Source organism: Hipposideros armiger, unplaced genomic scaffold, assembly GCF_001890085.2.
Source record: "Hipposideros armiger isolate ML-2016 unplaced genomic scaffold, ASM189008v1 scaffold_304, whole genome shotgun sequence".
NCBI classification, from domain to species: Eukaryota; Metazoa; Chordata; class Mammalia; order Chiroptera; family Hipposideridae; genus Hipposideros; species Hipposideros armiger.
This window is the reverse complement of record NW_017731654.1, coordinates 823559-964621: the sequence shown is the minus strand read 5'-3', so window position 1 is coordinate 964621 and position 141063 is coordinate 823559. Positions and strand designations below refer to the sequence as shown.

At 45.5% G+C, this 141063-nt stretch overlaps 6 protein-coding genes and 2 pseudogenes across 24 annotated transcripts in view; 3 read left to right on the top strand and 5 right to left on the bottom strand.

Moving 5' to 3' along the window:
- Positions 1-2052, bottom strand: part of XAF1 (XIAP associated factor 1) — a 32381-nt gene extending 30329 nt beyond the window's left edge. Inside the window, exons 1-2 of one of the 3 annotated variants that reach the window (XM_019659883.1) lie at positions 1150-2052; positions 790-873 (exon numbers count right to left, since the gene is read on the bottom strand). In XM_019659883.1, coding sequence (XP_019515428.1) covers positions 790-873; positions 1150-1163 — 98 coding nt within the window. In that variant the 5' untranslated portion in view covers positions 1164-2052. The remainder of the gene's footprint in view (positions 1-789; positions 874-1149) is intronic. The other 2 variants (XM_019659882.1, XM_019659885.1) reach the window with 2 other exon arrangements.
- A 4070-nt stretch (positions 2053-6122) lies between these two features.
- On the top strand, positions 6123-34826 carry SLC13A5 (solute carrier family 13 member 5). 2 transcript variants are annotated; one of them, XM_019659876.1, is made up of 12 exons: positions 6123-6317; positions 10687-10815; positions 11081-11217; positions 13766-13953; positions 14941-15109; positions 16587-16709; positions 21298-21513; positions 21900-22000; positions 22876-22994; positions 24939-25100; positions 28369-28506; positions 29703-34826. In XM_019659876.1, the coding sequence occupies exons 1-12, from the start codon at positions 6216-6218 to the stop codon at positions 29832-29834; spliced, it is 1716 nt and encodes a 571-aa protein (XP_019515421.1). In that variant the 5' UTR covers positions 6123-6215; the 3' UTR covers positions 29835-34826. The 2 variants fall into 2 exon arrangements, with proteins under 2 accessions (XP_019515421.1, XP_019515422.1); XM_019659877.1 differs by lacking the exon at positions 6123-6317 and adding an exon at positions 6345-6471.
- A 7298-nt stretch (positions 34827-42124) lies between these two features.
- Positions 42125-57952, bottom strand: CUNH17orf100 (chromosome unknown C17orf100 homolog). Of its 7 annotated transcripts, none has more exons than XM_019659854.1 (4): positions 56961-57952; positions 55057-55169; positions 52269-52642; positions 42125-43391 (listed from the first exon to the last, which is right to left on the bottom strand). In XM_019659854.1, exon 1 carries the CDS (start codon positions 57646-57648, stop codon positions 57271-57273), a length of 378 nt encoding a protein of 125 aa, XP_019515399.1. In that variant the 5' UTR covers positions 57649-57952; the 3' UTR covers positions 42125-43391; positions 52269-52642; positions 55057-55169; positions 56961-57270. The 7 variants fall into 7 exon arrangements, with proteins under 7 accessions (XP_019515399.1, XP_019515402.1, XP_019515404.1 ...); XM_019659857.1 differs by lacking the exon at positions 52269-52642 and adding an exon at positions 45098-47348 and having other exon boundaries at positions 42125-43218; XM_019659859.1 differs by lacking the exon at positions 52269-52642 and adding an exon at positions 47180-47348 and having other exon boundaries at positions 42125-43218.
- A 63-nt stretch (positions 57953-58015) lies between these two features.
- MED31 (mediator complex subunit 31) lies at positions 58016-64256 on the top strand. Its single transcript, XM_019659852.1, has 4 exons — positions 58016-58144; positions 59007-59084; positions 59412-59508; positions 63896-64256. The coding sequence occupies exons 1-4, from the start codon at positions 58117-58119 to the stop codon at positions 64086-64088; spliced, it is 396 nt and encodes a 131-aa protein (XP_019515397.1). The 5' UTR covers positions 58016-58116; the 3' UTR covers positions 64089-64256.
- Positions 59005-127814, top strand: KIAA0753 (KIAA0753 ortholog). 10 transcript variants are annotated; one of them, XM_019659845.1, is made up of 19 exons: positions 67775-67857; positions 73225-73385; positions 81452-82076; positions 85253-85359; positions 86642-86704; positions 88071-88286; positions 90276-90486; positions 100445-100677; positions 101969-102055; positions 102190-102263; positions 103686-103805; positions 104894-104983; positions 107580-107658; positions 109063-109146; positions 111983-112168; positions 113305-113383; positions 117253-117373; positions 117855-118079; positions 126635-127814. In XM_019659845.1, the coding sequence occupies exons 2-19, from the start codon at positions 73290-73292 to the stop codon at positions 126750-126752; spliced, it is 2814 nt and encodes a 937-aa protein (XP_019515390.1). In that variant the 5' UTR covers positions 67775-67857; positions 73225-73289; the 3' UTR covers positions 126753-127814. The 10 variants fall into 10 exon arrangements, with proteins under 10 accessions (XP_019515389.1, XP_019515387.1, XP_019515390.1 ...); XM_019659850.1 differs by lacking the exons at positions 67775-67857; positions 102190-102263 and adding exons at positions 71722-72562; positions 105221-105310 and having other exon boundaries at positions 101969-102135; XM_019659844.1 differs by lacking the exons at positions 67775-67857; positions 102190-102263 and adding an exon at positions 59005-59084 and having other exon boundaries at positions 101969-102135.
- On the bottom strand, positions 65315-67506 carry TXNDC17 (thioredoxin domain containing 17). The gene is made up of 4 exons (XM_019659860.1): positions 67258-67506; positions 66619-66700; positions 66108-66183; positions 65315-65496 (listed from the first exon to the last, which is right to left on the bottom strand). The coding sequence occupies exons 1-4, from the start codon at positions 67400-67402 to the stop codon at positions 65428-65430; spliced, it is 372 nt and encodes a 123-aa protein (XP_019515405.1). The 5' UTR covers positions 67403-67506; the 3' UTR covers positions 65315-65427.
- LOC109391898 (transcription factor BTF3 homolog 4 pseudogene) lies at positions 86721-87904 on the bottom strand (annotated as a pseudogene).
- Positions 95898-97879, bottom strand: LOC109391897 (60S ribosomal protein L7a pseudogene; annotated as a pseudogene).
- Positions 127815-141063: the final 13249 nt, after the last annotated feature.

Here is a 141063-nt window from a genome sequence, read left to right as displayed (position 1 = left end):
TTGATGCTGTATCAGTTGACAGCTTGATGGGGTTCTCACTCAATTTTGTTGACATCAAAGAATTGGAAATCACCTAATTTGGAAAAACAATTGTTGCTGAGACTTTTAGGGTTCTTTTTTGGTTCAACTTTCAAGAAGCACACCAAACAGTCTATTAGGATTTTCAAATGATAATTAAATATATCTTTCATGTAGAGACATTGTTAAAGACCCAATATAATCAAAAAGATTTGGGAAAATGAAAATATTATTAATTTCAATACATCTTACAATTTCAATTCATCTGATAGAATAGAAAATTATTTTCTGTTAATCATATTCTTTAAACTAAACTTGTGTCAAAATGTTTGAGCTGCAAATTTAGCTCATTTGGTTTATGGGAAGCATCCTCTATATCAGCAGTTCTCAACCTTTCACAGGGGTTGCCTAAGACCATCGGAAAACATATTTTCGATGGTCTTAGGAACCAAGACACCGCTCCTCTATCCGTCTCCAGGCCCACATGCAGATACGCCCACATACGAGTACCCGGCGACCCCTGTGCAAGGGTCGTTCGACCCCCAAAGGGGTCGTGACCCACAGGTTGAGAACCGCTGCTCTATATAGCCTAATTGGCAAAGTGAGTCTTTAAAATTTTTTTTAAATTAAATTTNGGGGCCACAGTACTCACACTGTCTCTCCCGAGCATTTTATGCCTGGACCCTTTCTCCTCATTTCAGAAACAGCCATCTCCTGTCTGTCCCTCTCACTAGGCAGCCTCAGGTAGCTGCTAGAAAAGCAATCCCTTACCAGTTCTTGCACACTTGGGAGGCTCCCTCCATGTTCTGGTCTCCGGAGTCCTCTTGTTGAGTTTCAGTTCTTGCAGAAACAAAACTGAAAGTGTTTCAGTGGCCCAGCCCACAGCTCCAGGGAGGGAGGGGGGTGTCAGAATTCTCAGCCGAGGGAGGCTCAAAGGTTCCTGTGGCTGAACAGGCCCAGGAAGCCCCTCTGTAATGTGGCTAGCCCAGCCTACCCCTGCTCCCTCCCTCGGCCTGTGCTGTTACCCCTGTGGCTGTCACCAGCTGTTTCTATGACCCAAGGGTGGGCGCCAGAGGCCAGGCCTCCCCTGGGCAGCGGCCCCGCCCCTCTCCCAGGCTGGCTTCACGGTACCTGGGTCTCTCCATGCCCTTCCACGACACACTGACCTCCCCCTCTCTCCTGCTCTTGTCGCTGGTCTTGCCTCTGCAGCAAAGAGATGGCTTGCAGTGTTAAACTGGAATGCTGCTCCCTGAGAGCAGCTCCTGGACTTCCTGCGCCTTACTCTAATTGTAGTTGGTGATGACTTTGAAAACAGGGTCCTGGAGGAAGTGTCCTGAGACTGCAGGCTTTGGGCCACATCACTTGGCAGCTCTGTGACTGACGAGAGCTTCCTGTCTCCCTGAGTGTCTCTTTGTTGTAAATAATTAGAGCAAACACGACTGTCACACTAACGAGGTGATAGGCAAGTGAGGGAGTTTCTATTTTCATTTTCGTCATCCCGTCTTCAGATAAAGAAGCCAAGTCACTGAGGCATGATGTAACTTGCACACTGCACAGCCAGTAGGCAGCAGAATTAGGCTTTGCACCAGGCAAAGCAGCCCTCCGTTTGTCTCTCCTGGAATGGCCACAGGGTTGGGAGATTGGAGTTCAAGAGTGTAATTAACTGACAGCTGAGTCACCTTAGCCTTTTGGGCTTTTTTTCCCCCTCAGTGTTTTGGACTCTAGGAGTCCAGGGGGTACTTTAGGAGACCAGGTGCTCCAGGAAATTGTGTGCAAAATTGCTTTCATGTGGGTCAGTGCCTGTTCCTGAGGAAGAGCCGATGTTTTTAGCAAACGTTCAAAAGAAGTCCACGACCCAGACAGTTATAAATGACGGGACTCATTGACTTGAAGATCTGAGAGGCAAAGAAATCAAGTTCTGTGAAAAGCAACACATGTCCAAAATTATATATGCATCATTGACTCAAGTGAATTTAGAACATTTGTTTGACTGCTTGGGTTCTTTTCACAGGGAGAAGCAGGCAGGGCACAACTAGTTAGATAAATAAAAATGGTAAAACAGCGTACCTAATTGTTCAGTCAACTCCATTAGAAACATTTGGATATTATATACTTTATATTGAAAAATTGTAAGCGGATTTCATGTGTGTTTTTATTTCCTGGAATTTTGTTCATTAAAAAAAAATCAAGCCTATCTTTAATTAGCTACAACATTCACCTTTATTGTTTATAAACATAATTAAGATATTAGTGTGTAAATAGAGAATGTTGATTGTGGTTTTGCACATTTGTCTGAGCATTTTGATTTATTTCAACTTTAGTGAGCACACGGTATACAGAACTTTATAATAGCTGGTAAATACATAACAGCTTTTCACTAATAAATGAAGAAGTTCCTGCTAATGTTCAGAATGTCAGAAATCGAAAAGGGATCACTGAGGCAAGGATCGGTAATACTTAAAGCGTTTAGCATGGGGCCTGGCAGTTTATTGGGGCTTTTGGTGCTGGGGTGGGAGGACAGTAGCTTCCAAACTCGTTTACACATTGGACTTGCTGGGGGGAACTTCCAGAAAACCACTGATGCCTGCCCAACCCCAGAGAGTGTGAGTTCACTGGCCTGGCGTGTGCCTGGGACTTTGGGGTTTTTGAAAGGTCCTAGGTGATTCTAATGTGCAGGGAAGTTGGGAGCCACTGGTGTAGGAGGAAAGGCTGGCTCTGAGTTCCAAGGCCAGCACTGTAACTCCAGCCTTGGCTCTTGGCTTTCCCATCTGAAGAATAAGAGGATGGAGATAGATGAGCTTCATTGAAGATTCTGGAAGTGGAGATGTGCAGTGTGGGGAAAGACGCTTGGTGTTCATGGAAGAAAGACATTTAGGGCTGGGTTGCGGCAGAGGGGAGAGCTGGGGTCAGTGGGTGGAAGTGCCAGGAAACCCTGAGCTTCCTCCTGGTCACTACCGTGTCCCTGGATGAACAGGTCAGGGATGGAGGGGATCCGGCCCCAGGAGTAAGGCTGGCAGGGTCTAGGATTCGGTGAGAACCCAGTTTTCAGGTCCCGCTATGGGTGAGCTCGAAAGAAAGCCCACCCAAGCCAAGGTTCAGGCAAGCTCTTCATGTGGGCCAGCCCAGGGTAGCACACAGTTAGAGAAGGGGTGGTGGTCTGCTGGATGGGGTGCTCTGGGGATGTGGGAACAGGATGTGGAGGCTGCTTACATACCCCTCCCTACTCTGCCCACTCAATGGACCTACCCTAGTGTGTATTCCCCCTGGGGTCCTCAGAACTTTCCCAGACCCCAGAAACAGCTGTGCTAACAGAAGGGTTGCAAACCATGTACTGNAAGCCAGAATGGGGAAACAAAGAAACACATCCCAAATAAAAGAACAGAAGAAACCTCCTGAATCAGTGGAACTAGAGGAAATAGAGGTAACCAACCTATTGGAGACAGAGTTCAGAACACTGATTGTTAGAATTTTCAAGGAAATTAATGAGAATATAAAGAGGGATAGAGAAATCATGAAAAACAACCAGCTAGAACTAAAAAATACAATTACTAAAATAAATAACAAACTTGATGGAATTACCAGCAGATTAGATGAAGCAGAGGATCAAATCAGTGACTTAGAAGACAAGACAGCAGAGAACACCCAAGCAGAACAACAAAAAGAAAAAAGAATAAGAAACATTGAAAATAGTTTAAGAGAGCTGGGCCACAACATAAAGCGCAACAACATGCGCATCTTAGGAATACCAGAAGGAGAAGAGAGGGAGCAAGGGATCGAGAACATATTTGAAGTAATATCTGAAAACTTCCCAAACCTGGCAAAGGAAAGTGACATACAAGCACAGTAAGTGCAGAGAGTTCCAACCAAGATGATCCCAAACAGGCCCACACCAAGACACATTATAGTGAAAATGGCAAGGGTTAAAGACAAAGACAGAATCCTAGAAGCAGCAAGGGACTGGCAGCAAGTTACTTACAAGGGCACCCCCATAAGAACAGCAGCTGGCTTTTCTACAGAAACTCTGCAGGCCAGAAGGGAGTGGCAGGAGGTTTCCAAAGCGATGACAATCAAAGGCCTACAACCTACATTGCTTTACCCAGCAAGGCTATCATTTAAAATTGGAGAGATAAAGAGCTTCCCAGAAAAGAATAAGCTAAAGGAATTCATTACCACCAAGCCAGCATTGCAGGAAATGTTAAAAGGGCTTCTTTCAGCAGAAGAAAAAAACAACCTAACTAATGAAGACCAGAATCACAAGTTCATTGGTGATTTTGACTAGCTGCCAGTGCGGCCTGGCAAAGTTTTACTTAGCCTTGAAGTCGCAGTTCAAATGCCACCGCCCCCATGAAGCCTTCCTTCCCCATTTGCTCTTGTGACTCACAGTGTTTTGCATATAATTGAAAAAGCAAGTATTTACTGATTGCTTACTATATGCCGGGTCATTGTCTTAAGCACTCTCTGAATGTTAACTTACATAATCTTCAAAGCAACTTTTTGAAATCATATTTGGTGTTATCTCCATTTATGAAAAAAATAAGCTCAGAGAGGGCAATTTATCTAAGGCACACAGACAGGGTGAGATAGGGTCAAGCAGTCTGGCTCTATGTCATACTCCCTTTCAAGTAGTTGTATTATTGTACTGAAATGGTGTCCATGCATTCATTCATATATGCCAGAGAAAAAATTTTGCGTGCACACACTGGACCAGGCACTGTAAAAGGTGCTGGTTGAACATGTGTTGAATAAAGGACATTAAATAACAATTACACCAAAAATAGGTAGGTACAAATAGTGCTGAGTGCCCTGGGATGGGGGAAGGGAACCCAGGGTTAGACGAATGAGAATTACAGAGGGTGAGGGCACAAGGCAGGCAGATGCAGGAAGGACCTGGGGGAATATGTGTCCTTAGGTGGAGGTCACAGGAAGAGTCATGAACTTGATTTCGGATGTGTTGAGTTTTGGGGCCTGAGGCACAGCCAGGCTGGAAAAGGTCGGAAATTTGGAGATCTGGGACTCCTGCACATAGGTGGGTTGAAGACAGAGGATGGTAATTACTAAGGGGCAGGCTGTGGTTAAAACTCAAGCAGGGTTAAGAATCCCCCAAAGAAAGCTGCAGAATGAGAAGACAAGCAGGCAGAGGAGGAGAAGGGAGAAAAGAGCAAAATGATAGAGGTGGCTGTGTCTGCATCCTTGTACCTCCAGCACCCAAAGCAGGGCTCAGCACAGAACTGGTGCTCAGTGCTTGTTGGCTGGAGGTCTGCCGAATGAATGAACGACCCTCTGTGTAGCCTTGGTTAAGTCCTTTTCTCGCTGGATCCCCGTTTCCCTCAGTAAAATGGCAGTAGCAGCTTGGTCAGGCGGGCAGCGGCTGCTGGGGCTCAGTCAGGCCCCAAGCGGGCTTCTGATGCCCACCAAAGTCATTGAGCGCGTCGGCGGGCTGCGCCGGTGTCCGCTGGAGGGCAGAAGGTGCTCAGACTGCGAAGGACAGTGGCCTCGCTTTCTCTGCGATTGCCGAAGAGCGCCCGGGAAGCGCTGGGTGGGAAGAGGCACGCGCGGGGGAGTCCTGTGCCCAAGGCATCACGGACGCGGCGGGGAAGCCAGGAGTGACCCGGGAATGGGGAGGCCCGCGCACAGCACGGAGGGTGCATGGCGTGGTCATCGCTCTGCTAGAGACCCCTCCCGGATGCGGGGGCAAGGGGAGGAAGTAATGAGGTGAAAAGGAGTCAGAGACTCGGGAGATTGATCCGAAAGAGCGAGAGGCCGGTGGGAACCCTCAGCTGGGACCCCTGTAGGGCCCAGGAAGGGCAGGTGCGGACGCAACAGGGGGGCCGCACGCCAAAGCTGACAGAATGAACGACGGATCACATCCCGCCTGGCAGGCCTGGGGCATGCCTCTGTCCAGGATAGCCAGGAAAGGATTGGAGAGTCAAAGGTGCCTGGGCTCCAGTCGCTCCTGAAGGGCCTGTCCGAAGCCCTGGAGTCCGCAGGCACCTCCTGCAACCGCCGGGTGGCAGAGTTGGGGGCAGGCGCGCCCCACCGACCCCGCCCAGGGGCCGCGGGGAGGCCCCACCGTGGGGGGGCGGAGTTGCCGCCGCCGCCCCCCCCCACACACACCCCGGGGACTGTGGCCCTTCTTAAGCCCGCGGAGCCTCTGGCTGCCCCTCACTCGCCTCTCCAGTCGGTCTCCCTCCCGCGCGATGGCCTCAGCACTGAGTTATGTCTCCAAGTTCAAGTCCTTCGCGATCTTGTTCGTCACCCCGCTACTGCTGCTGCCACTCATCATTCTGATGCCCGCCAAGGTCAGTTGCATCTCCCGGCAGCGCCGTGGACTCCAGGCGCCTGGTCCCAGCAGCCGGCACGGAACCCGGGAGCACTGAGTTGGAGTGCACAGACTCCCGGGTGGGCACAGCTCTCCTGGGGGCGCGCGCACTTGGGAGCTCCGGGTGCCAGATGGTAGGTGCCCTGAGAAGAATTCCAAGGGGCACGGAGACCCCAAGGCGCAGCGACCTTGGTGTTCACAGATCCCAGGGCGCAAGAACCGTCCCAACAAGCACAGAAACCTAGACGTTAGCTCAGATCTCGGGCCACACAGCACATCCATAGGCTCAGCCCGGGGCACAGAATCTCCCTAGAGTGCATAATCTCATTCCTTCCCCGTCTCACCCCCCCCCCCCCCCCCAATACTACCCATGCTGACAGACAGCCTGGGCGCTGGTCTTTCCCCTCTTCTCCCTCCTGTCTGCTCCCCTAGCGAATGGGGACTCCGCAGTTGTAGGTGGCTTCCGGAAGTTAACGACCTACAGAAAAAGATCCTAAGTGGATCCTGAGTGCTGTCTTTGCCACTCTCTGGCCCTTCTTTGAGCCTCAGTTTCCCTATCTATGATCCACATTTCTATTCATCTCTGAAGCCCTGGAAAGCCACAGCTGAGTCAAAATCCTGCTCCCGCTGAAATGCAGGTCAGGATTGGCCTGCTTCGCTGGCTGCCTGCTGTGGCTGTGGCAGGAGGCGGACATGTTCCCAGAGCTCACGCCTTGGGTGGCACCACCCAGGGTTGCAGGGAAGCGGAGTCCCATGCCCTGGCCTCCTAGTGCTTTGGGGAGGGAGGCAGAGAATGAATGGCCTTGGCCACAGGGTGGAGGCGGTGCTGGGAGCCCTGGCCCAGGCTGTGCTGGGCTGTGTGAAGCCTGTTTGGCAGAGGCCCGAGGGCTTTGAAGCCTTTTGTGGCTGCTGGCTGCTCCTTCCTCATTCCCTCTTTCAGCCCTTTCACTCTCCGCTCAGACAGGAAACCCCGGGCTTGCCCCCCACCTCCCCAGGTTTGGGAAACAGAAGAGCTCTTTAGGGCATACTCTGGGGGCCGTCCTGGAGGAGTGGGGTTGTATAGGAGTATCAGAAAGCCAACTCTGCAAGAGAACTGGCTTTCCTCTCTTCACTCATCCTTGTGATTTTAGCGAAGCCCCTGCGTTTTCTGGGCCTTGGTGTTCTCGTCTGTACAATGGGGCAAGGTGATTTGGTTCTGATACTTTATGGTTTTGGGCGTCCAAAGGATTTATGCTGGTTTCCAGTGTGGAGAAGGGGGAGGCTGAGAGGAACCTTTGGGTGGGCTGAGCACGGGCCCTGGATGGGCCAAGGACAGAGATCCAACTGCGGTGGCCCTTCAGTTGCCATACCAACTGTGAGCAGCCATGTTTCCTCTGTAGAAAGAGATTTGGGGCTGTTATTGTCCTTGGGAGGGAGCCAGGCAGGAGAGCTATGATTTTAGTTCTGCTGGGGTGGGAGTGATGTTCTCTGGAATAATTATAGTAGCTTGCCTGAACTTCCTGCTTTGGGGGAGTATGACCGAGACCCCACTTTTACCCTGTACCCATCCCCCACCCCCCACGCACACACAGGTGGCCCTGGGCTGGGACCCCCAACTCAGGGTGTATATACATGTCATTCACCTGCCCTGGGAGTGAGGATCAGGTGAGGGAAGAGACGACATCGGTGAAAGTCCTTCTAAAGGCTGCCTTCACGTGCTTTCCCTCTCACTGGGGCAGGTGACTGGGAGCCTGGACTCCTGTCTTGGTGTTTGCTCCCTTTGTGCCTCTGTTTAGTCACCTCTGAAGAGCTCCCTGCCCCTGCCCCCCACCCCCAAAGCCACATCATTGTGCCAGGACACCCGGAGATACTGGCATGGGGCAGAGCGGCCAGGAAGCCAGAGAGAGCTTGGCAGCCTGGCAAGCATGGTCCAAGTGGGGCAGTGACCCTGTGTGCATGCCACCCTCTGCCAGTGCCCTGCCCCCTCTCCTGCAGGCTTCCTTTTCTTCCTCTCCTCCACCCTGCTTTCTTCCTGGCTTCACCTTTGCTCCATTTTTTCTACCCTTTCTTTGAGTCCTTTTTAAAAAATAGCTTTTTAATAAGTGATATGTTTTTTTCTATCATTTATTTTATTCAGTGCTTTTAAAATCTTATTTTTAAAGTCTGTCAAGTATAAAGTAAAAGTGAAAATACTCTCAATTTCCATAATTTACTGATATTTTGATGGCCTTTCCAGAAATCAATTCTCCCCCCCCCCTCTCTCTCTCTCTTTCTCTCTCTCTCTCCACACATCCAAAGTATGTTCTCTTACCTACATTTTTTTTTCATTAAGCAACATGTCATGGACACCCTTACTTGTTAATAATTATACATGGTTTTATTCGGTTGTGCTTTTAACATGTATTTATTGAGGCCCGCTACGTGCTATGTATTGTGCTAGGTGCTGACTTTTCATTCCCACTGTCCACTTTTAACTCGGCTTTAAGTGCTTTTCCAGCTACATTCCAGCTTCACGGAAATGCTCTGAACTTTACCTACAGGGAGCCAGGCTCCTCTCTGCAGGTAGACTCTATCTCATTCTGCACAGCTACCACCTCCTCCTCAGACTTGTCTAACATCGTCTGTCCTATCCTGCTCTCTCCACTGACGCTGTGGGAGCATTCTAGGCGAGAAGGGTCAAGTTTGCTTCAGGGATGGGTATCTCCTGGGCCTCCTGATAGTAACATGGAGGTGGAGGGGGCAGTCAGCCTTGTGTCTTTTCTATCGGTTACATTTGGCACCTCCAGAAACTGTACTGTGAAAATTGGTTACATTTACCACCTGCTATTTCTAAGTTTAGATAATAAAAATTCATCGAGCACTTTATGTATGCCATACATTAAAAATAGGTATTCTTAAATCCTCAATTTATAGGCGAGGACATGAAACAAGCAGGGAGAGGGACCAGGGTTGGGAGTGAGAGGAGTGCTTTATCAATGACATTGTTGAGTGACTGCTGAAGGCCAGACAATTGCAGACAGTAGACACGGATCGGGTCTGCCTGGTGGCAGAGCCTGGGCTTCTTAACCACACTGTTGTCCTGCCTTGAGTCTGGTGGCTTCAATCAGCATTGATACCTGCAACCTCCCAAGCAGGAGATGTCTTGCAAAGCCTGGAGACATTTTTTGCTGTTACAACTGGAGAAAGTGCTACTGGCATCTAGTGGCATGGAGGCCAAGGATGCTGCTAAACATCCTACAATAGGACAACCATCCCCGCAAAACAAAGAATCACCCAACCGAAAATGTCCATAGTGTCGAGGCTGAGAAACCCTGTGTTAAACAGGAGGGAGGTGTCCAAGGTGCTCATGGGATGCTGAAGGAAGATTGATTTTTTTATGACTCATAACACAATCTAGACCAAGAATTGTCTAGACCAAGTCTAAGTTTTCATACAATGATTCATGCATATAATACATGCTCTTTGGGGGTGATGATAAGCAGCGATAGTGTACAGGTACGTCTTTACAGCAGTGTTGTTATAGCTCCTGCTATGCTGGGCCATTTCTATAATAGGCATTTACTGAACGTCTCCTGAGTGTCAGGCCTGTGCTGGGTGCCGAGGACAGAGTGAATCCACAAACACTGGTTCTGCCCTCAAGGTGCTCACTGTTTGTTCATGGTGGTGGGAAGGCAGTTAAGGAAACAAATGATGACCAGCCAGTGTGCAAATTGCTGGGGGTGGAGAGGAAGGCACAGAGACAGGGCACAGGCCCAGACTGTGGGGGAGGTGGGGACAGGTGCCCAAGGGGAAATGCTGAGCGGAACCATGAGGGGCGGTGTGTGTAAGAGCAGGAGCCTCAGTTACTGCCAGCGCTCCGGGGTAGCTGGAACTCGGGGTGTAAGTGGGCAAGGCTATGGGGTTGGAGGGGTCTGCAGGGCCTGCTCCATTGCAGAGGGTCTCCTAAGTCATGCTAAGGCATTTGGGTTTTGTCTTGAAAGCAAGAGAAGGCTTTGAAACAGGGAGTGATACGATCGGATTTACAAAAGAGCGAGAGGGAACAGCAGTGTGGCCTGATACAAGTAGAAAGATCAAATTAGATGATAGCTGCTGCCATCTAGGCAGGAGGAGATGCGGCCATGGTGGGGTGAAGGTGGGAAGGGAAAGAGGCCAGAGAATGAAGGGCTAGAAGAAGTGGGTCTTGGTGGCTGGTTTAATTGGCTGGGTTGGGATGAAGGAGAGTGCAGAGTCTGGGTGGTTAATAATGATTATAATAAAAATGCTGATGAAATATTAAACAACCTAGGGATGTGGGTATTACTATCCACATTTGAATAGACGATGAGACAGGGCAGCAGCAGCGTGCCGAGGCCTCAGGGCTGTCTCTTCAGTTTGTCAGGTGCGCCTACGTCATCATCCTCATGGCCATTTACTGGTGCACGGAAGTCATCCCTCTGGCTGTCACCTCCCTCATGCCTGCCTTGCTTTTCCCGCTCTTCAAGATTCTGGACTCCAAGCAGGTGAGCAGACCCAGGGGATCCTGGTGGCTTTCTTCTTCTCCCATTTGCTCATTCTCCAAGCCCCTCTCTGAGCTGCCTAGGCCCCAGGGGACCACATAAGCCCATTATGGATTCTTTTTGGCGTGGAGACATACCAGTTGACCCTCCATCCCCATGCCAAGCTGTCCCTGAAGTCAGCATCTGGTCTGCTTGCCTGTCTCTGGGGACTTGGGTGGCCCTGGGCCCAAGGAGGCAACCCTGACGGGGCCTCCATCCCACCCTCCAGGTATGTATCCAGTACATGAAGGACACTAACATGCTGTTCCTGGGTGGCCTCATCGTGGCCGTGGCTGTGGAGCGCTGGAATCTGCACAAGAGAATCGCCCTGCGCACGCTCCTCTGGGTGGGGGCCAAGCCTGCACAGTAATTACACCTTCTCTTTCTTGCCACAGGGCTCTCTGTGGGCCCCAGGGCTAGGGAGGCGCTGTAGCACAAACCAGATCACACCCAGGTGAAGGCTGTCTTAGGAGTACCTGGGCTTGGTGGGCAGGTGGATCTCTGGGTGGGGCATGTGACAAGCTTACCTGGGGGACACCAGATGCATGGGCGATGGTGGAAGCCCGTGGTGACAGCAGTGGGTAAGGGTTCTCTGAATCCAGGAGACACAGGTCAGCAAGGGTCCCTGGGTGTTCAGAGGAGTTCCTGGAGGAAGGGCTGCAGAGCTCCACAGGGAACCAGGTGGGGGGAGGCTGGATCAAGCCATGCTGATAGGGCATTTGTGGGGAAAGCAGGCCATGGGTGGCTCAACCACCCAGCTCAGGGAGAAGCAGAAAGGTCATCCTTCCAAAGCTGGCACATCTAGCCCCTCTGTAAAGAAGCTTCTTATATCTCCTTTTCTCCCATGTCGCTTAGAACCTCAGGTTCTTCCTTCTCGCCAAGATCTCCCCAACCAATCACAGGCCATTTCCAACCAACCCTGGAGTTGATATAATCAGAATCACCTGGGTATACTGAGCACCTGCAATGCCCCAGGCATGACACGAAAAGCTTATTTAGCACCTCATTTAACTCTCACCACAACTCTGAGAGTTGGGTGTTATTCCTACCACCCGTGTTCTGTAGACGAGGAATTTGGGACAGAGGGGATAAATGATATGCTGATGGTCACTTGGGGACCATCCCGTTGGACCTGCTCCCTGTAGTTGGGAACTCAGGATGTACCTTTGTTTTGAGGCAATGTGGTCCCTAAATGATGGCATGTCCCTCCCCTCCCCACAGCCCACCCAGCCCAGCCCTGGGAAGGCAGCAGTGGGTTAGTTCACAGCAAACCCCTCCTGACATGTCCATGTGTCAGGAACTGGGCTGGGCCCTGAGCACACAGACCCTGGTCTGCCCTCTGGGAGACGATGCCTGACCCCCTTGCTGCCTCAGGGGAGCAGAAAGCTTTATGACTGATCTGTTACGTTTCACGGTATCAAGCCCATCCAGTGATTGGTTTACAGGGTCAAATCAAAAGCCACTGCATTTTCTAGAAATGTGAGACCTCAGGGACCTCAGAATTCTTGCTCTCAGGATCCTCTGAGTGGCCAGCTTTTCTCCATTAGCAGGTAGGCCTCATTCTGAATGTGCTGAAGCACTTTTGCTCCCAAATCCAAGAAGTTCGCATGTGCTTGTCTGCTCCTTTCTGCCGCCTGGCTTCTCCTCTGAGCTTGGCTTCCAGCTGTCCACAGCACTGCCTGCCCCAGGGGTGACCTTTATGTTGAGGCCCCCTTGGTGCCTTGAAACATCATGTCAAAGCCTCATTCATGCAAACTCTGGCTCTCCTCCCAGCTTGGATCCCATCCTTTGTTCTTATGGGTCCGTGAGGCCAACCTCCATGGACAGCAGCCTGGACCTTGGTGCAGTGCAGCCCCTAGATCCCTTCATTAGGCAAATTAGTGGCCACGGAGAGAAGCCCGACTGCAGAGGGGCATGGAGACCAAGAGCGGTTGCTTTCCACTCAGCCAGCTCCCCCCAGGTTCCTTCTGTTCCTGCCAGGGTGCGTGGAAGCCACGGGGAAGAATCAGACCCGCCCCCTGCTCACCAGCCAAGGAAAGAGCAGATAAGGAAACAGGTCCTCTGAGTCCAGCCAGTGCTTAGTGTTGGAAGGAGGATGGAGGAGGGTGTGTTCAGCCATGCCTGGTCTGACTGAGAGGAAAACCACAGAGGAGGGACCTTATCTGACAGGTGTTTGAAGGACCATGAGGCGTGTTCTAAGCACATGGCAGAGGTGGGACAGAGGTGGAAGACAGGTGTTATAAATGAAGGGAACATGTTTTCTGAACATTGTTTGTTTGCTCTGATCCATTGCAGAGTGGAAGGGGGGCAAAGTGTGTGTGCAGAGAGAGGCGGTGGGGGTGGGGGGGTCAGCCATGAGGGAGGTTCCACTTCCCCAGGCCCCATCCAGGCTCATGCTACCCCTGAAGGCTGACTCTGCAGGCCCTTCTGAACTTACGAGAGCACAGGGCCTGGGGTGACATGTTGGGACTGCCTGCACAGACGGCTGCCCCAGCACACCCCTAGGTCATACAAGGGCCAGCCCTTCACATCTGGGTGCCTGTGATGTCCCTGCTCGAGGGGAGCGCCTTAGAACCACGACTGGGTCTGAGAAAGGCCTCTTGGTGACACTGGTAGCCAGCAGAATAGATATCAGTAATGTGTGTGGGAGAGAGGTAGGAAGGAGAAGAGAAGGAAGGAAGGGAAGAGGGGAGGGGAGGAGGAAGGCGGAGAGGGAGGGAGGCAGGGAGGCGGGCATTAAAAGTGCAATCCTCTCGTGGACCACCCAGTCTGGAACTGGTCTCAGCACCTTGGTTATGACCTCTGGCATCCCTTTCAGGGGGATGGAGCCCCCCCTCCCCCGTTGATCCCTAAAGGCTGGGGAAGGAGGTGGGTGGGGTGAGATGCTCCCATTCTCCTTTCCGCTCCTCTGCAGGCTGATGCTGGGCTTCATGGGTGTCACGGCCTTCCTCTCCATGTGGATCAGCAACACGGCCACCACGGCCATGATGGTGCCCATTGTGGAGGCCGTGCTGCAGCAGATGGAAGCCACAAACACAGCCAGCGAGGCCGACCTGGGGACCCTGGAGCTGGCGGACAAGGGCAAGGCCAGTGAGCTGCCAGGTGAGCCCCCGGCCAGGGTGCTGGCAGGGTCCACGGTGGCAGCCTTTCCCTCTGTTGCCAAAAGCTTTGGCCACCTCCCCGACTCCTGGAACCCACTTTTAAACAGACATGCAGAGAGATACTTAGGAAATGCTATTTTCATAAGTTTTAGGAATGTAATTGCTGCATAAAAATTAGATCGTTTAGTAGAGCTCATAGCAAGTTCCCACCCTTGGTTCCTGCCAATCACAGAAATCAATGCATACTCATTTGATTATTCATTTGGGCATCTTTTGAGCACCTACTGGGTACTTCTCACCCCTTTCTCCGCCTACTAATCCTCAGGGAGGCCTCACCTGAACAGGTCAAACCTCTCATCTGCTCTCTGCTCCCACAGGTATTGGGGTGGTTGTCCCATGTTTCCCCGCTAGGGGCCGAGCTCAGGGAAGTCAGATGGTGTCTGTTTTATTCTCTGCCTTGTTTGCTAAGCCATTCCCCAGGGCCCAGTACAGGGGGGCTCGGCCCATGCTTGTGGCCTGATGGCCAGACCTGGGGCCAGGACCTGGGCCTGCTGAGATGACGCAGAGTGGGGCAGAGTCATGAGGCCCCACACACAGTCCCTCTGACTTGGGGAAACCACAGGGTGCCACCAGCCAGACAAGGGAGAGAGGTCTTGCCAGGAGGAGAGGACATTTGAGATGGATTTGGACAGCCCCCTACATGGAGTGACCAGCTGGAGCAACAGCAAGGAGGCAGGAAAGAAGGGAGTGTGTCTGAAGTTGCTGAATTTGCACGGGGCATCCAGGAGCCTCGAGGAAGCCATGGGATGTGGCTGCGGGGAGACAGATAGGGCCAGACCACAGTTTTGGGCTGGAGGCTAAGGAAAACCTGTGGAGGGAGCCGGCATAGCTGGCACGTCCCCATCCTCAGGTCAGCAGCAGAATTAAGAGCTAGCGCTGAGCCAATGGCCTCTAGGATGGCTCAGCTCATGGAGGTGTGTCACTACAGGGAGCCAAGTGATTTTTGAAGGCCCTGCTATGGGGCAGCAGGAGAATTGTGACAGGAAGAGCATGTGCAAGGCCATGACCCTGTGTGTGTGCTACGCCGCCAGCATCGGAGGCACTGCCACCCTGACCGGGACAGGACCCAACGTGGTGCTCCTGGGCCAGATGCATGAGTGAGTCACTGGCCATGCCTTCTGGGGACAATAACTTGGGCCCTGGGATTGGAGGGACCCAGCCCCTTCTCCCTCCTCCTCAGCTGGGCCCTGACGCTGGGGCCTGGCAGAGGTGGGAGGATGTGCCCCCATCAGCCTCTGGGTCCCAGCACTGTTGCACTTGCTCAGAACCCATCAGAGTGTGGGAGCTGATGACAGTCCTTAGACTTGGTTGCTTTCTGTCTTGGGGTAAGTCCCACCTTTCTCCCCAGGGCTCAGGGTTCTCCCTCAGACTGATCAAATGATCGAGCTCTGTACTAAAGCCGTGGGAAATGACAACGTAGTCCCAGATGTCAGGTCCTTGGTTAAAACTTGCAGAAAATTCACACCCCTACAGATATTACCCTCAAAGCTGACTCACCAGCCATGCTTGTGAATGGTGGTGGTCCTATGATATCAGGGATCTAGAGATGGTACAAAGGATTAGAGGTTAGGTCACTCACTTCCTCATCAGCTCCTCTAGTTGCCCTTGAGGTGACCAGTGCCCTTGTGAGGCCCCAGGTAGACCACAGGGGTGATTTGTAGTCTGGAACTTTCCTTGGCCACAAAGGGACACAGGCCTTGAGGACCCAGTTCTGTGCCTGGCTTTGTGTCGGGTGGGGCTGGGATCACAGAAGGGAGGGAAACCTGGGCCCTGTCCATGGGATATTCATGGTCGGCTGAGGTTAGCAGATGCCTGGAGAGTTCTAGGTGGGTCACGTAAATGTGTTAACGAAGGTAAGTTGAGCACAGAGGGAAGGAACTTAAATACGATGGTGCCCGTCCTGCACATACAAGAGCCCTGGACAGGTAGGGAGGGCAGCTAGGAAGTGGGCAGGACAGGCCTGGAGCCTGGCGGGGCTCACCTGAGATCCAACAAGCAGACTATGCTGATCCTGTGAGTGTTTTCTGTAATGACAGCCTTCCAGTTTTCCCTGGAGCTCCTTTGAGAAAAGCAGCTGTCAGGGCTGAGTGCAGAAAGCTCTGCGTTTACTTTGACACCCTTGGGCTAATGGGAGCAACTCCTAGGGGTGAGAGGCAGAGCCTGGAGTGGAAGTAATCTTCTTCCAGCCCCAGAAACATCTTCTGGTTCCACCCAGGCAAACTTTGAGATTTGCTTTCTTAAGAGGGCCCTTCCTTTGCAGAAGCTCACAGAATGAGGGTTCTGAGGATCCCTGGACTCCCTGCGGAATTATGTGTGTACAAAGGTGTATTTCTCTGGAGGGAAGGGCCATAACTTTCATGAGATTTTCAGCAGGGTCTGGACCCCTAGGAGGGTCAGTTGCTCACTCCTTTTGTGTAGCCATGTTCTGAGGACCCCGCCAACTGATTGAGATAATACCAGGTGGTGGAGTTGGGTGGCTGGACCTCAGGAATATGAGGCCCCTGCTCCAGGCTTTCTCGCGGGGTCCACAGCTCAGTGTCTGGTAGAGATGTGGACCGGTGTTTCTCCCTTCAGATTGTTTCCTGACAGCAAAGATACCGTGAACTTCGCCTCTTGGTTTGGATTTGCCTTCCCCAACATGGTGATAATGCTGCTGCTCGCCTGGTTGTGGCTCCAGTGTATCTATATGGGATTCAAGTAAGTTTGAGCTGCTTCCAGAATACAGCCTGATCGGCCATGCCCCTGCAGAAGACTCCTCAGACTCATTAGGTGACTCCTCAAAGTTCTTCCTGTCTGGTCTTGTCTGTTTCTCTAGCCCCATCGCCTGCTAGTTTGCCCTCCCATTCTGGCCACCTCAGGCTGCTCACTGAGCCTTTTCACATGCTGTTCCCTCTTCCTGAAATGCCATTCCCTACCTTCCTGCCTTCCAACCTCCTCAGACTCCAAGGCCAGTACAAATGCTGCTTCCTAGGGGACACCTTTCCTGACTTTCCCCCACCCCCATTCCATCACAGAAGAATTCCTTGCTTGCTACTCTGGGCTTCCCTGGGCCTGTCCCCCTGTAGTCACGTTCCAGTGCTGTCTCTGCCCCCTGACCTGAGCTTCTCTGGGGCCTGGGGTAAGTCTTCTTTGTCCCTTGTACCCAGCCTGGCTCCTGACCTAGCGAGAAAGAGCAGGTGTGACACCAACGTGAGTCAATTCAAGGGAATCTTGTTCCCGTGTGCAGATCGATACTGCTGGACAAACTTCCACTTGGCTGGATGTGTCCATTAGGTCAGGTCATAGCAGACTACCTGACAAGGTCCAAACAACCCAAACCCGGACCTTTCCTGAGTGCCCACAATGTTCCAGCAGTGTGCGGGTTCTGGAAAGTTTACCTTCCTCTTCCCAGCACATTGGCAAGTTCACCAAGAGTCAACCTTGACAGCAGCCAGACTTTGAACGGAAACCATGATGCGTGGCTGGCAAATATCGAAAAAAGCTGTTGTGATTTTAAAAGATACAAATTTATCGATGGCACAAAGGTGACCCTGTCACACTGGGGTGGAAAGTACTTAGCTGTGAGCCGTGTGCCCTGTGCCTAAATTCACGGGCAGCTGGAACCGCATGAAAGGGGCCTATGTCACCAGAGGAGGGAGCTCTCAGAGGTGGGAGGCCAAAGTGCCCACCAAACCTGTGAGTTAATAGGGAAAACAGGGCAATTTTGTAAGTTTTCTTCTGAAGGAGGAACTGTTTTGAAAACTGCCGGTAAAAAAATCTCTATACATAATCAAAGTAGTCATAGCAACCACATAATAGTAGTAAGTACCCCTCACATTGCACCCCTGTGTGCAGGCCTCACGTGAGAGGGAAGCTGCTCCCATGGGTGCTTGGGGCACAGCGTGGTTTTGATTGAAGCTCTTTGACCTGCTTCAGCAGGTCCTCCTGACCATCCAGCTCGCCTCAGGAAACCTGCCCCAAACCTGTTGCAGGCTGCTTGCGGGCGTCTGTGTCTCCTCATGGGACCGTAGTAATAATATTGACCACGTCTATCGAGTGCTTATTAAGTGTCAGACAAGATTTATAAGGCAACTGAGGCAACCGGAGGAGAAATGGTCTGTGCAGCGTTGTACATCTTGGAAGCCATGGGACTGAGATTTGAATCCTGGCAATTTGGCTCTAGAGCCTGTGCGCACTACCCTGCATCCCTGTCTCAGTCAGCTCAGGCTGCCATAGCAAAATGCCACAGGCTAGGCGGCTTAAACCACAGACATTTATTTCTCACAGTTCTGGAGGCTGGAAGTTCAAGATCATGGTGCCAGCAGATTTGGTTCCTGGTGAGAAAACCTCTTCCTGGCTTGCAGAAGGCCGCCTTCTCACTGTGTTCTCACATGGGGGAGAGAGAGAAAGAGAGAGAGTGAAAGCTCTGGTGCTTTCCTTTTCTTATAAAGGCACAAGTCTCAATCATGAGGCCCCACCCTCATCTAAACCTAGTTAACTCCAAAGGCCTCACCTCCTAGTACTGTCACACTGGGGGTTAGGGCTTCAACATAGGAATTTGTGGGGAAACAGGTCAGTTCATAACAATCCCCCCTTGGGGAGGCTGAGGGTTGCTGCCCTTTACTCCTCTGGGCCTAGGTACAGCCAGGTGTCAGAGGTACCCGCTGTAGCCTCCCCTCAGGCTGGGGTTGGCAGGGACCTGTAGTCCTGAGGCCTACTGAGTTCTCTGGCAGAGCAAGCAGAGGGGAGCTGGCCTGGCCCCAAGACCACAAGGACACCATCACCCTCTAAAAGTGGACACCATGCTCCTGGAAACTCACAGCCAAGGACCTGAGCTGCGGTTCACTCACCTGGTGTGGCCTCCATCAGTCTTCTTGACCAGCAGGGAGCCTGGAGACTTCTGGAGTCTGCCTGTGGTTGGCTCAGGCTTGCCGCTCATCCCACCCCTTCCCGGCATGCCGCTGTAGCTCAGGAACCCTCGCCAACCAGACGTGCAGTGTGGTGGGTTGGTGGGGAGGCCTGGCTCATAGGCAGCCCTGTTTGGACAGCTTTTTACATCAGCTTGAACGACAGGACAGCAGGAGATGTCTCCCGGCCCAGGCCATGTCCTGCCATGTACCAGGAGCTGCCTCCATGCCTCCTGGACCACCTCACTGAACAGGGCAGCACCTCAGTCTCAGCTGTGGGAAGCATCGATACTGTGCCCTCACTTGAATCCCTTATCTGAATGGTCCTGGAGAGCAATGTTAGGGCCATTGCCTTTGGCCTCATCCAGAAAAACTATCTTCCTGAGTTTATGGGTGACCTCCTTGGCTACTTCCAGCCAAGGGAGCCATAGACCCTCCAGGATCCCACAGGACTAATGACATCACTGATGACTTATACCCAACTTTCTTAACCAGGCTGACCCCTGGATTAGGGGTGAGGGCTCTTCTAGACCCCTGCCACAGTGGAGGCACTCAGGGACTTAGGGGTCCTTCGCCTCTTCTTGGCTCTGCAGCATAGTCACCATGTTCATCCACATTGTCCTGAAAGCCATTCTGCTATAGAAGGACACTTGGCACCCACCCCACTCCCAGGCTCCCACAGGCAAACTGGGTCCATTTGCCTACATTTCATGCCAGCCTAGCAGTCACCAGAAGGGATTAACCCAGAGATGAGGGTGAAAGTGCTTAGAGTGAGAGGGTCCTGAAGGCTTGGCTAGCTATGGGAGCTGGCATTGGATAACTGCATAGACAATGCCGCCCCCAGAGTGCACAACCACTGTGGGGTCAGACATGGGCACTGCAGCTGGGAGAACCAGAGTCAGCCCTTATCCTGGAAACCCAAAGCCTCTGGCCCAGCCCTAGAGTCTAGAGAGAATGACAGGTGGTAGCAGATGCGTGCTTGGTAGAACACTGACTCGCCCATGCCAAGGGGGCGAGGCCACCTTGCACGCCAAGCAGAGTCATCCCCATGCCAGGAGATTCTGGAGGGTGTCCCCAGAAGGTGACCTTTGGGACGCATGGCCTTGCCCCATGTCCAGCATGAGATCCTGGCAGGCTGTGCAGAACTGCGGCCCCATCACTGCCGCCTCCTTTCCCAACCCCTGAGCACCCTGGGAGACTATGTCCTAACATTCTGTGTCCCATGTTTAGGCCCCGCCCCATCACCAGTATGGCCCTCACCCTCTCACAGGCAGTTCACATCCAGCCCTGGCTTCAGGAATCCGTGCCTTGGCACCCATGCCAACATTTCCTGCCCTCCTATGAAGTCTGTCTTAGGGCCCCAGGAAGGACATCCACAGGGAGGGCACCTTAGGAACAATCCTGTTGGCCTGGCCCACCAGTTTCAGGCTGACAGGGGCTGGTGTCAGAGAAGTCCTCCAGGCCTGCATCCTGGGCCCCATTGGCCCCAGTTAGCCCCTCCCCGTGGCTCAGTTACCCTCCACGTCTCCTCCAAGAATCCCTCCTTCCTGCCCCCTCATGCCAGCATGCCCTGGGGAGGTCCTGCAGTGCACCCTGGGAAGGCCACGTTGGCCAGTGGGCACTGGTCTCTAGAGAGCCCATCCGAGAGCAGGGCCAGGGCTGGCTTCCTTCTTGCCATAGCCATGCCTGCTGGTAGCTCCTGTCTCCTGGATCCTGAATCTTTCCTCTGCAGCTCCCTGGAATGCAAGCACCCACCCTGCTCCTGCTTGGCCCTGTCTGCTTTTTCCTTCTGTCCTCTTGTGCCACCCCAATGATGGGGCTGGCATCCCAGGACCAGACTCAGGAAGCATGTGACAGAGCCCTGACCCACCTCGAGCCAGCTCCAGAACTCATGGCCTTCCCCAGATAATGGGACCAGCTGTTCTCCAGGAGACGGGGCACCTGCTGGGTCACCGTTGCCAGCGGTGGCCTCAGTTCTGCTTATTTCTGCCTCTGATGCTCCTGCCCACCTCCCTACCCCTATACCCCCTGTCCTGCTCAGTCTCCAACCTTCTTGTCTGCCATCTCCTTTCCTGTCTCCACTGTCCCTGAGACCTGGCCCAGACTGGCCACTCCACCTGTGCCATTTCTAGCCTCCTCTGGGAATACCCTTCAGTTCGGGAGGCATCCTGGGGTATGTGTTGGGCACACATAACAAAGCCTTCCCCACTGTGTCTTGTGAGAGGGGAAGCAGAAGACAAAAATGAGGAGTGGGGAAGGGACTTGCTCAAGGCCCCTGCAGGTGCCAGGCAGCACCATACGCTTTTATGCCAAGTTCTGCTGCCCAAGCAGGCTTCCATCTGACCAGCCCCTGACCTAACCAACTTGCCCTGCTATTCTCTTGTCTTTGCATCCTCTAGTTTCAAAAAGTCCTGGGGCTGCGGGTTGGAGAGGAGGAACAACGAGAAGGCTGCTTATGAGGTGCTGCAGGAGGAATACAGGAAGCTGGGGCCCTTCTCCTTCGCCGAAGTCAACGTTCTGCTCTGCTTCCTCCTGCTGGTCAGCCTATGGTTCTCCCGGGACCCTGGCTTCATGCCTGGCTGGCTCTCGGTTGCCTGGGCTGAAGGGGAGACAAAGTAAGTCGTTCTTTCTGCAGCACCCTCCGTAGCACTCCTGTGTTCTGTCCTTGAGTTCTGGAGTACTCTGTTGGTCCCATGACTCATTTTTTTTCTCACCAATCTTCATGACAAACCCCCAGATGTATTCCTGTGTCCTCTCCTGCCTCCACACAGGCCGTGAGAGGGAAGTGAGCTGTTCAGGGTCATCCAATGTTGGTGGCAAAGCAAGGCTTCGTTTCCAGCCAAAATTCAGTCTACTGCCTGATCTCTGTCTTTGGGGTTCCAGTTTTCATACCCAGCTAAGCCCGTTTCTTCATATAGGAGCATTTAGACATGGTAGAGGTTTGTTGCATGACTGCCTGTGCAGCTGAGCTGGCTCATCCTGTGTGCTCTCCCCGACCTAGGTATGCCTCCGACGCCACCGTGGCCATCTTTGTGGCCATGTTGCTATTTGTTGTGCCTTCACAGAAGCCCAAGTTCAACTTCTGCAGTCAGACTGAGGAAGGTAAGGCTCCTGTTCTGGCCTCCCATTCAATCAGGGTTGGGGCCCTGGCACAAAAGGCTCTCTGTGGGAGTCCCTGGGCTCAGGAAGAAGAAAATCCCACCCTATTGAAGAGGATTGGCAGATTACAAAATCTGGGCAGAAGGGGTTTTTCAAGCCTTCCCTGGGTATTGGTAGGTGCAAAATATCTCCTCTTTTGCTTTTTAAACACCTGAAATCTTATTAATGTTATAACAGGAACAGAAAAATGTTTCAAAGTACTTTTGAGTTTCTGACTTCCTCCTAGTCTTTATCAATATGCACATGTAATATATGGCTATAATCAAAACACACAGTTTGAATCCTGTTATTTTGTTGCTTTTGTTTTCATGTTTTTGCTTGAGGTTACAAAAATATTTCCTGCTATTGCTGCAGTCTTCAAATTTATTTTTTCTAATAACAACATTATATGGCATCGGGGGACTAGAGCCATTCTCCTGTTATGGAACACTCTGGCTGTTTTTAAATTTTTCATTATTATAAATTAATGTGTTCATGTATAGAGCTTTTCCCTGGAGGGTGTTTCTCCTTTAGGATACATTTCTAGGAGTGATGTTCCTGGGATAAAAAGAGTCTGTATGTCTTCATGGCTCTTAAATGTATTGCCAAATTGCTTTTCAAAAAGATTGTACCGATTTACAATGCTACCAGGAGTGTGTAATAGCTTTACAATATCTTCACCGGCAATGGGTATAGTAATTATTGTAAATTTTAGCTAATTTACAGATATGAGATGGTCCTCATTGTCCTTACAGGCTCTAGTTCCCCTTCATTAGATCTCTTTTGCTTTCAAATGCTGCTCTGGGTGTGTATGTGTGTGTTTTATTGTTTCTTTTCAGAAAGGAAAACTCCATTTTACCCCCCTGCACTGCTGAACTGGAAGGTGACCCAGGAGAAAGTTCCCTGGGGCATTGTGCTGCTACTGGGGGGCGGATTTGCTCTGGCCAAAGGATGCGAGGTAACTTCTCTGGCTGTGAGCTCCCTGGGGTCCCCTTCATTCACCGAGAGGGTGGCCAACGAACTAGGTGCCTCTACCTCTGCACCCCTGGGCTGGCTCCACTCACTGCACATTTCTTGAGGAAAGGGGCTCTGCCTTGTCATCTAGAAACCCTGCACCATGAATAGTGCCTGGAATAGAGGAAGTACTCTGAGTGACTGCAAAACTTGAGTGCATTTACGTGACCCTGGTTAGCCAAGAGAGGCAGAGTACACTGTGAGGCCTCTTTTGGGATTTGGTAATAAGGATCTTTGCTCCGATTGATTCTAGGGAAATCTTTCTTTCAAGTCCTTGTGAATATTTTCACCATTATCTTTGTTTGGTTCTACTTGCTGAATTCTTTGTTGATATGGCTTGCCTGCCATTTAAAAATTTTCCTCTAGCTAAGTATGTGGCAGCATAGAAGGGGAGGAACAGCTTTCGTGGGAAAACACCCCAAAATGTAACTTTCTTATCTCCCCCTCCTTCCTTGATAGGGAAGAAATGAGCCAGAGGGAGGAATAAGCCAGCTTGATGCTGCTATCCTCCACCCACCCATTTATCCACCTGTGCATCCATCCGTCTGTCCATCTGTCCATCCATCCAGGAATAGAATGTAATAGATAGATAGGTCTATCTTGTCACTGCTGTTTCCTCAGCATCTAGGACAGAGCTTGGTGCATGGTGGGTGCATAAATATTTTTTGGGTGAACAAATCCATCCATCTAGTCACTTTTCCATCCAGCCATCCATTCATTCATTCATCAAAGATTTCTATTATATCCATGTGAGGCCAGGCACGGGAATTACAGAGGAGATTGAAATATAGTTCCTGTTCTTGAGGGCTTCACAGTCTAGAGAGGGGGACATATGTAGAAGAGCATTTCAGCAAGGAGTGACACATGAGTGAAGGAGAAGGTGTGTGATATCTAGCCAAAGGACAGAAGATGAGGCAGGTGAGGCTAACAGAAGCAACTTCAAGGAGGGTCTTGAATTCAAAATAGGAGTATGAAGAGTTGAGAACCGAGAGTGACTTGGTCGGGTCTGCATTTGGGGAAAATCATTCTGATGTCTGGAGTGGAGGCGTGGCCAGGGCAGCAGTTGAGGGAGGCTCAGTAGATGCTCTGTAGCCTTCATCTAACTCCATGTCAGAACACTGGGCTCCATGAACCATTCTCTCCTTGAAATACCCTCCTTTGACTCCCAAGACACCATTGTCTCCTGGTTTCCTTTTAACTCTGACTGTTCCTGCTCAGCCTCCTTTTATGACTTGTCCTCTGTTCTCCCTTAAATATGTGTATTCCCCAAGGCTGTCCTTGGCCTCTTCTCTGTTCACTTTTCATTCTCTTCCTGGACAATCTCTTCTCAGCCCAAAGTACCAATTCCAGATTCCCAATTTCTGGCTCAAATCACTCTCCTGAGCTTCCAGAACTGTGGGAGATTGAGAGGGGACAATGGACATAAGATGTTTTGGGTGACTGATTGGATGGAAGGGATGAGGGGGCAGAGACGCCCAGGATGACTCCCAGTCTTCCAGGTTGGACAGCAAGTAGATGGTGAATCCATTCACTAAGCTGGGGAGCCCAGGGAGAGCAGTAGAATCTGGGCGAGAGAGGATGAATGCAGGTTGGGGTATGCTGACTCTGACATGCTCACAGGACATCTGGATGGAAATTTCTAGAAGGAATATGGATGTTTAAATCTGGATAGTAGACCAGCTGGGCTGGAAATACAGGTTTAGGAAACAGTAGGGCGAGGATGGAGATTGAAATTGCAGGCATAGGTGAGATCACCTATGGAACGTATGCAGAGAATCAGAAGCGGGAGATGGGCTGAGCTCCCTGGAGAAAAACAAGGGTCTGTTCTGGCCCTAGAGGAGCTGTAGCCTCGTTGCCCTGTGGTGACTGCCCTCCTGGTGCTTCCCAGGCCTCGGGGCTCTCCGAATGGATGGGGAAGCAGATGGAGCCCTTGCACGCTGTGCCCCCAGCAGCCATCACCTTGATCTTGTCCTTGCTTGTTGCTGTGTTCACTGAGTGCACAAGCAACGTGGCCACCACCACCCTGTTCCTGCCCATCTTTGCCTCCATGGTAAGTAACCTGCTTGGGGGGGGGGGGACTCTTAGCGCCCACTTCACAGGAAGTTGTCAACCTGCAACTGTGTTGTAGGTCACTAGAGAAGCAGTGAAATGAGGGGCCAGAGCCTCACTAGGCTTTGGGGACCTGGGTCTGGCCCTGGCTCTGACAGGACGCATGTGCCCTCGACCCTGGGCCTGCCCTTAGTGCTTTGCTGATTCTTGTTTGTATCCTGTGTGCTAGCCAAAGCACTAAGCATGAATCAGGTGTTCAAAGTTTATTTATAAATGTCCCTGGCTATTTCTCCAGATAGGGAGACAGGACTTGCAGCAAGGAAGAGTGGACCAATGCCATGGGGGAATGATAGAGGGTCTCTGAATGTGTAGAACTGGTGGACTGCAGAGCAGGGGGATGCCACTGGCTGGAACCCGCCAGGAAGAGGTCTTAGGGAAGGTGGGGCTTGGGAATGGTCATGGAAAGAGGATGTCTGGGAAGATGGAGAGCCCAAGTAAAGGAAATGGGGGGGGGATGACTGAAAACTCCCAGAAGCCTTGCATGGTGAGCACAGGGATCAGGGATGAGTGTGAGCTGAGCCCAGAGAGGTGGTGGGTGGTGGAGGAGGGGGGATGCTGTGTGCCAGGCTAAAGAGTTTTGTTCTATGGGCAAGCATATATTGAAGTTGGGACTGAGAAGAAAGCAGGGCTTATGGGAAAATCAGCTGTGATCGTTTCTTGGATTTCCTCCTGTCACTCATCACATGGGAGTACTGACCTCAAGGTGGTATAGGAAGAGCCCTGGGTTTGCAGTCAGAAGGCCTGAGTTCAAGTTGTGGGATCCTCGAATGTGTCACTTAAGTTCTTTCCTCCTACACTTGTGCTGAGGGTCAAGCAACATGAGGGCGAGGAAAACCCTCTGTACACTGCAAAATGGGGTTGACTCTCCGGAGTTGGGAAACAGACTTCCTAAGGCCTGAACACAGTATTGTCGTTTGTAAATTTCCATTTGACTGCCAGGGTATCCATGTGTTTACAGAGCAAACCCAATGGTTTCTCCTTCCAGTCCAAGCGAAGATGAAAGTGTTAGAAATAGTAAGGTGGCACCACCGCCTCCCCTAAGCAGGCTGCCCAGGCAGATGCAGCATGTAACATCTTTTGATGCTGGGCATGTGGTGAGGCCTCCCCACCACCCCATCCCAGCAAAGGCCTGGCTTTGTCACCTTTGGCCCCAGCAGTGAGCCCTGAAGGCTTCAACCAGAGAAATAGAGGTCTTAACCCAAGGGAGTGGCCAGGCCCTTTGAAAACAAGCTTGTTTAGAAACAGAAGCCCCAAATAAGATTCCCCCACAGTTACCTCCAAACCCACTCACACTCCTGCCTCAGCACCCACCTGTGGAAAAGGGAAAGGTAGTGACCCCCAAGCTGGGTCACAGAGTCATATGGGGTGAATATGCCATGTGTACCCGAGGCCAGGACAAATGAGAGAACCAGAAAATAGGCCCCTGCCTGGAACCTCTCAAGTACTCCCAGAGGGAGTGTAACTGGGTGCAGCCTTTTAAGAGACCTGTTTACCCACAGGAACCATAACCTAAAACCTGCTCATACCCTATGACTCAGCAATTTCACGTCTGCAAATAATGTCTTAGGAAATCATCAGAGATGCCTACAAGCATATACAGTTGACACTTGAATAACGTGGGGATTAGGGACACCAACACCCTGCACTGTCGAAAATCCCCAAATAACTTTTGACTCCCCCAGAAGTTAAGTACAGTCCCTCAGTCCCTGGGGGATTGGTTCCAGGACCTCCGTTGGATACCAAAATCCACAGTGCTCAAGTTCTTTGTTTAAAATGGCACAGAACAATTCATACGACTACAGTTGGCTCTCTTCATCCACGGATTCCCAACTGTGGCTGGAAAAATAATGTTTTAAATTCGTGGTTGGTTGACTCTGCAGATGGGGAACCTGGGGATATGTAGGGCTGACTGCATATTTATTGAAAAAAAATCTGTGTATAAGTGGACCCACACAGTTCAAACCTATGTTATCCAAGGGTCAACTGTATTATAAAATGAATATTACAGAATGATTTAGCATAAAATATTTCCATAATACTAAGGGATTGATGAAATAAGTTATCAGATATTCATACAATGTAATACTATCAAGCCATTTTTTAAAAAATCAGTTTTGAAGAGCAATTAATAAAATGGGAATATGTATCTTTTTTAAAGTTGAAAATGTAATACATATGTGTGGCTTAAAATGTGTAATAATACCAAAGAGTAAATACCAAAGAGTATAGATCCTAACCCTCTAGCATCCTCCCTAGAGACAACTTCTGTTATTAATTTCTTAGGTATCTTTCTGAATGTATTACATTCACACACACACACACACGTGCGCGCGCGCACTCTAGGTCTGTGGTCCTGTTCTGCCTCTTAAATTTTTTAAAATCTAAATATAGATCCTGGAGCTCTTTCCATGTTAGCACATAAAACCTACTCAGTTCCTCCTTCCAGCCACCAACTATTCCATTGTTTGCATACGCGTACTTTATTTAACCATTCTGTTCTTGATGGCCATGGAGTCTGTTTCCTGTGTGTTTTGCTGTTATAATGTTGCTGCGAACATCTTTGCATATACGTCTGACCTCATGTGCATGTAAAACTGCATGCTAGATTATTAATTTTGATAGATATCCACAGACATTATGAATTATATTATGATATCATTCATTCAGCAAATATTTAATGAGTGTCTGTCTACTCTGTGCTAGGTGTTCTTACATGCGGCTGAATTTTAAGCTGTAGAGTAAAAAAGATGGATCCCAAATTCCATGTTCAAAATGATCCCAAATGTGTACATAAAAATATGCATACATAGAAGCATCCATAGTTGAGAAGTCATGGTTCCTACCCTCTAGGCTCTCTCACTGTGGCAGGACGGCGAGACGTGTGCACATGTGGGCTGCAGGAACACCAGAAGATTCATTGCAGTTTAAGTGGCCAGCATGGTCTCTGGCACATAGTAGGTGCCCAAGAAATATATGTTGAGGGAATTGAAGGGGATTAGAAAGGCCTCTTGGGGAGATGGCGCTGAGCTCAGCCCTTGGGGTTCAGTAGCACTATCACCCAGAGACATGGCAAAGGTTAGAGGGCCCAGAAGGACAAGGCACAGAGGTGGGAATGTGCACAGCGCATTAGAGGAATGCTTTTCAGATAACGGTCCCTGGGAGCTTTTGTTTTCCGTATCTGTGATGCTGCCACGCTGTGTTTCCCCCAGTCACGCTCCATTGGCCTCAATCCGCTGTACGTCATGCTCCCCTGTACCCTGAGTGCGTCGTTTGCCTTCATGCTGCCCGTGGCCACCCCACCTAACGCCATCGTGTTTGCCTATGGACACCTCAAGGTTTCTGACATGGTAACGCAGCCGTTTTTATTTACTCCTATCAGCTTTGATGCTTTTGCCATGAGGGAGGCCCCGTTTATTAGTGACATGTGATGTCATACGATTTTGGGAATACCATCAAATAGTCAAACCCATCTTCGTTATTTGCACTTACATGCAGCTTTTCTTCTTTTTTGAAATGATCTCAAATTTCATACTGTTCTCTCTCCCAAAGATGAGAGGTGGATTATAGAATCTCCCACCTGGAGGAGTCTGAGTAGCCACCAGAGGAGCTCTCGCTGAGCACTTGGAAGGGGCGAGGGTGGGGGTCCCACATGGCCAAGATGGACGTCACAAACCAGCAAGAACCCCTGATGATAGCCAGGAGGGGCAGGGCTGAGATGTGTGTGGAGTTGGGGGGGGAGTGCTAATGACAGCCAAAGAGATTGACAGAGGCATCTGCAGACGAAGAAGCAGGGAGGGAGAGAGAGACCACTGCCTGGGAACAGTAGATGATGCCTTGGCGAGGCTCTCCAGTTCTGCTTCGGCTTTGTCGCCTCTGACAGGAGAAAGAGAGCAGCTCTGCAGCTCTGGGAGGGGGAGAAGCAAATGCGTAAGCGGGGGAGGCCAGAAATGAAGGTCCCTACCTCAGCCCAATCAGGTGTCAGTTATCTCAGAGCCTCCACTGGTATCTTTGGGACTCCATGGGACATTCTCACAAAGAGGGTGGGCCCCAGAAACCATGGGCTGCAAACTCAGTTCCAACAAGGCTTTAAAGCAGTGGCTAATGAGCATGAGGAGGCATCAGAAAGAGCCAGAGGAGGTTCTTGGGAAGCCAGCAGGTGACCGTGAGGCGGTAAATGTGCTGGGTGAGCACGGGACCTAGAGTCAGACCCAGGCTCCCCCAGTACCTTCCCGAATGGCCTGGGGTGTTGCCTCCCATCACCTCTTGGAGGCCCAGTTTTCCAAATACTCAAGTGGGCACAGAGAGCCCACCATCCTGCCTGTTTCCCAAGGATGCTTTGAGCACTGGCGATACTTACTGGGCATGAAGTTGCCTTGTCTGGGGCTGGGTTGAGCACAGAGCATGGCCCAGGGACAGGAGGCCCAGCAAACTAGCCTTTGCTTCCTTCTCTGAGAGCACGGGTTCCCAGTGTCCCATGCGCCTTTGTTCTGACAGCCCAGCCAACCTGAGGGTGCTCGCTGACTCTGGCCCTCTGTTTTTCCAGGTGAAAACAGGACTAATGATGAACATAATTGGAGTCTTCTGTGTATTTCTGGCAGTCAACACCTGGGGACGGGTTATATTTGACTTGGATCGTTTCCCTGACTGGGCAAATGTGACACATATTGAGACTTAAGAAGGACCACGAGACCACAACACAGCTCTGCCCTCCTGAGGATTCCTGAACCTTCTGGCACACCTTAGAGCTTTGGGGTTCACACCCCCAAAGTGACCCAATGATGCCCACACCCCTGGAGACCCAGGCCCAGGTCATAGCTGGGGATGGGCAGCTGGAGGGCAGGCTCAGAAGTGAAGGGAGCTTCCCAAGAGGCTGCTGGTGTCCATCTTTCTCAGGGGCCTGCCATCATCTCTGGGACAGGCAGGCTGCAGAAGGACCAGGACGCAGGCTTCTGCCCCCGCTCAGCCTCGAACCGGCCCCACACTGGGCTCCAGTATCCATTTGCTTAGTCCCAGGGTCATCTAAATGGGAATCAGATCCCAAATTGAGAGGTGACCAAACTACCTCCCGGAGCCTGTGTCTCTTGCTGCCGACTTTGGGCTGCCTCGGATCACTCCTGTCACTTGGAAGGGACAACCCAGCCCAGGGACAGAACGTCTGTCTGGTCCTGGGCAGACAGCTTCCCACTGCTGGAGTAAGAGTGGGAATCAGAGCCTCCTGGAACCACTAGGAGGATAGTGCCACCACCAAAGGATGAGGAATTTGAGTTGATAACTTCTGGACAACATCGCCCACAGCACACCGTGGGTGAACCTGCTCCCCTCTTTACCTCACTCCATTTTAACTGGCGATTTGGACCGCTTTCCCACCGCTCCAGTGCACCTCCTTCCACGCCTAGGGCCTTTTGTTGTCTGGGCCAACATTCCTTGGGATCCCCTGGCTGGGGCTCCTGGCACCCCCTTTTCTCCCAGGCAGGTCAGTTTGGCTCTTCGGGAAGATGCTTTTCCTGCCACCCCACACAGCTGGGCTCACACTCCAAGTATGGGCAGCGATGACTCCTTGGGGGCCACTGGGGTATCTAGGTCCTCCCTTACCTGTAGGCCCACAGTGGACACAGCTGTTAATCACCAAGAGCAGGGTCCCGTCAGAGTTATTCTGTCCTGCTGAGTTCAAGCTCCCCCGGGGAAAGCCTTCCCTTCGCTGACTGGCTTTCGCAGCCATGCTGGGTGGTGACAACATTGCTGAGAATGAGCAGTGCTTGGTGGTCCCTGAGCTGACAGCCCCTGCCCATGTGTGAATCTACCTGAAGTTGCTGGAGCAAAGACCCCAGAGTGGCTATGGGAACCCTTAGAACCCCAGGAGAGATATTACACATGAGAGACACCCACCCTTTTGCCCACCAACCCCATTTTATTTTTGTGGTGCTCTGGAAGAGAGGCAGTAGCAGATATATGAGGTCCATGGATGACATTTTTCAGGGCAGGAGAAAGGATGGGAACCCAAGGGAACCACCTCAAGGAATGAGCATGTACCTGGCTCTCTGAGTGGGAGGATTCTTGACTGCACCCTTTGTCTCCCATGGAAAGGTGCGCTGTCTCTGGCTTTCTGGGGTGGGAGGCAGGGGCAGGGGGATGAATGAACACCTACTCACTGGCCACCTCCTGCGTGCCAGGCCTCTCTGTACCTGGTGCATCCACTACTCATCTCATTTGCCTTTGCAGCAGCCCTGTGAGATAGGCGGGTGTTATTATCCTTCTCTGTCTTTCAAGAATACTGAGGCCCAGAGAGGCCAAGTCACATGTCCATAGTCACATATCATGTTAGTGGCACTTAGGGTTCCAGTCCAGATCTTGGGCCTCCATGTCCACTGCTCCTTCCTCATTAAGGGTCTTGGCCTTATAGGACCTATAGGGAAAAGTGGGCGGCCAAGAGAAAGTCCACCCCAAGGCCCTTCCTGCTCAGGGAAAATTGTTCAGCAAGAGCCCCTTTTTGCTGCCTCCTTTGAGATGGGCTCAGGTCAGTGTTGGAGCAGACAGGGCTGATCTTTGCCTGAAGAAGCAGCTTCTGGTTGGAGACAGAAGTATGAAAATGGCTCCCTGCTCCCCACATCAAGGTAAAACTGATGCACCCCTCTATCACAGTGCTCCACACCGCTGCTGTGGATGTGTCTGCCACAGCGGTCTGAGGGCGCACCAAGGACTTGCACTGCCTGCTGGGTCCAGTGCCCACACTAGGGCTGACCTACAGTAGGACACCACAGGTGTGGTTGGTAAATAAACAAGTGATCAGCGTGGTCAATTAGATGCAACCTGGTGGTAGTGGGCAAGGTCAGTGAAGGTCATCCAAGGTGGGCATTGAAAGATGAGTAGGACTGGCCAGGCTGATGAGGGAGAATGTGGTGGGGTGGGTAGAGGACTCTACCAGACTCCGTGTGGTTGAGCGCTGACAAGAAAGCTGGGTGGGGCTCCAGGGGAGAGATTCCACAATTGAGGAGCTGACCAAAGGCGGTTTCTATACAACTTCTCTTGAATTTGGCTAGAGTTGCACTAACATTTATGGCCAGTGCCAGTCAGGCTTGTTTTTAGCTGCAAGTAAGAGAAAACCCAGCTAACAGTAGTTTAAATCATAAGGATAGTTAATATCTACTTAACAAGAAGTCTGAAAGTAGACAGCCACTGGCTTTGGTCCAGCCACTCTCAGACCACCAAGAACTTGGGCTCTACCGTCTACTCTGCCATCCTAAGGGTATCTTGCCTTTCTGTACTCTCATGCTTGACCCCCATGCTACATACACATCTACATTGAAGGCAGGAAGAAAGTGGTGTGGGGTGCGGGCACGACAGTGCCTGGAAAGAAAACGCTTTCTCAGAAGCCCCTACAGAGTTCCCTTTATGTCTTCTTGGCCAGAGCTAGGTCATACACCCACCTTTAGGCCAGTCATGGACAAAGGGCAATTGGAATGCTGTTGGAATACCATGAGACCACTTAGGACCCATCTCTTGGGCTTGGGGAATTGGCCTATGTTTACTGAAATGAAGAGATTTCCATTCACTACAAAATCTGGGTTCAGGCGGGAAAAAAGAGGGGGCAGCTATTGGATAGGTGATGAACAGGGTCTGGTGTTAGGACCCTTTCAGAGGGCTGCTCTTATTCCGGTCCATGGAATTCAGTAAAAATAGGTTTCTAGGTAGGAAGAGAGTATATGGTTGTCTGGTCAAGGGCTCAGTTCTGCTTCCGCTTCCAGAAGGGCCAGGCCTCTTCCGGGAGACCCGCTGGATTGGGAGGCTAAAGTCTGAGTCATGAACCGAGAGCAGTCCTGACATCCGACACTGAACAAGTCAGTCCACTATCTGGGCCTCAGTTTCCATTAGGAAGGGGCTGGACTAGAGGATCCCTAAGGGCCTGGCCCCAGAGTCATGGGTCCTCTTACCGCACCTGATCCGTCATCTGCTTGGGCAGATGCAGCCCCCACCCCGCTTCTCCATGCCTTCTCGTCTGGGAGTCTATTACACAGCCTACACCCTGTTCCCAGCTGGGTCTTCGCCATTTTCTGGAAGCCCTCTCAGACCTTTTCCCCGTCTGTATTTTGTTTCTTACATTTTGTAAAGAGTTTCTACCCAAGACCCTTCAGTTCTCTCTTAGCACCTGGAGCAGCTATCTGGGCCTGAGGTTAGCTGAACATGATGGAATCTTGACCAGGACTGCGCTCTCAACTGTTTTAACCAGGGACTTATGACTCCGTAATGATTCTATGCATTGTGGAATCCTTCCCCTCTGATCCCTGCGCTGGGATCCTGAGCTGAGATCGTCCTTAGGGAAAGGCCTGGGCCGCCTCCTCTGGTAGGACCCGCGAACAAGGCATGTCCTGGGCTACATGAAGTCCTCGCTCCTCCCTGCCATCTCTTGAACACTAACAAAAATAATTGATAGGGAGGCTTTTGCTCTGGACTCCAAGTGGCGAATCATGTCAGTATACAGAGTCCAATTCTCAAAATAAATACAGACATTCTTGGGTAAGACCCTTGATGGCATGTTCTTGTTTGTGGAAATAAAGACCAAATGCTGGATCATCTGGTTAAAAACTATACCTGGCAGACCTGTTCTTAGATCAGAACTTCTTCCAGGGACTCTCTCCCCCTTAGCCCCTCAGCCTCTGAAAAGCTTTGTCTCCCAACCCACCAGGGAAGCTTCTTTTCACATAAAAAAAAAATCACCAAAATAAACTTTCCACACCACGGGACGGTTTTTACATTCCCTAACAGCTTATCGTTTCAGGTTGAAATCCTTGTAATCAGATATTCCGTTTATTTCCCCTGGTGTCCTGAGCCAGGGCTCAGGTTCTCACTTCCCCGTCCTAGGAATGTCTTTCAGGCACTTCCGTGATCTGCTTGTCCGAACACTCACTTCCGCCCTCCAAGACACAGTCCACCCACTGCTTGCAGTTTCAGAGCATCATTTATGTTCCTGCTTCCAGCTATCAAGGGTAAAGAAATACTAAAATTCAATCTCAGAGAACACTGTTATCTAATCAAGAAATTTTAACTAGTGTTTGTATTTGAAAAAATAATATGAACACAGGAAAAGAAATTCCAACAGTACAAAAAAAGTATTGAGACGTGTCCCTCCCACTTAAGACCTAAAGCCTCCATTCCCCTCCAGAGAGACAACCACTGTCCACAGTATCTTACATGTCTTTCCAGATATTACATATCTATGAACTTATATGATAAATACATGTCCTCTTTATCACATATGGGAGCACACTATACACATTTCTGTCCTTGTTTCCACCCTCCACCCCAGCCCTCACCTCCCTGCTAAATTTATTTGGAGATCATTCAATTTCAGGATATATTAAGTTTGACTAGGGTGGGTGTTTTTTTTTTTCTCATGCAGTAGTTAATTTTGTTTTTAAATGGAGGTAACATTAAATTCAGTGACTAGCATTGCTTCTTAAGTGTGCAATTCAATAATTTAGACAACTGTATACATCGTGTCAGCAACACTCCACTTCCGTCTTCTTTCCCCCTGAAAGTTCTCCTGCCCCTTCAGTCATCTCTACCTTCCCTAGGCGCCGCTGTTTCGATTTCCGTCACCATAGGTTAGTTTTGCCTGTTACACTTTTTATAAATGGAATTCTACAGTACATAGTCTTTTGTGTCTGATTTATTTTGCTCCACACAATGCTTTAAAAATACATTCCTGTTGTGTGTATCCATTCATTCCTTTTATTATTGTTGCTAAGGAGTGTTCCATTGTATGAATATGCCACCATTTGTTTATTCTCCTTTGACAGATATTTGGGTTGTTCCAGTTTGGGGCTATTATGAATAAAAGCTGTTATAAAATTCTCTTTTTTGTGGACCTATGTTTTCATTTCTCTTGAATGTATGCCTAGGAGTCAGCCTCAGTCTTTTTAAGAGCTGCATGGCATTTCACTGTAAGTATATGCCACATAATAAGCAAGTTCCCTATTGATGGGCATTTGGGTTGTTTTCAGTCTTTTGCTAATGCTGTACTAAACACGCCTGTACTTACATCTTTGCACAAAGATGTAATTCAATAATTTAAACAACCTATGTGACGAGAATACTTTCTTGGAATGGCATGCTGGATCAGGGATGTGTGCATTTAAATATGGAACAGATATTGCCAAATTGCTTTCCAAGGAGGCAGTGCCAATATACAGTCTCAAGGACTGTGCATGAGATCTCACTCTCACTCACCCGTAGCAACTCTGCATCATCAAGCTTCTTCTTAATCTTTGCTAATCTGATAGTTGAAAAATGCTATCTCACAATTTTCATTTTTATTAAACTGCAAGGAACATTGAACACCTCTCCACGTTTTTTCTTTGATTGAGGAACTGGGGAAGGGGAACAGCGTTGGGGAATTGGGGAAGGGGAACAACCAAGCTGTTGTCCTTCAGTCTTAGTTGTGGAGGGCGCAGCTAGCTCAGCTCCAAGTCCAGTTGCCTTCCGGCCACCAGTCAGCAGCTCGCGGCTGCTCAGCTCAAGGTGCCGTGTTCAATCTTAGTTGCGGGTGGGCGTAGCCACCATCCCACGCGGGAGTCGAACTGGCACCCTTGTTGTTAGGAGCACGCGCTCTCACCTGTTGGGAGCTCAGCAGCAGCTCAGCTCGGGCGCAGCTCACTGGCCCATGCGGGAATCGAACCGGCGACCTGTTGCTCAGAGCTCGCGCTCTTAGCTGAGCCACTCGGCCCGCCCTCCCCACATATTTATAATCCACTTGCTTATCTTTTTTTGGTAAACTTCCTTTTTCTCACTTTTTTGAGTTTGTTTAAAGGCCTTTTCTTATTTGTTTGTACTAACTCTTTGTATATTAAGGAAATTAGTCATTCGTCATAGGAATATTTATAGTGTATGTTAAGATCTGGTGTAGCTGGTGACTGTTTATTCTTTTAAATATTTTCCCCTAGCTATTCTCACATATTTTTTCCATAAGAATTTCTGAATCAGCTTCTCTAGTTTCAAGAAAAACTGGTTGGCATTTACCTCTCTGGCTATCTCTCCTACTACTGTTTCCCTCCCTCCAGGATTTCTTGCCCTCAACACTACTGGCAATTGCACCAAATAATTCTTTGTTGTAGGGAGCTGTTTGTGGCACTGTAGGATATTCAGCAGCATCTTGTGTTCTATTCACCAGATGCCAATAGCAACACTGCATCCCCCCACCCCCAGTTGTGACAACGAAAGATGTCTCTAGGCATTGCCAATTGTCTGAAAAACCACTGACTGACTCTCATTTAGTGACACTGCTGCCTTAATGTTCCTATAACATGCAAAGGACACTCCTGCTCCCTCATCTCCTTTAAATCTCTGCTCCAATGTTACTTCTCAGTCTGTTTTAAACTATAAACCTCCCACCCATCCCCCACTGTCTATACTGTCCCTGATTTTTCTCTATTGCACCTTTCATCTTCTAATATACTATGTAGTGTACTCCTTTAGTTCTTTATTTTGTTTGTCTCTCCTCCATCTTTAAGAGTATAAGTCCAACGAGGGCAGGGATTTTTATCTGTTTTGTTCACTCTTGTATCCCCTGTGCTTGGAACATAACCTGGTACATAGTAGGTGCTCAATAAATATTGAATGAATGAATCAGAATGGATTTGTAGATTGGGTTAGGTGACATGACATTTTTACAATATTTATCTATACAATAAAATGTTTCTCCTTATATTAAAGCTTTCTTTTATGTCTTCCTGTAATGTTTTAAAATTTCTTACAAATAAGAAACTCTAAATTTTTTTTTTTTGTAGTAAACATTTGCCCAGCCTGTTTTTCACTTTTCCTATAAGTGGACTTGGGAAATGAAACTGCCTGACTCACAGGGCTGGGGAATGGGCTGCCAGCAGGGTGCCAGGCCCCAGTAACTTCCCTGGTAGGGTGACTCTGGGGCCTGCGGTGATGCCTGGAGGCCCCCTGCTCCCCATCACCCAGCCCAAAGCTCTCTCTCAGTCTCCTGGGAGGCTCTTTGCCTTGGCTGATGGTGCTTCCTAGGCATCCATCCCCACCCTTCTCCCTGAGGACAGTCCCACTGTGTGAGGCCTCTGCAGAGAACCACATGTTCATCTATGAGCTCTCTTGTGGGACAGGTGACACAGGCTGTGGATGACCTTCCGTTTCATGGCCAGCTCCCTAGCCTGATGGGAGGGGCCTGTGCCAGGGGACCGTCTGTTCAGTGGAGTAGGGTGTTGGATGAGAGACCTTTCCTTGGCAGGGTTTGAGAAGACAGAGAATGAGGGGCCTTCCATGCCTCCATTTCCTCGTGGGTGGGCCCCTGTTCCCCACCTGGCACTGTACTCCTGTCCAGGCCTGAATGGTGGGAGTGGTGGGGAGACCCGAGGCACAGCCTGGCTCTGGGCCCTCCTCTCTGGGTGTGGCCCCTTGCCTGTGACACGGGCACAATAACCCTCCTGAGGTTCTGAGAACTCTGGGCTAGGCACACATTGGGCACTTCGTGAAAGGGGGCTGCTCTTATGTCATCAGCCATGGATCTGCGCCCCGGGATCTCCTTTTCGGCAGTATCTGTGAAGATGGCTGTCAGGACCACAGAGCCCCAGATCCACCCCAAGGTCACCCTGACCGTGCCCTAGGAAACCTCCGGATGGGTCTGAAATGGTCATCTAGTGCCACCCAGGGAAGGAATAAGACTGAACTCCAAAAAGATTATGGGGTCCTCTCCTCTTGCGTAAGGCAACAAAAAATAAGATACGCCTGTGAGGCGAGACCACAGGCACTGACTGTGTTGTGCAAAGTGCTGTGTCGTGTCCTGCCTTCCACTCTGCCTGGGATGTCTGTGGGGGTCTCCCAGAGGCCCTGCTCAGAGCCCAGAGCTGGGAGACCTGGAAGGCAGGTCTCAGAGGCTTGGCTCGCAGGCCCTGCAGCTTACAGAGAGGCTGGGAGGCAGGCCCCTCGGGGGCTGCGGCAGTGTCCCGTGGTTCGCCACTTCACATTTATAGCTACAGGGCTTCTCAGTTTACTGTCCCTGCGGTGGGAGGCCTGGCTCTCTGGAAACCGCAGCTGTGGTTAGTTGGGTGCCTGCCTGAGTGCTGAGCTGTGAGGGAGGCTCAGAAGTTTCCCAGGACGCTGAGGCCCAGCCCTACCTCGGGCTTGCCCTGGTCTCTTCCTAGAATCTGGTTCCAGCCTGGAGGGAGCTGCCAGGATGTGGAGGGTCCCTTGGCGCCCCTCCGCCAGTTGGCCTTGCCAGACAGAGGGTGCTCATTTAGGCCCCAGTGGACTCTGGGACAAGGGGGCTGATGGAGGAGGGAAGGGTGAACCATGAAACTAGAGAAGGGGCTCGCTAACCAGGGCTGGGTTGCCTGGAGCTTGATACTTGGTGAGCACACAGGGAGTATGGAGCTGCCACTCTCCACTCCGAATTCCTTACCCTGCGGGATTTCACACATAGTCCCACTGCCAGAGTGGCGGGCCCTGTGCTTTCCCTGCCCCGTGGTGTGACTCTCAGCAGACAGTGCAGCAGGTGTGTCTCCATTTAGCCAGGGAGGGCAGTGAGGCTGGGCGCGGGTAGGGAGGTAGATGAGTTGTCTAAATGCTGGCAGCAGTGGTGGAGCCAGGACTAGGACCACGAGCCTGACTCCAAAGCCCCATTCTGTTCATGGCACCATGTGGACCCCAAGTTTTGTCTGAACTAGGGAGTGGGGTCCTGCTGGCTTGACAGAGACCTGGGAGGAGCAGGGCCTGGCTCCTGTGCACCCAGCGCCAATCTGCCCTGCTTTGGCTCAGCTGAGGGGCCACCCAGTCACTGAATGGCTCCCTGCCCTGCCTTCCCCAACCTGGGCCCAAAGACCCTGACTCTGACCTGCTCTTTGGAGACTCTGGGATTAGAAGGCAGGTCAGGGAGGGAGCGAGGGAGGGAATCTGGGGCCAGGCATGAGACAGGCCTCTGGGGCATCTGGAAGCTCATACCCTGCAATCAAGGGAAACCCCAGAGAGCAAACAGACCCGGGGGTGTGCGCAGGTAGGGCCATGATTGCCGGGTGGGGCGTGGAGGGGACCTGTGGGAGGGCAGGGCCCACCTTGGGGAGGTGAGGTGGGAGGGCAGCTACCTAAAAATGGAGCTGATTTTCATATAAATAGAACACCTATTGGGTGTGCTTCTTTTTTAAAATTAGGATTTATTTCAGTGTTCCCTTCCTGAGCAAACACTCCTGGCATGCCAGCCTGTGGTGGTTTCAGCTTAGTGACCAGGGCAGCTGGCTGCCTCTGAGCAAGGGTGCCCTTGGTCTGGGTTTCTAAGCAAAGAGGAATTCAGTTCTACATTTACTGACTGCTGCTGGATGCTTGGTCTGCGCTGACAGATGGGGTCACAGGGAAGAATAGGGTCCTATCCACCCACCCTCAAGGGTGTAAACAATCCTCTTCCAGACTGTATAGGAGAGGACAGGGTTAACTCAGTTTGGGTCAATGAGGAAAGGTGTCCCAGGATCTATTGTCAGCTGAGTTTTGAAGGATGAATACAGGTGTTTCGGAGTCTCCTTTTTTCTTGGAATAAACAGTTAAGGACCCAAGCGCCAGATGTCAAACTATCAATAGTAACAGAGACAGGACATAGGCCCTGAGAAGTCTAGTAGGAGAGTCATGTGAATGGTGACAACAATGTCTTAAATGTTAAAATAGAAGTGTGTGCAAGATGCATCAGAGGCCAGAGGAGGGGACCATGCATTCTCTGTGGGGACGAGAGCAGGGGTCTGCGCAGGGAGCTGGCTGGTTTGTCCCGGGGAGGAGAAGCAGTGGAGTTATGCCAAGAGATGGGTACTGGGATTGGGCTTTCAGAGGCCCGAGTGCTTAGCAAGCTACCCAGGGGCGTTAGCCCACCAAGCAACAGCCAGGAGTGGGACTGGTGGAGGCCAGTGGTCTATAGGTGAGCTGTGTGTCTTGGGGACCTTTGGACAAGTGGGTTCCAGCTCCCGCTCCTTCACGTATGAGCTGGATGGCCTTCCACCCCATATTTCACCTCTCCAAGCTCCACCGGCTCATGCCTGAAGTGGAAATCCTGATAACACGAGTCACACCTACTTGGCAGTGAGTAAATGAGAGGATGCCTGCGAAGGGTCTCCTGCAGTTTATCAATAAATGGGAGGTGTTCTATCTCCCCTGTGGGGCTATCAGGAGGCAGGACTCGGTGTGGGAGACCCACGTGGAGGAAGGGGTGTGGCGCTGCAGATCTGTAGCAGGGACCCAATCCCATCTTGCTCTGGCGGGGGATCTTTGTGGGATTGAGAGGTGGTGTTCTCTGGTGGGTCCCAGAACAAGGAGGGGTGCGGCCCACGGTCCATGGGGGAAAGCGGGGGCAGGGGCTACATTGGCCCAGGCCTGGTCAGTCACGGGGGGCCATCTGTGCAAGCCTGGCTCCTTCATGCTCCTTTGTCTCTTTCTCCTCTTTCCTGGATGAGGCCCCTTTGGGCAATGTCAGCCTGTCTGTGACAACTACGCCCAATAGCCAGGGCTTTGGGGCTATCTGATCCCAGGACGCCGGTTAGTTGGGGAGAGCAGCATGCATGCATCTTCCAGAGTGCAGAGGTTCTGAGCTGGGCCTGATGGAGGGAGGCTGTCCTGCTCCAAGGATGGTGCTCCCCTCAGCTCTCCAGGCCCCCGGCTCAGGCCCCCGGCTCAGGAGGGCAAAGCAGTCGTATCCTAATTGCTCCCAAGCATTGGTGGTCTTCTTAAAAGACCAGTGCTGACTTGGTCTTCATGCAGGCTGCCCTGGGAGGGGCTCCAACAAGACGGGCCTTGTGAAAGGCCCGTTACCTGCTAGTGCTCGGCATCCAAAATAGAATCTTGAGCAGCGGCAAGGCCTTTAATTCCATGTGTCCCAACAGCAGGTCGGTGTAGGGATAACTATGATCTGACCGATCTTCAGCTATAATTACGGAGTCAGAATAAAAAATTACAGGCATTGTGTGGGCTTGTTTTAAATATAACGTAATCCATACTGTCCTCTCTCTTATTTGCTGGATTTGAGGTGGAGTCTTTGGCAGTTGGCAAGAGTTTTGCCTGACGTGTAGCAGATAAAAATGACCCTTGCCCAGGGAAAAGGACATGGTGGGAGGCCTCCCCAGGCCTCTTGTGTTCCTGGCTGCCCGCAGCCCACAGCCCACAACCAAACACACTCATGCGTCTGTGCAGTCCCCTTCGTTTTGCACATTATCTGCATGTTGCATCTCCCTGACTGGCCTCCCTGTCTCCAGCTGCCCCCTGCCTCCAGTCCACCAGAAACATCTTTGTATAAACACAGTCTTGGTGCTTAAGGACCCATTAATGGTGCCCCCCTATAACAGGTAAATCCAAACTCAAAGTTCCTTCATGCCGGGCCCCCAGACGACCTTTCGGTATCATATCTGGGACCAGCAGCCCAGCATAGTACAGAGGTGAAGTCCGACTGTGTGCGATCAAACTCAGGCTCCACATCCTATGAGCTGAGTGTGTCTGGGCAGGTTACCCCACCTGTGTGCTTTAGCTCCTCCATTGCTGCTGTAGGTTGTTGTGAGGATGGAATGAGGTGGCACACTCCTAGAGTGACCCCAGGCATGTCCCTTTTCCTCACCAAGGCTCAGTTTACCTATTAGAAGAAAGCAATAGACTTATTGCCTTTCAAATCAGTAGATCTTTTTTAAAAATAATATATTCTTGGCGTAGTTGTGTGTGGTAAGGTGGGCATGCATTTGTTCAACCTTCTGGAAAGCAAAACAGAAATACATATGCAAAGTCTTAAAACATACTTATACCCTATGAGTAGGAACCTAACCCAAGGAAAAAAAATCAAATTATGCACAAAGATTTATATTTATTTATTTATTTATTTTTTTAGCTGAGCCATCCTGCTACCTATTGGCAGCTTAGCGGCTGCTCAGCTCGGGCTGGCCTCGAACCGCTGTTGCTCAGAGCTCAAACTCTTGAGCGAGCTCTTAACCAACTGAGCCATTCGGCCGGCCCCAAAGATTTATATTTAAAAGATATTTACTTTAGTGTGTTTTTATGCTTTTGAATAACTGAAAACGTAAATGCCCAACATTTGGGGAGCAGGAAATATTTACAGTGTGCCCATTCAAAACACTCGTATGTAGCCATTAAAGGGGATTATGAAGAACATTTCATTATGTTGAAAATGCTTACAATCTAATTTGAAGTGAATAAAGCAGATACAAAATTACATATACTGCATGATCTCAGGGCTAATAAAAATACACACATCTGTAGGAAAACGGTTGAGATGGAAATGTAACAGCAGTTATCTTTGGTGAATTTACAGGATTATATTTTCTTCTTTACTGTTTTCTGTGTTTTCCAAATATTTTCGAATGGGCATGCACCACTTATAGAACAATAATTTTTAAAAGAGCTGAGTGTTAAAAATGGTAAATAAAACGAGAGGGTAGAACTTGATGTCTGAGTTCTCATCTGGCTTTTAACCATTGCTGACTGTAACGTGCTCGGACTGTTCACAGGGTCTGAGAGGCAACAGCAGAAACCCACATTCTCAAGACCTGCCTGCCTCAGTGATGAGCAGCAGCAGGTCCAGGGTCTGGAGCAGTTCACCAACCATGGGGCTCCCAAGTGCATCTGCACAGGCTCCCCTGGAGGTCAGCTGCCTTTCTGAAGTCTTCCTGAAATTTCCCAAGTGCTCAAGAACCTTCAATGCCTTCCAACCTGCCACAGGAAGGGAGGCAGTGCACCCAGTCCCTGCCACACCACGGAGTGCTGGTGTGCACCTACCCATCTGGGTCAAGTGTGTTTTCCGCCTGAGAAAGAAGCTCTTTCTGCCACTCTAGGCAAGGGGCTGGTTGGAGCAGGAAGGACAGGCTGAGTGGCTGCCATTGCTGTGGGCCCCTCTGCTGTCTACTCATCTGGACTTTGAGTGCACTGGCTCTGTCAGACCATAGGTCCCCAATTGCCAGGACATGCAGGTCCCTCTGGCAAGTCCATTTGTCCTGAGGGTGGAGAGCCTGGAATGCTTCATTGGAGGTCACTGGGTCACTTCCAGCCACTTCTCAGGAGGTCAGCCCAGATGAGGCCACCTGGGGAGATGAAAGGGGCTCCCGATGAGCCAGCCCCCTGTGGAAGTAAGGACCCTGTCTGAGCTTAGCCGGGGAGGGAGGCCTTACAGGCCAGTGACCAGAGTGTCTGGGTGTAGCCGGCAACTTGTTCGGGCCTGTCCAGGACCTCCATGAACCAGCCATGTGCCTGCCCACTTAGAAACCAGAGAAAGACAGGAATCAGAAGTTGAAAGACCAAGGCAGCCAGACAGACTTACAGAGAGAGCAAGGATGACAGACAGCAAGAGGCACAGAGACAGAGACCCAGTGCTACACTGCAGGGAGACAGACCATCATCAGGCGTGAACGCCAAGGAGGAGGCCAACACCTAGAACACGCTCCTCTTGGCTGTAATCAGGAAAATGCACATTAGAGAGGCCTGACGTGCCACTTTACACCTACTAAATTAGCACACATTAACAAAATGATAACATGTGCTGCTGCTGAGGTTATGGTAAAACCAGCTTAAACACACTGCCAGCAGCCCTGGAAATTAGCACAGCGTTTTAGGGAAGAAATTGGGCAATACAGCCCCAGAGCTATTAAAACATTCGTCTCTTTCTACCTGGTAATCCCACTCCTGGGAAAGGAGAAATAATTCAACAGAAAAATGACAGGTTTGTACACAAAAGGTGATGAGTGCAGTGCCTAGCTGTTGGGTCCAACATGCTACAATATGGCACAGTGAATATTTTTTTAAATAGGGAATATGAAGACTAAATAATAACATTTAAGGAGCCTTATGACATGCACAAATAAGCAGAAAAGAAACTGTCCAAAAATTAATAATGATATAAAACAGCCGCCTGGATGCCCGACCAGCCCCACCCTCGTGGGTGAACAGTGATTCTTGCCTCCCGCTGGCCAGACAGACAAGTCTGTCTTCCCGGGGGACCTGCCCTGACGCTCCCTGTCTGGAGCTCTCTAACCAAGAAGCCTAATCCGCAGACCTCAGACTGGTGGGGAGACAGTCTCAGCCAGGCCTTCCCACCTGGCCAGCTCACACTGGTGGTCCCAGGGGATCTGGATAATGCCGGCTGTGTCACTGCCATGTGCCACGCCTCAAGGAGCCAAACCAGAACAGATATGGTGGAATTGGGTTCTCATTTAAGAAAAGGGATAAGGTGATTTTTCTGACTCTGGAGTCTTGCTGTTTGCAAGCACAGCAATCTGTTTAATCCAGTTTAGGTCTGGACTCCCATCTGAAGCATCTCGGGATGAAGGCAATTTAGAATAGACTGAAGGGAAAGGAGGAATCCTGGGGTCGCCCGCCTGGCTTGCCCCAGCAGGAGGCACTGATTCGATTCTGAGCTTGAATCTTCCGGTTCTGTCTTCCCCTAACTCCTAGTGGCCATCCCCAAAGCCGGCAATGAGTGAGAACCCATAAATCGTGGGTGAATGAAAAGGAGAAGGGGAAAGACCACTAGCACAGGAATGAGCACGTGTCACCAAACAATTCTGTCTTTATTCAAAGCCGGTCTGGCTTTCCAAATGTGCCCTCGGTGGTGCTCCAGGTAAGCTACGTCCCCGTTTCTGCCCTGCTTACTGCCAGGGGATGCCCTGCCTTACAGAGGTCGAGAACATTCACTGACCATGCCTGTGTCCAGACAAGCCTGATCTTGTTCACTCGGTCCATGCGGAGTTACTGAACACAAAGGGGCTTTATCACAGTCTCTGCCCTTGCTGTGCTTTCAGTCTCATGGGAGAGACATGAGTAAACAAGGAAGAATATTCTAGAAGCAATCACGGGGGTGCTGTGAAAAGGGGTTTCAGTGCTAGGAATGAGAACACCCAGGAAGTGGGCTCAGGGTGGGGTGGAGGTGGAAACGGAGCACAGCCCTGGGGCCAGGCAGGATTTTACCTGTCAGAAGGCACATCAGAGGGCCAGAGGCAAGTGCAAGCGTCCACCTTGGTCTCCCCCAGCTTCTCGCCCGCGAGCCTGCCAATGGCCTTGGCTCAGTGCCAGCCAATCTTGCCCAGACTGATGTGGAGGCTGTAGTGGCAGCCTCAATCTGAGTTCAAACTGCTGAGGTCCTGAACTTCATCTTGATCACTCATTCATGCGTTCCTTCATTCACTTGTACCACAAACACTGCACACCTGCTCTGTGCTAGATACGATTATAGGATTTTGGGGATGTAGTGACAAATCAAGGTCCTTGCCCTTCCAGTGGGAAAAACAGACAATAAAAAACAGGCAACAAATAAAATAAATTCACACTAGAGAAATATAAAATAAGGGTTAGGGGATAAGAGTGATGAAGGTGGGGGAGGAAAAAGGGGGCATTTAATCAGTAAAATCAATATCTGATTTAACACCTAAATGATGTGAAGAGGCAAACTATTAAAAACTCTGGGGAAGGGCATTCTAGGCATCATACATGGGAAGTGCAAAGGCCCTGAGGCAGGAACAAACGTGGTATATTTAAAGATTAGCATGAAGGCCTGCAAGGCGGAAAAGGAGTCAGGGGTGGGGAAGGGGTGGTAGGAGATGAGAGCAGAGAGGCAGCAGGAAGCCAGGCCTGGTCATGATGCTGGCTCCTGGGCTCCAGGGAATTACAGCATCTTGCATCACAGACAGGCTCCTGCCTTGAGTTAAAGGTCTCAGGACTGGATCTAGGCCCTGCACACTAACATGCTTGACTGGGTGCTGGTACCTACCATACCCTCATCCAGAAGTGCCCTCTGACGAGGACAATGGGCAAGTGACACCTGGTGTGCCATCCTTACCTAAGGCCAGACCCCACAGCTTCTTTGGTTTCACCCATTCCCATTCCTCTGTGCTCCTCCTCCTGTTCTTCCGGGGAGTGGTGCTGTGGAGTCCCAGCACACCTTGAAAGTATCACAAGAAGTGTGCTGTTCGGGAGTGGGCACAGCAGGATGTGGCTGGAGCAGAGTGCCCGGAGGGACCTGTGGCACTGAGAGAACTGAAAGCCAGGGGAGGCATAGTGGAGGGAGGTGCAGAAGCACGGGGAATGCTTGAGGAAGGGAGAGCGTGACATGTTTGAGAAACGTAACACTGGTGGCATTTTGGAGATGGATCAGAAGGGAGGAAAGGAGGCCGGACAGAGAGATAGCAAGACTCTGAACTAGGGCAATGCCCATGAGCTGGTTGCAAGAGACCAAGCAGATAGACCCACTGGACAGACTTGTATGGGGATGGGGATGGTAATTGTGAGACAGAAGTCAAAGCTAAAGGCGATTTCTACCAGGCAAGTGGGCACACAGCATTTCCCTGAGGAATGGCAGGTGGAAGTATGAGGGAAGATGACCAAAGTTATGGTGGGGAGGAGGGGCCAGGAGGCAGATGGGCCAGTTTTGGACACTTTGAATAGATGTTGAATCTAGGCCATCAAAGAAAAGGTGTCCAGGCCATGAAGGTCCGGTGCTCAGGAGAGCGGTCTGGGTGGGAGGGACGGCAGCATGCAGGAAGCAGTTGGCACTGTGAGTGCTGGGGTAGGGTATGCAAAACGAGAAAGGAAGGCTGGGGAAAGAATTCTGGGGCCCACTGACATTTGCAGGGTTTGGAGTAGTGGGGGGCAGGACATAGTGAAAGGAGGCTGGGCCAGAGTGTGCAGGCTCACGGACCACCCACGGAGGAAAAATTTTGAGGAGAGGATGGTTCCCCGTGTCAAATGCTACAGAAGGGTCAGGGAGGATGGGGACTGAGAAGGCACCGGGAATAGCAGGAAGACACACCGGGGACAGACTTGGTGCAGCTAGACTGCAAGGCTAGGCAAAGACAATCAGGATGGGCAAGTTTAGGCAGTGAGTGCAGACAGCTCTTTGAGGAAGCCTAGGAGAGAATAAAACATGAGCACAGTTTAGGGATGGTGTGGGGTGAGGAAAAGGGAGACCAGTGTGGAAATAGGGAAGATGAAACATTCTGTTGAGTTAGGCAAGGGAGCAGGGTTTCTTTCCTCTTCTCCCCGCCCCGCTCAAACCTCAGGCTTCCTGGGACCTTCCTGGCCCTCCTGTCCAATAGGCATCTCTTCCCAAGTGGTTGTCCGGCCTCCATCTGTCCTTTCTCAGGGCGACAGTGACCACCACCGCTGTGGCAGGCAGGCAGCCTAGTCCATGATGGGACTAGCTCAGCTATTAGAAAAGCTTTCCCTGGAGATAACGACACAAATGTGGCAGTGCTGGGATTTCAATGGGGCTGGGCTTCCTATGTTTGTCTGTAGAACTTATAATACATTTCAAAAATTGTTCCTTGTATTGATTCCAAATGCATCTTCTTGTAGCCTTTTACCCTCTGATTCCACTTCTGCCTTTGAGGCTTCCTCTGACAAAGACAGCCCTTCAGATAGCAGAAGGAAGCAGTGCCCACCTTATCTTCCTGGCTTGGGCTTGAATGTCCCCCGCTCTTCCGATGGTCTCCAGGATTTCTGCTAAACACACTGTACCTTCACTATCCTTTGAAATAGATACACTACTGGGGTAACAGATATCTATTCCTCTTGCACCAGCAGAAGCTAGTGGTTAAGAGCACAAGCGGTTAAGAGCCAGCCTGGGTTTGCATCCTGGCTCTACTTCTTTCAAGCTGGTACCCTGGGTAAGTCACTTAACTTTTCTCTGCCCCCGGGTCCTCACCTACCATCTAGCTGTGAGGGAAGCACGCGTTAGAAAGTAGAGAGTGCTTCGAGCAGTGTCAAGGGGACAGTGAGTGCTCAATGCATGTTCACTGCTCTCAGATATCAAAGCTCCTCTTGGAAGGGACTATGAAACACAAGAGCCCTCCCTAAACCAACGTGGGCAAGTCACCTGAAGACACTTTGATTTTCCAAGGTGAACAAGAGAGCTCAATCCTGAATCACAGGCTCTTGGTCTGAGAAAAAACAAGACACCTGAAGCATCCCCAGGGTGTTTGGAAAAGTCCAGAGGCAGGAATCCAATCTGGGGATGGAGAATGGAAAGTGGCTGCAGTAAAGCCATCTGGGGAGTGCCTCTCACTGAAGCTATCACTCCTGCAGGCCAAGGAGCCGGATTTTCTGTTAACAACTGTCACCTCAGGCCTGGCCTCAGGCCTGTCCTGCTTGGCACTCTCCCTGGGTTTCTGCTCATTCAAGGATCAGCTTTTGCTGCTGTGCAGGGATTGTCTGACCCCTGCTGTCCACTCTCTGTCATAGCACAAACTTAAAGATGTTCACTCACTCCGGGGGCCATGTAGTGGGAAGACTTCAGCTGTACACCCTTTTTCCAACTTTTTGGACAGTGACTCCAGATACTAATATATCTCACACTGTGACCATACACAAAGGTTTCACAAAGCCAGTCTTACCTTTCTGTGTATGAGCACTCCGATATAGCCTATATTTTTCTATTTTCATTCATAAGAAAAATGCTGATTGCAATCCACTTAATTGATGTCATAGCCCCAGGTTTTCTCCTGGAGTTCACAAAACATTAATTTAATTTACTAAATTAGTCCCCTAGTTTTCCAAACTTCAGTCAGTGTGTACCATACCACTTTCAAACCTTAGGCCACGTTAAAGATCAATTTTTAATTTTTTTCTTTAAATCAACTCACACATTTTAAAATACCCACTATAGCCTAAGTGAAATATTGTGAAATTAAAAATTTGAGGGCTAGCTGTATTTTTTCCCAATACATACTGGATAAATATTTAACTATCAAAATAAATTTCCACACCTCCTAAAATCATCCTGTACAGCACTGTCTGCACTCCTTACTTTGGGAATCGCGTATCTAGAGATTAGTTCAAACATCTCATTCCACAGTGGGGGCAGTGAGGCCCCAGAGATGGGAATTCACTTATCTAAGGTCTAATTTTTCAGTCCCGGGGAAGAAATGTGTTGTCTTGTCATAGGAGGGGAAAAAGGAAACAAAGGAAGTCTATCTCTAGGCTGCCCCTGGCCAAATGATGTGCTAAGTCTATCAGTCTTAGCCACATTTGGAGGGAAGCCCACCCCAAAATCTCACCAGAGCCTGGATATCAGTTTATAGTTATCTTAGCCGAGCCATTTTAAGACCTTTTTAGATTTTAGACATCCTTATTTTTGGAGATCCTGAACCATATCATACTATGAATATTGCAATTTGTCTACATTGATACTAATTTCAATTTTGTTTTTTGCTTTTTGTATTTTGAAGCCTTCAACCATTTTTGTAGGCCTTTAAAAAGTTCACAGGCCCTACGTTTATAGCCCGTTGTGCCTAATGGATGAAGTGGCCTTGGATCTGGTAAAGGAATCTGATCAATGAAGACACACTGAAGAGCAATTTCATTACACAAACACTCTTTCCTGGGGGGATGTGTTAGGCCACTGACAACTAAACGCAAGTGTTTCCAGGGCTCAAATCCTTGCTATCCCGGGTAGACTGGTGGCGACAGTGCCATTCAGGTACTGTGTGACTGACAAGGTGTTCTCATTCTGGGCCTCAGTTTCTGCATGAAGTAAAACAAAGGGAGGAGACCAGCTTGATGATTTCCAAAGATTTTATGTTAGCATTGGGGCCCTTTTACAAGTGAAATCTCACTATCAGGCAATAAGCAGATCTCTCTCTGATGGACAAAGCTCTGATCAGCCCTCTGAATCGAACAAATATGAAGGTAAGTTTGTGAAGACATCCAGGGGAATCCCCCCTAGGTGTTTGTAAGGATAGAGAGGTTTCCTGCAGAGAAGGGCAGGTTTTGTGACCTCTGAAATTCCCAAGGCCTTGATCAGGTCTCAGCTCTAAAGAACAGCACAGCATTTTCCAAACCTCTTTGACAGTGGTGCACGGCAAAAACACACACAAAATAATAAAGTTTACATCAAGACAGAGTACGTATGTATTGAAACACAGTGTTCATGAAACACACCTTTATACTGTAAAAGAAAATACTGTCCCATACTTGGCCTGGGTAAGGGATGTTTAGAGAATATAATCCACAAACCTCTTTTTGGGAATCAACTATATTTCTGATAATGCTTAAGCAATTTCTGATGAATTGTAATGGGACTAAGACCTCTGTGAACCCAGTTGTCTAGGAACTCAGCTAATGTCAACTTTGGGGTGGGGGGGGGCAGTATGACCCAACAGCTCTCAGCTGTCTTTCAATAAATCTAATAATCCTTAACCAGCACTTTTTTTCTTGTACCCAGTCTAACAAAGGTTATCTACGCATTCTGTTTTCCTATTCAATATCCTTACTAACAGATACTTGACTTGTCCAGATAGAAGTCTACTCCCTTGCTGTGAGATTGTAATGAAAACTTTGACAGTGGGTTGTAACTAAATGGCCTGAAGCTTTTCCCCTCCTTTCCTCCATCCATTCCTTAATGGTGTGTTGCACTCCAATGTTTTCTGTTCTGTTCTTTTATTTTAAAAAAAAGCTTACTGTGACTCACTACATGGATTTCATCAGCCTTTAATGGTTTTGACTGGAAGTTTAAGAACCTAATATACCTTTAATTAGAATCCATGAGAATAATGTGGCAGAAAAAATATTTCAAGAAAAAAGAGCCAAACTATTTTTAAACTTCATAAAAACTGTAAAACCACAGAATCAAAAAACACAATGAACCCCAAGTACAAGAAACATGAGGAAAACTACACAAAGGCACATCATAATCCAATTGCTTAAAACTAATGATAAAGAAGACATGAAAAGTCATAAAGTCTTTGTACAGAGAAACAAAGATTAGTAGGATAGAGCAAGATTTCTTGTTGGAAATAATGCAAGCCAGAAGGCAGTGAAATAACACTCTTAAAGTACTGGAAGAAAAAGAAAATAAGAATCTTTACCCAGAAAAAATATATATCAAAAAATGAGGGCAAAATCAAGACTTTATTGGACATACAAAAATTGAAAGAATTCATCACCAGCAAACCTGCACTAGAAGAAATGATGAAAGAAGTCCTTTAAGTAGAAGGAAAATGCTACCAGATGGAGGTCTGGATCTACACAAAGAAGTGAAGAGCACCAAAATGCTACCTATGTGAGTAAGCAGAGTTTTTAAAAGTTACTATTTAAATGGCTTTCAAAGCTAATCACCTGTTTAAAGCAAATATGCTGACAGTGTACTGTGGGATTTATAATATACATACAAGTAAAATGTATCACAATAATAGCAAAAAGGCCAGAAAAAATGCAAGTACACTGTTGTAAGGTTCTTACACTATACATTAAGCAGGATAACATCATGTGAAGGTAGAATATGATAAGTTAAAAATGTATTCTATAAATCCTAATGAGACTACTAATATAAAATGGAAGAGTAACAGCCAACAAAGATGAAATGAAATAATTAAAAATACTAAATACAAAAGGAAAAAGGAAAACAGGAGAACAATGACTAGAGAGAACAAATAGAAAACAAACAGCTAGATGGTAGATTGCAATCCAACCATATCAATAATTATAGAAAATATAAATTGTCAAACCATTCCTATATTAGCAGAAATTAAGTTGGATTAAAAAACCCCACCAAGATCCAACTGTATAATAAAATAGATCCATTTTAAATATAAAGATATAAATAGGTTGAAAGTAAAAGGGTAGAAAAGGGTGGATCATTCTAATAATAATCAAAAGAAAGCTGGAGCAGCTATGTTAATATCAAATGAAATAGATTTCACAGCAAAAAATATTACCAATGATAAAGAGGCCAATTTATCAAGCAGACATGATGATGATAAATGTTTATGCATCTATCAATACAGAGCTTCAATACAGAGGGTGCCAAAAAAATGTATACACGTTTTAAGAAAGGAAAAAACTGTATTAAAATTACACTGATGGTAACCACTTTGCGTACCTCTTGTAATTTCAGAAGTCAATCGTGACTCGTATTCCTCTTTTGTTATCAGTATATATTGAGTATTACAATTTTAATACAGTTTTTTCCTTTCTTAAAATGTGCATACATTTTTGGGGCACCTTCTGTAGTAATGAGATGTTTTTGGAGCCTCACAGGAATGAGAGTGCTCTGTACAATTGCATATGAATATTATTTCTTCCTTTTCTATTTTTAGTATTATCTACTATGCTCACTGTAAATTGAATTTAAGGAAACTATACCTACCTTTCTTTGGCTATTAAAAAAACAACAACCCATCCCGGGAGGCAGTAAATAGTGGTTGCAAGAACCACTGCTCTTGGCAAGTTACTTTTGGCTTCTATGGACTTCAGTTTTTCCATCTGTACCATGAAGATCAACTGTTTTGAAAAAAAAGTTTTTAAGCTGCGAATTCTCCAACTTAATAGCTTGTGGAACCCATATCAGCCTGCAGAACCCCATGGAGGCCGGGTATCCAGGGCTTGGGTACTTGTACTAGCCATACTGGGATCGGAGCAACAGCAAGAATGCAGGACCAGGAATCCTAGAAGATCTGCGTGAGGGCTTGAGCCAAATACCTCGCTGGTTGGGCTCTTAATTATCCCCACGGCTTGTGTAATCTGGGGAAAGAGTATTCCATTAACATCATTCTTCTTTTTCAAGTATTTTCAATACAACTGATAGCAAATATATATGATGAATTTTGTAAGCTGCCCTCAGCTTATATATAAAAGAATGGATTAATGAGGAAAATAACAGGTGCTGACTTATACTTATTTTCCAAACTAACCTCATTGGCAACAACAGAAGGCAAGCCACAGCTATTTCCTAGTTCAACAAATGCAAGGGATAGGTAGATGGAGCCACTAATGGCTTTCTTGGTTGGCAATGGAGGGACAGCATTGTTCTTTGGCCTTTATTGTCACATGCATGTAGCATTAGATACCATGTCACAGATACAACAGCACCCGTGCTCCTTTGGCGCTTCCAAGAGCAGACAGCGTGGGGAGGATGCTGACACACAGTGTGGGCAGCAGGCACTGGTAACATGCAGCAGGTACATTAAAACTTATGACAGGTACAAACTTCTTAAAAATACAGGATCATTTTAAAGCTGCAGGATCTGATGTATAAAACTGTGTATAGCAAATATCTTGTCACATCCTTTTCTTCATGTTTCTTGTCTTTTTTGACACTTTCTTGCTCTGTGTATTCCTTCTTGGATTTCAGTTTTGAAACAGGGATAAATGAAATTGGGATGAAGAAACCTAGGTAAAACCCTTCTTATGAAACAAGGATAACAAAAAGAAGCTACCAGAGGGCCGGCCGAGTGGCGCGATGGTTAAGAACCGGCTTGGGATGCCAGAGGGCCCCGGTTCGGATCCCACATATGAGGGCCAGTGACACTGCCCTCAACAGCTAAGATGCTGAAAACAGCTCGACCTGGAGCTGGGCTGCCGTGAGTCGCTGGCGACGGTGTAGGCTGCAGCCCCTGTGGCAGTGGGTTGCCATGGGCTACCGTGTGTAACCAGCAGCCAGCGTGAGCGGCCAGCAGCCGCAGTGAGCGGCCGTCCAGAAGCCGGCGACTGATCTGCCTCGCCCGGGAAGAGCACAATGATGGTGCCAACTTGGGCCACTGAAGCAACGTCCTCCACAACTAGACTGAAGAACAAAAGGACAGCAACTTGTCTGTTCCCCTTCCCCCAATTCCCCAGCACTGTTCCCATCCACCCAATTCCCCAATTAAAAAAAAAAAATCTTAAAAAAAAAAAAAAAAAGAAGCTACCAGAATCCTGTATCCTTCCAAGGGAATAAAGCATCTAGAAACCAAGTGTTTGGCTTTTTCACAGGAAGCTGCCAAACAGTCTTCTAGGTACTAAGGAGGGGGATGGAAGTAATTAATGCAGAAAAGTCTAGCAGGACATATTCCAAGTTGTGGACATTACTTCCAGAGGATGGAAATGGACAGGAATGATGACAAATTATTAAATTTTTCTTTACACATCTCTGAGTTATTTTGTTTGCTACAATAAGCACATATCTCTTTCGCAATAAAGACAACAATGAACATTGTTAAAGAAAAGCAACTACTTTGTTCATTTAAAAGACACTGATGAAGAGAGTGTTTGTATGTCATGCACGTGGTCTATCGTGTTAAAAAGAATTAGTAAGTTAGCTCACCAAAGACCAAAATTCCAAAGTCAAATGATTGGTTTATAGCAGAAGTTTTGTGAGGCGGAAGCATGAAGGCAGCTTCTGGAATTCTGTGACATTCCCCCAGCTAAGCCCCTATTCTACTGGGCAGCCCAGCACACTAGCTCCTGTCATTAAATGAAGTAATGTGGGTAATGACTTAGCACACTGCCTGGAAACAGCAAGCACTCTGCCTCACAATGAGGTCCCAGAGTCAAGGTCATTTACATCCTGCTAGATATGACCAGTTTCCTCCTAGGGTAAATATCACACAAATTATTGAAAAGAGATGTAAAGTCTTCTCAAAAAGCAACATGTTTCTCTCCTCTGAGAGCTCCTACCCTGACATTTGACAGAGGTTGTTACCTTTAAACCTCTCCCACAGCATAATCCTGCTATTATTAGTGGGGTGTTTCCCCTAACAGACCATGCTTCAGCTTTCTAAGCTGCTAGAATCTTCAAGGCTTTTCAGCCTTGGTACTACTGACATTTTAGACCCAGTGATTCTTTGTTGTCAGGGGCTGGGTAGGGAATAACCTGTGCATTGTAGAATGCTTAGTGGCATCTCTGGCCTCTACCCACTAGATGCCAGTAGCATCCAACAACACAGGTGTGACAGAAATGTCTCCAGACATTGCCAAGTGTCCCCTGCAGGGAAAAACTGCCCCCAATTGAGAACCACTGTTACAGATCAGTTCAGTTGTTCTTCAGCCATCCTATAAGAACTTGGGGCTAGGATACACATTAATATCCATACATCCCACCACGCCCCAAAACAAAAAAATTGAAATTTTCGAATCTTTGTTTTGAGCTCTTTTTCCCAGGAGCAACATAATGTTACCTGTGAAAGTCAAGTTTTCTGAAATATCCAACATTTTAGTGCAAACTTTCTCACTTATTGGTGGCTACCAGATGACAACAGGCAAGGAAAAATTAGGTAGGTCAAGCCAGGCCCTGTGGGGATGAGAGGGAGAGAAGAAGTGTTCAGCCAGCTGGTGTTTCTAAAGGACAATATCTCAAATTCATTCATGCAGCACAAAATGAGCGAGACAGATTGGCAGATGATAGTCACTCTGTCCCATGGCTTTAAATACCATCTGTGTATTGATGACCCCACATTTTATATTTCCGATCCTCACCTCTTTCACAGTAACTTAGCTTCTTGCATTGAACTGCCACTCGGTGTCTCTATTTGGGTATTGTACAGGCAGGCATCTCAAACTCGGCATGGCCAAAGCAGAACTGATTTTCCTTCCTAAACCTGATCTCCTCCTAGTATTTCTTATAAATGGCCATACCGCCACCATACACCGAGCTGCTCAAGCCAAAACGTAAAAGTCATCCTTGAGTCTTCTATTCCTCTTTCCATTACCTCCATATCCATGGGTCATGTCAGCTCTGCCTCCAAACCCATCCCTAATCTGCCTTCTTTTCTCTAGCTCCACTTCTGCAACTCCAATATGAGCCACTATCATTTCTTACTAGACCATGGCATTAGATTCCCAAGTAGTTCTCATTTCCTGTCTTGTCCCATCAGGGTTTCTCAGTCTCAAACTACAGACATTTTGGGCTAAGTAATTATCTGTTGTGTGTGTGTGTGTGTGTGTGTGTGTGTGTGTGTGTGTGTGTGTGGTGGGGGGAGCTGAACTATAAAATGTTTAGCAGCATGCCTGGTCTCCAACTACCAGATGCCAATAACAAACCTTCCTTCAACCCCCGCCACCAAATTGTGACAAACAAAGGTATCTCTAGACATTGCCAGGGGGCAAAACCACCCGTAGTGGAAATCCATTGTCCTACATCCTACACACAGAAACCAGGATATTTTAAAAATATACATTGCATCATGTCAGTTCCCTGTGATAAACCTTCCAATGTCTTCCCATTGACCTTAGAATAAAACCCAAGCTCCTGACCGAGGCTTACGTCTATGTAAGCCACGTAAAAGAGGCCCTTGCCTACTTCTCTAACATCCTCTCTTCCATACCATGCTCTCCCTCACTAAGCTCCAGCCACACTCATCTTCTTCCTTTCCTTGAACATTCCAAGCTTGCTCCCATCCACTCTTTGCACTTGCTGTTCCCTCTGCCTAGAACGCCCTCTTCCTAGAACTTTGCATGGCTCACTCTTGCCCCACACAAATTTCAGCTCAAATGATACTTAGTCAGCAAGGCCATCCCTGATCATCCTATCCAAAGAAACCCCTTACCTCCATTCTCTGTCACATATACCCATTTCTTTCCTTTACAGTGCTAATCAGAATAGAAAACTGGATTGCTTTTTTTTTGTCGTTTGTTGTCTGCCTCTTCACCAGAGTGTAAGCTCCTCAAGAGCAAGACTGTCTCCCTTGTTCATTGCCATTGCCCAAGTGCTAGAATACCATGTGGGATAGAGTAGATACTCAATAAATATTCCTCCTCTCTAGCGCCTCAAATCTCAGGTCAGGTTTCCCTTCTAAGATTATTCTTGATTGTTGATGTTGTCGACGTCCACTTTTCATTTTCAACTACATTTGACCTATTTTAAAAAGCATGAAGCTGGGGGTACCATGTACAGGGCTTAGTATAAAGAAAATGCTTAGTTTGAAACATAAACAAAGGCTAATGAATGAATCAAAGTCTGTTCCTTGCCCCTCAAGTTTTTTGCAGCCATATAATCATTCCACTGATCATGATTTCAGTTTGCTCTCTGTCCCTAGGTTTGAGGCGGTGAGGGTTGTTCAGGGACTCTGAATCTCAAACTCACCTGGCTGACGTTCAAACAGCCTCTTCATCCATTTATACAGTATCATGGGCCTGAAAACTTTTTATGCTGGCTTCAAATTAAAATAGTTGGCTGGGTCAAAGGTAGGATGGTCCAAGGTGCAGCATGGTCAATAAATGTTGGCTGAGTCCCGAAACCGAAACTGTAGCTTGGCTGTTTCTTACATTGATTTATGGGGCTATTTCCATGAAATCAAAGATGCTTGTTCACCTGGCAGCTGGGTGGCTGCACAATGGAGGCAATTCCGTCCTGGCTGAGGGCCATGGCTCTTTTGTGACCTCTGGGAAGCATTTCATCTGGCCATTTTTACATTCTGGCGGGCTGCCAGCTTGTCCTGCCGTGTCGGGCTCTCCATGCGATGTAGAGACGTCTCTACCCGCAGGGACGAGGCGCTGACGTGGCGGGAGGACGTTTCTGTGCGCTGCGAGGAGATTTCCACGTGCTGGGAAGACACCTCGAGGACGTGAGGGAACCGCTTCCCAGAGGGGGATAGGGAAGGCCCTTCACGGCGGCGCTGGGAGGTCTCCACCTGCCGGGAAGACGTGCGCACCTGCCGGGAGGAGGTCTCCACGCGGTGGGTCGACGTCTCCACGCGGTGGGTCGACGTCTCCTTGTAGCGAGTGGTTTCCACCTGGGGCGAAGCAGGCTTTCTCCGAAGGGGTGAGGCCATTCTACCTGTGTAACGGGGCCAAAGAGGCCTCGGGAGGCCCCACTGCCCGACTGTACCAGGCAGTCTAGCCTCTGGGTTACGTCACAGGGTAAGGGATGACGTCACAGTGCCTTGTTACGTCACCGCGGACACGAGGGTGGATGAGAGCGCACCGACACGACAACGTGAAGGCACGTGGGTTCCATGGAGGCTGGAGTCTCCCTTCCAAAAATACTGATCTGTGCTCACACGCGCTTTGGCCCCAGCACCTCGCCCTCGCCTTTTGGGAGCCTGCGCGGGCGGAGCCGGGTGTGAACCCAAGAAGGCCAGGGATGGGCGGAGCCTCCCGCCGTCGCGCCAGACTGTGCCCGCCCCCGCATCCCACACTGCCCCGCGATAGGAAGGCGGAACCGCGCTTTCCGGAACTTCCTCCGCCACTCTCAGCGGTTGCTGTGCCGGGCTGGTGGCGTTTTCGCATCATTGCTCGTGATGGCCGCGGCTGTCGCTATGGAGACAGGTCAGTAGCTCTGAGTCGCGAGTCTTCTTGCGCAGAACTACCCCGGCCTCAGACACCTCCGACGTCCCTGGACTCCTTGCAGGCCTGCCTCCCGGCGGGGTTAGAGTTCGGACCCGGAGGCTCGGGGGCTCTTGTAGCGTTTGGAAAGAAGGTAGTTTGGCCTTTTCAGAGTTTTGATTGGTTCGCAGACCTTTTTTTGGCTTGCTAGTCAAACACCGACCCTACGGGCTTCCTGGCCTGGGCAAGACTGACTGAGAGGAGTTAGTTCAATCTTAAACCGTCTCCTCGACTTGTTTTCTCCCTCTCAGATGAACTGCAGAACTTTGAAATATCGTCGACACACTTGTATATTTTTCCGCCAGTGATGCCTCTCACATATGCACACACTCCCTGATCTTGCACACAACTCTGTCTCTTTTTCAGCTTGGATTCTAAACCTTTTCCTGATCGAGTTAGCATTCACTTAGCTTTTGCTTAATCACGTAACAGTTGTAACATATTATTAAAATAGGGGAAGGCACAGCTATTACCACTTACCGCAGTTATCACCGTTAAAATCCCTACATAGTGACTCACAAGAGATAAATATCCTGTTTCTTGTGTTTCCTATTATTTTTTTTTATGACTTCTCTTTGTAGAGAAACTTCTAACTTAATCCTTTTAATCGGGGCTTTGCTTTCCTTAGCCTTCTAAGGAAGGTTTATCTCTTCCCACACCCAGGATAGGCAAAAACGATCACCTGCCCCTTATGTAGAAATGTATCTCAGCATTGGTCAGGTTTCCTTACGGTTTTCTTCCTACAAATCAATATTATTATACAATGACCTTTATTTGGGATGATTTTTGCTATCTTTTCTCCTAGATGATGCTGGAAATCGACTTCGGTTTCAGTTGGAATTGGAATTTGTGCAGTGTTTAGCCAACCCAAATTACCTTAATTGTAAGTTGTTGAGCATCTCATGAGTAGCTATTAATGATTTCTGACAGAACAGTTGCAGTTCATAATGGTGTCCAATTTTATACATTCACAATTGAACGGAATTACTGCTACACTTATACTGGTGTGTGTGTGTGTGTGTGTGTGTGTGTGTGTGTGTGTGTGTGTGTGTGTGTATGTGTATGAGCAAAATCGGACTTGTTTTTCGAATTCAGTGTGTGTTGATGGTGGGGCTGTTATGTAAGTGAATTCTTTATGTTAGGAGTACAAATCAGTAGTTCAAGGATTGGTTTGCTCTACAGATGTATTTTTTTTTTTTATGCCTTTCAGTTCTTGCCCAAAGAGGTTACTTCAAAGACAAAGCTTTTGTTAATTATCTTAAGTACTTGCTTTACTGGAAAGAACCAGAATATGCCAAGTATCTAAAGTAAGTTTATTTTTTATAGTCCTAAATATGTATATACCTTATTATACTCCAAAACACTGCTATTTAACAGACTTATTAGTTTCACACTGGTAAAAATATATTTTGAATCTTTCCACTTCTTTTAGTTGCCACCACCTTATAAGACACACTCATCTCTAACTTGAATTACTGCAGTAATCTATTCTCTGGTTAGCTCTGCTTCCATTCTTACCTTCCCCCCTCTGCACCCCCCTCAGCCAAACAAAGGAAAATAATTTTCTACACAGAAGCCATATTGATTCTTAAAAATGTGAATCACATGTTACTTTCTTGCTTAGACTCTTTCACTGATTTCCCATTGCATGCAGAATAAAATCCAGTCTCCTGAGCTAAAGTTCTATATGATCTGGCTCTATCTTTATCTGACCTTATCTTGTACCATTCACCCCATCTCACTGGTTTTCTGACCCCAAGGAACCCACATTCTATAAATGCAAGGAGATAGCCATGGGCTGAAAATTAAAGAATGTAGGAAGAGGTAGTGGTAAAGAAGGTTTTCTGGAGGAGGTAGCCTTACCTGTGTCTTAATAGCTACAGTTTTTTTTTTTAGGGCCTCCTAAGTGCCAAGTACTGTACTCATTTAAAACACACACACACACACATACCAGGTTGTGCAACAGATGCACGACTAAATTGCAAGAAGCATGTTATAATCACAAAGCTATTTTTGGTGGGAAAAAAATAATCTTTGAATTCACACCTCAGCTTTGTTTTAACTCGGTAGTCAGAAAGCAGTAGTGAAACTTTTTGTCTTTTTCTTTTCTAAACAAACACAAGTTTGAGAGGAAAATGTTTCATACTTGTAGTTTATCCAAGTCACTTTTCTGATCTGTGTCTAATAGCTGATTCACAAAGCCCACATCCTTCTGCTGCCTGCGGGACCCTTTGTACCCTTACTGGCCCTTTATAAACAACCACTTATTTAAAAACCTAGAGAAAATACTTTTTTATTATTGGGTTGTCGGAAAAGTCATGTCGCATTTTTGCAACGAAAAACAAATACATCATGACTTTTCCAACAACCTAGTAGATTGCAACATGTATGTATGTAGACTTAGAGACTCAGTGTTGGACACTGAGTCTTGAGTCTTAGACACCATCAAGTTCACACACAACACTGCTGAGATGATCGTCTACACTGTGGTTAGAGGTTTCCAGTGAGCACATATTGCTCTGTTCAGGGACAGCCAATTCCATTGTTAGTTAAATGCTACAAAGTTCTTCCTTGTATTGTGATATAACTCCGTGTAGCTTCCACCCAGTGTCCCCAGCTTTGTCCCTGAATTTAGAATCAGTCAATTGCTCTATGGAGACAATGGCCCTTCAGATATTTAAATTCAAGAGAGTTTGCATATTAACCCCTGTGGGCGTATCATTCAGTCTGCACAAGGTTTTTGTTATTTTACTAGTTGCCAACATTTAAAGATTGCAGAGTTTCATATAATCATCCCAATTTCTAGCTACTCTTTGAAATCTGGACGATCTGGTAACTCCAGGTCTTCTTTCTCGCAAATCAATGACTGGCTAGTGCTGAGAGGAGCAACTGCTTCTTCTAGACATTTTCCACCATTTGGCCTGCTTCACTAACAGCCAGTATCTGCACTATACTGTCTCTTTTACATTTATTTTTCTCAACTACCTCCAGTCCTTTCTCATCTGCCCTCCTTTGGATATTTTGCAGTCATGCCTTATGTTATTCAGCCGAGAACTAAACACAGGCTTTCAGATGGAAGGGTACCATATAGCACTTTTTTCTTTATACAGATATTACACTTCTGTTAGTTCACCTTAAGTTTACATTACCTTTTTTGGGGGGTGGGTGGGAGGCAAGGATTCACATTGTTGACTTGCTGAGAGCTTTATGTGAACTAAAATTCTTCAGTTCTTATTTTCATTAATACTATTAATTGAGTTTGCCATTTATATTTGCTCACTTTTTAAAAATCTAAATGTAGAACTTTCCTTTTGTACCTCATATTGTTGATTAATTCTGTAATTGTAGCCTATCAAGATATTTATAATTTCTTATTGTCACTTAATGTATTCTGAGCATTGTCTTCAGTAAGTTTGATAAATGATCACTGTGTATCTAAATTCCCGTTATTGACTAAATGCTACTTAAGACCATTCTCTTGGTTGTCACATTAATTTATTTTACAAATGAAGCAATTAACCTTAGGGAGGTTAAGTACCTTGTTCAAGGCCACCCAGCTGGTGAGTGGAAGAGCTGGTCTTCAGCCCCTTTTTATTTACCTAAGCCCTCACAGAGGGAACTAGCCAGGGTAGGTGTGAGCAGGGCATGCCAGGCTTAGCCGCTAACAACTGCAAGTAACCATGAACCTTTGGAGTGTCCCTGATATTCAGTGAGGGCCTCAGCCCAGCAGCGTTGGTATCACTTGGAAGCTTGTTAGAAATGCAGAGCTCAGGCCCCACCCCAGACCTGCTAAATCCGAATCTGCATTTTAGGAAGGGAGTCATGTGCATATGAGAATTTGAGAAGCACTGCTGTAGTCATTGTTTTCCAAACTTTCCTCACTTGCACAATTTTGGTTTGTGTACTTCCTGTGTGCTTTCATGGTTTTTAATTGACTCATTTAAATTTTGTCTTGCCTGTACAAAATAATTTCACTTACAAAACAGCTTGGAAAAATAGTAAACAGAATTCCTGTATATTCTTCACTCAGATATTGTAAATGTTAACATCTTATATAACCATAGTACAATGGTCAAAATCAGAACATTAACATTATTATCTAATCTCATTATCAGACCTCATTCAGATTTTGCAAGCTGTCTTACTAATGTTTTACTATGTTTGATAGTATCAAGTTTAGGCTCTCATGCTGCATTTTGTCATGTCTTCTTAGTCTCCTTTACTCTTGAGTTCATCAGTCTTTTTTTTTTTTTTTTTTTTTTTTTTTTTTTTTTTTTTTTTTTTTTCTATGACCATGACACAGAAGTGATCTTGAATCCTTCTAGGGTATATCAGGAGTCTCATAGGAAGTCAATTTACCCACCACTGATGATGTTAGTTTTGATCATTCGGGTGAGGTGGTGGCTACATTTTCTCCTATCAAGTTACTATTTTTTTCTTTTATATTTAATAAGTATCTTATGAGGAGATACTTGAAACTGTAAATATCTTGTTTTATCATTTTTACCCACTAATTTTAGCGTCTATTGAAGATACTTGCCTCAAAGAATTTTTACTATGGTAACTTTCTAATTACATCATTCTTTCTATATTTATTAGTTGTAATTCAGTTGTAAGAAACTCTTGTTCCTGATTTATGTATTCCTTTAAAAACTTAATATCAGTATGGACTCTTGGATTCTTATTTTTATTTTGTGGATTATAATTATGTATTTTCTTGCTGTAGTGATTCCAGGTAATGGCCATTGGGGACCCCCTCAAATTGGCTCCTGACTACTTCAAACATACCTTTATCATAATTTTTTGAGCACTTTTCTTTGGCACTACATAATCCAGACTCATCTTGTACTTTCCCTGCCGTAGCTCTAGAATCAGCCATTTCTCCAGGGTACCCTGGAAAACGTGATTTAAAACCCATGATCTGGGTACTAAGTGTGCTCATTGGTACCAGTCTCATTGCTTCTAGGCCCTCTCAACACACAAAGCTAGGAATTCTGTGTATATATACATGTACACATATCTATTTCTGTATCTGTCTAAATATTAAGTCATAAGTTCATACTGATATTTTCAATTCCAGCTCAGTAACAGAGTTCATTCTCACCTTCCCCTTTATCTGTCTCTTTTTCTAATAGCCAGAAATTTGGCTGTCTTTATCCATAGTACATTTACTTGCATATTTATTCAGTCTTACAGAATTCATAATTTTAGAATTGGTATATCCCCATGGAAATCTAGAATACAATATTTGTGCATAGTTCTTTCTGAAATTGACTTTTAGAATACAAGTTGTCTTTTTATTCTTAATGATGGAAAACCAATAGTTATCAATTAAACACATAATTACTAAAATAAAAATGTTCATGTTCCTCATCTTGGAAACCACCAGACTAGAACAGCATGATTTGCCCCCAAATGTTGACTCTGCTTACCAGTTATTGTGTGGTCTTGGGCAAGTTACTTAATATTTCAGAACTTAACTTTTCTCACTTTTGGAAATTGTGTTTACTGCTGACTTTTGATCACTAGCTTCTTTGCCTCAGTAAGAAAAAACAGACTTGATACTACCCAAGTGTACTAAGTTTAATGTTATAGAAGCGGTAGGCTACAAGATCATTTTTGCATAGCTGACTCAAGAGCTTGGCATTATTGACTTAAATTATATTGATCATTAACTTATAAACTTAAACCCAGGTACCCTCAGTGTTTACACATGTTAGAACTGCTCCAATATGAACACTTCCGCAAGGAGCTGGTGAATGCTCAGTGTGCGAAATTTATTGATGAGCAGCAAATTCTGCACTGGCAGCACTATTCCCGGAAGCGGATGCGCCTTCAGCAAGCCCTGGCAGAGCAGCAACAGCAAAATAACACATCAGGAAAATGAAAAGCTGGATCCAGACCAGGCTCTTAAGACATGTATATATTGCTTTTGTACAGTGAAGACAAAAAGACTTCCTACCTACCTTTATTGTGGCAGCACCTAAACCCTTTAGTGTGCTATTTCATCCAGCTAACTTTTTATTGTTAATAGATTATTTCTGTTGAACCAAAACCATTCTTTGATTTACCTGTGGATTTTTAACATTATTAGTATTTAACACATTCAATTGAATAAGACCAGAAATGTTAGGTGCTTTAAATCTGTTTAAAGAGGCAGTGGGGATGGGGCAAGGGACGGGCCACCAAATATCCCGAACTCAGCCTATCTATGTTCCTGGTGTACAGTAGGTACACGTCCTAGGGCACGTCCACAGGGAACCTTACTATCCCTCAGATCAGCTACCCTACCCCTCTTATCTACAGAATGAGAGGAGTGGAGTCAGTGACCTCAAAATGAGAGAGCAAGAACTGCATAGTTTCTTAAACTCTGCAGGAGAGAACATACCTACATCGCTACTTGCTTTGCAGGAGCTTTATGGAAGAACCATTGGTATGTTGCTGACCTAGTGATGGCAGGAAGATTGGTGGTTAACTAGTAATTGGACTCTTGACCTTACACTGGAACAAGGATGAGGAGCCTCAAATACTTGTGCTTATTTGGGAAAGCTAACATTTGGCAGGTATCACAAGCCAGGCACTGTGTTGTTTAGATGCATTCTCATTTTTTTCTCAGAGTAATCCTTGTTCTTATAGGTGGAGGTTTAGACAGGTGAAGTAACTTGCCTGTGGTTACACAGCTAGTAAGTGGTAACTGGTGTGACCGACTCATGGGCCTGAGTCCTTCCCACCACTGGGTTATATAGTCTCTAGCCTCTCTGCCACCCGCCTCATCCCAGATAGTGAAGCACATTCAGACAGTTGTAAAACAAAACTGCATGCATGAAGCGGAGGCTGGGTTAGATGAGATGTACTCTCCTTCAGTGGTTAGGTTCAGGTCTAAATTCTAAAGCCAAAGGAGGTGTTTGAGGAATGACATTTCTTTGTAAATTCGTGGAATTTAAGGTAAAAGATCCTAACTCCTTTAGGGATGTGGAAGCTGTCTTAATTTCTTATTACCTCCAGTAATACATTCCTTTGTGCTAATACTGCCATTCCTGAAGACTTATTTTACCTATATCTCAGAGGGTTCACAAGCATTTTAATATAGCACTCCATTATTTAGACATATACTAATTTTTTTACATCATAATTTTTTATTGCTCACATGAATTCAAAGCAAGCATGCAGTTTTTTTAATACTAGAGCAAATCAGGAAATCAAGACATAATTGCCATCATCAAATCTTAATCTTCAGAGAACATCATCTCCACAAGGTTGGCCTGAAGACACTCAGATTCTACCAGTTTTTGAGGCTGTAAGAGAAGAACAGTCAAATTTTAACCCACAACTACAAAAATGTTATTAGGAGAGGATAGAATTGTTCTGTCTTGAATGACACAAACAAAAATTATGCCATTCAGGAATTATCAACCAGTTGTAACAAGTTTTATGAAATGGTTAAGATATTTGCTTTAAGATGAATCACTTGGCTCTAACTTAGAGACTAAAACAGGAGACAGCAAGTCTAATGCCAACCCTCTTCCCCTCATCTCTTTAATTTAGAATCCCAGGGCCATGACTAAACTAGAGGAGGTACCTTTTCTTTTCAACCAGAATTATGAATTAAATGGAAAACCACCATTGATGCCAGTGTTGTAAGAAATTATCTGTAAACCAACTTTCTTGAACAGTGCTTATACAATTTTTAAATTAATAACTTTTAAAAAGGAAAAACATGTAATATTTAGATATTTGCATTATTCATAGTTTATTGGGATTGGCCACAGCGGGATGAACAGATGCACTGAACAGGAATGTGATGTTTGCGATGGAATATCAAGACCTTTTCAAATTTGAATCCAGAACAAGTTAAAAAGTTTTGACAGGGTGAATTGTACCCCCAACACATTAGAGAAATACTCACAGTTCCATATTTCAGTAGTGTAGGCACTGCAGTTACTTTTAAGTTTTTTCTGAAGTCATTATTTGGATCTTTCCAACTATTTTGAAAAGAAAAATTGATCATGAAAAACATTTACTTGGTTTCTTACATTTTGCTTAATAGTTTACATATTCCTAAATTTAGTCTTTTAGTTATTGTTCTTGTTGTAAACATTTAAAAAAACCCCAAAAACCCTGGGGACCGTGACTTGTCTATTCCCCTGAGTAAAATATTTCATTTAAAGTGTGTCTAAGATATAAAATAAATGTAAAGACAATTAAGTTCTGAACTGACACCAGCCAAACTCATTGCATTATCCTTACCTAATACAAGTGGCTGAATATTCAAAATTTTAATTTGTATTTAATGTCTTATAATTGCTGGACTTATCAGACTACCTTAGAATGTAGAACCTGAGTCCTGAGGCCCTTCCGGTCTTAAGTTTGCAAGAGTCTTAGTGCATGTCTGAGAAATAGTACACATTGCCACTTACTAAGGTTTTTCTCCTACTTGGCAGTAGATGAACACACATCCTTCACAAATGTGCTTCAGCCCCTGTCGGACGACTGGTTCAGCTTTTAAAAAGTAGATACAAAGTAATTACACATCAACTGTACAATCAGGCACAGATACACAGTGCCCTTCTCCCCTCCCCTCAGTGTTGCTAGGAACTCAGACTTTAACCTACGGTTAACGGAGATTAACAGAAGTCAGGTGTTCTCTGATTTGAGAGCCACTTGAAGAAGGACTAAGTCCCAGTCCTGATATGTCCCCACACCACAGCGCCCATAGCAATGGAAGGCATCAATATCTGCTGACAGCCAAAGGAGACCAATTCACGTCTACTGTTATGACATTAATCATTGGGGACGTGAAAAGTTTGAAAGGACTGGCTTCCAAGATTGTATGGGTCGGATGGTACAAAGAGCATTAGGGGCGGGGAAGGACTTAATAGCAGGAGAGAAGGGAACGGGGTAGGAGAAGGAGGCAAAAGAGGCAAGATGACAGCTCTGATCGCCCTGCAGATCTCCGGGGGCAAGACTACCTCCTCTGCCTCAACCCCGCTCTCTGGCCATAGCCTCGGCCTTCCTGTCACTTCCTCTGGGCAGCAGCCCCCGAATCCCGGCCTTACCCTGCACGCAGTCGGGGCACCAGCTTTTCCCTTCAGCGTCCTTAGAACCGGTAAAGTACGCGAAAATGGTCTTCCCTTTGTGCTGCTCCACAGCCCGGCTGAAGTCCTCGAAACCGGACACACTCACCTCCTCGTAGTGGGCCATCGGGAATGCGCGCGGCGGACAGCTGCAGGAGTCTTTGGGTCGCTCTGCTGGGACACGGGCCCCATGTGGGGCGGAGCGAAGCTGTTTCCGGGTGGTCAAGGAGCAGGGCGGTGCCTAAGGGAGCCCACAAAACTAGGAGGTGCTACGGGAGCCTCTGAAGGCCATAACTCACCCGTACTGTCTTTCCGCTCTCACTTCTCCGATCTTTCGGTGCTGGCTCCATTGCGAAATCCAGGCTCTGCCCTAATCTGGTCTGGGCCCCAGCTTCATGTACAGCGGCTACAAAAACTGTCTCCGCGCCGCCCCAGAACCCTTAGGTGGCTTAGGATTCCTAACGGCTCCCAAGCCGCCCTGCGCCTGTTGCTATGGCGACTAGGCGCACAGCCGGAAGCGAGGCCTAATCGGGACCCTCGTCCCCGCCCACTTCCCAGTAGCCGCGCCTCGCCTTAGGCCAGGTGGGCTTGGGCCGGGGCTGGGGGGATTCTGGGAAGCTGCGTTAGGAATCATGGACCTGGGGGAGAGGAGACCTTGACCCGGGGCGGTTCCTGCCGCTCGTCGCCCCCAATTACCTATTCTCCTGCCTAGGCTTTGGGGGTGCCCGGGACCGGGGGGCGGGCGTGCAGGACTGGGCGGGGGTGGGGGTCTGGAAGGGAATAAGGGTACGAGGTTGGAGCTGAGTGTGAGTGCGTGTGTGGAGCAGTCTTGGGAACGAGGTGTTAAGACAAAGTGCCCTGGGGCCGCGTTGGGGAAGACGGGTTTTGTCGTCGAGCTATGAGCAGGGCGGCTGGCCGCGGGGCCTTGCCTCGGCTGCGCAGGGGCGAGCGAGTGACAGAGATGCCGGGCCGCTGTGTGGGGCCCAGCAGGTCGGGGCGCGGAGTTCGGCGGCCATGGGGGAAGAGGTGGGGTGCAGGGACGTCCCGAGGCCGTGGAGCTAGGCGCCGGATGAGGTCCTCGGTGTGGGGGACGCGCTGTGTGAGTGCAGAAAGGCTGCAAGACTGTCGGCAGCCATGGGGGAGAAGACAGGCGGCGGAGACAGTTGAGGCGGAAGGGGCGAACGAGGCTTCGGAGACACCTGGCACTGCAGGCTCTATTGAGTCTGCAAGGGACCCCGGGGCTGTGTGGGTGAACGGAACTGTGGGGGAACCCCAGGTGGTGGGGCCTGCCGGGTCTGTGTGGGTGACTGGCATTGGGGGGGAGCAGGAGGAGGAGGAGGAAGAGGAGGAGGAGACGGTTTATAGGAGTCCTCGGGGCTGTGAGAGAAAAGGCCGCCCAGGATCTATGGGGCATGAGAGTATTCTGGAACTGTGGCTGAAGGTGCAGGCTATGAGGGCAGCTTCGGGATGCGGGGAAGGAAGCCGAGTCCAACTCCTTCCTGTGCCAGCCGGAGAAGGGCCAGTTGAAAGGGGTGTACCTGGCCGGGCTTCATGGATAGAGACCAGCCGTGGTGGTCTCACAGGACCGTGGGTGAAGGGACAGGCTAGGACAGTCCCCCAGGCCGCAGGAACATCTACAGCTAGTGACCTAGGGCCAGGCTGTGAGAGGTCCGCAAGCTTGTGTGGGCAGGGACACGCTGTGAGGGCGCCTCCTGTGGGTGTGCCTGGGACTGTGGAGGCAAGGTCTGGGGTTGCACCACATCTGCTGGGGAGAGGACAAGCTGTGGGGGTGCCTGGAGCTGTGGAGGAGATAGGTTATGGCGCTGCTCCGGGCCCTTGGCCAAAAGGACCGACTATGGGAGTTCCTGGGGCCATGGTGTGGCCTGAGGCTGTGGAGGTGCCCAGAGCTGTGGAGGGAGGGAGAGGCTGTGGGGGTGCTCCAGGTCTGTGGGAGAGAGGGCAGTCAGTACAGGTGCCTGGGGCTGTGGCACAGGAGGCAGTCTGTGGGGATACCCTAGGCCTGTGGGGCAGGGGACAGGCCACGGGGGTGCCTGATGCTGTGGAGGAGGTAACTGCCTCTGTGGGTGTTCCAGGCATGTGGCGGAGCAGACAAGCTCTGGAAGACATAGGCCCTAGGGGTATCCCTGGCCCATGGGGCACTGGACAGCCTGTAGGGGTGCCTTGTTCTACCGAAGAGGAAACTAGACGTGGCGGTGACCCAGGATTCAGTGAAAGGGGACAGGCTGTGTGGGTAGAGACAGGCTCTGGAGGTGACCGAGGGTCATGGGAAGCTGCACAGACTGCGGAGGTATCTAGTCCTGATGAGCACAAGGCAGGTCCTGGGGGTGCTCCAGGCCTGTGGGGTGTAGGACAGGCCATGGGAGTACCTAGGGCATTGGGCAAGGAGACAGGAGGCGGGAATGTCCCGGGTGTGTGGGGAACAGAACCTGTGGGGGTGTCCCAGGCTGGGCTGGGACTGGGAGCCAGGAGCGAACATGGGCAGTATGGTGGCATCCCTGGCCTGTGGGACAGGCAGCAGGCAGTGCGGGTACCTTTGGCTGATGCAGTGCCAGGGTTTGTTGGGGAGGAGACATGCTGTGGGAATGTCCTGAGTCTGTGGGAAAGGAGGCAGACTATGGGGGAGCAAGAGGCTCTGGTGCCTGCCGCTTTAGGGGTATGTGGGTCTGTGGATCAAGAGGCTGGCTATGGGGATATTTCATGTTTGTGCAGGAGGAGACAGGCTGTGGGCTTGCCTGAGACAGTGGGGCTGTCCGAGGCATCGGGCATGCCCAAGCACAGGTGCACTCCTGCAGCAGGGCTACCCACAGCGATGGATGTGCCTGGGTCCGGGAGGGTGCCTGCTGCTGTGTGGGTGTCTGGCCCGACGTGTCCGGAAAGCAGCTCTAGCGATGTCCTGAACCTGTGGGAGAGAGTTCATGCTGCCAGAATACCTGTGGCTTCAGGGGTACCCGTGTCTCCCGAAGAGCTGTGGCCCGTGAGAGAGGATGCTGGCTCTGCGGCTTTTCTGGGAGCGTGGGGAAGGAGACAGGCCAGTGGGGTTCCCACGACTGACAGGGTTTCTGTGGCTCCTGAGGTAGCTGGGCTTGTCGGGGAGGAGACTGGCTCTAGGGGTGTCGCAAGATCTTGGGGAAGGAGACAGAGTGCTAGGGTTCCTGTGGCTGCTGAGCTGTCCATGGCTCCTAGGGTGCCTGGTCCTCTGGGAGTGGAGACTGGCTCTGGGGGTTTCTCGCACTTGCCAGGAAGGAGACAGATTGCAGGGGTGCCCTTAGTTGGCGGAGTGCCCGTGGCTCCCAGGCCAGTGTGGGAGGAGACGGATTCTGGGGGTGTCTCGGGCTTGTGGGGAGAGAGAGAGACAGTGCAAGGAGCTGCAGATGCCAAGGGCCCCACAAGAATGGTGATGCCCACCACTGCCAGGATGCCTGGGCCCAGAGGGGAAAAGATGGGTCCTGGGGATGTCTCAGGCTTGGCAGGAGGGAAGCAAACTGCAGGGGTGTCCATGGCTGTGGGGCTGTGCACAGCTTCGGGGGTACCTGGGCATGTGAGGGGGGAGACACTCTCTGGGAGTCTCTTGGGCTTATCAGAAAGAAGACAAACTGCTGAGATGCCTGTGGCTGCTAGAGTTTCCATGGCTGTGGGAGCACCTACAGCTGCTGGGGTTCCTGGACCGATAGTGGGTGATACTAACTCTGGGGATGTCTCAGTTGTATGGGGAAGGAGACCGGCGACTGAGGTGCCTGCTGCTTCCAGGGCTTCAGGACCTGTGGACAGGGAGACTGGCTCTGAAGGTGTCTCAGGCATGTGGAGAAGGAGGCCCAGTGGAGCAGTCCCTGAGGCTGTGAGGGTACCTCTGTCGTTGGGGGTGCTTGCAGCTGTAGGCGTTCCCGTGGCGGGGCACGTGCCTGCTGCAGTGTGGGTGACTGGGTCTACGGGAGAAGAGACAAGTGCTGCTGTCTCAGGCCTCACAGTAGTGCGGGAACAGTCCGCAGAGGGACCTGGGCCTTCAGAGGAGGAGACAGGACGGAGAAGCATCCTGGGGCTAGCAAGGAGTAGCCCGGCCGCAGGGACGTCTTACACCTGTGGGCGTGGGAACAGGTTATGGACCTGCCCAGGGTCTGTAGAGGAAGAAACAGACTATCCAAATGTGCCAGGATTGTCAGGGACAGGAACGACCATGGGGGTGAATGACGCTGTGGAAGAGCCCCCAGTTTCAAGGGAGGAAACAGGTGGCCATTTCAGAGGTCACCCACAGCAGAGTGGGAGGGGTCAGGCTGGAGGAGCGTCTGGAATCAGAGTGGGAGGGAACAACTTGGGAGGAAATTGTGTGGGGGAGGACAGATTGAGGGGAGCATTCCAGTAGTCTGTCAGGAACAAGTTGGGGGGATCCTGGGACTCTTTGGGAGGGAACAGTTTGGGGGGAGATTTGTCCTGGGTTGTGGATGAAGGTACAGGCTGTAGGGGTGTCTCAGGATGGGGGAGAGAGATACTTTGTGGAGATGTCGCACGGTATGTGGTGTAACAAATTGGGAGGTTTCCTGGAGCAATTGGAAAGGGACAGGTTGCAAAGAGAGCAGTGTCCCAGGACTTTGTACAGGGGAACAGTTTGGGGGTGGGTGTCCCTGGACTTTATGTGTGTATGTGTGTGTGTGTGTGTGTGTGTGTGTGTGTGTGTGTGTGTGTGTGTGTAGCATCACTTAAGGTATCCTGGAACTGTGTAGATCACCTAGTTTTTTTCCTGGTGGAGAATGGATTATTAGGCCTTTGGCATCCTAGGGGGAAGTGTTGACCCCATAAATGTTGCAGACGCCCCCCAGGCTCCTTCATTCTGTGGCTCCAGCCCCTGCACTGTGGTGATACCAAGCCAGTTGGGATTGCCTTGCTCATGTGCCTCCTCCCATCTTCGTGTTTGATCATGTCTCCACAGCCTTAGAAATAAGGAATCTTGTACAACTGCCTTTATATTCCTTCAGATGTATCTGTCTTTAAGCAAATTCAGCCTACAAACGTTGGGTTTATTCAACAGCTTAAATTAAAACCTGAATTTCCCAGTTGATTTACTATGGGATTCTTTGAGAGAACAAATTCCCCAATACATTTAACACTAGTTAGTTTATGGGAAAATCAGCTTAATTCAACAAATACTGAGTTCAGTTGTCCACTATGCTCAAAGCACTGTGTTGTGGGAAATATCAGAGAAGAGCAAGACAAGGCCCTTACCCTCAAGGAACCTTGTCTAGCTGGGAAGATGGGACATATACCTGTGACATAGGTAAATGACAACCTAAGACAAACACGTGATGAGGACGGGGATAATGAAGTGTCTCTCAGGAGGCATTCAGACTAGGGAAAGGCAGTGATAAGAGTACACCCCATAATGGCTTACACAATGCTTTTGTATGTTTTATCTCACTGTACAGGATGGGGAGAGGATGGGGAAAATTGAAGATTTAGAGAGGTCATTCCACTGTTAATGGCAGATCCTGGCATAAATCTTAGATATCCTGATCTTGTAGGTTTATGTCCTTTTGAGCTACCTAGTAAAGCATGACTGCTCTTTGTCTAGTGGTTAGGATCTATTGATGTGGACTGTATGTCCGTAAAACCGCCCAGCTAGGAAGTGCTTGTTTACCATAATAGCTCTGGGGAATCATGTCTTACTGGAGACCCTTGAGATTTGAAATTTAGAATGAAAATGGCCCAAGAGATGGTTATGAAAATAGTGTGTCCCCCTATTCTTTTGGAAATTTCAAAAGTGTCGTTGCTTTTGTAAATGAAAGAAACTCATATCAGTCTTCGCGCATTTGCTCTGTAGTATGAGGTTGCTATGGACTACTTGTAGAAAACTGTTTCGTGAGCATGGCTCTGTGTTTTACTTATTCTTTCCCTTTGTTTGAAGACGCTTGGTCTGAAAGTAGCTTTCTTTCATTTTAGGCAATGGTTTTAGGGAAGAAGTGTTGGCTGATGATTAGCCTTTCACTATTGCTCTAAACCGTGACATGATGGGACCAGGCAGACAAGCTTCAACCTGTGTTCATCTAGCATCTGGTGTCCAGCTGGATGGGAGGAGTGACCCCATGGGACTTCAGACCCAGGTAGTTTTGCTTTTCTCTTCATATTTTATTCTGAAACATTTTAAACATAAAAGCTGAAAGAAAATGACAACGAACACCTTTTAAACCTATTTCTAGTTTCAACAGTTGTAACAATTTGTCCTGTTTTTTTTTATCTACCCAACTCTCTAAAATGCTTGCAGAACTATTTCAAAGTAAGTTGCAGATATCATGACACTTCACTTCCAAATATTTTAGAATACTGATCCTAAAAATAAACTCTTCTACTTAGTCATAATACCATGATCACACCTAAGAAATGGATCAAAATTTTTTTCTAATATTATCTAACTAGTCTTTATTGAATCAGTTGTCCCAAAATATCTTTACCTCCAACATTGTTTTATGAAAATCTTCAAACATGTAGCAAAGTTGAATTTCACAGCAAATACCTAGATTCCATTACTATTTCACTATATTTAATTGCATGTTTATCCCTCTAGAATCCATTCATTAATCCATCTTATTTTTTGACATACATCAAAGTAAATTGCAGACACAGGCACCCTAACTACTTCATGTATATTATATCCTAGAATTCATTCTTTTTAACTTTTTATCTTTTGATGTAGATTTTTTATCAGAAATGAATACGTTGAAATATATACATATTGTCACATTTGCTGGGTTTTGACAAATGTATACACATGTGTAACCCATGCTGCTTTCAGGATACAGACCATTTCCATTACCCAGAAGGTTCTCTTATGCCCCTTCCCAGTCAACCCCCACCCTATTCTCCAGAGGCAACCACCTTTCGATTTTTTTCCACCACAAACCAATTTTGTCTTTTCTAGAACTTGTATAAATGGAATCATATACTATGTACTCTTTTGTAGAAGGCTTCTTTCATTGGTTATAATGTTTTTCAGATTCCTCCATGTGTTAGATGTATCAGTGCTTTGTTCCCTTTTAGTACTGAGTGGTATTCATAGCAGGAATGTGCCCATAGATTGTTTATCCATTCTGCAGTTGATGGATACCTGGGCTGTTTCTAGTCTGAGTTATTATAAATGGAGGTGCTATGAATATTCTTGTACAAATCTTTTTGTAAACATGTTTTCATTTCTCTTGGGTAAATATCTGGGAATAAAAGCTCTGGGTCACAGGATAGGTGTATGTTTAATTTTTAACAAACCAACAGAGCTTTTTCCAAAGTGGTTTTATCATTTTACATTCCTACCAACAGTAAAGGAGAGTTCCTCCAGTTACTCCACGTCTTTGCGAGCATGTAGTGTTCTTTTTAAAATTATAGCTATTCTGGACATATATGCAGTGGAATATTACTCTGCCATAAGAAAGAGTGAAATCTCACCATTTACAACAGCATGGATGGACCTAGAGGGTATTATGCTAAGTGAAATAAGTCAGACTGACAAAGACAAATACCATATGATCTCGCTTATATGTAGAATCTAAAGAACAGAATAAATGCACAAAACAGAACTAGGTTTCATAGATACAGAGAACAAACTGATGGTTATTAGATGGGAGGGGCTTGGGGGCTGGGTGAGAAGGTGAAGGGATTAGGAAGTCCAAATTGGTAGTTACAAAATAGTCATGGCAATATGTAAAGAAGAACAGTTTGGGGAATATAGCCAATAATATTGTAAAAACTATGTATGGTGTCAGATGGGTACTACACTTATTTGGGGGAATCACTTCATAAATCTTACAAATGTCTAACCACTGCGCTGTACACCTGAAACTAATATAAAATGATATTGAATGTCAACTATAATTAAAAAAAAGAGTCATATAAAGTACAGCATAGGGAATATAGCCAATGTTGTAATAACTGTGTACAGTGTCAGATGGGTAATAGACTTATTGGAGTTATCACTTTGTGAGGTATATAAATGTCTGTAATCAATTTGTTGTTTTGTACACCTGAAACTAATAAAAAAGATATGCCACAGGAGAGAGGTAGCTTTATTATATATGGAATAAGTTAATGTTTTAAATACAAGGAGTTTTTAATACCAGGGGTGCCAAAAAAATGTATACAAGTGGACACTTCAGTCAGCGTTGCTCAAGCAGTAGTTCATCATAATCAGAAGTGTCTGGACACTGATGGTAACCACTTTGAGCACCTCTTGTAATTGCAGAAGTCAAATGTGACCTGTATTCATTCATCTTTTGTTATCAGTATATATTGAGTATTACAATTTTAATAGTTGTTTTCCTTTCTTAAAATGTGTATATATTTTTTGATACCCTCTGTATATGTTTGTGTGTTGCAAAATGAGTGTTTAAACAAAGTTTTAATAAATTGCAAAAAAAAAGGAAAAAAATATATATATGTAGCCATTCTGGTGGATGTGGTTTACAAAGAAATTTTCGTTTTTAATTTGACATACGGTACGTAGTTTGAGACTGAAAGAAAAGTTGCAAGAATGGTACACTGAATTCTGGACACTCTTCTGCCAGATTTCCCAAATATTAACATTTTATTACACCCTCCCTCCCTCCCTCCCTCCCTCTTCCCTTCTTCCTCCCTCACTTTTTCTCTCTTTCTATGCACACGCACACGCACACGCACGCACACACGCACGCACACTATTTCTAAACTGGTTAAGATTAAGTTGTAGACATGATGCCCTTTTATTCCTAAGTCCTTGTGTGTGTATTTACTAAACACAAGGATTTCTCTTACATAATCATAGTACGGTGATCAAAATCAGGAAATTATGTTAAAATAATGCTATCATGTATGCTATCATGTAATCTACTGACCTTACTGAAATTTTGTTAGTTATCCTGGAAAATGTCCTTTATATTGTAGCAAAAGAAAACCCAAGATCATGTTTCTTAAGTTTCCTTTCATTTGAACCATTTCTGAGTCTGTATTTGTGTTTTGTGATATTGTCATTTTTGACAAATACAGGCCAGTTATTTGAGGATTTTTCTCTCAATTTCAGTTTGTCTGACATTTTCTCCGAGTTCAATGCAGGTTATATACTTATGGCAGGAAAATCACTGAAGTGATGCTGAGTTCTCAGTGCATCATATCAGGAAATACATGCTGCTGATTAGTCCCATTACTGGCAGTGTTAATCATTTGATTAAGGTGGTGCCTGCCAAGTTTTCCATTGTAAAGTTATTCTTTTGCCTTTTGTAATCGATAATACCTGTCTTGAGATTATGTTAATATTTTTTTACTCCGCAAACTTTCATCTACTAGTTTTAGCATTCGTTGATGATTTGCCTTAATGAATTTAGTATGATGGTTGGCAAGTGGTGACTTAATTATGTATGTATTTGTTTGTTTATTTATATCAGAGCAGGCTCATACACAGAGTCTTAACTTTATGCAATAGGTTATAATCCTTTACCCACATTATTTATTTTTATGCTCAAATATGTATTTTGATGTTCAAATCGTCTCTGACTTGGCCTATAAGAGCCATTTCAAGCTGACTCCAGTCTCTCTTTCACATGTTTTCATCAATCTTTGACTACTTTTTGGTATAAAAAGATATTCTAGGGTTAGCATATTTTTTCCCTGTCCCCGTCCTGGAATCAGCCATTTATCCAAGGTGACTTCTTCCCTTTAGCGGATAATGGAATTTAGAAATCAATGTCTGGGTACTAGATATGCTCATTGATTCTCAGGTATTATTGTTTCTAGGCGCTCTCAGGGGACATAACTGGGAAATAGCTGTATATACTTGTGTGCCATACATGCATTTATATCCACACTCACATCTGTACCCCTCCCTCTCTTTCCTTTCCCTTCTCCCTCTTTCTCCATTCTCCCCTCCCTTTCTAAGTATCTGTCTATCTGCCCATTTGTCTGAGTTCACACAGGTACCTTCAAATCCAATCCAACACTTCCCCTATTTTTAATTCCCTTATTCAACAGTGTGAATTACTTACTTGCACAATCCTAGAATGTACAAAAATGTTTCCGAATTTTAATCCATGCCTCCGCAAAAAGAGAAGCCTACAGTTTAGAATTCTCTATTTGGTTAGAGTACTTTTTATTTTTAGCCTGAGGTCATATAGTCCAAATGCTGTGTTCAAAAATTAATTGCGTTAATTTTTTTAACCCTCACTTTTTAGTGTGGTTCTGCTATTCATTTGAAATTCAGTTTGGTTTGTTAGTTTCTGTTGGTATTCATTTTTAGAGTGTCCTTCATCCTTATTCATTTTATCCTCCCTCCTTCCCTGTCTTCCTCCCTTCTTTTCTCCCTTCTTTCCTATCTCTCTACTATATGTGAAGCCCTTAACATGGTTGCAAATGCACCTGTACAAAAAGGTATATTCAGAGAAGTGTTATCCCCGCTCCCATTCCCTCTATCCTTTCCACCCAATTCCTACCCACACCCTATATATACCTAATCTTAATAGTCGCTGAATTTTATTTCCTGTGTCTCTTCTTGAACAATGATCAGACGCATGTATGTTTTCCCATGAAACATTTCTGTGCTTTTTTGAAGGGTGCTGTATTACGGATACTCTTCTTGCACTTTGCTCTTTTCACGGTACAGTATATCTGAGCAATCCCTCCACGTCCGTTCACAGAGACATTCATAGAGATCGTCCTCATTTTTGTTTTACATCTTCACAGTATTCCTTTGTGTGGATATAGCAAAGTTTACTCAGTCATTCTCCTACATGGGTATTTAGGTTGATTCCAGTACTTTGCAATTGTAAACAATACAGCAATGAGTAATCTGTGCATAGGTATTGATGGAGGTGTATCTTCAGAAAAATTCCCAGAAGTGAGACTGCTGGGACACTAAGTAAACCTACTGTATTTGCTGGCGTATAAGACGATTTTTTGGCCCTGAAAAATATGCCTCCAAGTGGGGGGTCGTCTTATACGCCAGGTACACTTCAGATAGACTGCCCATAGTGCTTGCCCCGTGCCATAGTGGCCTCCCGATGCCCGCCCACTTCATTCCACATACCGTTCAGGCATCAGCAGCGCTTCTGGGTGTATGCTCGGCTGTTATGCGATTTTACCACACTCGCAAAATCGCACACAGCCGACCATACACCCAGTATGATAGCGCAAAATCGCGAATCGCGATACCATACTGGGTGTATGGTCGGCTGTGTGCGATTTTGCGAGTGTGGTAAATTCGGGTTACCGTATATTTCTTTACATATGCATTGAAGATTCGCGATTTTGCGCTATCATGGTGCCTGTTAGAATGTTGAAGAGCTCGCACTTGCGCACTAGTGAGGTCCCAGGGAGATGCTGATGCAAGGGTGGTCCAGACTGCTATAGTGACAGGGCGGGCAAACAGGGAGCAGGGACCAATCAAATCAGGCTTTGTATACAGCCAACAGCCAACCACAATACTGCACCATTGTACAGTACAGCATAGAAAATGTCGACCAGTCAAAACCCCTATCATCCCTATCATGGCACCAGCCAAAAGAAAGAAGTATGATGCAAATTTTAAACTGAAAGTTATAAACTTTGCTAAGGAAAATAATAATTGTGCTGCTGCAAGACAATATGGAGTAACAGAAAAGATGGTTCGGGACTGGAAATCAAATGAGAAAGCATTAAAGAGTATGCCAAGGGGTAAGTGTGCATTAAGAAGAGGCACCCCACACTGGCCAGAACTCGAAAAACATGTAGCAGACATGGTGGCTCAACATCGCCAAAACGGTTATGTGGTGACACGAAATACAATACGCTTGTTTGCACTTCAGTGGGCCAAATCAAATCTGATATTGTTTTACCTTTTATTTGGTGTGTGGAAGGTGTGTGGAAGAGGGGGTAGTCTTATACGGCGAGTATATAACAAACTCTGTATTTTGAGTGGAAATGTTAGGGGGTCGTCTTATACGCCCAGTCGTCTTATACGCCGGCAAATACGGTATATGTAATTTCGTTAGATACTGTAAGGTTCCCCTCCCTAGGGATTTTACCAGTTTACGTTCCAACCAACACTCTATGAGAGTGTCTGTTTTCCCACAGCCTCACCAACAGCATGTGTTGTCATACCTTTTAATGCTGCTAATCTCTTGCTATTTCAGTGTTGTTGTTTTTTTAAAGATTTTATTAGGGAATTGGGGGAGGGGAACAGACAGGTTGCTGTCCTTTTGTTCTTCAGTCTAGTTGTGGAGGACGTCTCTTCACTGGCCCATGTTGGTATTGTGATCATTGTGTTCTTCCCCGGTGAGGCAGTCATTCGCCGGCCATTGGACGGCTGCTCACGGCAGCTCACAGCAGCTCTCGGCAGCTCACACCAGCTGCCGGCCACTCACAGTAGCTCACGGCAGCCCACAGCAGTCCCACTGCAGCCTACGCCATTGCTGGTGACTCACAGCATCCCAGCTCCAGGTTGAGCTGTTTTTCACCATCTTAGTTGTAAAGGGCACAGCGTCACTGGCCCTCATGTGGGATCCAAACTGGGGCCCTGCTGCTCAGAGCTGGCGCTCCCAAGCCAACTCTTAACCAACGAGCCACTCTGCCGGCCCTTCAGTGTTTTCTTTAAATTGTATTTTATGAGATTGACCAACTTTTTATATGTTTTAGGGCTACGTTTATATGTATTTTTGGTATATTGTCTAATCATGTGTTTTTCCCATATTCTATTTAGTTTTGATTTTTTTTCACCTTAGTTTTTAAGATTTCCTTATATTTAGGGAGCCCTTTGTATCACAAATATTTTTCTTCCAGTTTTCATTTCTTCTTTGACTTTGTGGTTTGTTTTTTTTTAACCATAAAAACCAGGTAGAAGTTGTTTTTTAAATTATTTTAATGTAGTAAAATTTATCACTCTTTTATTGCACATGGATTTTGAGTCATTAGTTAGAAAGCCTTTCTCTACACCCAGGTTAAAGAGTAATTCACCCATATTTTTTTCTCTATTATTTACATCTGTCTGCCCAGGTAATTTAGGTTGTTTTTACTTCCGGGGGGAAAAGACTTCCTCTGCATAAGGCTGTAAGTTTCAAGTGCTGTTCATCAGTCTGTACACCCTTTAGATGGTAACCGTTGTTTTTTTCTCTCTCATAACCTCTACTGAGGTTTCTAACAACTTTTTTTCTAAAATACTTCCCTGAAGTTTTATCACAATGGGTTTATTTTAAATAGACTCTTCACACACATGATTATATAAACATACTTTATTGTGAGAGTTGGGGAGGCCATTCCCAGGATCATGGCGCAAGCTTCATTAGTTCCTGTTGACAGGCCAAAGCTATGGAATTGTTTACTGCCTTTGACCTAGTAATCCCAGAACAGATAATTTAGCCTAAGGAAATGGTTTGAAAGAGAAAAAAACTAAATGCATGGAGATATTAGTTGAAATATATTTCGATTCGTGGAAAACATGGAACAATCTAAATATTTAATAGTAAGTTATAGTTAGGCTAAGCATAAAAAGGCCATTAATTGGATTTTGGAAATGTAACCATGAAAAATAATGAAAACTGTGGGAATATGGAAACATGCCTATCTTTGTTAAGTGAAAAAAAAACAAACCTTATATCTAGTATGATTCAAACGGACAGAAACTTAAGCCTGCGTAAGAAGGTGTAGTGGACTGTTTAGGGCAAGATGAACTTAGGTGCAGGATAAAAGATGTGGTCCAGCCGCCAGAGGAAAAATCTCAGCAAGACCTGAAGAAGGAATGTCAAATGGCCTAGGCCCTGTGTGGCCGTATGGTGTCTCTGGGAGCAGTTTTTAAGAATGCTCATAATGGATTGTATTGGTCACTTGATGGAAGCTGATATTTTGAAACAGGACAGAAGTTCATCTCCAGGGAGTTGGGGAACTTACTTGTTGCTGCTTGAAGCTTTCTGGGTTGATGTTTAGAGGAGGATCCTGGCATGCTATTAGTAAACCGAAGGATAATACTGTGGGTCTGAGTGATCATAGGATAGATAGAACCAAGAGTATGTGATGAATTCAGGGGTGTATGAGAGTGGCTGATTTTACCAGCACAAAAGAAAAATACCTCTTAGCACTAATAATTAATTGTGTGGGTGAAATTTTAGAAACTTGGTTGTAGACATATACCAACTATACAATATGTTGTTTTTCTAATGACTGCTTACTTTTTTTTTTTTTTTTAAAGAACCAGCTGCAGTTTAATAAGAATGTTCCTACACATTCAAGCAACTTGGCAATCCGATATTCTTGCCCACGTGCAATCAAAATTGAAAAATTGAAGCACTCATACAATGAGTCATACCATTGTAAAGATTCGGACTTTAGAGATGGTCCTGACCAAAGCAGTGCTTTTTCATTTTCTGTCATATCGGAAGAGAGACTTAGCTATGCTGTCCACCTGGCCAAAAGAGATTTGAAACGAAGAAAACTTGAAGAATATATAAAAGAACACAATCTCAGAAGTCAGCCCCAAATCTGTCAGAAATGTGGGCACACTAACCATAAAATATCTGACCATAGGGTGGAAAGGAAGGAATCGAAGAGTCTAGAAGTCTGTCATTGCAGCCACCAGCCATCCAAAGTAGAAATTTCCCGTTCAGGTGCCAAGGTGTACTTGTACACATCTCATCCAGGACAGTCAGACTTCACCATGCCAAATTCGCCAACCACCCATGATCTGGAACTTCAGCCACGTGCCAGGACAGGCGGCCACAAAAGCCTATGTGAACGCAAAAGCCTGCTAGAAGTTCAGCGACTCCAGAAAGAATTGAGCAGTTGTATCCATATAATTGAAGACGTAATTAAAAAAGGTGAGAAAAATTGGATTTTTCACTTTGAAGAGATGCCATGCGAGTGGGATAGTTGAAATGCATTTGTTTGAGACCCCCGCCCCCATCAGATTTCACTCCCACCTTCTGTCACTACAGTGAGCACTCATGACCAGAGAAGGGGACTTTGAGTTTGACTAATGTCTTTTTTTCTGAAGAGCTTGCCCTGCCCTAGCCCCTCTATCCAGCAGAGGTACATGACACAGCTCCTTTCCTATAAACTGTGCTTGGTAATTGACTGACTGAGGGCCCAGCCTGGGAGTTGGGGCACCTACTGTCTGAACCTTAGGTCTCCTGGCACCAGAGTGCACATTATCCTGCAGTGTTTTGCTTCTGTATCCAGAAGTCCTTCTGACAAAATTATTTGTAACTTGTTCAGAAAAGAGCATACATAGTATATGTATATTGTAGATGAAAGCAGTTCTAACTTAGGCAACGTTTAGATGAATACACAGCAGTGACAAGGGAAGTGGTGGGTATATGTGTAAAATCTGACAACAGGATGGAAAGGAAAGTGTGTAATCACCATATGCTGTTTTCTACAACTCTTCAGTGTTCTCTCTGCCTGCCATGGCGTTTCCCTGGGGAGTAGAGGATTGATTCCATGTGGAGAATTTAGGGTTACCATAGCTAACAAGTAGGGGACTCAAGCCCCGCTGAGACTGCAAGGAGTAGGGAGTTGAGCATCCCAAGGAACTACTGTGCTAGGATAGTACATAGTCTGTAATGATCTTTTGCATTTTAAAATTAATTTCTATATGCATACGCACATATGTGCATGTTACATGAAAAATTCAAGGTGCCTTACAATAATACCTGTGGTTGAACGAGATAGAACAAACATGTAAGTGAGAATATTGCAGCACAGGAAAAAATAAGGAAAGGAAAAATAAGATTCATTAGGGATGGGCTACAGATTTTTTTCTGATCTTCCTAGCAGCCAGCCTAAAGGGGAAAATGTGATTAGTTGCAGAATTTACAAAGTCTAAAACAGAAAAAAAAACTGTGGAAGGAAAGCAATTATTGCACATATTCAGGTCAGAAAATATTTCTACTCTGGGTCTTCATAAAGAGTATGTTGTGTAATGTGAAACATTCGAAAACATTCCTATGCCCAGATACCAGAACTGTCACGCTTGTTTCTTGTAGCATTCCTTGTCAGTCTGTGGCATGCTTTGGTAGAAGCCATGTTCCCAGGGGAACAAAGCCACGGGGCCCACTGCTCCGATGGTGTGGCCTCCTACAGGAGGACCTTTAGAGCAGAGCTCCTCAAACTCTGGGGTTGGGTGGTGTTTTGTCTTTGTTTTTATTTTTGTTTTTTTTTTTTAGTTAAAAGTGCCAATCTGTCACAAATCAGTACTTTCTAAACTCATAAAAATGTCATGAAAAATGGCATATTGCTATAAAAACCTGTAAATACGTACTTTTGATTTCTGAACTTAGCTCGTCTTGGGCTGGTGGTAATATTGGGTTGTCGGAAAAGTCATGACGTATTTTTCTATGTTTTTCGTTGCAAAAATGCGTCATGACTTTTCCGACACCCAATAGTTTTGTGACGGCCCCTATCTGCAGCCCACCCTTTCCGTAGCCCCGAAATACCCAGCTGTGCTTCCCCAGTGCTGCTCTGCAGACTGGCTGCATCAGAGCCGTCTCTAAGGTGAGCAGTTAAAAATCCTGCCTGAGCCCATTACAATGGATACTCATATAAGTATATAAATCGGAGTTTCGCCATCCTGTGCAGGCCCAACAAGAGACAGAAACAGTTTCGCTTGTAGGCGCCTCTGAGACCACATCTGTATCCACAACTCCTGATTTCAAATTTCTGATTTGAAAATATTTTCATTAGTTGACTTCTAATGAGTAAATATTAGAAATTTGAATTTATAAAATACACCTATACTAATAAAGCACTACTTTCATCTGACTTATATGTTGGAGTTTTACATAAGAATTCATTTTGTATAAACATATTTGAAAACCACTGACTGGGAGGAATGGATAGGTTGCACATCCCTCAGGCAATCTTCCAGAAACAATTTCTTTGAACTAATCTTTTGAAAATGTTAAGCACCAGTGTATATGAGGGTGTGCTTCCTGACAAATCTATAAAGGCTTTGTGACATTCATATAATCTTAATATGCTGGAGAAAGGATTTCTCGTTTGGATTCCAGATAACAAAGAGTAAAAGAAATCTTGCTAAACAAAAAAATAGGACAATAAAGGGTTTTGGAAAACAGAAAGCATGACAAGTTTTGGCTCAATGTACGAAGGTATGACAATTAAGTTCGCAAACTTGTTGCAACGATGTTGCTAACCTTTTTTGATATCAGAGGGATTATTTATTATGAATTTGTACCAGCTGGACAAACAGTTAACCAAGTTTACTATTTGGAAGTACTGAAAAGGCTGCGTGAAAAAGTTAGATGACCTGAACTTTTCACCAACAATTCATGACTCTTGCATCACGACAGTGCACCAGCTCACACAGCACTGTCTGTGAGGGAGTTTTTAGCCAGTAAACAAATAACTGCATTGGAACACCCTCCCTACTCACCTGATCTGGCCCCCAATGACTTCTTTCTTTACCCGAAGATAAAGAAATATTGAAAGGAAGATGTTTTGATGACATTCAGGACATCAAGGGTAATACAAGGACAGCTCTGATGGCCATTCCAGAAAAAGAGTTCCAAAATTGCTTTGAAGGGTGGACTAGGCACTGGCGTTGGTGCATAGCTTCCCAAGGGGAGTACTTCGAAGGTGACCATAGTGATATTCAACAATGAGGTGTGTAGCACTTTTTCTAGGATGAGTTTGTGAACTTAATTGTCAGATCTCGTAAAGAATTTTAAAATAGCAAGAGGTGCCTCTTAGTGGACTAGGCTGTCCAGTGGGGTTTGATTCAGGGAATTCTTACATGGAGGGGAGCTTGACCAAGTTAATGTCTTCATGTCCCTTCCATCTCTGAGTCGGTACACAGCACCACACTCATTCCTTGATTTCTTGGCTGATGAAAGATGACATTTGTTGTTAAGACAGCCTCATTTTTTTTCTTACTAAAATAGAGATCTTCAACTTTATTATCTCTTTGAGTAATGGAATTGTTTCTAAGTTTTTATATTTGGTTTATAATCCACTTTTTTGGGGAAAATATTTTCAGATCGAATGCAAGAAGCCTTGGATCCGGACGAGGAGCGGCGCGCCCGTGTCAGGAGGCAGGAGCAAGCTGTCCGTTCTGCCCGAACGCTCTATGTCCTCCAGCAGCAGGTACGGGAAGCAGGGAAGAGCCTTGGGTGTTACATCCTCAGAGAGGTTCAGTTTTCCTTTTGTCTCATTATTAGCACCAGAATATCCCCTATGAATTCTAATGCGTTTGTGAGAGTAAATTTCCTGAGCACGTGGACAAATATTCTTTTTCTTTTTGTCGTCTGCCTTTGTGTGTGTGTGTGTGTGTGTGTGTGTGTGTGTTATGTATATATGCCCAAACTCCTTAAATAGTGGTTTTTGACTTTCTGGTGTCAGAGACTCTTGAGAATCTGCTAAAAGCCATGGGTCCTTTCCCTAGAAAAAATGCCTATACAGCACATATTTTTTCAGATGAAGTCAAAGGGATCAGTTACCCTAAAACCCTTGGTCCCCAGTTATGAACCTTAGTCTTAGAAGAAAGGGACCTTGCTAGTTTTCCCATCTGTCTCACCTTTATAATGTACTAGAAGCTTAGTAATGGTAAGTAATTTGCTTATCTTTATTAAATAGTAAAGAATGAGGACCATAGTAAGTGTCTTTCAGGACACATTTAGTGGCTGATAAACAATGTAAACATTGTTTACATTATGAGTAGATTTTTTATAAATGTTTTAACTTGAAGTTAAGTTCAGTCTCTCCCCGCTATTACTGTGGTCTTGAATAAAGTCTTTCTTGCTGTTGTTTTAACTTGAATGCCTTACTCGTTAGTAAGTCTTTGACTCATTTCTGGTTACTTAAGTCACACGTTGGCCTTATTGCTTAAAACCCAAACTGGACCTTTACATGGAAAAGAAAATGCCTGCATTAGATTTTGTTCCATTTTTTTTTTTTTTGGAGGGCGTGTGGTGGGTTCTATTTCAGTCCTTACGCTGCATTGCTACCATAGAGACTGTTGTAAAACACGAATCTTACCATGTCAGACCTCTGCTTAAAAGACGTCAGTGAAGCGCTTCTCCGTAACATAGAGGCTGAAAGCTAAACCCTTTAGCATGGCACTTCAGACTTCATGACCGGGCCCTCCTGCCTTCCCAGAGTCACCTCCACCTTCACGCCTTCATGTTAAATTCCTGTTACATTGGGGACCAAGGGGTGGAAGGTGAGCACCATCCTCTATTCACCATCTCCAGTTGGAAACCAGGAACTATTTTTTTGAGTGCATAAATGAAGAGCCTTGTCTCATTTTCAAGTGATTCGAATTGATAATGGTTATATTTGTTCAAGACAAGCTTTATTCAAAGGATAAGTGGAAAAAGATCAGTGGAAAGGTATGAAGTTTTTGGTTTTTTTCCCCTTTACAAAACAGGTTAAAGAAATCCAGGAAGAATTGGATAAATTTAGTCCACATAAAATTAAACACACTAAGAAGGTATGATGCAATTTAATTACAACTAATATTATTCATAAATTAGATTTCCAAAGTTTTGTTAGTATTGTGTGTGTGTTCTCTGCGCAAATACTATCTTAAGTGCTTATAGAAAACTATTAGTGAGGGCGTGCGTGAGCACCTTAAGGATTCTGAATTTGGGGTCACCTTCCAAGGAACAGGTTCTGAAAGTAGATTTTCATGCTGCTGGTGTAAGAAACAGGATAGGAAGGAAAATACTTTGTCATTAGAAAACCTTTAAACTTCACAATTCCCTTTACTATGAAAACATTTTCACAACGGAAATAGTTCAATATAGAAAGAAAATAGACTGTAAATATCCTTTTTTTTCCCCAAATGTAAAGATATGTTTTATTTCTGTTGGGGGAAGGAGGAGGATAAATAGAACTGTTTTCCAGTTTGCTCTACACTGTATACACACATACACACACCAAAAATACCCCAAACAAAAAAAAGAAACAAAAAGCCAAGAATCAAAATTCAAAACACTCTCAAACTGCACCAATATTTCATATTTTGACCAAAAGAATAGATCCTGGGAAGAAGTGCAAAATGCAAAATCAAATGACCAAGAAATGCTGAATAAACAGCATTATAAATATACAAAATATTTATATCACTAAACTAGTAACAGTCGATGTTCTCCATGTCTGTAAAACTTTAGAACCACATAGCTGATCGGTTAAATCTAGTCCATGCCAGCTTCCAAAAACCAGAAGAGATTTTAGTTGCTTCATTTTTTGATGCCTCATCAAAATTTTCTGTGAGATCTGGAATGTCCTCCTCCTCCTCCTGGTCAATATCTTCTGGTTTTGGTGCTTTGCTGTCCGACACTTGCCAAGGGGCTATTCAGCTAACTTCCTAGGACTTGTTAAGTTGTCAGCACCAAGTTGACTTAATATTCCAGGAAGCATCTCTGTGATTGGTTTGGCTTCTGCGTGACCAGTAATTGCAAAGGTGATAGCAGAAAGGGAAGCTTGGACTTCGGGATTGTTGAAATGAATAACGGTCCCATCATCTTTAACCATGTTTACCTCTTCAATACCAGCTGTATTATTCACAGCCAGTTTTTTTAGAAAACTCTGAAGTTTTTTTGTCATCAGCTGTAGCTGTTCTATGTATCACCCTCTTTCTGTGAGCTGTACCCTTGCCTATCTGGACCTGAGCCTGAAGTTTGGCTAACTTTTCTTGATTCCTACTGTTGGTAAATCTGAAGCAGAAAGGGTCCTTCAACACCAGCATGCGCCAAGAGCAAGATGGCTGCCTCCTGTAGATAGTCTTAAGGGTTGGGTTAAGGTCAAGAAGTACCGAATATTGAAATAACTTCTCACATTTCATTTATTGCCAGTCATGGGCAACATCCAGGCTGGCAGCTGCCCATCGAGGAGCCATTCGGGCCTTACAGATGTTTGTCACTCAGTTTACTGACCAAGGGGAGCAGCCAGTTTCTACTCGGTATAGAGAACTGGGCAGTCTTATTCGCCAGCTGTCACTCTGTTCTGCCAAGCTGAGTGCTGATTCTTCCGTCCCTGATGTGGTTATAGATATCCTGCAACAAATTGAGGTATGAAATTGACTCTAATTTTTGTTAGAAGTCTGTTGTTTCTAAGCAGGGAAGTAATGTTTATCATCTACAAGTTTCATTGGGATTTATGGAGAATACAAGACAAAGCTGCTACACCTAGTAAATTAAAGCTTTGCCAAAGGCAAAAGAAGCACTTCATTTTTATTTTGTTGTTTTTACAGTCTAGTCTATAATATTGTATTTCACTTCTTTGGGAATTGGTGGCTTGAGTCAAAAACATACAATAACCCTTAACCAGTTCCATTAATTGAATACAATTGTCCATTGCCTGACTGTGCCATTTAATAAAGAATTTATTAGCCTAGGAAAGGAAAACAGTAAAGCACTCTTAGATTAGTGCTTTGATTAGAATATCTGTGTACCCTCGATAGATTTTTGAAAAGAAGAGACACTTAAAGATATATGGACACCTGAAACTAAAAAAAAAAAAAAAAGATATATGGAAGCAGAACCTCAAGTCTTGTGATATGACAGAGACTTCTGGAAATCACAACTGGCATGGACTGGTCAGGAATAAATAGTGTTCTTAGTTCTTATTGGTGACAAAGGCAACAGAAAGAATAGGCCTTATAATCTTTATAGTCCTCTGAAGTTTGCAGAGGGCTACCACATTTGCCCATTTCATCTTTACTACAGTGCTGTGATTTGCAGTAGGTTTTATTACCACTGTTTTACAGATAAAATTTTAGAAGGCAAAGATCAGAGAGATGATACAACTACTTCTCTTCAGAGCTGGGAATTTAATTCCTATCTTCTGACTCTCATGCCACTATTATTTCCACTACACTACACATTGTCATCCACCAATAAAAAGACATAACCTTTATGTTAGTGTGACGTAGTCACCTGTTAGCGGTAGAGGGAAGGTGCTACAGTGGGGAGAATTGTGGACTGACTGACATATCACTGTACCATTAGCTAGCCCTTAGTGGTCTGTAAGGCCCCTTCTACCTTTACAGTTCCCTTATCCAGCACATATGTTGGTGATTGCATTGGTTACATTCGTGTTTATAGAACTCACTCTCAGGAATGTTATTGTCAAATGCAGACCTTTAGATAGTGTATCAAGTCATGTGATGCTTTTTAAACTTATCCATAAGAAAATTTATTGGCCAAAATGATTTCATTTAGAGGGCATAGCTTCATAATCCTAGAAAGGATCTGAAGAGATTTCTATCCTTTCCCAAATTTTGAGCAAGAGTACCTTAACATAATCTTTCTTAAACATAATGTTTATCTCTCCTACTTTTGAAAATATTCAGTAGTGCAAAAAATGTATTCTTTCTTCTTCTTGTACTGCACCATCTCTTAAGTTATTATTTTCTCATTGCCTTACTGTCATCTGAACTAAATCTCCCTGGCAGTGTTCCCTTGTCCTTAATTTGTACTGACCAGATGGAGACTAGGCCCTTGCAGCCTGGTAATGAGTGACTAGGTATTTATTAGAGGACATTCCTCTTTTAGAAAGGGGGACACAGATCACCTACCGTTGTGGTACAGGAGTGACCAAAGCCACTGGACATGCAAAGTTCCTTTAGTTTGTGAAAATGTATATTAAATGTAGTCTGCCCACTTAACAGTAGTGTGTGAGTTTATGAGTTTTCGTTGAGAATTAAAATGCTTTTAAAGCATATAGAATTATATTCTGAAGACTATGGTTAGTTCCTAAAATGGTGATCCTTAATTTTAGGATTTGGATGCCTTTAAAAGTAGTCATATTCTTTCTCTTTTTGCTGTTGGTTTTAGTGAGCTAAACGTGTAAAAGAGCATGCAGAATTCCTTTTATTAATTAATTAGATATCCTAAATAGTAAAGTTTTAAAATTAAGTTAAACAACATGTCATTAACCATTAGAGATAGCCGTTTAATAACGCATTTCTCTGGAGTCCTCATTTTCAGCTTTGTGATTAAAAGTCAGACTTTTTCATCACTAAGAGATAAACTATGAGAATAACTGTTTCATGGCAGGCTTTTGAATCCCTCCTGGAAAAGAAACTGTCACCAAAAAAGGTGAAGAAGTGTTTCACTGAAATCCAGAGCAGATTTCTCGTTGGTCATCAAAGGGCCCCAGAGAGACAGCGAAGCACACCGCCAAAGAGCGAGAGGAGACCCCCCGTAGTAAAGGAGATACTTCCACGGGAAACAAGACGACCTTCTGTGGCAAAGAGGCTCCTTGCTGGTATGTGTCTTAAAGTGTTTCTTGCAAGATATTTCATTCTTTGGAATTATCTCTATAAAAGTTGCAACATTGAGGAGAAAGTAAGGGTTTAAAACCTAGTCCACAACAGGTGTCCTTGAGCTAGGATAAGTGAATTGCCACCAAGATGCTTCCTCAGGCTGGAGGCTGGAGTGCTTATTTTTCCATAGTGGAGGGTGAAAAAGTAAATTCCCTTTTCCGACATCATAGCATTTGGGCTACCCAAAGGAAGTTCCTACAGAGCTGGAAATTAGAGCCCCCCACTTTTCTAAGTTTATTTTCATTTCAATGATACATGCATATACACACACATTTGATATGTATGTGTTTTTTCACATAGGTAATAAATTTTTGTTATTTTAAGAAGTGGAATTGCTAGCTTATGTGGTGCGCACATTTAAACAGATACTGTTGACTTATCCTTGAAAAGGGGCATACAATTATGTTTTGACTAGCAGTGACCATCCGTGTATATTTCCCCAGATCCTTGCCAACTGCTTTATATAATGAAATTAAAAAATGTTTCCAGTCTCTCAGTGGAAAATGGTATCTTACAGTTTTGTACTCCAGTCCTCTGATTTCTAGTGAGGAGATGTTGTTCCTTTTATGTGCTCCTTAGCTATGTTTCCTCTTCTGCGATTTGTCTCTTTATAGCCTTTGCCCAATCCCTGCTGGGTTACGTCTTTTGCTTATGTGGATGCATAGAAGTTTTTTTTACATATTCTGGATCTTAATCCTTTTTTGCTTACATATATTGCAGATATTCTCTTAGTCACTTTTGAAATTTGTTTATGATATCTTTTCTGGTATACAAACTTAATTTTGTAGGCAAAATCATCATTCTTTCTTACATATTTTAATATTGCGTGAAGCGGTTCTTCCCTCTTTGTTCTTCTTTTTCAAAATTTTGCTGCTGGTGATTGCTTATCGTCAGAGGAATTTAAAATGGGTTTTTCAAGTTCCATGAAAAATGATGTCTGGATTTTGATTGGTATTACAGTGAGTTCATAGATTAATTAGGGGAGAAATGACATCTTTACAATACGAAGTTGTCTCATCAATTTATCCTTTTTCCATCCCTTTAGTAAAATTTTATAGTTTTCTGCATATAAGAATTCCTGACATAGGAATACATAGGAATTCCTAAATTTCTTGTTAGGTTTATTTCCCGTATTTATATATTATGGTTTTTGTTGATATTGTGAGTGGGGTCATCTTTTTATTACATTTTGAAATTGGTTATTGCTACTTATAGGAGAGCTGTTGGATTTGCATTTGCTCTTATATCTGGCACCTTGCTGAAGTCTTTAATTTGTTATGATAAAGTATACATTTGAACATTTCTGAAATTGGGATATATTCTTAAATTGATGCTGTCTTACAATTAATTGGCAATACTTAAAAATTTTTCTATTCATGCATAAAATAATGTCTTATACTTGATGTTTTGGAGTTGATGAAATATGAAATTTTGTTAGTTAATTCTTTTGTATTTTTCCAGATAGATGAGATTACTTGCAAATAAGTCAAATTTTGCCTATTTGTAATTTTTATACTTTTTCTCTTTTTCTGTTTTATTGAATGGGTTTTAATTCAGAATAATACTGAATAATTATTAATAATAATAAATAATAATTAATAATACTGAATAAGTTACAATGGTGGACATCATTTCCTTCCCAGATTTAATGGAACTGCTTCTCCTTATATGACACTTACTGTTGGTTTTGGCAGATTTGCATGTGAAGTTAAGAAAATTTTCTTCTGTTCCTGTTTTGCTAAGAGATTGTCTTTTCCTCTCCTTTTTTCTTTTTCTCAGTTAAACTGACAGAGGTGTATGTGTTGATAGTGTTTTAAAATAGTTTAAAATTTTTAATACTGAATTTTTTAATGTGCTATTTATACCAGAGTGTGGCTTAATCTAGTAAACCAGTAGAATATACATAGAAAAGCTTACACAATATAAACTTACAGTTCATTTAATTATCAGAAAACAAATATCTGTGCAATCACTGCCCAATTCAAGAAATAGAACATTATGACTGCTAAGAAACACTCTTGTACCCTCCTTTTTCAGTCTCTATTCCCTACCTCCTCCCCCAAATTATCCATTACCCTGATTTTTAATGCCATACTTTGGTTTTGCCTGATTTGGAACTTTATAAAAATAGAACTACTATATCATTAGGTATTTTCTTGGGACTGGCTTCTTTCACTTAATGTTTTGTCAGATTCATCTGTTTTGTTTGTGTAGCTGTGATTAGTTTATGTTCATTACTGTGTTCCTTTATAGAATATATCACAATTTATTCTGTTGTTTTAATTATTGAGTTTTTTCCATATTTGGGCAATTACGAAGAAAAGCTATGATTGTTCTCATATATGTCTTTTGGTACATGTGTACATGTGTTTCTCTTGGGTATATTCCCAGGAGTATAATTGGTACGTCACAGGGTATGTGTTTGTTCAACTGTAGTAGGTAAAGATTTTATTTTTTTTTAATTGGGGAATTGCGGGAGGGTAACAGCGTTGGGGAACTAGGGAGAGGGGCCAGCCAAGCTGCCATTCCCCAATCCCAGTTGTGGAGGGCGCCAGTCAGCATCTGGCTGCCCATTGGCAGCTCGTGGCTTCCAAGCTCAAGGTGTTGTGTTACAATCCTAGCTGCGGGTGGGCGTAGCCACCATCCCATGCGGGAGTCGAACCCAGCAGACTTGTTAAGAGCGCTTGCTCTATTCACTGAGCCATTCGGGTGGCAGCTCAGCTCAAGGTGCCAAGTTCAGTGTTAGTGGTGTGAAGGCGTAGCCCACCATCGAACAGGCAGTCTTGTTAGTAGCACGTGCTCTCATCAGCTGAGCCATCCTGCCACCTGTTGGCAGCTCAACGGCAGCTCAGCTCGGGCGCAGTCACTGGCCCATGTGGGAATCAAACCGGTCGCCCCGCTGCCCAGAGCTAGCGCTCCTAAACTAACTCTCAACCAAATGAGCCACTCGGCTGGCCCTAGATTTTTAAAAGTAGTTTTATCATTTTACAGTTGCTACACATCCTTGTCAACACTTACTAGTTTTTTATTTTATTTATTTAAAATTTTTTTAAAGGTTTTTATTGGGGAATTGGGAGAAGGGGAACAGACAAGTTGCTGTCCTTTTGTTCTTCAGTCTAATTGCAGAGGATGTTGCTTCACTGGCCCAAGTTGACACCATCATTGTGCTCTTCCCGGGTGAGGCAGATCAGTCTCCGGCGTCTGGATGGCTACTCACTGCAGCTGCTGGCCACTCATGCTGGCTGCTGGCTACACACGGTAGCCCATGGCAACCCACCTGCCATCGCCGGCGACTCATGGCAGCCCAGCTCCAGGTTGAGCTGTTTTTCAGCATCTTAGCTGTGGAGGGCAGTGTCACTGGCCCTCATATGTGTCCTCATTTGTATCCGAACCGGGGCCCTCTGGCGTCCCAAGCCAGCTCTTAACCATCGTGCTGCTCAGCCGGCCCTACAGTTGATTTTATATATTGGCCTTATACCTAGCAACCTTGGTAAGCTAATTTATTTCTAATAATTTATCTGTAGATTATTTGTGGTTTGCTATGTATATAATCATATCACCTATAAATAATCATTGGTTGATTTTTCTCCTCTCCAATCTTTATTTCTTTTTCTTCTATAGTTCTCTGGTTTGATTTACTTGATCTGTATATAACTGATATAAAGGTATGTTAAAGTCTTTTATGATACCTGAGACTTCATTCATTTCTCACTTTTTGTTTTGTATATTTTGGAATTGTGCTGTTAGATGCATAAGAGTTCCTGGCTATTAAATGTTTTTGGTGGATTTTATGTTATTATTATTAAATATTTCTTTGCCTTTTTAAATGTTACTCACTTGAATTATGTTTTGTTTGGTATTAGTATTGCTTCATCTACCTAACTTGTTTGGCATTTACTTAGAATAACATTTTCCATTCCTTTATGTTCAGTCTTCCTTCACTGTTTTATTTTAAGAAAGTCTTAAATAGTTTGTTGTTGAAGCCTTTACCCTGTTGTAGAGTTCTATATTTACCCTGTGTTGGCTGAGATTAAGGATACATGTGAACTTCTTTCCTACCTTATTGTATGTTTTTCATTTGCCAAGTTTTTTCTCCTTTGTTGTGATTTACTATATTAATGAAGGTTTCTTGTTTCATTTTTTATTTGAAACTTATATATCAGCCTGGTTTTCATTTGATTTATTTCTCAATCTGCCACTAATCTGTGCAGCCTTAATAGCTTAATGCAGCACCTCTGACATGAACGTAACAAAACTTACTTTCCTGGATTACTAGAAGATATTTATTCACTATAATGTGATACTCTCGTGTCTTCATTGGTGGGCAGTTAGAACTAATACAGTGTCTGCCTTTGCCAGCCTTTCCCTTTAGGACAAGCATCATGTCTACTTGCTGTTATGTCGTCTGTGACCAGCCCAGTTTCTGGCACATAGTTAGGCACTTAAGTGAGAGATTCTATGAAGAGGTGTAATTAAATAAGAAAAGGCTTCTGAGCAGCAAATCACATTAGCTTGAGTTCTGGGTGTTGGGGACTCACTTATGATACTCTGGATGAAATGTGAGGACTTTCCAGGCCTGCACACAAAGACCTCTTTCCTAAATGAGTTAGGAGATTAGATGTGCCCGTAACTGATTAGTGAAAAATGAGGACCAGCTTCAGAGAGAGAAGTTGGAAAACCTGCTAATCTAAAACTCACCTTAGGAACAAATGGGAAAGCGGGAAGACAGAGACCACCATGGGGAAAACATGGACCAAAAAGACCTCTCTAGTCTCAGCTCTGCCAACTTGTGACCTGGGTTGATGACTTAATCTCTCAGAACCTCGATTTTTTTCATCTTTTGAATGGGGATTATAGTCCTTAACCTGTGTGGACTGACTTTGTTGTTGTAAGTAGCAAATTGCATAATTACTAAATGCTATAAAAATGAAAGGTGTGGGCCGGCCGAGTGGCGCAATGGTTAAGAACTGGCTTGGGACGCCAGAGGGCCCCGGTTCGGATCCCACATATGAGGGCCAGTGACACTGCCCTCCACAGCTAAGATGCTGAACAACAGCTCAACCTGGAGCTGGGCTGCTGTGAGTCACTGGCAGGCGTAGGCTGCAGCCCCTGTGGCAGTGGGTTGCCATGGCCACCGTATGTAGCCAGCAGCCAGCGTGAGCGGCCAGCAGCCACAGTGAGCGGCCGTCCAGAAGCCGGCGACTGATCTGCCTCACCCGGGAAGAGCGCAATGATGGTGCCAGCTTGGGCCAGTGAAGCAACGTCCTCCACAACTAGACTGAAGAACAAAACGACAGCAACTTGTCTGTTCCCCTTCCCCCAATTCCCCAGCACTGTTCCCATCCCCCCCAATTCCCCAATACAAAAAAAAATCTTTAAGGAAAAAAAAAAAGAAGTAAGTTTCACTTATCTGGAAAATGTGTTTATGTGGAACAGCTCCGTGCTCCCTGACAGGGCAGGATAAAGGGTCCCAGCCCTGGACCAGAGTCAGAAGGTGTGGCTCTGTCGCTCACCCTCTTTGTGACCTTGCGTAAAACATGTCACTGTTATTTCTTCATCTGAAGAATTGTACTGATCATTGTCCTGCCTGCTCTGGTAAGGCTCAGATGTGAGTGTGAATTATGTGATAAACTGAAAAAGTGTTGTGCGGATGTGAGAGATAATAATCATTGTTGTAATCCGAATTACAAATTGGGGCTTTAGCCTCTTTGCAAATTTAATACATTGGCTCATGGGGATGATGTGACATGAAGACAGCTGGCTTGATGGGATCCCTGTCATGTGGAGTCACCACCAGCTGAGCCTTCTTGTTCTCCACCGAAGTGGTGACAGTATTAACCCCTGCTCAGGAAACAGGAGGCCTCTGGGTGGGGACATCCCCTTTGCCAACAGCTTTTGTCTCAGCCCCACCCAACAGTCTCTGCTACTTCTCTTGCTTTGTCTCTGGGCTGTAGTTGTGAGCCAGCTTAAGCAGTTGAGTAGCAATATGGTGGTCCAAGGCCTGGGTGAGCTGCTTAATGACAGGAGGCACTTTTGGGCGCTGACACAGAGAGAGTAGCTCTTTGCCGCGGCAGCCGAATGTACCGGGGCCATTTGACAAAGTGCATGAGGTCCCTTTTGGGCTTGATGTCCTGTCTGATTTACCACCTTCGTGGCCTCCTGCTGCTTCACGACAACAGGGGCTGACGCCATGTTCTTCCCTTTAGCCTCCTTCCCTGTCCGCATCTTGGACAGTGGGTGGAGAGAGCTAGCCCTCTTATTTTTATTTATTTTATTTGTTTTAATTCTTGCCCTTATGATCTCAATTTGAGACGGTTACATTTTCTGTTTCTGTTTTAGATATCACTCTACGTAATTCGTCCGTTCTGACTTCCTAAGGTCTCCTCTTCCCTGCCCCTCAGCCTCATAAAGTCACAGGCAGCTACATGGGTGAAAAACTGTCCCTCTGCCCTTTCAGTTGGAATGTATGCGTGAGCCTACTTAGACCTTGTGACTGATGTAATTATTGGCTGGTGAGGTTCTGAAATGTTCTCACAGTGGTTGACTGCATTAGTGTAACTTGTCAGATGTAAGGATGGTGGCTCCCTCCCTTCCACCAGCAAAGTCCCTGGAACTTGCTCTGCATTTACATGTTGATTTATGCGAATCGTAACTGAAATGGCATCAGGACCTAGAGGTCAGAGTTGTCTTGCAATATGTAAACTTGGGGGTTAAATAAATTATAGATCGAGGATTTAATCATAGCGTTCTTGCCTTCAGTTTATATTTCCTTGCTGTGTAACTTCCATGGCCTTGAAAAGTACCAGATGAAAGACGTTTTTCAGGGGATCTGTATCTGGCCCTTGACGTGCTGTTCTGAGAGCAGTCCAAATATAGTTTTTCTTCCATTATGGACCATTTAAACCATACGGAAAAAAAAAAAAAGAAAATGGTAAACACCTATGTATCCACTACCAAGATTTAACAGATTTTTTTTTTTATAAATAAAATATGACAGGCATAGCTGAAGTTTCTTTTGTATTTCTCTCCCCATTCTATTCCCCTCCATTCCTCACTGGAGGTTACTCTTATTATTATAACATGGACCTGTTCCGTTTTTATACTTGTACTGCTTATGTATCTATCCGTAAGCAATACCTGTATTGTCTCATATGCTGTATGTCTCATGTAAATAATATCTTATAGTAAGCATCATTCTACAGTTTGCCTCCCCACCTATGTGTATAAGCCTTGTTCATATTGATACATGAATTCTAATTTATTTATCTAGCTGTTGTAATGGTTTCCCTCGTATGGAGATACCATAGTTTATTTTTAGCTCTGAACCGATGGACATTTGGGCTGTTTCCAGTTTTTTGCTTTTATAAACAGTGATCAAGTATTTATACCAGGGGTGCCAAAAAATGTATACAAGTGGACACTTTAGTCAACGTTGCTCAAGCAGTAGTTCACCGTAATCAGAAGTGTCTGGACACTGATGGTAACCACTTGGAGCACCTCTTGTTATTGCACAAGTCAAACATGACTTGTATTCATCTTTTGTTATCAGTATATATTGAATATTACAATTTTAATACAGTTTTTCTTTCTTAAAATGAGCATGCATTTTTTGGCACCCTCTGTATATCCTTGCTCATGTCTTCTGGTGTACACATATGAGACTTCCTCTAGGCTGAGTCTGTACCTAGATGTGAAGCTTGTGGGCTGCAATGTGAGCAAATCTTCAGCTTTTCTAGAACAATCGACTTGCTTTCCCAACTGGCTTGGACCAGTTCACTGCTGCACGAGGCGCTTGTGAGAGCACTTGTTTTTCCACATCCTTGTTTATACTTGGTATTTCACATTAAAAATTCTCCCCCAATCTGGTGGATGTTAAATTGTACCTCACTGTTTTAATTTGGATTTTTCTGATGACTGGTGATCAGCTTTTCATGTCTTTATTGACAGTTCAGTTTTTCTGTCTAAATTGCTAGTTTCTATCCTTTGCTTCTTTCTCTATTGGATTGTTTATTTTTCTTGACAGATTTGTAGATAGATTCTGGATGTTGAACCTATGTTAATTGTGCATTGCAGATATCTACTTGCAGACTCTGGCTTGTCTGTTGACTTGATGGTGTCTTTTTTTTTTTTTTAAGATTTTATTGGGGAATCGGGGAAGGGGAACAGACAAGTTGCTGTCCTTTTGTTCTTCAGTCTAGTTGTGGAGGACGTCGCTTCACTGGCCCATGTTGGTATTATCATTGAGCTCTTCCCGGGTGAGGCAGATCGGTTGCCAGCCTCTGGACGGCCACACATGGTAGCTTATAGAAGCCTACTGCAGCCTTACTGCAGCCTACGCCGTCGCCGGCGACTCACGGCAGCCCAGCTCCAGGTCGAGCTGTAGAGGGTGCAGCGTCAGTGGCCCTCATGTGGGATCCAAACCGGGGCCCTGCTGCTCAGAGCTGGCATCCCAAGCCAGCTCTTAACCAACGTGCCACTCTGCTGGCCCCTTGTTGGTGTGTTTTTGTCAAAAGGAAGTTGTAGCTTAGTGTAATTAAATTTAAATATATTACTATTATATTTCAGTTTAAGAAAGCCTTTTCTGCCCTGATGTTGTCATCATATTTTTCTTATACTTTCTTCTAAAAGCTTTGAAGTCTTCCTTTCATATTCAGGTCTTTGTTCCATTTAGAATTTAAGTGTTCAGTGTGAGGCAAGGATCCTGTTTTATTTTGTTACTTGTAGACAGGAATAGTCTCAGCTATTGGACAAGCCGGTTCACACTCACGCTGTGTCATGCTGCCCTTGTCATACCCGTTTTGCTTCATTGGTCTCTGCCTGTTGCTGCTTCTTCACTCCCACACTGCCTTAATTCTTACAGCTTTATCACGAGCACTGTATCTCTGGTGGAATGAGACTCCCACCCCCGTCCCACTCCCCACTTTGTTGTTTTTCACAATTATTTGGGCTATCTTAGGATTTTACTCTTCATAAGAATTTTAGGATCAGCCTGTTTAGAGCCACAAAAAAAAGTTGGGATTTTTATTGAATTTGCATTTGAGATCACTTTGGGGGGAAACTGACATCTTTACAGCTTCATTCAGGAAAATAATTTATTCTTTTAATCTTCTTTCATGTCCTTTAAAAAGACCTTTGAATTTTTATGTAAAAGCCTTGTGTATCTTTTGTTAGATTTCTTCCTAAGTGCCTTATAGTTCTTGTTGCCAATGTTAATGGGTAATTTTTTTTCTCTAACATTTTCTCTGATTAGTTATTTTGATAAGTGGGAATGATACTGATTCTTGTATGTTTTTCTTTTATCCAGAAACATTGCTGGACTCTCCTCTTAGTTGTAATTGTTTATCGTAGATTCTTTTGGATTTTCTATATAAAAAGCATTATCTCATCTTCAAATAAGGACAGTTTTATTCCCCTTCCCATTGCTAGCTGAATGTCACGTATGGAGTTCACACGTTATTCTGTATCAAATTAGGAGCCATCAAAGTTTTCGAGAGAGAAGCGACATTTAAATATTTCCATTTTAGAAAACAATTTTGGTAGCCAGGTGAAGGTGTGATGATGATAAAGAAGGGGTCAGTTAGGAGGTGCTATTATTAGAGTCACAAGATATTGCAAGCCTGACCTTGGGTGGTGGCAGAAAGGAAAGAAGGCGAGAGATAAGCACAGGAGCAACTTTAGAATTGGGGTCAAAGGGACCAGGTGAATGAGTAAATGTGGGGGGTGACGCTTCGATTTCTGCCTGTAGAAGTGTAGCAGTCATAGGCTTTAGCAACAAAACACCTCCGTTCTTAACAGGTCTGGGATAGATACTTGAAGCTTATCTGTCTGTAGATAATCATTCTCCCCCGACTTGATTTAAATACATTTCCCTCAGTCTGCCCTTCTGAAATCTCCACATAGATAATTATCAACCTGATAAAGAGCTTCCAGTGACCAAGAGGTTGGAGAACGACTTTGATGTTTTAGATGTGGATATGCTTCCAGAAGACGCTCCCTCTATTGGAGACCAAAATGCAAGCTTCCAAGAAGAGGCATTCGCCCAGACTGAAACAAATACAGTGGGAAAGAAGCCTGTGGCTGAGCACGTGCCATTTCGGAAGAAAGATACTCTGCCGTCGGCAAGACTACAGCAAGTATGAAAACACTTCTTCCTTTTGGCCCATTCGTATTAACCTGACACTGTCCAAGTTCACATAGGCTAGTAAGAGGCGGAGCCAGGATTTGAGTTCTCAGGCATCTGACTGCCAGAGCCCTTAAGTCCAACTATCTAAATTCAGCTGACTTAGCTTAGCTCTTGGTTGTTTTTATTTTTTTAACAAAAAATAACAATTTTTAATGTTGTTGCTAGAACAGGGTGTTCTCTGCTCTGACTTGGTAAGATCCTAAATAATTTGATACCAAGGTCCTAATTGGGCAGGCTATTTTAAAATTGTTTTTTCCTGCTTCTGATTTGGAATTGTGAAATTTAAAGGGGTTAAGATTTGGTACCTGCTAAAGATAAATATTGATAAATAATAACCACTCGATATTAGAAGGCATCCTAGGGTGAGTACTTTCTACTATGGCTTTGGGAGCCAGCTGGCTTGAAACTATATTATATTTTAAGCTTCTATTTAAAATTTAACTTAAGGCCCTACCAGTGGAGAACTGGCCGGAAGACAACCTCCTAGTCGAAATATCCTTAATAATGTGGTTACTGCCATTTGATAGTGCTGTCCCGAGGATTCTCTAGCAAACTGATATATTATCAAGTGACCCCAGAAAAAGGATATTTAGCAGTTACCACCAGTTACTGGTAGATCATGGATTTGGATCAAGTCTTTATTCCTTTCCAAACAGACTCTTAGGGGGACGTGGGGGTGGGTCATTGGGAAGTCAGGTGTGCACTCAGCTTGGTGCTCTTCTCCAGGGACAGCTTGGTTCTCTGTAGCGTTTTGAAGTAGCCTGACTCATCCAGTTTAGATGGCGTGTGCCTTTCTCCTTTATCATCATACTCTTCCTACAGTAACCTGTTTAACCTTCTAGAAACAATTTCATCTTCTAGAAACCCATTTTACAGATGAGAAACCTGAGGCTTAGTGAGGTTAAAAGCTTTCTAACCAGAATGTTTCACAGTTTATCTCTTTTTTTGTTTGTTTGTTTAGGGAAAAATATAAAAATAAATATATTTTATATAAAAAGATGACAAAGCTAGGAATTCCAATTTTATACCTTCTCTCCCCCCTCCCCTGCCCCAACCATGGTTGTGATAGTATAATTTACACCCTCCTCCAAATTTCTAACACAGGGCTTTCCAGTTTTGTTTTTGCTGAATGGATGGATGCATTAATAGCATAGAGGCACTTGAAGCTTCACTGAGCCAGAGGCTAAAACCAGTTTCTTTGATGTCCATTTGACTTTATAATTCGTATTTCTCTCTCACAGGGATTCCACAAAGCTGAAAAAAGTAGATCAACCCAATCTCACAGCAAAAGCAGGTTGGAACGGACAACAGTCTCATCCAGATTAAAAGTGAGCCAACAGCCTGTGAAAGACTCTAGGCCTCCTTGGATACCTCCAAACCCCACGTCCCCGCCAGCATCTCCTAAATGGTATGTCAAATTCAAGGGACCATGTGGGTATGTGATTTAATTTTCCCTCCACAGGTCCAAGGTGATCTATTGTTTAGAGCAAATAAAGCAACAGCCGTGGTGCCCATTAAAAAGAAAAGCTTATTTGGGTGAGTAATACATGGGACACTTTTGTCTTAAAGCCCTTGGTTCCCTTTTTCTACCTGACTATGGGCTACCCCATAGGCCACCCCAACATCCTGTGGACATCTGTGTATGTCGTTGTATGGAGGGAGGGTCACGGGCTTCCCTTCACTTGTCTCTTCACCCAATAGATTCTAGTTACTCGAGGCCAGGAACTGTGCCTTCCCTATAGCTAAATGTTTAATGCCTAGCACAGTGCCTGGTACTTAGTAAATCTTAGTGGGCATTCAGCAAATCTTTGCTGAATGAATAAATACTTTAAAGTAGTTCTAATTCCAAGTGAAGATAATTATGAATTATGAAACCATACATACCTCATAGATACTTTCCTGACTGCAAGGGACAGCTAGGATAATGCTCACATCATTGCCATGTCACCCTCATTCATAGCACCTGGAAAATGAGGAGCTAGAGAGTAGGTATGGTCCTCCACAGCCAGCGGGGTCGTTACGTGGAAATAGTCTTTGGGGACTTGGTTAAAGATAAAGGGGAGCCTGTTTACCATAGGACAGTAGTTCTTGAAAGCACAGTGGGAAGGACCAGGAGGTAGGACAGTAAAAGGAAGGCAACAGAAAGCAGTAATGTGGGGAGAAAAACGAGTGAAAAGTTAGATGACTCAAGGGATCTGCCCTTTGGGAGCCTGGCAGACGACAGGATGAGAAGCCTGGTCCAGTAGATTCCCCTTAAGACTGAATGATTCTGAATGAATGGTTATACTTATCTGTCAACCCTCGCTTTACAGTTGAAGAAACCATGTCTAGAGAATTTAATGTCTTGCTTATCTAGCAGAGCTGGGACTAATACCAGGTCTTCTGATTTCATAATGTGCTTTTTCGTCTATCTGCTCTAAATTCTGTATTTTTATCTATGTGTTAGTATAGAAATGTGAATTCAGTTGGTAAGCTTATAAACATATCAATCAGTTGAAGTTTCTATTGCAAGCTAAAAATATGCAATGGACTGTCTTCTACAGTGTATGGTGGGGGAGGGGAGAGGACCAGGCTGCTAGCTCAGTGCTGGATTAAGCCTTGTAAAGGTACAGAATTGCCCTGTAATATGGAATGTAATTAGTGACCCAGATCCATATGTTATAACTGGGTTTTATTGAAGTTCACCCATTATTCTAGAATTGACAGGTTTTATTTTTTTAATTTTTTCATTTTAATAGTGATTGCTCCCATGAAGCAAAGGTAAACTTCTCCCCTTTAACCCTGAGCCTGAATTCTGGAGGCGCTCACCCTTCCTCACACTTGTTCCCACGTTTGGGCACCATGCTAGGGATCAGCATTCACGTAATGCTCTTGTCTTTGCTGAGGTGGCACCTTCTAATGAGTCATTGGGTGTGAAGCGAATGGTTTTATAAAAGTATACTTTTCCGTTTTTTGCAGTGCTGCATGGTTAAAGGCGAAATCTAGCCCCAAACATGCCACAAAAGAGCAGTCTGTCCAGCAAGAAAATCCTCAAGAGGAAAGTCCATTAAGAGGTGCCATTGAGCAAGAAGCAGTTAGGTTTGTGCGGGTGTTTTCCAAAATTTAAGGGCCCCTTTCATGTAGATTCTAAAGTGAACTCTTTCTTCTCTTCCCTATGTGTAAAGTTGGTGAATTAAAATGTCAGTTACTAACCTTTTCTGTCCAATGATGAAGCTTAGACAGGAACCCCTCTTTTATTCCTTCTTATTTCATTTTTTCAAAAATTATGTGTGTCAGTGGTCTACCAGTTGCTTGTTTTGTATATGGTACAGTTGTGAGCTCTACAGAGACTTTACTAAAAAGGGCAAAAGAGACAAAATCCCAGCCCCTGAGTTTACTGAGTTTACACTCAGTAGGGAGGATATGTCATTAGCTGTAATTTAAGATAGAACATGGTATCTTAAAACGAAAGGGTTAAGAACTGAGAGATTTTAGAACGGGAACAGGATGCTTCTTGCTGCAGAGATCCAGGATTCATGGAGGGAGATAGAAATAAATTAGGACTTAAAGAATAGGCCTGAAATAGGGGGTGATGAGGTAAGTGAGAACATTCCATGAGTAGACAGCAGCAAAAACAGGTCTTTCTGCATTTGTTTGGCTGAAATTGTTCTTGCAGTTACAGGAAAGCAAAAATGAAAATGGGCCATTAAGTAATTCGATGACATTCACATATCCGAAACTCAAAGAATCAAAGCCCTTCCACCTGCAGTAAAGTTGTTCAGAGTTAGCTTTTCCTTTCTGTTTTCATTTGACTTCACTGTGTCTTTATGGCTCTGTTGGGAGTCCATCTCTTTGTCTAGACTTGTAGCCACAGCAGCAGCTTTATTTTTTATAGTCGAACAAGAAATCCTAAGTCCACTGATGGCTAGTTTTCTTGAGAATATTCGTGGGCAGTTTTTTGTTGCCCTGCACCCTAGCTAGGAGTGCTTTTGCACAGAAATGTCTTTTTACACAGAACGGTCCATGGAGAACTTTACAGGTAACGGAGAGATTGCGTTACCTCTGGAGCCCTTCATGGAGCCAAGATTGGTGTTCCAGGGGATCCTGACTACTATTCTCTTTCTGTGGTCATGATGCCCTGCAGGTCGAGGCAGAATTGGTGTGACTCTGTTTGTATTGTCTGCTAGACTTGCTTGGCTTGATGCCGAAACTTCCAAAAGATTGAAGGAACTTGGCGAATTAAAAGCTGAAGAAACGGACAAAATGCAAAACCAGAGGTAAAGATCTGTTTCTGAGGTAGAGAAAGATAAAGCAGGCCTGTTCTATATCATCCAGCTATTTTAACAACGAATTGAGATTGTTTAGAGGTGTAGTCACACAGTTTATTGGCTGCCTGCCTGCTTAGCAGACTTTGAAGTCACCTAAGAAGCCTACAGTGGAGCCAAGATTAGAGCCCAAGGGAGTCCTGGCTGCTTTCAGGAGAGTTAAGGTGACTGTTTTGTACTGTGCTCCAGGCTCGATTGGCTTGATGCTGAAACTTCCAGAAGAACAAAGGAATTGAATAAACTCAAAACTGAAGAAATGGATAGACTTCAAAACTTGAAGTATGGGTTTGGTTCTGAGGAAGAATAGTGAATGCTTGCCTATCCTAATTGGTTTGGAGAGTTTTACCAGCTAAGCTGGGCTCTTTAGGCCTAATCTCACTAAATGAATAGATGAGTGAGTGAATGAAGGAATGAACGAATGAATACCTGCATGCCTATATGTGTTTTATACAGTATTTCTGCTAGGAAGTACTTCTTTTGTGTGAAGTTTGAATGATAACAGAAGAAACGTCTACAATTTGGGGGCCTTCTGTCTAAAAGATGAGTCTCATATCTGTTTGTGTTGCGCTCAAAGGTGCTTTTCTCTTGGCCCTGTAGAAGGTTATTGTGCATGTCTGCTCATGTGAGGGAATGCACAGAAATGTCTTTTTAGCTTAAATGTAGCCTAAGGTTTTTGAATAGGTTGCCTTTTTCCATGTGCCCCCTAATAGAGTTAACACCCTAACTATTAAGCATGAAGGAGTTTGTGAGAAGATTAGTTGATGCTGCAGCTCCTGCAATTGACTCATTTTTCTAGCCCTGATAATAATTCACCCTGAAGTCAAATGAACAGAATTCTCATTGCAACAGCTGTGCATTCTGTCACCAGTCAGGATAGAGCATTCATTCCCAGACTGGAAGGGCTGTGGCTCTATTGTTAGGGGGCCAAGATTTTTGTTTGTTTTTGTCTATAGTTAACATTTCAAGTTATACAATCACGGCATCTTAGGTTTTGAAGGATCTTTTTCCGCAGCTGATGCTTCCAGCCCCTCTGGCCTATCTCCATGAAGTAACTGTCCAGCATGTTCATGCACCGCCCCTGCGATGGGATGGCCGCCACCATTTGGGGCAGCCCATTCCTCAGTTATCTGTAGCAATTAGAAGGGACTACCTTAGATTGTGCTGGAATTGGATTCCCTGTGACTTTAATTCATCCTCTGGGCTATATAAAAAATGTAATCCTCTGTACCCCAGGTATCCCTTTGAGTACTTTTTTATTAAAAAAATCATACATGTAGAAGAATGCACACATAGAATCCAAAATACTACAAAATGAACACCCGTGCTACATATATGATCACCACCCCAGACCAAGAAACAGAGCATCAGCCCTACTCTAAAAACCCCGTGTGTGTCTCTTCAGTGGCATCCTCTTCTTCACCAGAGCTAACAAGGTCCTGATTCCTGTGAGTCTTTTCATTGCCCTTATTCATCAATCCATCACCTAAAACTGAGAGGCAAGCGCAACCCTTGCTCAACAAGGAAAGAGCAATGCTGCTGGTCCTAGAGGGAGATCCCCAGGGCCAGGCAGGCTGAGCAGAGCCTGGCTCGGAATCTGACGTGAGCTTCCATGAGGGTTTTTAGGCGCCCACCCCAGGAAGTTGATGGGCAAGGTCACGAGTGGGTCCTTGCAAACATTGGCCTTACCACATTTGGGGCACCTGGAAGTGAGCCAGGTACACTGGAGTTCTGGAAGAAACCTGGTCAGGAAGACAGTGGACTGCCCTGGATAGTTTGTTCCATTTTATTGTTGAGTAGTATTCTATTGTATGAATACCCCACAGTCTACTTATCCATTCTCTGTGAATGAACATGTGGGCTGTTTCCCATCTTTAGTTAGTATGGGAGTTCCTTTATAGTTGCTCCCCATCCTAACTGACATTTAGTATTGTCTGTCTTTTTAATGTGAGCCATTCTGGTGAGAGTGTGTTGGTATCTTGTTTGGTTTTAATTTTCATTTTCTTGTGCCTGTTTAAGTCAATAGTGCAGATGGTGTGGGTTCTCAGTATTTCCCATTACTGGCCAAGAATTCAGCTTTCTCAGGCCAGCTAAGTTAGTTATTTTGTCCAGTTTTCCAGCACCATTTTTTTTTCTTTCTTTTGTGGGTTTATATCTATGTTATTGTGGGGTTTGAGGAGGGAACAAAATTAGTTTCATTTGTCTTCCACCCTGTTTAGGCAGCCATTTTTCTTTTCAAATATGCTGAGACCCTAACGTACTTCGTCAGATGTTATCTAAAGCCTAGTCCTCCAAGTGGGGTCCAGAGCCAGAGGTTTCGCATCACCTGGGAGCCTGTTGGAAATGCAGGATCTCAAGCCTCACTTAGACCAACTGAATCAGAATCTGCATTTTAACAAGATCCCCAGGGGACTTGTATGGCCATGAAAATTAGGGAAGCACTGTGGGTTTATAATCGTTTGATTTTCCTTCACCTGGAGTGGTAAATAAATATGCAAAATAGGACAATTTCTTGCTTTCGATTTTAATTTTCAATTTTATTTCTAAATAGCATTTCTGCCACCCAGTTAGCAGACAAGGTTGGGAAGGCGGTCCTGGAGCGTTTGAAGCCTCTCCTGGTCCAGGCTCAGGTAACGCAGTTCCTCTCACTTGCTTGCCTTGTGGAAGCTCTAGAATAAGAAGAGTTGCTCTAGAGGTCGTGCTGACCCTTTATAGGGCTGCGTGTCTGGCAGCTGGAGGCTGCAGGCTCCCTGTGCGGTGTGGGAAGGGCGCTGCCAGGACCCCGTGTCGGCTCCCGCAGACCACCACACACTATTGGTGTGCCTTCCGGTGTGGGCTAGGGATGAAGCCCGGGGGGGAGAGAGAAAGTCCCACTTTTGAGATCAGTGAGATTTAGTTCGGGGAATGAGTTTAGGTTGCAGTTTCCATTCTTAATCAAATAGATCTATTGGTGATGTTAGTGTCAAATTAACTGCTTCCACTCTGATCCTGTGCTCCGCACCTCAGTGGTTTGGAATGGTTGGCTCTGTTTTCCTAAAGGAGAGGATGCTAGGACAGCTCCTGTGCACAAACCAGTACTTTTCTAAAGATGCAGTTGCACACAGCATCACCAACAGGTTGTGTCATCTCCCTATAAGCAGTAAGCTGAATGCTATGGCCAGACCCTGTAGGTCCACCCTGTAAATAGAATGAATAGAGGAGGCCACAGAAGAATATTATCATCTTAAATGGAACGAATGGAACGAATTCTGGGTCCCTGGATAGGCCACTGAATTTCAGTATCTCTAGTTTAAGAAATGTTAGGGGTGACCAGGTGGCTCAGTTGGTTAGAGCGTGTGCTCTGAACAACAAGGCTGCCAGTTCGATTCCCACATGGGCCAGTGAGCTGCGCCCTCCACAACTAGATTGAAAACAGCAATGAGCTGAGCTGCCAGTGGGCGGCCAGATAGCTCAATTGGTTAAAGTGCATGCTCTTAACAACAGGGTTGCCAGTTCGACTCCCACATGGGATGGTGGGCTGTGCCCCCTGCAACTAGATTGAAAGTGGCAATTGGACTTGGAGCTGGGCTGCACCCTCCACAACAAAGACTGAAAGACAACAACTTGACTTGGAGCTGATGGGTCCTGGAAAAAACACACAGTTACACCCCCCCCCCCCAAAAAAAAGTTAAATTATGATTAGTGTTCATGGAAATCTCAGGAATATAGAACTAGGAAGGCACTCAGAGACCAAATCATTCCAACCTCCTCATTTTATCAATGAGGAAACTGTGGAACAGAGAGGTAGAGTAATTGCATCAAAACAACGCAGCTACTCAGACAATGTTTATAAAGTTGAGGGAAGAAAGGGGGCAGAAAGCCAAGATCAACATGTAGCATTTAAATTCATGGTGACAAAGTGCTTTGAATTGCTGCAAAAAGCCTCATGTAGCTAAAGCTGATGAACACAGAAGTTATTCTGGTAAAAGAATTCATTTGTACCGTATGGGTTGTACATTGTTATAATTCATGAACATGCTTGTCTGTTTTGATAGAGAGTCAATTCTTCTCTGGAAGCAGATACTCATTTGGAGGGTCAGCCGTCAGTGAGCACAGCGACAGCCCAGCCTACAGAGGAGGTGTGTGTTGTGTGGTGTGGGTATTACAGACTGACACTGGTGTTATTACGGGGTAATGCCTTCGGGTGTCAGGAAAATCATGTGCAGATTGCTGTGCAAACACGAGATTATCCTACTCCAGAAGGGTGGAAGTTATTTTTTACATTTGGTATGTCAGTTCTTACAGTGTATATTTAGCATTATGACTTAGATCAGCCTTGCAAACAGCTCACAGAAATCTCTCGAGCCGCAGGTTTTTGTCAGCGGCTCTTTCCCTCTCCTCCTGATGACAGAATGTGGGTGCCCTGCGTGACCCTGAATGTTGATGGCCTGCAGCAGAAGAATGGCTGTCCTCATTTCCTTTTATTTAGCCTAGTTTTGCTCATTACCGGCCTAATTTCCTTTATACGTAGGGGCCTCCTATTTGTTGTTAAGCAAGCAGGTTTTCAGAGCCCAATAATGACCTGTGTCTGACCTAAGAGAGAGCAAAGGTAGAGCAGGAAAAAAACGATAGCATTTGAGTGGGGGGAAAAAACCCAACCCGTTCCGTGGTTGTCCACCCTTGCGCTCTTCCTCGGGAGGACTGTGGTTCATCTGTGCAGGAATGTTCCCGCCCTGCCTGGGGCTGTGAGTGGCAGGGGCCAGTTGCACCCACCGCGTCTTTGTGGAGGTTGGAAAGAAGTTAATGCTTCATGTGCTCAGAGCAAGTGTGAAGGTTTCCGAGTTAGAAGGGAGTTGGGATGAAGCTCCACCAGCCCAACGACCTTAGGAACAGGAAGAAAGTAGCTTTTGTGAGAAGGTGCAGCCCTATTCTAATGATTAAGCAATGGTTTAGCTGCAGCATTTTTGCATCACCTTTGTATTATAAGTTTACGGTACCAATATTTTGGGACAGAATCTCATGTCACATGAGGCTTCTAAGATTGCGTTCCGCTCTTACACATCAGGTGTGCTGTGGGTTGATGTTTTGTACTGCACAGCCATCGAATAATACTTGTTTCCTAGCAAAGTAATGAGACCCACAACTAACTAGGGAGGCGACTCCAATATGGCATTTTCTATGAAAGAAAAATGAAATGATTATGTTGTCAGTGAAGTAGACGTGTTTGAATATTATTAAGAATGATCAGCCTTCTATATAAGAATTGTACTGTAGGCATTAAATAGTCTTTAATACAGTTTATTGAAAAAGTATCTCTATCCAGTATTTAGTATTCTGGGATGCTGTTAAACATCAGGATTGTTGGGAAGAGTTCCCCAGGCAGCACCATCAAGAGTTAATGTTTACAAATAAAGGAATAAAAACAAACAAACCGAAAACTTTATCAAAGTTGGCATGATGAAGGAAAAAGAACGATTTTTTGCTGTGTTAACTTAAAAAAAGAGCTGTGTGACCTTGAGTGCAAATTCTCGGAATTCTCATTTCTAAAATGGAGAAGACACTTGCTGCACTTTGCAAGTAAAATACAACTCTCAGTAGATTTACTTATAGATAAGACAATTTCTGATATCAGGACAAAGCTCTTAGAAGGGTACCATTATAAAATATTTGTCTGTTGCTGCTGCTGCTGTCATTAACTGAACTTACAAATGAAATATATTTTTCCAAAATGTTTTTTTTAAGTTATATATGCACATGGCTAAAAATGTAAACAGTTCTGAAAAAGTATAATATTAAAAATTAAACCTCCCCACAAAGATACCATATGTTGTTCTGTACCCAGCTTTTTTCTTTACATTTTGGTGATCTTTCCATATCAGCATATTGAGACCTTCCTTATCTCTTTTAATGGCATATAGTACCCTTAATATTCCATTCTTTATAGATGAAAACTATTACACGTATAGATACACACATCTTAATTAACTAGACCTATATTATTGGTTTACTTGTCTCTAGATTTTTTGTAATTCTATTGTATTGGTTATTCAACTAATTTTTATTTCTTTAACTTTGATTAAGGTTGGACATGTCTTCATATCTTTATTGGTCATTCATACATTTTCTTCTGTGAACTATTAAAAGGTTTTTAAAATTGGTTATGGCAGTAACCATTCATTGAGTGTCTTACTTTTTGCCAGCCACTGTGCATAAGTGTCCCAATATGCAAGTGCTCATGTAATCCTTACAGCTCTGAAATATCTGATAATTATTTCCATATTACAAATGAGAGGATTGAGGCCGAGGGAGGTTACGTGAACTTGCCTACAGTTGCAGGCATATCAGTGGACAGAACCAGGATTTCGTCCCAGAAATGTGTCATTCCAAAGCCTGCTATCATTTCGTTAGCAGATACTGTTTGCAAAAGCCTCTTTCAGAGCAGATTCTAGACATATATTAGAATTATAATATCTAGACATACGTATATTAGAATCAAAAGAAATACAATGCATGTGAAAATGCTTTGTAAGGTATAAAGTGTTTTGTGAATGTCAAGAATACAAAATCAAGAAAGGCTGGCCAAGCTCTGCCAGGTTATATGTAGGTAGAAAGTCTCAAAACAAGATGTCTTTCCAAAAGCACTGAACCAAACAAGAATAGATACATCCCCTGGAGTCTGAGACATGCAAAATATTGGGCATCTTTCTGAGTTTAGCACAAGGAACATATTTGCTTTACCAACTGGCAAAACAGGTAATAACAATAATTTACAAGGACAATAATGGTATTATTTGGTTATTAATGCTACCATTTAAATGACTATGGTAAAAAACTGTACTGATGTGATTGCGTTTGATATTTACTGACCTAAGAGAGGTTTGATTTAATGTAGAAACTCTGCCAGATGAACCATTAATCTCGAAGTTCCTGTGTTATCTTTGTGTTGTCCTTCCATTCCCCTCCCTTGTTTTGTAGACTACTGCTGTTGATTGTGAATCCAACAACGTTCGTCCGCTAGATAATTCTTTAGAAAATTCCTCTCGTGAGTCCTGGGCCATGACTCATTCCAAGATCTTGGAGCCTGACGCCTTCGCCTCTTTGGGGGACAGCAAGGACAGCTCCCGTCTGAAGGCCATGTTGATGCGAATAGAGGAAATGGAGGTAAGGCCTGGTGCTGCTGGCTCCGGCTGGCCGGGGGACTGGCCTCTGCCCAGTGCAGCTTATGTAGCTTACGTAGCTCTAGTGCTTCAGAATCATACGGTCGTGGCTTCAAATCCTGCCTTAACTGCCAACTGAGCGCAGGACCTTGGTGAAGTTACTTACCCTCTCTAATAAGTAGGGTGTTTTTAAAGATAAAATGAGGCATGAAGTAAAGATAAAATGAAGCATGAAGTGACACTGCCTGACAACTCAGGGAGTGATCATTGTTAATATTCCCCAGTATCACTGATACATGATTCGAAAAACACCAGGCCCATCGACTCCTTCATCCCTCCGTGTGTCAGCGCTGTTCCGTTGCCTCTTCTGCCCCACGAGCATGTGATCCTGACAAATCACAGATAAGCTTACCTTTTCATTCCCATGGGACCACATTAGGATGCTTTTTCTCAGAATTTTTGACCTCAGAAATTACCCAGCTCAACCCTGGGATTGTTCAGAACAGGAAATTGAGACACAATAATGGAGTGATGAGGCCAAGGTCACAAAATAATTCCTGCCACAGGTGGGATGAGAATCCAGGTCTCCTAACTCCCAGTTCAGCATTTTCTTTTCAACTGCACTGTGATTAAATCTCACTTTGGCTTTGCTGCTAAATAAAAACACTATAGAGAAAACAATTTTTTGTTGCTTTTTAAAAATTTAAAGATTTATCCTAGTCGTGGAACTGATTTCCCCGTCTTGGGGGTAACTACCTAGACCTGAAGTGTCCGAAATGGTAGTCTCTAGCCACATGTGGCCATTTAAATGTGAATTAAGATTAAACACACTACTCACATTTCAAGTAGTCAATAGTTTGTGGCTGCTATATTGGACATGGCAAATATAGAACATTTCCATCATCATAGCAAGTTCTTGTGGGCAGCGGTGGTCTCAATTAGATTAACTAGATTAATAGCTTCATTTTAGTTTAGACCTCACTTCATAAACTGATCACTTCCTAGCCTGGCAGATGCCCATTTCTGGCAGGGTGTCTGTATCAAACGTATCTGCTGAACTGTTACATTCTTACTAGCTCTGGTTTGTAATGAAACTAATTTTTTCTCATAAATTAAACTTGTTTTTTGTTTTGTTTTAAGAAATTCCAGGAGGAAGTTCGCCACAGATATAATACAGTTTATACTAATCCTCATCTTGGGATGCAGGAAGAAAAAAATGGTGAGTGTTCCTTCCACTTTTTTCCCAACATTATATTCTGAAAAATTTCAAACGTACAGAAAAGTTGAAAAAAATTCCACAGTAGACACCCATATGCTCACCTTCTAGATTCTACAATTAAAATGTTGCTGTATTTGCTTTATCTTATGTCTATTTATCCTCTATCCATCCATCAATGTTTCTTATTTTTGGATGCCTTTTAAGGTTCGTTACAGACATCAGTACATGTCATCCTAAACATTTCAACATTTGTATCAACAGCTAGCGTTTAATATTTATTTATGGCTCTTTTTTAAAAAAAATAAAATTTACATATAATAAAGTGCACAGATCTTAACTGTGTTATTTGATGGGTTTTGATAAACAGATACACCTTTGTTACCTAAACTCCTTTCAAAACAGACTGTATCTTCACCTTAGAAAGTTCCCTATGCTCCTTCCCAGTTAGTTCTCTACCACCCAGCCAACCACTGTGCTTTTTTTCACTATAGATTGGTTTTGCCTGTTGTAGAATTTCATATAAATGGAGTTAGACATGCATGTCCTCTTTTGTCTAAGGCTTGTTTCATGCAGCATGATGTTTTATAGATCTATCTATGTTACTTATTTCCTATTACCACTGTAACAGATTTACGTTTATAACACAAATTTAGTGGTTTAAAACACAGATTTGGGGGTGGCCGGTTAGCTCAGTTGTTTAGAGCGTGGTGCTGATGACACCAAAAGGTTGCCAGTTTGATCCCCGCATAGGGCCACTGTGAGCTGTGCCCTCCTTTAAAAAACAAACAGAAACTCCTTTAAAAAGATAAATAAATAAAATAAAATACAATCCTCTCTCTTCTACTCATTTGGACAAGATGCCTCCCTTTATCAAATTTTCTCTGAATATGAGTGCTCAAAACAAAAAACAACAACAACAGAAAAAGCCCCACAGATTTATTCTCTTACAGCTCTGGAGGTCCAAAGTCTAAAGTGAGTCTTAAAGGGCTAAACTCGGGGTGTTGGCAGCTTCTAAGGCTGCCTGCTGCCCTTGACTTGTGGCCATAAGACTCCAGGCTCCACTGCTGTTGTCACATTGCCTTCTCTTCTGTAATCACATCTTCCCATGAGTGCCTGTTTTAAGGACACTTTGGTCACATTTAGGGCTCACCCCAATAGTCCAGGATACTCTCCCATCTCAAGATCCTTAATGTAAAGTCCCTCTTGCCAGGGAGGGGAACATTCGCAGTTTCCAGGGATTAGCAGGTGGACACCTTGGGGGGCATTAGGCAGCCTGCCACCCTGTATATCAGTAGTTCATTCCTTCTCAGTGCTCGTTTTGTCCCCTAATAGATAACCATTTGTTCTCATACCATTTGTTGAAAAGACTTCACTTTTCTCTTCCACTTTAAAAAATTTATATATGTGCATTTTGGCTGCAGTTGCTAGGCTACTATCACAATTTTCGCTGGGAAGTGTTATTCAAATTCTGTTTGAGTCATGCTTAAGTAACTACCTTCCTCAATGAAAGGAGGAGAATAAAATGTGGTTAAACATTACCTCTAAGGGAATTCAAGCATGATGAGCACTGAGGGATGTAAAGGAAATTATGGGTATAGAAGGTTTGTAACAGCAGCCTATGTTGCATATATTTTTTTCCCCCCAAAGATTTTATTGGGGAATTGGGGGAGGGGAACAGTGTTGGGGAATTGGGGAAGGGGAACAGCCAAGTTGTTGTCCTTCAATCTTAGTTTGTAGAGGGCACAGCTAGCTCAGCTTCAAGTCCAGTTGCCATCTGGCCACCCGTTGGCAGCTCGCGGCCACTCAGGTCAAGTGCTGTGTTCAATCTTAGTTGCGGGGGGGCGGGGGGGGGGCGTAGCCCACCATCCCATGTGGGAGTTGAACCGGCAACCTTGTTGTTAGGAGCATGTGCTCTCACCAGCTGAGCCATCCTGCCACCTGTTGGCAGCTCATTGGCAGCTCAGCTTGGGTGCAGCTCACTGGCCCATGTGGGAAGCAAACCGGTGACCCTGTTGCTCAGAGCTCATGCTCTTAACTGATCCACACAGCCGGCCCTAATTTTGTTATTTAATATGAGTTTGGGGTATTGTGTTAGAAAAAGTATTCTCCATGTCAAATTTTGACAGAAGGATGAACCATCTAAACACAATACTAATATTTTTTTTTATGTTTTCTGTAAGTTTCAAGCACTCTATTCTATGCTCATGTCTTCCCACCAACGCCGCTGCAGCTCCCATGATCATCCTCATATAACAGGCAAACCACTCTTCAAGGCCTGACTCACATGATCCCACTTGTGCTGTGCTTGCAGTGCTTTTCTTGGTGTTCCTACCCTGGAACTTGGCTGTGGACTCCCTTTTTGCCTGTGAGCTCCCATAGACTTCTGGCCTGTCCTACCATGTGTAGAGCTATTATATATATTTTAAAATTTTATTGGAGAACAGCCATGGTCATTGGTTACACATTGCTTTCATGCTACAGTGGCACAGTTGACTCTTTTAAGGAGCGCACAGCTCACAGTGGCGCATGCGGGGATCCGACTGGCAACTTTGATGTTATCAGCACCACGCTCTAACCAACGGAGCTAACCGGTCACCCCCTGTAGAGCTATTATATTTGTAGAGGGGTCTTATCTCTCCCAGCCAGGCCACAGATTCTTTGAGGCCAGAGAGTTTGTCATATTCAGTTGTGTCCCCCACTGTGCCTAGCACGTGGATTAGAAGGAGGACCCTTCTAATCATGGCTCAGTGCATCTGTGGGCATTGTAGCGTCTTTTGTATGGAAGCAAGAAGAAAGGGAAGTGTTGAAAGCAGTTTGTTCCACTGATGGTTTGGCCATTGGCCGCAAAGTTAGGTTGCATCATGCAAAAGACAGTCCTACCTAGAACTCGGGGTCTTTTTTCTTCAAGGGCAGTTTGAATTACTAAGACTGTCTGTGACTCTGCATAAAGTCTAGGTGTATATTGAAAAGGAACTCTTTGGAGCACTAAGAACTGAAATGAATTTTTGGACACTTTAATTCCAGAATCATGAAATCATAGTAACAACCCTATGGTTCTAGTTGTTCTGACTGTATGTTCAATTGCAACCCATAACCAAATTTAAAGTGGTGTTTTGAATTGTGAAGTGTCTAATCTGTAGCTCTATAGCCTCTCTTTCTGTGAACAATTGTAAGTTGATTGTACTCTCAGTAATATTTTTATAAAAACGGACTTATGCCCTATTTCTGACATTAAGAGAGCATAAGCATATAAATGAGTCAAAGAAAGTTATTTGACTTCGAGGTGCTCCTTATGTAAGAGAAGGACCAGTCTTCTTCCTACACTTGAAATGCATTTAAAATGATAAATAATGCAAAACTCAAAAGAGCTGTCAGGCCTGCAAGGTATAGTTAATAAGTTAATGTTTTCACTATCATCATGCAGATTTTCCAACAATGCCTGTAGACAAATTAAGTCAGCTAATTAAGTGTTCAGGTGTAAGTGTTTGTGTTTTTTTCTCCCTAATCAAACCATTTAAAGGTTAAAAAATAAACCCAACTGCTTAAAGATCCAGTGCGTGGCTGGATCCTAATGGAACCCGCATAGCCAGGGGCTTGCACAGAGCCCTTCAGGGAGTCTTCCTCAGAGCTAGCAAGGGCTTCAAAAGTTTGCTATTTCTCATAACTGATTCCTCATTCATTTGTTTCTTTGTAACTTAAATTCACCTTTTCATTTAAAATAAGAGCATTTTTTTTCCACTGCTCTCTAAACCTATTATGCTTAAAAGGTATGCATGTAACTTCCTCACAGATATCGGTCACTAGGACAGCTCTGGTATATACGTTGACTTTTCTTTATATGAAATCATTTTATGCCTCTCCTTTTCTAGATCAAAAAACCCCAGCAGTAAATGAAAGGCCCCTGTCTCCTCGTCCAATTAGGATCACAAAGACAGCAGCTTGCAAAGACCCAAACGTGACCATCGTGTTAGAAAGGCCCTGCGATGGCAAGTAAGTGGTAGCAGGCTCTGATCGCACGGTAGGTAGTCGGTGGTCTTTGATGGTGTTGAATTTCGTGTTCCTTCAATTCCTACAAGTCAGAGAGAGTCTGTTGAGCAAGATCTTGCCAATCTCCAAGATGGCTCAGTAAAACAGCATGTTTATAAGATGGGCACAGAGTATGTTGTATCTTAAGGAGCCTCGTTTTTGCAGTTGAAAGCATCACATTGGCACACGTGGTTGTGCTGATAATTACCGCGAGATTTGCTGTAAGAATTCTTTTGTCTATGGGACAGGAATTCTTACCATGTTGAGGGTTAGTCCAGGGAAAACGGGAAACAGTGAGTGGTGATAAGAGGTTGAGTTTTATTCAGCGTGAGAATGAAAAATGAAAGTAAGCCTTTGGTTACCAAACCATCAGCGTGAATGAGCAGTTTACCCTTGATGATTACAGGTGATTTTGAATGCTTTCATCATTTTTATTTGCTCTCAGTTCACTGGATGAAAATGTCGGCATGGAGGAGAAATCGGAGAAAAGAGAGGCTCCCCTACCGCCCCTTTCAGAGAATCCTCAGAGGAGACAGGGCCTCCTTGCCCTCTCTGTCCCAGCCGGAATGTGGTCCAGCATTGGTGACTACTGCGGCCGTTTTGAGCAGTACCTCCGGATGGTGTCTCATGAGGCCGTGGGCTCCTTCAATCCGTGGCTGATTGCTGAAAGGTCAGTGGCATGTTATGTGCCTCTGGTTAGGAACCAAGTGCCAAATGTTAACTGACAGAAAGACTAGCGAAGAGACTGGCTAAGGTCTTGTGCTGGGTTTTTGGGCCCTGGAGTTCATTTCGGTGGTTGCTTTTGGGCTAGTGGCCAGGTTTCTCTGCTGACTACCTTTGTTCCAGATAGAGGAGACTGTCAAACAGCCTGGGTGATGCCACCCAAAGGAGTGTTCTGCAGCCTCGCCTTCTCAGGAGGACCCAATATTCAAGCCAGGGAGGACTTCCTGTTGCTCTTAGGGAGGGCTGTGTCCATCAGGCAACACGAAGAATTATGGGCCAAAAGCAGTTGTGATGGTGAAATCTTCACGGTTGGGACAAAGGCACAGAGAAGCAGCAGGCCTTGGGACTTGGCCACATCTTCTTTAACTTCTCTTTCTGAGAGTCGCCCCCCCTGAGAAAGGTCGTTTTGTGGAGACATAAAACATACTCCTACTGCTACCAAATTGTTGAAGCATGGATAGCCTTTTTTTCTGTAGTTAGTTGAAAAATATGTGTAAATTCATTCTTTTTAAATAGGGCCCAAATTTAAATTCCTCATGGGTATCACTTTATTACGAACATGCAAATATTTTTCATCACTGAGGCCATAGTATACTATGATTCCATTCCTTTCTTGAAGAAGTTTTAAACATAGTCCAGGAGTTAATAATTGCTTCTTTTTTGTTTGCTTATTCTTTTATATGTTTATTCTTTCCTCACACACTACACACACTAGCCAACACCTCTCAATGTCCTTGATCAGGTAAATACTATCAGTTAACCCCTGTTTCTCACCCCACCCCCAACAACAACACACACACACACACACACACACACACACACACACACACACGCAGTCTTTCCCCTGAGACCCTTTCTCCTACCTGTCTGGCCCGGCTGCTTTCTAGATCTGCGTGTGACTCTTGCCCTGGGACTTCCTTCTTCTTCTCCCTGAGTGTTAGATGACCTCATTCCCATGTTAGAGTCCCTATTTTCTGGTGCCCTTATCTCCTTCTTTCTTGATTTACGCTCTTATTTTGATGGAGCATATCCTGCTTTGTGTATGGGAGGAAATTTCTTGAGACTTACGTGTTTGAACATGTCTTTGTTCTATCTTCATACTTGACTGATGATTTGACTGGGTTTAAAATTATGGGTTTATTACTTCCGAAGAATATACACCTTCCTTCTTTCGTGGGGGCGAAGGAGGGACTGTCACTTAGCTGCGAGGAGCAGGGGTGGAGACCTGTCAATCTAGTTGCTCATTCTGCAAATCTTCAACCCGTGCTCTCATTTTCTATCCCGTACCTCACTCCACTTCCAAGATTCTCAGTACTCTTACTTCCGAGTCTTTCTGATGTTTTGTGAGACTAATCAGCTTGCTTTTCCTTGGCATCTTCCTCTACAGACTCTTGGATTTTACCTCCCGCCCGCTATACTGCTGAATCAGTTATGATTCTTCTGTGTGCTTTGTATCTCCTGAAAATAGTGAACATTTCTCATGTACTTTTGTCTTTTTCACCTTGTAGATTTATGTATTCGTTTATTTCCATTCATTTTATTGGCATTTTGGGTAAGATCGGACATAATCGCTTATGTTCAGCCCCTCAGGTATAACCTAAAGTCCTGAGCCTTCTCTTTATACAAAGTGCCTTTTGAAGCATATGAGACCTTTCATTTTGGTTGAGATACACATTTGTTTTGTGGGCGAGGATAATAGGTAAACCTGACTTGCTTCTATGTGTGGACACGGAGTCCTGTAGCATGCTCACCTGTTTTCCCAGAACTGTCTGGATTGTTTAGGCTAACTGGCATTTTGGGAAATCCAAAAACTAGTCAAGGAAGATAGACTATTCCTTGTGTGTTCTTACCACTTGATAAATGATACATTTTGTTCATCGTTGTTTTGTTGATGTAGGGAAAAGCTCTCAGCCTACAGGAACAATAGGTTAAAGTATGGAAGACAGCGCTGTTAAAATATGCCAGGATTTTTATAAATGTTCTCCTCCTCTGCTAGCTCTTGGTCCTCACGTGACAGTGCATCTGAATTTCCTAGCTTTGTTTTTGATCTCTCTTGTTTTTGTTTCTGATTTGAGTATTTCAAAAGGAGAGCTGTATTGATCAGATCTTGAAAGATCACTCTAAGACAGTTGAATTCATTTAATAGCCTCTTGTGTGGGGAGAACTTACATGAATTTTTTTTTCTTTTAATGTCTCCATTTCTCCTTACACCTAAAAAAAAGCGCTGTTCCATTGATCAAAGGAAGCAGATGATGTAAACTAGATGTAAATAAAAGAGTGATTGTGAAAGGAAAGGCTTAAGGTGATGCTTTCGGAAAGCAAATTTTTAAGGATTCCTGGTTTGAAAAACAAATCAGGAGACTTCTGGTTGAAAAAGACATTGAGCATAATGTATTTGTCTTGACTCCCTGTATCCTTATGTAGTGATATGTCACTAAAAGACTAAATAAAAGGCATGAACCTATAAGTGGTAGCAAACAAGAAATAGCAATAAAATGTTGGAAGCCGTAGAGCAGTTAGACAAATAGCAAATGACTTAGCAGACCAGAGAGAGCCAAGTGCCTGATGAGGGTGAAGCCAAGAATCAAGTTGATTTATGCAGAGGAACATTGGTAAGGCTCAGGATGAGAAGCACCAAATGCTTGTAAGGTATGGGTGCAAGTGAGGCAGAAAATGGGGCGCTTGGTTGAAATTCTCATTCTTGAATATAGCAGATAGGTAAGATGACCAGGCATTTGATGAAAGCCATGAGAGACACATAGCCTCTTACAACAGATAAAAAGAACCCTGAGGAAGCCAAGACAATGCAGGAAGGAGAATAAAACATTAAAACAAACTGGAATTAATATTCTCAGAGAAATAAATGAAGCTATTTACCATGAAACAAGAACAGGATACTATAAAAAAGAAACTTTCAAAGAATAAAACAGAAGTTCTTAGAAATTAAAAATATGATGGCTGAAAGGGCTGGCCGAGTGGCTCAGTTGGTTAAGAGCTCGCTCAAGAGTTTGAGCTCTGAGCAACAGTGGTTCGAGTCCCAACCCCGAGCTGAGCAGCCGCTGAGCTGCCAACAGGTAGCAGGATGGCTCAGCTAAAAACAAAAACAAAAACAAAACAAAACAAAAAATATGATGGCTGAAATAAATTCCCTAGAAAGATTCAAAGAAAAAAGTCAGATCTCTCAGGAAGTAGAATAAAAAGAAACAAGGAGATAGATAATAGAGAAGAAAAGATTTTAAAAATTGGAGGACTATTCTAGGAGATCCAATGTCATAATCAGCCCTGGCTGTCACAACAAATACCATAGATTAAGTGGCTTCAACAACAGTAATATATATCTTATAAGTCTAGAGGCTGGGAAGTCTAAGATCAGCGTGTCTGGTGAGGGCCTGCTTCCTGGTTGACAGGAAGCCATTTTCTCACCATATCATCACATGGCTGAGAAGAGAGATCATCTCTCTTGTCTCTCTTTTATAAGGGCACCAGTCCCGCAAAGTTCCCACCTAATTACCTTGCAAAGATCCCACCTCCAAATACCATCACACAGGGGATTAGGCTTTAAGGTATGAATTTGGGGGGTGGGGGGACACACACAAATTTTTCAGTCCATAGCATGCACATCTGAATAATAGGAGTTCCAGAATGTGAGACCAAGGTAAAAGCAGGAATGGGAAATTATCAAAGAAATACTTTAAGAAAAATTTCTATAAGACTGTTAGTCTCTAAATTGAAAGAGTTCATCAGTTGTCCACTGTGTGTGAGTGAATAAATAAATAGAACAGAACACACCAAGGCACATCATTATGAAAAGGAAATCTGAGCACTCCAATGTAAGGAAAAGATGACAAAAGGTTCCAGAGAGTTAAAACTTGGCATATTCAAATAATCAGAGCGAGAATGGCATATTGTTTCCGGTAGCAATACTGCTAGAAGATATTAGAGCACACTTCCAAAATTTAACCTCAAATTCTGTGTTCAGTTAAATTATCAATTAATATAAGGGTAAAAATAAAGACATTTTTAGGTATGCAAAGTAGCCAACAATCTAGTTCCCGTGCACTGTTTGTCAGTAAGCTATTGGAGGATGCATGCCGCCAATACAAGGTGTACGTCGAGAAAGAGGAAGACAGGATTTAGGAAAGTTAGACTCCAACGTGGGAACTTTCAGAAAAATGGCAAAAGCTATTTGCAAGAGAAGAATTTTTCAGTGAGCAGAGAAAGCAACTAGTCCAGATTGGAGTAAGAGGATGGAGGACTCTAGGAGGAATGGTTCCCAGAGGGGAAGGCAGGGGAAGGAAGATTAGTAATAATAAGGAGAAAGCAGATATATTACTTAATATGTTTGAATGTATTGGGAATACCTTGGTATTTCATAGTATGATTTCGTGGTATAGAAGAATCAGTGATAGGCATAAAAAAAGCAAAGCAAATATAAAAACAAGGTAGTCACTTCTGTTTCTTAAATGATGCACATGGTAATTGGGACCACTTCTCCTGCTGAGGATAACTCTTTATAGAAAAGCTAGATTAAAAATAAAACATGCACGCTGGCAGGCATCAGGAAGTTAACTAGGTGATAGAGAGTAACTGGGGCAGAAACTTGGAGAAGACCGAGACCCGGGGAGCTTAGCCCACCGGATGGCACTGGAACCTCACTTCTGGAGGGAGATCATGGCGTTTTGGATGGCCCTTACGGCTCAGAGGGCACAGGTGGGAATTCAGGGCTTGCTCTGATGGGGGAGCTGCCCTGGTGAACTTGCCTCACTGTTGACTGGGACTCTGAGGCTGGCACTCTGGAAGTTAGGGTGACCTGGATGCCAGTAGACATTCTCAGGGACGACACTCTCAGTTCCTGAAATTAGTTTGAGGTGATTCTAGATCATTGCCCACCAGGCACCAGGCAGAAGCAAGCATACATTTTCTCTGAAAGTATATATAACTTAAATTATTTCTAGAATTTTCAAATACAGTGGCTGGTTATGGTGAAAAATAACCAGGCAACAGAGAGACATGACAATAAGAAGAACAGACTCACAGCAGTTCCAGCTGTTAGACCTGTCAGACACACATTGGAATAACTGTGACTGCAATGTTCATAGAGATACAATTTGGAATTTTGGCAGAGAACTGGGAACCAAACTAAATCCAAAGGAACGATAGAACTTAAAAATACAATTTCTGAAATGAGGGATTCATTGGATGGACTTAATAGCACATTAGACACATCAAAGAAAAAACTTGAGACTTGGGACATAGGACAGAAGAAAATATCCAGAGTGAGGCATGGAGACACCAAAAAGATGAAAATAAAGAAGAGAGGGTAAAGGGTCCAGGTTTAATAGGTATGTGGGTGGAGTCTCAGAGGGACTGGAGAGAGACAGGGTCAGAAACAACATTCAAAGAAAGAATGGCTGATAACTTTCCCAAAATAATGAAAGACATTCCCATAAACTCAAGAAGCTCTAGTAGCCCAAAGCAAGAAAAATAAAAATTAATCCATACAAAGGCATATCATAGTATTGTTGAAAAATCAAAGATAAAGAGAAAACCTTAAAATCAGCTAGAGGAAGAAAGAAAGAGAAACAGAAACAATGGAAGCTGGAAGACCTGGCATATCTTTTAAAGTTCTGAAAGAAAAGAACTCCTAATCCAGAATTCTAAACCCAGTTGAAATATATTGGATTGTCGGAAAAGTCATGACGCATTTTTGCAACGAAAAACATAGAAAAAATACATCATGACTTTTCCGACAACCCAATATTTCAAGAAGGAAGGTAAGAGGGGTTCCAAACAAAGTTGAGAGAATTTATTACCAGTAGACCTTCACAATAGGAAATATTAAACGGATGTCTTTTAGGCAGAGCAAAAACAGTCACAGATGAAAGGCCAAAAATATAGGAAGGCATGAATTTTTTAAAAGATCAATATGTAGGTAAATTAATATTGACTGTATAAAACGATAAGTGGGTGTCTTAAGGGTGTATGTGTAAAACAACAAAAACAATAGCATGTAAGTCAGGAAGATGATAAATAGAGTTAGTGTTCTGAGGTTCTTGCATTGTCTGGCAAGAATATCAGTTAACGTTAGACTTTAAATCAGGGATTCTTATTGTAATCTAGGGTGGCCACTGAAAGAATAGTAGAAGAGTATATAACATCCAGGTTAATAGCAAAGAAAGAATGTAATGAAAATTCAGAAAATCCACAAGAAGGCAAGGAAGAAGAGAGAACAGACAGACAAATAGAAAATACTGAGTGTTTTCTTAGTAGAAGCTCAGATATATCAACTGGATTAAAGGACATGCCAATTAAAGGACAAAAGATGGGCAGAATAGCCACACAACTGGGATGGGAATGGGGTAGAAGGGATAGGAGAAGAGGTGAGTGGCACTTACCTGCATTTACCTTTTTTGCGCAGTTCTGACTTTTGGAACATTGTTAATGTTTCTACATCCCTCCAAATCAACAGGGATGGGGGGAATTGCAATGCAAACAGAAACATCACCGTATTTCCAGTAAATAACATAATCATGCTAAAGGGAGCAGGGACTGATAAGAGCTAGTCTAAGTAGCTTTTGAACATGATATGGTGACTGTGCCCTCTGGCTAAAGACAGAAAGAATGTAAACACAAACTAGATTCTGCTAAGTAGGTTTCTTTCACAGGGGAGCATAGGTTAACAATTGTAAGACGACTTCCTCTATATTTTAGGATTGATCAAATAAGTATATTATGAACAGCGAGAGCCAGGTTTCTGTGGGAAGGCTAGAATGAATCCTCTGTGTTGAATTGGGACTGGACGTATTATATTATGAACTTAGGGTTTTTGATATAGAAATAGACATGGGGTGTGTGTGTCTGTGGGTCTGTCTGTTTGAGTCTGTCTGCCAAGAGGGCCTAGGGGCAGTGAGAACACTTAGTACCCAGATCTTGGTTTTTAAGTACTATTTTTCATGAAAAGGTAACCAGGGGTTTTTGGAGAAGTGGCTGATTCGAGACTAGGGCTGGGAAGATGTCAGATTAGCCTGACACATCATGTTGTTCCAGAGAGGGAATGTTCCGAGAGTGATAGGGCGTGTCAGGAGGACCCAGGGCCCAGCTTGAAGGGTCTTCTACTGGCCAATCTGGGAACATTTTGCATATCAAGCTAAGTAATAATAGTAATGGATTATAAACTGCGGAATGAGATAAGAATCTATAAGGCTAACCCTGTGTGAGTGAGTGAGTGAGTGAATATATAAATGAAGGAGAAGGGAAAGCTCTTTATTACAGTAAAATGCCAACTAGTACATGGAGAAGGAATGATGGAATTGGAAAATCAGTGTTGGCAACCCTGTAATAGATTCAGGCAGGTTTGATGAGAAACAGGGTATTTGCATAGTCACACAGCATCTCTCCACAATATATTTATTAATTACAAAGGGAAGATAGTACCTGTACAAAGGGAGAAACCTGGCCGACATCGCTGTAACCAGGTGATAAAAGTTAACACCCTTCAGCAGTGAGACAGAAGCACTGAGGAGACACTGTATCCCTTTTGTGGCATTTGTTCCAAAAATTGAAAACCTGAATCTGACCAGGAGGAAACATCAGACAAACCCAAACTGAGGGACATTCTACAAAAAAAAAAAAAGACCTTTACTCTTTAAAAAAAAGTAAGGTTGTGAAAGACAAAAACTGATGAGCGATTCCAGATTAAAGGAGATTGAAGAGACATGACAGCTAAATGCAATGCCAAGTCCTGGAGTGGAGCCTGGGCTAGGAAACGTTTTCTTCTAAAGGACGTTATTTGGACAGTTGGCAAGATTTGAAAAAGATCTGTGGGTCAAATTCAATAGTAATAGTATTGTATCGATGTTAATGTTATGATTTTTATAATTATCATGGTTATCTAAGAGACTGTTCTTGCTTTTAGAAATTGTACACTGAGGTACTTGAGGGATATCAAATGTGCAATTTATTCTCAAACAGTTTGGAAAAAAGCTTGTCACGTGTGCATCTGTGTGTGTGTGCATGCACGCGTGTACACACATGTGTGTGGGCATGTGCGTGCATGTGTGTGTGCATATGTGTGGTCATGTGTGTGTATGTGCACACACGTGTGTGTGTGTGGAGAGAGAGAGAAAACACAAAAGTAGAGTCTCTTGCCTCCTGTCCCATAAAGAAGGCACGCACCCATCCCTCTGTCAGGCCAGTGAGGCAGCTGCCAGGCAGGAGTCACAACAAGTTAGTTTCTGGTCACCTCTGGTTTCAACCATCTCAAGGGTGATTTCCATCCCATGTATAGTGAAAGCCCTTCCCTCTAGCCTGACTTTGGGATCTAAGTGTCACCGTTCTAATATCTAGGCAAGCAAGGCCTCTCACCTTGTTTTTCAGAAGTTTCTTGGCCTTTTAAATTTCCGTGTAAATCCTAAAATTGACTTGGTAGGTTCCTCAGCTGAGTAAAACAATAGCTCCCGTATTCAGCTGTTCGTACCTTTAGCTGTGTTGTTTGTCTTCTAGCTGTTCAGATGAGCTGGTCGATGAAGCCCTGGGAGACGTGGCCGCTGAACTTCAGGATATGTGTGACGGTTATGCAGAAGCAGTGTTCACCTCGGAGTTCTTAGAGGCGGCTGCATAGAGGCTCCGCAAGACGGGGCCCTCGTGTCGCTCTGGAGAAGGCACAGCTCCGCCCTCTGTTTCCAGGCCACGGGAAACCTTTATCCTCAGCTGCTCACCCAGGCCCAAAAGGTGCTGACCACTGAAAGAAAGGAAATGCCAGTGAGGACATCCTCACTGCGCCTCCTCATTGTCATAGCAATGGTCCTGGTCATTCGTGGTGGGGACTGTGTTATATTTATCAGTACCCAGGAAACGAATTGATTATGACAATAGAATATTTACTGAATGTATAATTTTCCTATTGAAATATGTTCATTCCACTGCCTCAGTCTGGTGAGCAGAATGTTTTGAAAGGTAATAGGTATATTTCATACAGGGAGTCAAGTTGCTGTTGAACCCACGGGTGGCATTAATGCCAACAATAGTGCAGTTACTCTCTGGTCCCATCCCCTGGCTCGTGTTTGCGTCCTGGGCAATTTCCTGTCAGGACACCTGGCCCCCACTGGGTTCCGGACTCAGGGGGCGCACAGGGTTTGGTTACGCTGCCAAACCTCTGCTCGACTGCAGCTCATTAAAAAGAGGAACCCAGCAGTTATCAGTGCGCAATAATAAGCGCACATTTCTCTAACGTTCAATTCCTAGGTGGTTTTTCACATTTTGAGTTCCTCAGAGTCTTTTATTGCTATGGGTTGACGCATTCTGGTATACAAAACTTTTTCTCAATTCAGAGAAAGCTTGAGGACCTCGGGTGGGCCAGGCCTTCTCTTGTGCCTGATAGAAGGTACAGAGCTCACTTCCATCTCTGATGAGGTCAGAAGTTTGTCCATTTCCACACCGCAAAGGACCCTAGTGTGGGAGGATGGTGTGGGAGATCTGGATGGTATGAAGACCTCTAGGTCTCTCCAGAGAAACGAAGAAACTTAAGAACCATGAGAGCTTGGTCCTTGAACATCTCCTAAGTCGTATTTTACCAAGAGAAAAGCCTCCGTGTTTTCAGAAATTCTAAATTCAGAAAAAGAAAAGGAGGGCCGGCCGAGTGGCTCAGTTGGTTAAGAGCTCGCTCAAGAGTGTGAGCTCTGAGCAACAGCGGTTCGGGTCCAGCCCGAGCTGAGCAGCCGCTGAGTTGCCAACAGGTAGCAGGATGGCTCAGCTAAAAAAAAAAAAAAAGAAAGAAAGAAAAGGAATGTGCATAAGCCCACTGCCTGGAAAAAGGTTCCCTCGAGTTTTTGCCTGAGGCTTGGTGAAAGAAATGTGAAGGATGAGTGATGTGAGACATACCCCATGGGATAATGTGAATCTTTTTTATATCATGTATAGTGTCGTCATCGGGGATTTTTCTCTGAAGCACAAGAATTTCAGGTGATAATTTAAGCTGCTTGATCCCACTTATTTGTATAAAATTGTTTTTCGTTTAATGTTAATGTTTTCTTAATTTTATATAACCTCAGAATTAAAAAGGCATCAAGGGAAATTAAAGGCCTTTAATTTAAGGAGTTAAAATGTATACACTTGACTTGATAGGAGTGTCTGTCATTGATAGCTTAAAGTAATTTGTGTAGCAGGTTTTACTGTGCTGATTTTTAAAATAAACTCAGTATTTTAAAGTATGTACATGTCTGTTTGAAATAATTTACATCTTCTTTTTTTCCACAAAGTGAAATGTGATGTATATAAACCACTTGAGAATATTGTTATATTTGATATAAACATAGTGGATTATTTGCCACCCCCTATCACCCGAAGGAAATAAATGATAATAAAAGCTAACATTTACTGAGCATATACTATGTACCAGGCTTTACTCTAAGTGCTTACCATGTATTAATTTATTTAATCCTCATGTTATCGTGTGTGAGTTGGATACCAATATCATTCCTATTTTATAAATGAATAAAATGAGCCACAGAAAGGAGAAATAATTTGCTCAAACAAACCTATTGGGTTGTCAGAAAAGTCATGACGTATTTTGTCTATAGTTTTCAAAGGTCATTTATATAAAGAACAAAGATCAATCATTGATATATTGTCCATTTTGTTCGATAACCTTTTGCCATCTTTCAGTGAGCTTCATAATTCCTCGTTCATAGAAGGACCTGTCTTTATTTGTGAAAAACTGAACAAGGTGCAATTTACAGCCTCATCTGAATTAAACGTTATACCATGCAAGGAGTTTTGAAGAGAGCAAGACAAGTGCAAGTATGACAGCGCAAGGTCAGGCGAGTATGGTGGGTGTGGCAACACATCCCATCCAAGCTCTAGTAATTTTTGACGGATGATCAAACTTCTGTGTGGTCTTGCGTCGTTGCGATAGAACACAACTCCTTTACAATTAACAAGCTCTGGACGTTTCTGGATGATGGATTCTTTCTAACTGCCCAATTGCTGACAGTACACATTCGAATTGATTGTTTGGTTCATTGGTGGGAGCTCGAAACACACGACATCTTAAAAATTCCACCACACTGAGAGCATAACCTTCTTCTGATGAATGTCTGCTTTCAATGTCGTTTGAGGTGAATCATCACATCGGCACCAAGACTGTTTGTGCACCACATTGTTGTAAACAATCCACTTCTCATCACCAGTTATCAGTCGCTTCAAAAAAGGTTCGTTTTCCTCATGTTTAATGAGCATATTGCAGATATTTATATGTGCCTCAAATGAACTTCTTTGAGTTCATGCAGAACCCAAATAGCGAGCTTGCTTATGTATCCCAGCTTCTTCAGGTGGTTGTGAACGCTTGAATGATGGATGTTCAATGTTTCTGCAATCTCTCATGTCATGTAACGTGGGTTTGACTCGATCAATACCTTTATTTTGTCATCATCAACCTTGGTGGGCCTCCCTGACCGAGGAGTGTCGTTGAGATAAAAATCACCAGCGTGGAATTTCGTGAACCATCGTTGGCACTGATGTTCTTGTAGAGCATTGTCACCATTAACTTTATGCAACTTTTCACAAGCTTGAGGCGTGTTCTTCCCTTTATGGAAGTAAAAGAGTAAAATATGGAAAAAATGGACAGTTTGGTCTTCCACCTTCAACTTGTAAAATCTCCAAAACTCAACCAAATCGCTCAATTTTTTTTAGAATGAAGGTAGAACTGTCAGTTGTCAAATGACATAGCAATAACATAGATGCAAATGACTCTAGTACTTCCAAAAATGAACTAGTTCCATCTGTTGCAAACATGCGTCATTACTTTTCTGACAACCCAATATATTCAGTGATGCCACGATCACAGATTCACTTATTCCCATAAAGATAATTGACAACAGTTTTGAGAATTCACACAAGTGCATTCTCCTATCCTCCTCTTGTCCCCACTCAGCAGGACCTAGATGCGGTCATCAGGAGCACACCCTTTCCTAAGTAAGCACTTCTTGTCCACTGAAGGATCAAGTCCTTTGCTTTGTTTCAGGATCTTTCCAGTCTCTCCCCTGCTCCTCCCACCAGATGGGTCTCCCCGCCTCTGATGCTCTGTGGGTGAGGTTCACACTGGCCTCCATGTCCGGAGTCTACTTTACAGCCCCAAAGACTCAGCAAGTTGAATCCTTCCAATAGAAATTGTCCTGTTTGTAGCCTTGCACTATTCCAGACATCCAGAATTTTGGTTCTTCATGAACACAGTCTGATGGTGTGCAGGTCATTCTCTAATCCCCTTCAGTTTTCTCTTCACCTAGTCATGTATTATTTTCAGAAACGTGTGAGTGGAGCATTTCTGTGTTACTTAGGCCATCCCAATTTCAGAGATGCTGAAATGCATAAATATGTTTTTCGCACTTCCCACTGCTCTGTCCAGCTTCACAGCCCTGGTCTCATGGGTTTTTACCTGTTTACACACTTGCCTCTAGTCTGTGTAGCTCCTTGAGGGCAAGGCCTCTGCCTCGCGTGTAGCTGGTGCTCAGTAAATTCTTTTGACTTAATGGAAGAAGGAAGGCACACTTTCTTGGGATGGTTTTTGTACAGAGCTCTATCACGTCTCTGGATAGTCTATAAGAATTTGTGTTAACCTTTTGTGACCTGATGTAGGCTACCACCTATGAAGACTGCAGATCCCAGCTCCGAGGCCCAGCTCAGAACCTCAGAAACTTGTGTCCCTCCTAAACAAGGGGGTACGCCTCATGTCCTCGTATTACCCCTGGCCCTGAGTGCTTTGGTCAGCAAACTACAGAGTGGGCGTGTGGGCCAGCAGGGCTTGGAGTGGCCTGGGACTTGAGGACAAAGAGGTGAGTGGGACCATCTCTGCTGTGATCCCTTCTCTCTTGCTTGTTGGTGCTGGGGCCGGGAAGGAGGGGGTCAGAGGAGAGAGGGTGATGGGAGAGCTTGTGCATTGCCTCTTGCTCACAGTTTCTGCTGCCCCGAGGGTCAGAGGGGTGTGTAGGGGGAATGGGCGGGTAGAGAGGGAGTGCCTGAAGGAGGCAGGCACTGCTGCAATGGGCGGATGGACATCGCTGGGTTTGGAAGGCAGGAGTAAGGGTCTGAGTGAAGGCCCCAGGGCCAGTAGGAAAGGAAGGGGCTCTATTCTGAGTCAGAAAGGTTCCAGTTTTCTCTGTGGCGTAGCGTAGGCTTCCTTAGCTCGTGTGTGTTCTGAGAGGAGCTGTTACTTTAGCAGCTTGAGAGAGTGATGAGAGTTCCCTCAAACCTTGAAATCAGGAGTGTCTGAGCCACCACGTCACTGCGCTGTCATCATCGCCCTTTGGAAGTGCCCTTTGGAAGGGCCGCTGCTGAGACAGCTTGTAGTTCTCTGCGCTCTTGAAAAACAGCAGAAAGGCAGTGGCATGCATGCCTGTTATCTTCTTAAATGTTGGCCTTCTCAGTCAGCCCTGTTGGTTCAAGAGCGGAGATCTGGGATCTGTTTGGACACTGGTGTGTTTCTTAGGTGGTTGAGCTCAATAGCGTGGTCTGGGTTAGTAGGGCTTCCACCAGACACCCTGAGGGCTTCCTATCAGTCTTCAGTAAGGGCCCCAGGAAATCCCAACAGACCCCGGGGCCCGCAGTCAGACCCAAGTGAACTTGGTCGACTGACCCATCGGTGTGGGGCCCACCCCGACCCAGAGCGCAGCACTCTGATAACCATACTATCCCAGACTATCGGTTGGTTCTGTGCTCAGGCCTTCCTCTCATACTGTGGCTCTAATACTAGGTCCCTCTCTTGCCAGCCTGCCCAGGGCCCAGTTCCTGTAACACTGGACTCTGCTTTGCTCTCACCAGTCTTCACAGGGCCTGAAATGCAGCTTCTGACCCTCAGCCTGGGGCAGGGAGACCCGAAGCTGCACCTGCCTTCCTAGATGAGCTCCCTTTATCTGCTGCACTTCCTAGGGTCCCCTTGGCTGTTTCCATGCTCCATCTGCCTGGTAACCTGCATCTACTTTTCTTGAACTAAACCTGCTACCTCTTCCCATTTTTTCTGGCTGGCTTTCCATGTATTCTGCCTGACTTTTTGCTGTGGCCTGCAGCTGAGTCCACCCATCTGTTCCTGCCACCTAATCTGCCCCCACCCTCAGCACCCCAGTGGGTGTGCCCAGAGGACAGGCTCTACCATGGCCTGCTGCCATGAAATAAGCAAGACACCTTCACGTCCACCCTTCCCTGAGGCCCGGCCCTGCACCGGGTCTGCCATGGGGCGGTTTCCCTCCCATTCCTCTGCTCTCCTCGCATCCATCGTCTCTTTCTGGCTACTGCTGTACCCTCATCACAGGGCGGTTTCTCCCCTTGGGAAGTCCAAGCCACCCATCTATGCCATGCCTGGTGGTGTCGTTTACTCCCTGTGACAGCCCTGGCCCCTCCCTCTGTCCATTCCAATACCTTAAAGCCCTTTGTAGAAAACCATAAAAGGTCTAGTCGTTTCTGGAGCACCCTTACACCAAAAGCTGCTTTACTCCTCCGTGTCAGCAGCCAGCTGTGTGTCCCTGGGAGCTAATCACCGCCCAGACACTCACTGTCCATCATCCCCTCTTGTCACAGCCTTCGCTTTCCCAGGTGTTATGGGCCCTTCGCTTTCATTGCAACCCTCCGGCCCTGCCTTCTGCTCCCCTTTTTGGGATCTCTTCTTACTTTACTCCCACCCTCCCCCACCCCAGCCTGACCTCACTGCCTCCCTCCTGGGACCTAGTCATGCATTTCCCTTCTGCTGCGCTTGGCTCCCTAGAATCTCCCACCCACACATCCTTCCTCTGTCTTTACTCTGTCTTGGTGAGGTCAGTCTAAGCCCTCACACTCGTGGGCTGCAGAACCCTGCAGAAGGACTCCGTGCCTGTGCGGAGAAGCCCACTGCATGTTGCTGCCACCCGCTGGGAGGGCCCTCCAGGACCCAAGTCTGTCTCTAACCATGTCTGATAACCTGTTTAGGAATGGGAGAACTCCAGGGAGGCTTCCAGCTCTGAAATGCCGTGACCAGAGGGGCAGGAACACTCAGGTCCTGGATGTGTCGGCTCCGTCATCTACCCCACAGCCCTAGGGTTCCCTAAGCCTGTGCTGAATTTGACCCAGGAAGCCCCCAGCAGACACAGATTCCTCGGGATCTCACAGGAGACTGGAGTCCAGAGAGCTGGGGAGATAAGCTGGCCACTGGAACCCATGCAGCCACCTTCCTTTCGGGCCCCTAGACACCTCCTGGGAGAGAGTCCAATCTCCAAGGCCAGGCTCAGGAGGAGAGGAGGTTAACCACAATTGTCTGTTCTTATAGAGTGACACCTTAGAGACGTTAGGTGAATAGCAGCACCCCACATCTACTCAGCACTTTACAATTCACAAAACGCCTTTAAATGTATTTTCTTCTTTCTCGGAGTCATTATAACCACCCTGCTTGTGTACTGGTAGTAATTCGGGCTGGTTAAAAATGTGAGCCACAAGTTAAAATCCCATGTGACCTTCCATGCCTCAGTTTCCTAATCTGTGAAATGGGCAATAACGGTACTTCTCACTCAGGGTTATTGTGAGAATTAAGGGAGATAATTCACATAAACGCCTAGAATAGCGCCTGGCGGATAGTAAGTGCCCAGTAAACGTTAACTATGAGGTTTGTCACTAACAACTTTGTGAGAGGGAACCTTGTGGCTGGTCTCACGGCCTTAGTTCTGAGGTGCTTTCTCTGTCTTCTTCCTCCTGTTGTGTTTTCTCCTGCTTATGATCCCATCTCTCCTTGCCTTGCCCTTCAAGCCGAGCACTTGGCAACACTTCTCCTCGCCATGCCGTTGGCTGCCGGAACATCTGGTTCCCCACTCCAGCTGGTCTTCCTGGGCTGCCTCTGGTAAATGTCCCTTTTGGCCCCGGGACTAACTGCACTGTGGACAGTGCTCCTTGCAAACTTGTTGTGGGACTTCCAGTGCCACTAGAGCTTTCTGAACTGGCCCACACCCTTACAGGGCAGGCAGATTAAGTATTAATGTCCATTTTATGGCTGAAGAAATTGAGGCCTACAGAAATTAAGAGACTTGCTCAGGGTCTTACGGATGCACACCGACAGAACCAGAACTCAATCTGCATCTCCTTTCCTTCCTTCCTTCCTTCCTTCCTTCTTTCCTTCCTTCCTTCCTATCTTCCTTCCTTCCTTCCTTCCTTCCTTCCTTCCTTCCTTCCTTCCTTCCTTCCTTCCTCTTTCTTTCTTTTAAAGATTTTATTGAGGAATTGGGGAAGGGGAACAGCCAAGTTGTTGTCCTTCAGTCTTAGTTGTGGAGGGCACAGCTAGCTCAGCTCCAAGTCCAGTCGCCATCCGGCCGCCCGTCAGCAGCTCGCGGTGGCTCAGCTCAAGGTGCCGTGTTCAATCTTAGTTGCGGGTGGGCATAGCCCACCATCCCATGTGGGAGTCAAACTAGCGACCTTGTTGTTAGGAGCACATGCTCTCAACAGCTGAACCTAGCAGCTCAGCAGAAGCTCAGCTCTGGTGCAGCTCACTGGCCCATGTGGGAATTGAACCGGCAACCCTGTTGCTCAGAGCTCGCGCTCTTAACTAACTGAGCAACTCAGTTGGCCCTCAATCTGCATCTTTTGACTTCAAGCCTAGTATCCTTTCCATTCAGTAACATAATTTTATCTTCCTGTCAAGCGGATGATTCTTAGATGGTCTAGAAAATCTTAGCAGATGTCAATTGTAACTGCAGTCTCCATTTTTCAACATTTGCTATGGTCCTGCTCCATGCCAGGCACTGTGCTTAGCTCTGGGCATACAAAAGTGACTAAGATATATTTCCTACCTTCCTAACACAGCCCAGCACTGCGCAGATGCCCAGAGCCCAGCTGCTGCCTCAGGGAGCACGCACGCCCCTCATTGGCCTCCCTCATCCCCTGCACTCCTTTTATGGCCGGGCCCTGCCCAGAACCCAGCCCACAGAGTAACAATAATCACCCACTGCTTGAGGGCTGACTATGTCCTAGGTGCTTTGTTTACATGATCGCATCTGACTCTCACACTAACACTGAAATAGAGACTGTTAACCCATTTTATAGATGAAACTGAGGCCAAGTGATATGGCAATTTACCTAACTAGAACATAGTTGTCACCAGGTCTGACTACACACTCTGGCCCTTTCTAGTGTATTGCAGTGGCTTCCTGGGCCCTGGCATTCAGCCTGCCAGCCTCCTCCTCCCAGAGCCTCCCGCCAGGAGCTGGGGCTTGGCCCTGAAGGAATGAATCAGCCACAGCCACACACTACAATCAGAGCTCACCTGTGTCTTGCCTCCTGTGCCAGAGCCAGTGCCGAATGGGACATGCTTGTACCAGCCCTTATTTGGGCAGTACCTGGGCGGGCTGTGCTTGCCCAGCACTGTTCCTCAGATGTCCTCCTGCCCAATCCGAGTCAGCTTTGGTGGCAAAGCCAGTGTCCCTAGCCCTCCATTCCAGTTTCTTCCTCTGCCTCCTTAAAGCCACCCTTCTCAGAAAGCCCCTCCCCACATGGTGGCACACTGGGCACCAGCACCCCCAGCCCGACAGTTTTCCAGTTAGCAACCACAGCAGAAAGAAGTCCTTTACTCCCAGGAGGGCTAGCAAATGCTACCTGCCTACTGCTCATTCGTGTGATTGGCCCAAGCCCAGCCCTGACCTAAACTCTGTGCTTTGATTGGTCAGATCTGAGTCACATGCCCACCCCTGGCAAAGGGGATAGATGGGCTGCATCTCAGCCACATGGACTGAACATGGAAAATCGAGGCCCCGTTACCTGAAGCAGAGGGAGTTGATGCCAGACAGGCAAAACCTGCACACTGCACAAAGTAGCATATCTCCCTAAAACTGGGTATTAAGACACACTTAATGTGAATTAGCATTCATTTAAGGTTCACTCCACACTAGGAAAATGCTAATATAGTTAAGGCACAGACCTTCATAAGGCAGAATGAAAATGAAGGAGCAATAGAGAGGAAAGCAGCATCTGGTGGTTGTGCACTGAAAGAACTAATTCATTTTTACTGAGTGAGGATTTCAATCATGGCAGTCTTCATGGAGGAGGTGGCATGGGAGTTAGACCTTGAAAGATAACTGAGACGCTGAAGCAGGGAGGGAGGACCCTCCAGGCAAAAGGAACTGCAGGGATGATGCTGCAACCCTTGAAAGGGGAGGGCATGTGTGAACATAAGGCAATTAGGCTAAGGTGCTAGAGGGGTTTAGCCAGAGCTGAGCCAGCCCCACGGTCGTCTCAGCCCCTATACAGGTGAAAAGGAGAGCATCTGTGCAGGAGACTGAGTGTGTCTGAGGCAGTGAGGAGTGGTTTCTTCAGCTCATTACTCCTCTCTCGACCAAGACACGCTGTCCGGCTTCAAGAAGATGCCCTTGACCAGGGATAAGCAGTTTCCCCCATCATACGTCCACCCTCCCTTCCCTTGAAAGCGTGATTTGCCCCAGGGTGCCTGTGCTCAAACTTCCTAATCTTTATTCTGTTTCTAAATGGGGGAGTCTACGGGGAGCCCCAGGTCCCTGCCAAATGCTCCATCTGTAATCAATCCCGCCGCTGAAATCCAATCCGTTAAAAATTCCAGCCTCACAAGTAACTGTGCCGAGAGGCCTGCAGGGACAGGCTTTTATAGTGAATGAGAAACAGAATCGCTGCCCAAACGATTGAATCAAGAACAATGGGAAACGGACGAAGGTGCGTCCAAGAGGGTCAAACGCTGAAGCCTGAGTAGCTACGGTGGGACGGCCGCAGAGTCCGGCCAGCTCTGGGCCTGAACGCATGCCCTCTTGGCCAGGTGGGCCTCGTCCTCAGCCTGGCCTCCTTGCTTTTATTAACGCTTGGTAATGGATTTTATATCTGCTTGGTGTGACGGAGGAGTCTTGGCAATCTTTAAAGACCTGCAGAATCTCCTCCGGGCCCTCCAATGAGACGCCGGCAGCCTTCGTCAGGCAGCCACGTAGGTGGCTCTCCAGCCAGCATTTACTTTCGTGTCAGAAAGAAATCCCAGGAATGTTTGCAACAGATGTGGGGCCCACCGAGCAAGTGAGCAAGCAGTGGGGTCTTCGTGAGGACAATCTAGGTCAGCCTTCGGGCGACGGCCTTTGCGCCCTGTGTTGATCCTGCTGTCCTTGCCTCTGCAGGGAAGCCAGGCCCCGAAGACCAGTTCCTCATTCCATGCTGGGGCCTGTGACCCACGGAGAACACGGCTGCAGCCCTGTGACCTGTGGCATGTGTGACAGAAGGCCGCCTGGCTGTGGGAGGGGACAGGGATGCTGGCTTGACTCTGCCACAGCGTTTAATTAACTCAGATAATTGTTCGCAGCTTTAGACACCAACAAGCCCCAGACTCCCCACCCTCACTTAGGGGGCCTGTTTCCTGTCCACACAAAAGGATGGACTAAAATAGGAGTTCTTGCTACTTTGAAGGGTCAAGATCTCTTTAAAATCTGGAAAAAGCTGTGGATTCTTTCCTTAGTAAACATACACACATACACATGTACAGACATATATATACACGTATATACACCATACACATGTATACACATACACACACATACACATGCACACACATATATACACACTTATATACGTACACACATGCACACACCTACAAACATCATACACATGTATACACATACACACATGTACACACCTATATACATACGCACGTATATATACACACACATATGCACATGCACTTGCAGCTTCATATCCAGTTTCAGGGGCCTCACAATTCTTAGGTCCAGCAGGCCTGGACACCAGGTGACAGATCCCTGAACTGAAAGATTCTGGGGCCCAGCCCTGGCCCGTCATACTACCTGAAGTAGTCAATGCACATAGCAGTGTCCCCACCACAAAGCATTTCCCAATGTCTTACTCTGAGGTGGACAGAGAAGGATTTGTTACCCACTTTCCTGCAGACTAGAACAAAAGTCCAGCGTGGAGATGGATCTCACGGGAAATCAGCAGTGAAAGTGGGTCTAGATGCCAGGCCTTCTCCTGCCCAGCCTGGGGCTCATCGACTCCATCACTATGTCCTCGCATTTTGTTAGGCCCTGCTCCCTTTTGATGGGGGAGGGGGAAGCTGGGAATCTCACTTCCCCCACCCCAGGAATTTCTAGTAACTCACTGTGGGGTGGGGGGCAGAAATGTGCCTCCCCAAGTTAAGGTTCAAGCTATAGGCTTGAAATGTCATTTAAACTCTGAATATCAGAGTTGTTTCCCCCCCCCCCAATATGAAATATAGTAGTGTTGAAACACTGAAAACCATACAGCCTGTGGCAGTCCCAACTAAAAAGCCTGTAGAAGGACTGACGGCCTCTTCAGGCATTGGTGCCGTTGCTCTAGCCCCTTCCCTGAAGTTTCCTGCAGAGGACACCCCAGGACCCTCATGCACGGAGGAGTGCCAATCACAGAGGACTCTATGAAGCCCTCAGTCACACACCCCTCAACAGCAGACAGCGGCACTTTGCTGAACGTTTCTGGAACCCTAAACTTAGGCAGGTATTCGGGAATGAGCTTAGGGGGGATTGCAGGAGCTGGGAGATGACACAGCCCCCGATATCTAAGTAAATTGCAATTCATAATGCAGCCTCTCCTGGAAATTGTCCAGCCCTCAGAAGTGTAGACACACCCAGAGCCCTGAGAATATAGTCCTGTGGATGCAGGAGCCCACCTTCCTTGGCAAGATTCTCAGAGCTCCTGTTCCCCCGCCCCTGGAAGCTGGGGCATGGCCCCATGTCCTAGACTTGGCCAATCAGGCCTGGCTTGAATGAGTGGTGTGAAAATGAGATTCCATTAGAACCCATTCCATGGTGGGTGGGGGTGTCATGGTGAAGAGTGGCCGTCAGGCCAGAGTCATTCTGTTACAAGATAGCTGCTATGCTTTATGGTTCTTGGCCTTCTCGGCTTGGCCTCAGCTCCTGTCTGCTCTCCAAACCTGTCATTGCAGACCCCTTGGAGTCTCTGAGACCCTCATAGCCTGCCACTAAATTCCCTTTTTGCTTCAGGGAGGCTAAGTCTGTGCCTATTACAACAGGAAGGACCCATGTTGCCTGCACACTGTCTGGACCTTGTATTATTTCTGCAAGTAACTGCTGCCCACACACCACACACACCAGCAACGTGTCACCACTTCTCCTGGCAGTGAGGGATGAAGGCGACAAGGACAAGAGAGTAGAAGAGACCCTCTGCCCTCAGCCAGCGAGTACTCCCTACACCTCCATGGGAGGGTGTGAGGAAAAAGCCCTGAGCTCGGAGCCGGGAGATCCTCACTCAGACCCTGCTGTGCCACCAACGCCCTGTTTTTGAACCCCCCCCTCCAGTACCTGTAGCCCCACTTTCCCATCTGTACAGTGAGGTGCTGGGTTCCCTGAGCTGGAGCTGGACCCAGTGACCAGCGTGTGGAGGTCCTGCCAACTCTGACAGGCCTGAGTCCATATATCCTTCTAACTACAATATTTAACTGCCTCATCGGCATAAGGAAGGCTCTCCCCACCCACTTAGGAGTTGCTCCCCGGGGACTCTGAATCTGAAAACAAAGAGCCGTGTGTGCCCCCTGCCCAGCTTCCTTGTCCATCATCTCAGCGCTGAACACCCCACATGCCGTTCCCTCCCTTCCTCTATCACCTCAGGACTGAAAGTCAAGCCTTCCCAGGAATACTGTCCTTAGAGCCTTTGCCTTCTTGCCTTTGGAAATGGATTTACATAACATAACCAGAGGGGATCTCTAGAGCTGCCTCTTTATTTACCCAGCCCTTCTGGGCCAGGATGGTTTCTTAGCTGACTGCGATCCTTCAGCCGCTAATTTAATTGGCCCCTGCCTGGTGAAATGTCTCCCACCGTGGTTTACCAGGAACAGCTCGGAAAGTGATGTTTCTGTCTTCGTGAAAGGCGGCGATGCCTGGGAGTCCCCAGAGTGTCCTTATACTGAGCGAATAATCTAGTATATCTTTAATAAGTGGAGTCAATTCACTTTCAAAACCCTTGTAAAATTCAGCCTTTTAGTCATTCTGACCATAAGCATTCAAATTCCAATATGAATAGACAGATAGCAGGAGCAGCACCAGAGATCTGCCCAGGGATGTTGGGTTGGCAGCCTTGGAGGAGGGAGGCATTGACGGCCCCAGGAGGCTTCTGCCAAGGCCAAGGCTGCAGCATCTGTGCCCTGGGGAATCCTGCTGACTCAGCTTCTCTACCTGCCAGGGTGCCTCACAGGGGGCTTTGGGAACCCGGGTCGTAGCCACGCTGCAAAGGCTATGGGCAACTCGCAAGTCTAGTATAGACAAGATAGCTCAGGAAACTGTCCGAAGCTGCACCTGGAGTTAGTGGCAGGGTCTCACCCTCTTGGTTTGCTGCGTCTTGTTTTTGTCTTATTTTTTTCTTGTCTTCTTCCCTCTAGTGTTTAAGGCAGGTTCCCGAACATCAGAAGAAGACTTGGGTTAGAATACTTGCTTCACCACTTATTAGCTGTGTGACTTCAAGAAAGATACCTAGCCTCTCTGAGCCTCAGTTTACTTATCTGTAAAATGGGAATGGTCACAATAGCACCTCTCTCATTATGTTGCTAGGAGGATTAGTAAATGAGGTAACACATGAAAAATGCTTAAAACACTTGCGGGCACAGTTGTCACTCAGCAAATATCTATTACTCTTCTTGTTGTTGTTATTATTATCGTGTTGTTGTTACAGTAGGAGAGACTAAAGCAGACATGAGGAAGAACTTCCCAGCGATCCTCTCTGTGAAGAGGTCTGAAGGTTTTAGCAAAGTCTGGAGGCAGGAGGATGAAAAGAATGACCCTCTCTTAGGGGTTTCCTCCCCACAGTGACTGTCTTGGCATTAATTCAGCAGCTGCCTGAGCCCCGGTCTGTCTAATACGCTGTGAGATCTGTATCAATAAGTACAGAGTGGAGCAGTGCAGGGAGGGCCTGTAGCGGGAGCTTTC

Bases quoted from the DNA above. Each gene is read 5' to 3' on its own strand.
- SLC13A5 (XM_019659876.1), top strand. From the start codon at position 6,216: ATGGCCTCAGCACTGAGTTATGTCTCCAAGTTCAAGTCCTTCGCGATC. The intron at 6,318-10,686 runs GTCAGTTGCATC...CTGTCTCTTCAG, and splicing joins TCATTCTGATGCCCGCCAAG to TTTGTCAGGTGCGCCTACGT. The intron at 22,995-24,938 runs GTAACTTCTCTG...GGTGCTTCCCAG, and splicing joins CTCTGGCCAAAGGATGCGAG to GCCTCGGGGCTCTCCGAATG.
- MED31 (XM_019659852.1), top strand. From the start codon at position 58,117: ATGGCCGCGGCTGTCGCTATGGAGACAG. The intron at 58,145-59,006 runs GTCAGTAGCTCT...CTTTTCTCCTAG, and splicing joins GGCTGTCGCTATGGAGACAG to ATGATGCTGGAAATCGACTT. The intron at 59,085-59,411 runs GTAAGTTGTTGA...TATGCCTTTCAG, and splicing joins CAACCCAAATTACCTTAATT to TTCTTGCCCAAAGAGGTTAC.
- KIAA0753 (XM_019659850.1), top strand. From the start codon at position 73,290: ATGATGGGACCAGGCAGACAAGCTTCAACCTGTGTTCATCTAGCATCT. The intron at 85,360-86,641 runs GTACGGGAAGCA...TTTACAAAACAG, and splicing joins TCTATGTCCTCCAGCAGCAG to GTTAAAGAAATCCAGGAAGA. The intron at 103,806-104,893 runs GTTTGTGCGGGT...ATTGTCTGCTAG, and splicing joins ATTGAGCAAGAAGCAGTTAG to ACTTGCTTGGCTTGATGCCG.
- CUNH17orf100 (XM_019659854.1), bottom strand. From the start codon at position 57,648: ATGGCCTCACCCCTTCGGAGAAAGCCTGCTTCGCCCCAGGTGGAAACC.
- TXNDC17 (XM_019659860.1), bottom strand. From the start codon at position 67,402: ATGGCCCACTACGAGGAGGTGAGTGTGTCCGGTTTCGAGGACTTCAGC. The intron at 66,701-67,257 runs GTAAGGCCGGGA...ACTTTTTAAAAG, and splicing joins GTGCCCCGACTGCGTGCAGG to CTGAACCAGTCGTCCGACAG. The intron at 65,497-66,107 runs GTGAGTATTTCT...CTTCTCTTACAG, and splicing joins CACTACTGAAATATGGAACT to CCTCAAAAACTGGTAGAATC.